Source organism: Tachyglossus aculeatus, chromosome 9, assembly GCF_015852505.1.
Source record: "Tachyglossus aculeatus isolate mTacAcu1 chromosome 9, mTacAcu1.pri, whole genome shotgun sequence".
Taxonomy (NCBI): domain Eukaryota; kingdom Metazoa; phylum Chordata; class Mammalia; order Monotremata; family Tachyglossidae; genus Tachyglossus; species Tachyglossus aculeatus.
Window position 1 is genome coordinate 40,070,985 of NC_052074.1, and position 144,179 is coordinate 40,215,163.

Below are 144,179 nucleotides of genomic sequence, written 5' to 3' on the forward strand. Positions count from 1 at the left end.
ATTCACCTGGACTGTAAGCTTGTTGGCATAGGAACCTGTCTTCTAACTGTTATATTGTTGTATTGTACTCGCAAAGTGCTTAGTACAGTGCTCCACACACACTAAGCCTGCAGAAAATACAATTGACTAATTGATTGATTGATTGATTGATTGATTAGCTGATTCTCTAGCTCTCAATTATTTTTGTCCATTTGTCTCCCCCATTATGAGCTCTTTGAGGGCAGGACTCACGCCTACTAATTCTACTTCACTTCCTGAAGGGCGACAGTGCTTCTCACTCAGTTGCGCTATTGGCCTAATGGAGCTAAGAGCTCAAGGCCGGAGTCAAGAGACCCCAGTTCTAGTCCTGGCTCTGCCACCGCTCAGCTTGGTGCCTTGGGTCAAATCATTTGACCTCTCTGGGCCTCAGTTTCCTCACCCATAGGGATGGTATGAGATTCTGCTCTCTCTATGATTGTGATCGTACTGTGGGAAGGGACTGTGTCCAAATCTGATTATCTGGGGCCTGTCCCAATGCTTGGCACATAGTAAGGGCTTAGTAAATATTATTTTAAGTGGCACTGTGGGGGTGGGTATCCTCTGGCAGAGATGCAAGGCTGGCATGACTCCATTCCAGTAGCTCTTTCTGTTTCTTTAACGTATCCAGAATTCCCGGCTTCCCAAGGGCGACTCCTGTTCGGCTGAGATCGTCGGTCGGCCAATCGTATTTTCCGAACGCTTACTGTGTGCAGAGCACTGTACTAAGCACTGGGGACAGTGCAGTAGAAGTGTAGAAGAGACAGATTCCCTGCCCACAGTGAGCTTGCAGTCTCACCCTGCAGGTCCGCTTTCGTTGCCTTTCAGTGGCTCACTCCGTCGGCTTTTCCAAAGGGAGTTTTGGAAAGAGAAGAGAGCGGATTCTGAGCTGTAGTCCTGTTTTCTATTTGTCAGAGCGCAATTAACCTTCCACCCGGCCCTCTTCTGGCAGTCCCGACACCCAATTTAGCCTTGTGGATAGCGGTAAAACCCCGGCCCCGTAACTAGCAGCCGTTTAACGGCGGAGAAAACTGTAAGAAACTCTTCTGTTAAAATGTTCAAACAAACCAGAACGCCGTATCCGCTGGCAGACTGACAGGTGACTGGGTGGAGACTGGTAACGTCACTAACTTAATGGTAACCCAAGGAGGGGCGTGGGATATGGCTTGACTCGTGACCAGGCTGGTGTGTGAGTTGTGTGTGGAAGCAGAGGGCTTTGTTGTACAACCGGGTTTGTGATGTCACGCGGCTCTAAGGCCTCGGTGACATTTGCGATGCCCTGTTGAAATGTGTTTTTGGTTTTGTGTGCCGTCAGGGGCCCAGGGCTGTGCTGATGGGTGGTTGGCTATCTCGGATAGCCCCTCTGAACCCTGTGATCCCCCAGAGGGAATCGGGGGGAGATTTGGGCCAGGCTCGAATTCTGGCAAGAACAAACCCCGGCTCGGTTCTGGGTGGTGGCTTGGTCAGGTGGAATAAAATGGCCATGGTGTCTTCTTCCACTGAAGCAGGTCCATGAGACGGAGTCTGGCCCTGTGGAAAGTACCCTGTCCTGGGAGTCAGAGGAGCTGGTTTCTAATCCCGGTTCTGCCAATTGCTCTCTGTGTGACCTTAGGCAAGGCACTTATCTTCTCTGTGCTTCAGTTCTTCTGTTCTCCCTCCTACCTAGACTGTAAACCCTGTGAGGGACAGAGTCAGAGGAGCTGGTTTCTAATCCCGGTTCTGCCAATTGCTCTCTGTGTGACCTTAGGCAAGGCACTTATCTTCTCTGTGCCTCAGTTCTTCTGTTCTCCCTCCTACCTAGACTGTAAACCCTGTGAGGGACAGAGACTGTGTCCCAAATGCTTAGTCCAGTGCCCCACACGGAGTAACAGTAAATGTTCAATAAATGCCATTGTTGAAGATAGTAAGGTTGTTGATGATGATGATGACCATGGTGGTGAAGATGAAGTGTTTAGTAGAGTGCTCTGCAGGCTCTAGGTTCTCAATAGCCGCTATTGTCAGAAATCTTTTGTATGAATGAAATGTTCATGGTGATACATGGACATAATTATAATAATTGTGTTATGTATTAAGCACTTACTATGTGTCAAACACTGTACTATGCACTGGGGAAGACAGAAGACAACTAGGTTGGACACTGTCCCCGTCCCAGAAGGAGATCCCGGTCGACTTAGGAGGGAAAACAACTATTGAATCCCCATTTTTCAGATACGGAACCTGAAGTTCGGATAAGTCAAGTGACTTACCCAAGGTCACACTGCAGACATGCAGCAGATCCCGATTAAAACCCAGGTGCTCTGATTCCCAGGCCTGTGCTCTTTTCATCAGACCAGACTCCTGCTCTTCTCGCCCCACTTGCCCATCTAGAGAACTTCGGTAGCACCGTCTTCAAACGCTAACGAGAGTTAAGAAGCCAGAATGAATCCTCACCACCCACAGAATTCAGAACACGCTTCCGTGTTGGGGCCGAGACGAGGCAGGCGGCGTTTACTCCTGCGCTTTGGATGGAGCCGCCTTGGCCCATTTAGCTCATTCAACTGCATTTGTTTCTCCTTTCTTTCTGAATCCAAGTCAGCCCGGATCGTTACGTGCGTTTCCTGTACCCAGACCCGTCTTTTCTCGGAGGCGCCCGCAGACGCGATCCTCATCGTTGTTTTGTGGGCAGCATTTGAATAATGGAGAAGGAGGAAAAGAGCGGGTGGTTTGGGCTGGGGAGTTGGCATGGACCACCATACCCACAAAGGATCCAACCTAACCTCAGGCGTCTTACGCGAGGAAGGAGAGCCAGCCTGAAATTGCAGGTATCGTCTGCTTCCAGAGAGTTGTTCCGTGCCCAAGAGGGACATTCCACCAAACCCGGCGGAGGGAATTTGAATTCGACTCGGACCCGCCCTCCTATCTTTAGATCCTCAGAGGGAAAAGTTTAGGTAAACCAGAGCTAGTTCATCCACAGTCTGATTTCTAGGTTTATTCCATGGGTCACTCGGCTTCCTGGGTCATTTTTCTATAATAAATTTACTGTACGTCTCTCCGCTCCTCCCAAACCTCCGACGGTTTTCCATTCCTCTGCAGCGAGCGGTAACTCCTGACCGATGCTCTCCAGATAGTCAAAGACCTTCTGAAAATCACACCTCCTCCATGAAGCCTTCCTGGAAAAAAATGTATCTCCTTCAGAGAAGCAGCGTGGCTCCGAGGAAAGAGCACGGGCTTGGGAGTCAGATGTCATGGGTTCTAATCCCGGCTCCACCACTTGTCAGCTGTGTGACTTTGGGCAAGTCACTTAACTTCTCTATGCCTCAGTTCCCTCATCTGGAAAATGGGGTTTAAGACTGTGAGCCCTAAGTGGGACAACCTGATTACCTTGTAACCCCCTAGCGCTTAGAACAGTGCTGGGCACATAGAAAGCGCTTAACAAATGCCATCATTATTATTATTATTATTATGATGATCCTGGGCTGGATAGCTATTGATCTGATTTAGTAATGCTGTTGTGTTAAGAATAGTATTAATAATAATTATAGTATTCATTCAATCATATTTCTTGAGTGCTTACTGTGTGCAGAGCTCTGTACTAAGCACTTGGAAAGTACACTTCCGCAACAGATAGAGAAAATTCCTACCCAACAACGGGCTTAAGTCCTTAAATAGGTGTCTATTGATTGACCGATGGTATTTATTGAACATCTACTGTGTGTAGAGCACTGTATTAATTGCTTGGGAGAGTACAGTAGAGAAGCAGCATGGCTCAGTGGAAAGAGCACGGGCTTTGGAGTCAGGGGTCATGGGTTCGAATCCCAGCTCTGCCAATTGTCAGCTGTGTGACTTTGGGCAAGTCACTTCACTTCTCTGTGCCTCAGTTCCCTCATCTGTACAATGGGGATTAAGATTGTGAGCCCCCCGTGGGACAACCTGATCTCCTTGTAACCTCCCCAGTGCTTAGAACAGTGCTTTGCAAGTAGTAAGTGCTTAATAAATGCCATTATCATTATTATTATTATTATTACAGTATCAACAAGAACTCTCTTTTCAAACGACTTCACCCACAGCAGCTAACTGCCCATGGAAGCAGTAACAGTAGCATTGGCAATAGTAATAAAAGCAGTAGTATTAGTAATAATAATAATAATAATGGCATTTATTAAGCACTTACTATGTGCAAAGCACTGTTCTAAGCACCGGGGAGGTTACAAGGTGATCGGGTGGTCCCACAGAGGGCTCACATTCTTAATCCGCATTTTACAGATGAGGTAACCGAGGCCCAGAGAAGTGAAGTGACTTGCCCAAAGTCACACAGCTGACAAGTGGCAGAGCCGGGATTTGAACCCCTGACCTCTGACTCCAAAGCCCGGTCTCTTTCCATTAGTAGCAAAAATAGCAGTCGTAGCAGCTGCTCAGTTAGTAGTAATAGAAGTAAAAATAATAGTAGTAGTAGCAGTAGTGGTGATAGTAGTATAAGTATTTGTAATAGAAGTAGAAATAGTACAGTAGCAGCTATTGCATTTTTAGTAGTAATAGTAGTAGTAAAGAAGCGGCCTGGCCTAGTGGATAGAGCCCGGACCTGGGAATCAGAAGGACCTGCATTCTAATCCAGGCTCCGCCACTTGTCCGCCGTGTGACCTTGGACAAGTCACTTAACTTCTCCATGACTCAGTTGGCTCATCTGTCAAATGGGGATGAAGACTGTGAGCCCCACGAGGGACCACCTGATTGCCTTGTATCTACCCCAGCGTTTAGAACAGTGCTTGGCGCATAGTAAGTGCTTAACAAATGCCATTATTAGTAGCAATTGCAATAGTAGTCTCGGCCACCCCCAGTGCTCCAGATTGGAAGAGGAAAGGAACCTCTCAGGATCGTCCCTGCTCCACCAGCACAGAGTTGAGCATTTTGGTAGCAAATCAGTGATAAAGAGTTTCCACAGGGGAAAGGCCAGAAAGGGAGGGAATCCAAAGCCCCAGAATCCCCTGGGCCCAGCGGGGGTCTGTGGGAAACTGAGGTCTGCGGCGAACGCTGATTCCTGTCAAATTCCAACACTTCAGGTTAAGGCAGCTGTTCCTGGGAACGGGAACTGGGGAGATATTTGTCCTGAAGAAAATGTTCTAGGAAGGAATTGCTTACTCCTGGAACAATCAACGATGCTGACCAGAAGAAGCCATGTGAGCCCACTGTTGGGTAGGGACTGTCTCTATATGTTGCCAATTTGTACTTCCCAAGCACTTAGTACAGTGCTCTGCACACAGTAAGCGCTCAATAAATACTATTGATGATGATGATACACTGGGTAACCGTGGGTCTTCCCCCATGCTATTAGATGGTCCTCAGTCCAGATCACTGTGGCCATAAGCAACAAAACCAGGGGACAAGCCACTGGGCTTTTAAAGTTAATTAGTCATGTAAACATTTCGATGTTTCACCAACAGTGGAGGACATGTTTAGTTGTGTCTTCAGCTTTTAAAACTTTCCAGGAGGTTTTCAGGTCCAACTATAATATTAGTGCAACTGTTTGGGTCTGGGAAAGGGATAGTTAACAGTACCCTTTATCCTAAATAGAAACGTATTTTCCCGATTACATAACCAGGTTTTGGTGTGGTTCTTTCTATCGGCCCGTTGGTCTGTCTGTCTCAGTTTCTCCGTGTCTCTCCTTGTCTTTCTCGCTCTGTCTCTCTCCCCGTCTATCCAACTGCCTGAGCACATTTTTGAGGACACTGACTACTGAGCACAACAGAAATCTGTACTGAGCGCCGCAGAGGAGAATCAGAAAAGTTTTACTTTCTTCGAGTGCTATAGAGCGATTTTTTTTTATGTGTCTAAGAAATGGAAACATTTTGTCTCATATAAAAAAGAAATATTTTTATACTGTGCTCCACTCACAGACCACATCAGAGGTATTCTAAGAATAGAATAGATCAAATATATTTTATGGAAATATAATGAGAAAAGGATGTGTTCCCAAAACTCACTCTGAACAAAGGAATGTAACTGAGTCAGGAATACTTTAATGCTCCTAACAATTTTCTCATGTGAAAGGCTAAAGAAAAGTTCTGGCTTGAAGAAATCTTCCAATTCTCCTCAGACTCTGAACTTGAAATCAGAACTATAAAAGCTATACAGGACGAAAACGAGAAGGTATGGAAAAATGACTGCAAGCATAAACCTAAAAGTCACTTTGAGGCAGAGAGAACGTCAATATGAAACATTTGGTCGTGTTTAATTTCATTGATCATACATTTATTTTTTATGTGCCACAGTGCGGAAGCCGAGGAAGAATTGTGTTTCGGGGTTTTCACATGGCATTTACCAGCCTGATCGCGGTAAAGACTAAAATATATCTATATTTGGTGCAATTAGTGTCTTTTATCAAAGGTTCTGTAACAGAAGTAGAAGACAAGCCTTCAAAGATCTTAAATACTTCTTCGATGTTGAATGATAGTCACACATATGCACACACGCAGTCACGCACACACACATCTAATATTTGGTCTGTAGGGAAGGGGAGAGAGGAGAGGCAGAGAGGGAGTGTAGCCTAGTGGAAAGAGCTTAGAACTGGAAGGAGACCCACATTTTAGACCAAGCTCTGCTACTTGCCTGCTGAATGATCTCGGGGAAGTTACTTAACCTCTCTGGGCCTCGCTCGCCTCATCTGGAAAATGGGCATCTGATTCTTATTCTCATTCCCACTTAGCCTGCGAATCAGTTGGGACAGGGACTCCATCTGAACCATTTATCTTGTCATTACCCCAAAATTCGGCCCAAGGTAAGTGCTCGATAGATGTCCACATTAATAGTTCTACCGGGGTTCAACATTAAAATTAAAATCGACAGCTAAATAAATATCCCTTCTAGATGGAAGATTTTGTTTTGATAATTTGGGAATCTGAGTAAAACGTCATTGTGTTCAACGGGGCAGAATCTCAAAGAGTATTATTCCTTTCCCTCTTATCCTTCTTTTCTTGGAAGGTGTTGGAAACCTACTGTTTAATTCCTTCCCTTCAAATATATTTATTGAGCACTTCCTGACCTCGGTGTCTATATGATAGTCTTCTTCTGGCTTTCTGATCTGATTTCACCTTCAAGCCATAGACATGAAAGCCTTGTGGTCTTAGAGAAGTGAGTCCTGCAATCTTTCATTAACCTTTGAAGTCCTATTCTGAGTGGGGCCATACTGGGGAAAGTTTACTTTCATCTTCCTTTGTTGCTTCTGACAGAGGGCCCTGAACTGACAGTCTTCACCGCATGCAAGGCTGATCCAAAAGAAACCTCAAGGCCCCATGGAAGCTGTCTACTAACACTCTCATACTCTTCCAGGTGTTTAGTACAGTGCTCTGCAACTGGACCAAACTCCCTCTCTCCCTCTTTCCAGTCTGTATGTACTTTACACACAGTAAGCGCTCAGTAAATACTATTGAATGAATGTGCAGTCCTCTAGACTGTGAGCCGGTTTTGAGCAAGGAATGTGTCAGTTTATCTATTTATTCCTACTGATGTCTGTTTGTTTGTATTGATGTCTGTCTCCCTGCCTTTAGACTATGAGCTCGCTGTGGGCAGGGATTGTCATTCTTTATTGCTGTACTGTACTTTCCCAAGCTCTGCGCATAGTACGGGCTTAGTAAATACAATTGAATGAATGAATGAACTAACGAACAGTCAGTGGACACACAATCCCGACCCACAAGGAGCATTCAGCCTAAAGGGGGAGATGGGCATTAAAATAGATTAGGGATAGGGGAAATAATGGGGTAAAAGAATATTTATATAAGTGCTGGGGGGCTGTTTTGTAGGGAGGTCATTTATGTAGCTCCTGCTGCTTAGGTCTGTGGCTCGAAAGCAGTGCCCGTGTTTGCAGAAAATGAGGAAGGGGATACTGCGGCCCTGGGGTGAGGGAGGTGGGCCAGGAGTCCCCTTGGAGAAACATCCAAGGATCAAACTTCCACAAAATGATGCTTTATCTGATGCTACGTGTCTGGTATAATCGAGGATGGTCAGAGGATGCTTCCTTCTCCAGCCCAGCCTACACCCTCCACTCCTCTGCTGCTAATCCCCTCACTGTGCCTCATTATCTCCTGTCCCGCTGTCGACCCCCGGCCCCCGTCCTCCCCCTGGCCCGGAATGCCCTCCCTCCGCACATCCGCCAAATTAGCTCTCTTCCTCCCTTCAAAGCCCTACTGAGAGCTCACCTCCTCCAGGAGGCCTTCCCACACTCAGCCCCCTCCTTCTTCTCCCCCTCCTCCCCCTCCCCATCCCCCCCAACTTATCTCCTTCCCCTCCCCACAGCACCTGTATATATGCATATATGTTTGTACGTATTTATTACTCTATTTTACTGGTACATATTTATTCTATTTATTTTATTTTCTTAGTAGGTTTTGTTTTGTTGTCTGTCTCCCCCTTCTAGACTGTGAGCCCACTGTTGGGTAGGGACCATCTCTATATGTTGCCAACTTGTACTTCCCAAGCACTTAGTACAGTGCTCTGCACACAGTAAGCACTCAATAAATATGATTGAATGAATGAATGAATGAATACATGGTGCCCTCCTGAGTTCTGTGGTTTCATTCACTCAATTTGACTAATTTTTTTATAGCATTTATTAAGTGCTTACTATGTGCAAAGCACTGTTCTAAGAGCTGGGGAGGTTACAAGGTGAACAGGTTGTCCCACAGGGGGCTCACAGTCTTAATCCCCATTTCACAGATGAGGTAACTGAGGCACAGAGAAATCATGTGACTAGCCCAAAGTCACACAGCTGACAAGTGGTGGAGCCGGGATTTGAACGCATGACCTCTGACTCCAAAGCCCATGCTCTTTCCACTGACCCACGCCGCTTCTCTAATTGGCTGTGGGCCACGGATCCCAAGGACAGAGCCATTCTTCCCCACCACAGATAGATCCAACCCCGCTTCTGTGCTCTTTTATTGTTTTGTTGGTTTTTTTCAGAGTGGATCGAGGCCTTCATGGTCGAAAAGAGCTTGACGTTTACCTCAGAAACGGCCGGTTTCAGTTTCCTGTGCTATTTTATTTTCAGCTGCGAGAACAAAAGAAACCACGTAGCCCATAAAAGTGATTTTCAAACTTTTTGTGAGAAGTCGTGAAAACGTCGCTCCACTGTGGGTCTTTGTCCCGGCATATTTTCTTCAGAATTCCTGCCCTCCACGGGGAAGCGACGGCGAGTTTATGGGGCCTCCAGATGTGACAGAAGGGCAGGGTGGCCGGAAGGATCTAAATCCCGAGAGTTTGGATTCTGCTGAATAAGAAGGAATTGCGTGAGTTCCTGCTAATTCACGGCCACCCTCTCCACTCCTGGTTTCAGTAATCATTTCTCTTTCTTCACAATACCCGCGCTTTAACCCTGATGTTTGTCCAGTGGAAAGAACAGGGCTCTGGAAGACAGGACACTTGGGTTCTGGTCTCAGCTCTACCTGGAGCTTACTGACCAGTCAATCAATCAATTGATGTTACGTATTAAGTGCTTACTATGTGCAGACCACTGTACTAAGTGCCTGGGAGAGAACACTACAGCGCTTAGTACAGCGCTCTGCACACAGTAAGCGCTCAATAAATACGACTGATGACTACAACAGAGTTGGCTGACACGATTCCCTGCCCATAATGAGCTTACAGTCTTGAGGGGAGATAGACATTAATATGAATAAATAATGTACAATATATGATTTTAAGATATGAACAACCATTAGTTTATATTTACCCCAGCACTGTCTGGCGCATAGTAAGCACTAAGCAAATAGTAATTTAAATAAAGCTCTGCACACAGTAAGCGCTCAATAAATACGATTGATGACTACAACAGAGTTGGCTGACACGATTCCCTGCCCATAATGAGCTTACAGTCTTGAGAGGGAGATAGACATTAATATGAATAACTAATGTACAATATACGATTTTAAGATATGAACAACCATTAGTTTATATTTACCCCAGCACTTAGTGTCTGGCACATAGTAAGCACTAAGCAAATAGTAATTTAAATAAAGCTCTACACACAGTAAGCGCTCAATAAATACGATTGATGACTACACCAGAGTTGGCTGACACGATTCCCTGCCCATAATGAGCTTACGGTCTTGAGGGGGAGATAGACATTAATATGAATAAATAATGTACAATATATGATTTTAAGATATGAACAACGATTAGTTTATATTTACCCCAGCACTAAGTGTCTGGCGCATAGTAAGCACTAAGCAAATACTAATTTAAAAAAAGGGGTGGAGAAACCATCACCACCCTGGCTACCCATTCAGCATGTTTGTTGGTCCAACGGAACTCTTGAAGTTGAGAATTAAATTTTCTGTTTTGATTAAATGCCTGCTCTCTTTTCCCATCAGACTGTGAGCCCACTCTGGGGCCAGGACTCTGTCCAGTTAGATTTTCTTGTATCTACCCCGGTGCTTGACACATAGTAAGTGCTTAACAAATGCCACCCCAGTTATTATCTCCAGACGTGTTTCCGTGTCTGTCCCCCTATAAACTACCCATCGTGCCCGTAGGACCCAGTATAATCACATTTCAATTCCCACTGAGGTATTTTAGAGAAGCAGCGTGGCTCAGTGGAAAGAGTCCGGGCTTCGGAAACAGAGGACGTGGTTTCTAATCCCGGCTGCGCCACTTGTCAGCTGTGTGACTTTGGGCAAGTCACTTCACTTCTCTGTGCCTCAGTTACCTCATCTGTGAAATGGGGATTAAGACTGTGAGCCCCATGTGGGACAACCTGATTACCTTGTATCCCTCCCCAGTACTGAGAACAGTGCTTGGCACATAGTAAGTGATTAACAAAAGCCATCTTTATTATTATTTTACAATTTCAATGCTACTAGCTATTACCACACCAGCTATGGGAAGCAGCATGGCCAAGTGAATGGAGGCCAGGCCTGGGAGTCAGAAGGCCCTGGGTTCTAATTCTGCTCTGCCACTTGTCTGCTGTGTGACCTTGGGCAAGTCACTTCATTTTTCTGTGCCTCAGTTACCTCATCTGTAAGATAATAATAATAATAATGATAATGGCATTTATTAAGTGCTTACTGTGTGCAAGCACTGTTCTAAGTGCTGGAGAGGTTACAAGGTGATCAGGTTGTCCCACAGTCTTAATCCCCATTTTACAGATGAGGTAACTGAGGCACAGAGAAGTAAAGTGACTTGCCCAAAGTCACACAACTGACAACTGGCGGAACGGGGATTTGAACCCATGACCACTGACTCCAAAGCCCGGGCTCTTTCCACTGAGCCACTCTGCTTCTCTGTAAGATGGGGCTTAAGACTGTAAACCCCATGTGGGGCAGGGACTGTGTCCAACCTGATTAGTGTGTAACCACCTCAGTGCTTAGAACAGTGTTAGGCACATAGTAAGCGCTGAACAAATGTCATTATTATTATGATTCATAACAAATCTCTCTATGCTGTTTCTGCATTATTTTACCTGGGGAGAATTTGAAGACCAAGGAGACAATGAACCAGTAATGCCAAAATGGGACTGATAATAATAATAATAATAATGGCATTTATTAAGTGCTTACTATGTGCAAAGCACTGTTCTAAGCGCTGGGGATTTTACAAGGTGATCAGGTTGTCCCACGGGAGGCTCACAGTCTTCATCCCCATTTTCCAGATGAGGGAACTGAGACCCAGAGATGTTAAGTGACTTGTCCGAAGTCACACAGCTGACAGTTGGTGGAGCCGGGATTTGAACCCATGACCTCTGACTCCAAAGCCCGGGCTCTTTCCACTGAGCCACACTGCTTCTCCTGAAGCAGACTGATCTGACACTTCATATATGCCTGTCAATCAATCAGCGATAATCGATATTCACTGAATGCTTACTGTATGCAGAGCACTGTATTAAGCACTTGGTACTGTACTAGCCTAGCCTGTGATCTCCAAACCAATGATCTGTCACTGTAAATTTCCCTATCAATATGCATTCATGCCTCTTTTAGTGGGGGGGCTCCAGAAATGATCTTTTCCTGTATCTACCCCAGTGCTTAGAACAGTGTGTAGCACATAGTAAGCATAAGCATTTACCAAATGCCACACTTACTGTTATTGTTATTATTGTTATTGTTAATATTATTATTATTAAATTTGGAAGATGGTCATCTAAATGGGATTTAATGGCCCTTTCTGGGAAAGGAAGGCCAATGAAATATTCAGGCTGACTAATTACACACTGCATAGGTTTCATATATGTGATTTTATTACACAGAGAGTGGGGCTTAATTAGGTAATTTGTATAACAACTTCCTAAGAAGGCATTCTGGTCTATTGGGTACAAAATAGAGGTTAAAAAAAATTTACCTAATCATGTAATTACCCACTGAACCAATGTATTGGGAACGTAATGCAAACCACCATAGATATGTCATTACAGGTTAACATCGTCCAGAACTTCCCTTGAGAGGCTCTAGTTTTTGTAGCTGGAACTCAACTTTCGTTATAAGAACCGAAGAGAATGAAATAAGAAATGCCAATTTGTTTCAGGGTCGCACCGCAGATGAAATCACGCTAAAGTGTCAGCGAAATTGAGATTTTGAGATTGGATTTACGGGCCTGGAGGATATTTGAGATTTCTGCATGCACTCACCTTTATCCTTTTCTCGGTAGATGCAGAATATACATCACCAACCACGGATGAAGGAGTTCTGGAGAATATCATCGACGCTATTCTTGACCCAACATGACCACGCAAGGTGGGACATTTTAGACTGTGAGCCCACTGTTGGGTAGGGACTGTCTCTATATGTTGCCAATTTGTACTTCCCAAGCGCTTAGTACAGTGCTCTGCACATAGTAAGCGCTCAATAAATACGATTGATGATGATGATGATGAAAAAAAAGGCTTCCAAGAGGCCTTCCCTGATTAAGCCGCTTTTCCCCTACTCCCTCTCCCTTCTGTGTCACCTATACACTTGTATCTATAACCTTAAAGCACACGGTATTCACCCCACCTTCAGCCCCACAGCACTTATGTTCATATCTGTAATTTATTTATTTATAATAATAATAATGGCATTTATTAAACACTTACTATGTCCAAAGCACTGTTCTAAGCACTGGGGAGGTTACAAGGTGATCAGGTTGTCCCACATGGGGCTCACAATCTTAATCCCCATTTTACAGATGAGAGAATTGAGGCACAGAGAAGTTAAGTGACTTGCCCAAAGTCACGCAGCTGACAGTTGGCGGAGCCGGGATTTGAACCCATGACCTCGGACTCCAAAGCCCGTACTCTGTCTCACCCAGTGGACTGTAAGCTCCTTACGGGCAGGGAACATGTTTGCCAACTCTGTTGTATCGTACTCTCCCACGGATTTAGTACAGTGCTCCGCACCAGAAAGTGCTCCATAAATACCATTGGTTGAAGGACCCATAGCAAGACACCTGAACAATTTGCTATAAGGAGGGTTGAAGTGCAGAAACTGAAAGCTAGGAAGACACAGAAAACATTTCAAGGACAAAATAAAGCAAAGATTCAACGCAATGTGTTGCGTTGTATGCTCCTGAGCACTTAGTAAGAATAATTCATTCATTCATTCATTCAGTCGTATTTATTGAGCGCTTACTGTGTGCAGAGCACTGTACTAAGCGCTTGGGAAGTACAAGTTGGCAACATCTAGAGACGGTCCCTACCCAACAGCGGGCTCACAGTCTAGAAGGGGGGAGACAGACAACAAAACAAAACATGTAGACAGGTGTCAAAATCGCAAATACAATTAAAGCTAGATGCACAGCATTAGCAAAATAAAAAGAATAGTAAATATGTACTAAATGTTTTCCAATGGCTGTTAACACTGTCCAAATATTTCCTAACATAGTGTTGTGATGACCCAGCCAAGAGGAAAAAGTCTCAATTGTATTTTCAACACAGGCTTATAGATGTCTCTTAAATATCTGATGCAGAAAGAAATATTTGATACCACCAGCATCTGAATCTTCCTTGTCCCATAGCAGGGCATTGGAGAATTTCATTGTTTGGAGAAAGTCTTGTAGACAGATAACCTCTACCTCCTCAATGAGTAATAAACATCCTATGAATTGTACATACCAGTGTAAAAAAACAAACAAGCATACAAACACTCCAGGGGAAGGGGCAGGGGGTTGGTAGATCAGTTACCTCAGTTACCTCATCTGTAAAATGGGGATTAAAACTGTGAGTCCCCTGTGGGACAGCCTGATCAACCTGACAACCTGTGACCTTGGGCAAGTCACTTAACTTCTCTGTGCCTTAGTTACCTCATCTGTAAAATGGGGATTAAAACCGTGAGCCCCCGTGGGACAACCTGATCATCTTGTAAGCTCTCCAGCGCTTAGAACAGTGCTTTGCACATAGTAAGTGCTTCATTCATTCATTCAATCGTATTTATTGTTAATAAATGCCATTATAAAAAAAAAGTAATTCCGAGTGGACACAGTCCCTGTCCCACATCATCATCAATCGTATTTATTGAGCGCTTACTATGTGCAGAGCACTGTACTAAGCGCTTGGGAAGTACAAATTGGCAACATATAGAGACAGTCCCTACCCAACAGTGGGCTCACAGTCTAAAAGGACCATATGGGGCACACCATCTTAACCTGCATTTTTCAGTTGAGGTAACTGAGGATCATGGCTTCCCCAGTGTCACACAGCAGACAAATGGTAGAAGCAGGATTAGAACCCAGCTCTTTTTGACTCCGGGCTCGGCCAAGCTGCTTCTGTAAACAATTGATTGATTGAGTGAGTGATTGATTGATAAAGACAGGGAATCTCTCCTCTTGGAAGGCCTTTTCTCTTCTCCTTTAGCAAACTAGTCTCTTTTCTCTCTCAAAGCTCCTTGGAAGTTTACCAGACACTTATCACTTCAGTAATTCTCAGAGCCTCTATGGGTCTCGAGGCAAAATATTTATACGTTTCTGTCACCCGTGTTGACGTTGACTTTTTCTTTGTCTTGGGTATGTCGGTCTGCCTGATGTGTTTGCGTTGTCTTTTCTTCCTCTCTAGACTGGGATCTCCTTTAGACAGACATCGGTCCATCCTTGGAATTGGTGAGGAATTACATACCAGCTCCTGGATCAGTATTGCTGAGGGAGTCCCCGTCCTAACTGATTAGGTTAACTATTACTGTTAGGTTGACACCTTTTTGTTAATGGTATTTGTTAAGTGCTTACTATGTGTCAATTACTGTTTTAAGGGCCCCGGGGTAGGTACACAGTAATTAGGTTGGACACAGTCCCTGCCCACCATAGGGCTCACAGCCCTAACTAGGAGGGAGAAAATGAGAACTGAGGTATGGAGAAGTTAAGTGACTTGCCTAGTGAATAATGATATTGATATTAAATATACATATATCTTAATAATAATAATAATGGTATTTGTTAAGCGCTTACTATGTGCAAAGCACTGTTCTGAGTGTTGGGGAGATTACAAGGTGATCAGGTTGTCCCAGGGTGGGCTCACAGTTTTAATCCCCATTTTACAGATGAGGTAACTGAGGCCCAGAGAAGTGAAGTGACTTGTCCAAAGTCACACAGCTGACAGTTGGCAGAGCCCGGATTCGAACCCATGACCTCTGACTCTAAAGCCCGGGCTCTTTCGTGTTGGATAGAACACGGGCCCGGGAGTCAGAAGGCCATGGGTTCTAATCCCGGCTCCACCACTTGTCTGCTGTGTGACCTTGGGCAAGTCACTTCACTTCTCTGTGCCTCAGTTACCTCATCTGTAAAGTGAGGGCTGAGACTGTGAGCCCCACGTGGGACAGGGACTGGCTCCAACCCGATTTGCTTGTAACCACCCCAGCGCTTAGTATGGTGCCTGGCACATAGTAAGCACTTAACAAATACCATTGTTATTATTATTATTATTGTTATTATTATATGAGCTATGTACAGACATTCATTCAATCGTATTTATTGAGCACTTACTGTGTGCAGAGCACTGTACTAAGCGCTTGGGAAGTATAAGTTGGCAACATATAGAGACTGTCCCTACCCAAAAGCGGGCTTACAGTCTAGAAGTGAAGATATGAGTCCACAAGTAGTTGCTACATAAGTGCTGAGATAGTAGCTAGAGAGATGAAATCTGGGGGAGGGGAATTTCCTCTGCCTCCCATGTATTGATTATCAACCAATGGTATAAACTGAATGCTAGCTCAGGAATTCCAAGCTACCTTGCTACCAGCTTTTAAAATTCAAAATTTGTGTTTCTCAGGAATAAGCCAAGATGGAGTGGATATGAGATAATCTGGTCTGATCAAATCCCTGGACTACAAGCGGCTCACAATCAAAGAGGAAGAGAGAGAAGCTATCGCAGCTTAATTTGCCGGTGGGGAAACTGAGGCCCAGAGAAGATAAGCGACTTGCCCTAAGTCACACATAAGGCCAGTGGTAGAGCTGAAATTGGAACCTAGACCCCCTTGGGCCTTTCCACTAGGCCACCGCTTGCTTAGCAAAATTATTCTGATGGAGAAGGAAATGTGATTTTGTGGAAAGAAACAGGAGATCAGGTTTTATTCCCGGCTCCAGCACTTGCCTTCTATGGGATCTCAGTTATTCCATCTTTAAAATGGGGATGAGATATCTACTGTACTTGAAAGTCAGCATCTCTGGGGGATAGAGCCTTGACAATCTCCGGTCAGGTCTGTGTATTTAAGAAAGCAGCATGGCTCAATGGAAAGAGCCCGGGCCTTGGAGTCAGAGGTCATGGGTTCAAATCCCGGCTGCGCCAATTATCAGCTGTGTGACTTTGGAGTAGTCATTTAACTTCTCTGTGCTTCAGTTCCCTCATCTGTAAAATGGGGATTAAGACTGTGAGCCCCCCGTGGGACAACCTGATGTAACCTCCCCAGCGCTTAGAACAATGCTTTGCACATAGTAAGTGCTTAATAAATGCCATCATTATTATTATTAAGAAACAACGAAATAGGTTGGAGTATCCTGATTTGACATGCTAATTAACATTGCTCAAATTACTCAAGACCAATTTCTCCTCAACTGGATATTTCCTATTGTATTCAAGCCCAACTCTTCAACACACTTGAGTAAACAGACCATGTTGACAGCCTGAAGATATGCAGGACTTAAGTGGAGTATTTCCAAAGGCATTGTTGAAGGTTAGCCTAGCATATTTAAGAAAAGAATGATGCTGAGATCCAAAATTTACCAATCTACATTTTCAAAGTTTTGGGACACTTAATAATTCACCTCACCGTAAAATTCCACCAGGAATCTTCTTTTCTGCTTTTGGGCGGTTTAATATGATTACATGTGATGTAGTTTCTTGAAAGTTAATCTATTAGACTGTAAACCCCATGTGGGACAGGGACTGTATCCTACCTGATTATCTTGTATCTAGCTCAGTGCTTCCTACAGTGTGGGCTCATGGTAACTACTCAACAATTATTATTTTTTTAAAATGCAGTTCTGCGTATGTTGATTCATTACCTAGAAATGCAATAGGCCATTCCCCATCTCAGAGGTTGTAAGACTGAAGAGTATCAAATTTGGACATATTTAAGTTCTCATGACTCAGTCCCCAAACAGAAATACAGAAATACACCCTTTCCTAGTTCACTCTCAGCTATTCCAACTGAGAACCAAATCTGGGGAGGAGACAGTTGGCAGTTGACATTGTTTCATTCATTCAATCATATTTATTGAGCCCTTCCTGTGTGCAAAGCACTCTACAAAGTGTTCGGGAGAGCACAGTATAACAGACAGACACATTCCCGGCCAACAGTTAACTCACAGTCTAGAAGGGGAGAAAGACATTATTATAAGTAAATAGATAAATAAATCAATAAACGACAGATATATACATATGTGCTGTGGGGATGGGAGGGAGGATGAATGAAAGAGCAAGTAAGAGCAGCACGGAAGGGAGTGGAAACTTAATGGAACTTAATGGTTCTCTTTGTTAGCCGTGTGATGGAATTTCATAAAAGGAAGATGCTTTCAAATAGATTAGGGGGAAAGATATCAAATCAATCAGTTGATCAGTGATATTTAGAAAAGTGGTATTTAGAGAAGCAGCGTGGCTCAGTGGAAAGAGCACGGGCTTTGGAGTCAGAGGTCATGGGTTCAGATCCCGACTCCGCCAACTGTCAGCTGTGTGGCTTTGGGCAAGTCACTTAACTTCTCTGTGCCTCAGTTACCTCATCTGTAAAGTGGGGATTAAGACTGTGAGCCCCATGTGAGACAACCTGATTACCTTGTATCCCCCCAGCACTTAGAACAGTGCAAAGCACTTAACAAATACCATTATTATTATTATTATTATTTATTGAGTACTTACTGTATTAGGCCCTTGGCAGAGTACGGTAGAATCAAGTTACCTCTAAACTGTAAGCTCTTTGTGGGCAAGGACTGTGTCTACTAACTCTTTTGTATTGTATTCATTCATTCATTCAATTGTATTTATTGAGCGCTTACTGTATTCAGAGCACTGTACTAAGCGCTTGGAAATTACAAGTTGGCAACATATAGAGACGGTCCCTATCCAACAGTGGGCTCACAGTCTAGAAGGGAGAATGTACTCTCCCAAGCGCTTAGTACAGTCCTCTGCATGAGGTAAGTGCTTAATAAATATGACTGACTGATCGATAGAGTTCGAGAGATGAATCTGGCACGTAGTGAGTGCTTAACACGTACCGCAGTTATTATTATTAGCATTATTATCATCATCATCAACATTATCATTATTATTATTACAGGATTCTGGTGGGTTGGTGGTTAACACAACGCAGCTGAGTTCGGAGACAGCTGAGCCTTCGCTCTGGCTCAGAAACCGCGCTGATCTCCGTTCCCTTCCCTGTGCTCTTTGAATCAACCTTCCATCCTACCTCAACTGACCCGGCCTTCCCCTTCAAAGCTGACACCCCATGGCGATATGCCAGAGTGAGTGGGCAGGGATTTGGTTGGCAGATCCAGCCATCCACGCGGGGCCTGGCAAGGAGACCTACATCTTGCCATGAAGGAGACCCAGCCCTGCGCAACTCCAGCAGCAGCATGCCAGAAAGAGGCCAACCTTCTCCTCTCCGGAAGCAAATTTGTCATGTTGTCTACACCCTGAAAGCCCTGCCTCAAATCCGGGCCAACCCACACAAATCCCCCTGCTTTACTGTATCCTGAAGACAGTTCCTCCACCCCTACCTTGCTTTCAGTTTCTCTCCCTCTTCATATAATAATAATAATGATGATGGCATTTATTAAGTGCTTACTACATGCAAAGCACTGTGAGCCCACTTTTGGGTAGGGACCGTCTCTGTGTGTTGCCAGCTTGTACTTCCCAAGTTCTTTGTACAGTGCTCTACACACAGTAAGTGCTCAATAAATACAATTGAATGAATGAATGAAAGCACTGTTCTAAGTGCTGGGGAGGTTACAAGGTGATCAGATTGTCTCACATGGGGTTCACAGTCTTAATCCCCATTTTACAGATGAGGTAACTGGGGCACAGAGGAGTTAAGTGACTTATCCAATGTCACACAGCTGACAGGCGACAGAGCCAGAATTTGAACCCATGACTCCAAAGCCCAGGCTCTTTCCACTAAGCCACGCTGCTCGCCACCATATCTGATGGACAATTACTCGCCCCTCCTTCAAAGCCTTATTGTGAAGGCATGTCTCCTCCAAAAGATCTTCCCTGACTAAGGCCTCATTTTCTCTGACTCCAAAGCCCGGGCACTTTCCACTAAGCCATGCTGCTCGCCATCATATCTGATGGACAATTACTCGCCCCACCTTCAAAGCCTTATTGTGAAGGCATGTCTCCTCCAAAAGGTCTTCCCTGACTAAGGCCTCATTTTCTTTTCTCTCACTCCCTTCTGCATCACCCTGATTGGCTTCCTTTATTCATTCCCCCTCCCAGCCCCACAGCACTTATGTTCAGATCTGTATTTTATTCATTTCTATTAATGTCTGTCTCTCCCTCTAGACTGTAAGCTCCCTGTGGACAGGGAATGTGTCTGTTTATTGTTATATAGGACTCTCCCAAGTGCTTAGTACCATGTTTTGCATGCAGTCAGTGCTCAATCAATTCTGACTGTCTGATCCCAGCTTTTCGGGTACTCTGTAATGGCTAAAGCCATGAGCGCTCCCCTGCCCTCCATTCAACGCCTCCGTGAAAAGGAATTTGTACCTCTCTCGCTCCTATTCCCCTGGTTTAGAATTCATAGTGCATCTCTTCAGAACACACAGTTGTTTCTCCAGTATCTGAGAATTCATTTTGGAGAAGTCGAAGGATCCTACGGAAGTCATGGGTCCTGAGTTTCTAATTTGCAAGCTCTGTTGTCTTTAGGAAAAAAGTTCAGGAATAATTCAACGATTTGCCTTCATCTCATTGTCTCCTGGGTATCAAGTAGCTCTACCCAACAGCTCTGTTACCATGGAGATCCCCCCCGGGAAACATGGGAACCTCCTGAGAGGATGGTAAAAATAATCATAATGATGATAATAATAATAATGGTAATAATAACAACGATGCTATGTGCTAAGTGCTTATTATGTGTCAAGCACTGTTCTAAGTGCTGGGGTAGAGATATAAGTTAATCGGGTTGGACACAGTCTCTGTCCCATGTGGGGCTCAGGATCTAAGTAGGAGGGAGATCAGTTACTGAATCTCCATTATACAGATGAAGAAACTGAGGTACAGAGAAGTAAAGCGACTTGCCCAAGGTCACACAGCAGGCAAGTGGTGGAGCCAGGATTAGAACTCAAGTCCCCTGGCTTCCAAACCCGGAATCTTCCCAGTAGGCCATGGCTGGTCCTCTAACCACAGTCTGGCTAACTGGTGGGACTGAAAATCCATTGAAGAGATGTCAGATTGAGGTACTCTGTGGTTTGGCTAACTCAGAGAGCTGATTAGCAATAAACCTACTTGATGGTAACCTTCTTGAGGACAGCGAGTTTTGCCTTATTTCTGAAAAACAAGCTTTGCACTAAGTGGGAATTCCATAGACATCGCTAACTGATGGCCCCCCAGCATTCATCCACACACCTGCAATTTATTTTAACGTCTGTCTTCCCCCTCTAGACTGTACACTCCTTGTGGGCAGCGAATGTGTCTTCCAATCCTGTTGTATTGTCCTCTCCCAAGCATTAACTTTAGTCTCTGCACACAGTCAGTGCTCAATAAATACCCACTGATTGATTGATGAATTAATGGAGCATTCAAAGATGTTTTGATGGTGTTTTAGCTGATTGGCAGTTGGTTTATCCATACTGACAGATGTCCATGCACCATGCTATAGGCATTGTACTGCCCGCTGCCTGCTGTCTATTTCACTGCCAGCAGCTCTAGCCCATCTCTCGCTTAACCTTGGCATCATCCAGCGCTTAGAAGAGTGCTTTGCACATAGTAAGAGCTTAATAAATGCCATCATTATTATTATTATGATTATCCTCAATTCACCTCTCTCATTCACCTTGCACTTTCCATCACTCACCAAATCCTGCTAGTTCTACAGTCCCAATTTATCCAAAATCCACCTGCCTCTCTCCACTCCAGCACATACTCTGGAACGCTCTGTGGGCCGGATATTTTTCTAAAAAACCTCTCTGTGCACATCTCCTCACCCCTCAGAAACCTTCAGTGCCTGCTCATCCATCTCCACATCAAGGAGAAACAACTCACCATCGGCTTTAAGTCACTCAATCCGCTCTCCTACGTATCCTCACTCCTCTGCTAATGCGACCCTTGGCTCCAAACCCCAACCTACTCATTGTACCTCATATCTCTTGATTGACTCCTGCTCACTTCTTCCTTCCTACCTGGAATTCCTTGCCACTTCACATCATAATAATGACAATTGGGGTATGTGATGAGTGCTTGCTTTGTGTCAAGCACTGTATTAAGGGCTGGGTTAGATACGATTATCTTTGTACAGATTATCTTTGTACAGAAAGCTCTGGGCATGTCACTCCCCTCCTCAAAAATTTCCAGTGGTTGCCTATCAACCTACGAATCAAGCAAAAACTCCTTATTCTCGGCTTCAAGGCTGTCCACCTCCTCTCCCCCTCCTACCTCATCTCCCTTCTCTCCTACAGCCCAGCCCGCACCCTCCGCTCTTCTCCCACCACTAACCTCCTCACTGTACCTCGTTCTTGCCCGTCCCACTGTCGACCCCAGGCCCACGTCCTCCCCATGGCCAGAAATGCCCTCCCTCCACACATCCTCCAAACTAGCTCTTTTCCTCCCTTCAAAGCCCTACTGAGAGCTCACCTCCTCCAGGAGGCCTTCCCACACTGAGCCCCCTTTTTCCTCTCCTCCTCCCCATCCCCCCACCATACCTCCTTTCCCGCCTCACAGCATTTGTATATATATTTGTGCAGATTTATTACTCTAATTTACTTGTACATATTTTCCATTTTATTTATTTTGTTAATGATGTGCATATAGCTTTAATTCCATTTGTTCTGACGACTTTGACACCTGTCCACATGTTTTCTTTTGTTGTCTGTCTCCCCCTTCTAGACTGTGAGCCTGTTGCTGGGTAGGGACCGTCTCTATTTGTTGCCAACTTGTACTTCACAAGCATTTAGTACAGTGCTCTGTACACAGTAAGCGCTCAACAAATATGATCGAATGAATGAATGAATCTCACCTCACTGATCTCCTAGTACAGCCCAGCCCGCACACTCTGCTCCTCTAGTACCGATTTATCACTGTACCCCAATCTCAACTATCTCACCACCGCCTCTATTCCCACATCCTCCCCCTGGCCCGGAATTCCCTCCCTCTCCATATCCTCCAGGCCACCACTCTCTCCACATCCACCTTAAAAGGCATATCTCCTCCAAGAAGCCTTCTTTTTCCCAGCTCATTCGCCCTCCTGCATCATCTATACTCTTGGATCTGTGTTGCTGGGACATTTGATATCTGCCCACTCCCAACTCCCACAGTGCATATGTTCATATCTTTAAATTATATATATTATACATTATTTATTCATATTACTATTTGTCTCCCCCTCTAGACCGTAAGCTCATTATGGGCAGGGAACATGTCTGCAAATTCTGCTATGGTCTACTCTCCCCAGAGCTATAATAGAGTGGTCTACACATAGTCAATTTCCAATAAATACTATTGATTGATTGATTGATCCATGTCCTTGAACCCAAACAATCTTAGTCTTTGGAACCTTTGGTAAGACATTTCATAAATGTCATTTATTGACACTATTCTCCTCCACCCCAGTGCCCTTCATGTCTAGTGACTTCTTTGGTGACTGGCCAAAATCAGATAGCCAGACTGAGAGCCCATTGCTGGGTAGGGATTGTCTCTGTTGCTGCATTGTACTTTCCAAGTGCTTAGTACAGTGCTCTGCACACAGTAAGCGCTCAATAAATATGATTGAATGAATTAATGAGTTGTTTAAGCCCAGAGGCCCCTGGACATTTCTATAATGGTTATGATATTTGTAGTCAGTCAGTCAATTGTATTTTCTGGGCGCTTACTGTGATGAGCATTCATTCCTTCATTCAATCATATTTATTGAGCACTTACTGTGTGCAAAGCACTGTACTAAGCGCTTGGGAAGTACAAGTTGGCAACATATAGAGACGGTCCCTACCCAACAATGGGCTCACAGTCTAGAAGCAGCGTGGCTCAGTGGAAAGAGCCCGGGCTTTGGAGTCAGAGGTCATGGGTTCAAACCCCAGCTCCGCCAATTGTCAGCTATGTGACTTTGGGCAAGTCACTTAACTTCTCTGTGCCTCAGTGACCTCATCTGTAAAATGGGGATGAAGACTGTGAGCCCCCCGAGGGACAACCTGATCACCTTGTAACCTGCCCAGCACTTAGAACAGTGCTTTGCACACAGTAAGCGCTTAATAAATGTCATTATTATTATTATTATTACTATTACTAGAAGCATTGAGCACTGTATTAAGAGCTTGGGAGAGTACAATAGAGCAATATAAGACACATTCCCTGCCCACAGTGAGCTTAAGGTCTAGAGGGGGAGACAGACACCAGTATAAATAATGGGAATATTTGTAGTCTCACCTCATTAGCAGGGGTTTCTCTAACCAATCCCCCGTGCTCACCGAGGGACTCCCAGTGCCAGCTCTGTCTTGTTAACCTATGCCTCTCCGCATTATCCACCGTAAAATATAGAAATATCCTAACGAAGCATGAACTGAACCTCGGAACCTCGATCCGGCTTTCCAGAGCCTGTCTGTAATATGGCCACTCGTAACAGAGCAACTCTGACAGAAATGTAATCCCTTCAACACTTAAGTGCAACAGGATTTTATTATTAAGTACGCTGGCTGGAAATGCAGAGCTTTTCTCATTCCCTCTATAAACAGTTTTGCTGGATTGGTAATCCTACTTGTCAGATTTGTTCACTGTTTGATATTAATCAGGAGGTTTATAAAAGGTGCAGTAGAAGACAGAAGCACACAGAGAGGAGGTTATAAATCCTGATTCCATCAAACAGGGCGGCCCGGAGATCTTTATACAGAGGTGTGCAGAATATCTTGACATTTCACGGTTGGTTTGACACCCAACGACTAACCTTCGAGTGAAACAGTTCTTTTAATAATGGAAGCTTCTGTCTCTCTGATTATGGGGAGCTGCAGCTTGCTTGAGACGGTTTTTGAAATCTGTTGAATTTCATCCTTTTAAAAATCCTGATGGGGGTCCCACTCATATTTTTCTTGACTTTGGGGCCTCCCGACGTAAGTTGAAAATACGTCAGTGCAGCTGAATTCGTGTCGAAGAGGCCCTTCGAGAGGAGGCTGGCCTCTAGACTGGGCTCTAGAATTCCTCTCTAGACTGTAAACTGAGAGTTAATGGGGGTGCAAACACTGTACTGAGTGCCTATTGTGAGCAATATACTGGATGGGACACTTAGGGGTATACATCAGAAATAAAAGATGTGGATCCCTGCCCTAGAGATGATAATAATGATAATAATGATGACATTTGTTAACTGCTTACTATATGCAAAGCACTGTTCTAAGTGCTGGGGGGGATACAAGGTGATCACGTTGTCCCACGTGGGGCTCACAGGCTTAATCCCCATTTTACAGAAGAAGGAACTGAGGCTCAGAGAAGTTAAGTGACTTGCCCGAGATCACACAGCGGACATGTGGGGCAGCGGGGATTAGAACCCATGACCTCTGACTCCCAAGCCCGTGCTCTTTCCACTGAGTCACGCTGCTTTTCTACAATCTAATGAGGGAGATAGGCAAATAGATTTGCCTATCTTTTAGACTGTGAGCCCAGTGTTGGGTAGGGACTGTCTCTATATGTTGCCAATTTGTACTTCCCAAGTGCTTAGTACTGTGCTCTGCACATAGTAAGCGCTCAATAAATACGATTGATGACAATGATAGATTATATATCAGAGAGTCAGAGTAGTTTTGGGGATGATGGTGTCAGTTTTGGAAAATGATTCAGCCCTCCTAAGGATGTTGACTTCCACTCACCCCGCTTGCACTGTGGAATCATTCCCTAAGCCTGAAATGATTCCTTGGACGATTCGGTTGAGTGTAAATCAATTTACTCAGGAGGGCCTAATCCCGTGATCCTCCAGCCCAAATTGGATTGATTGGAGCAGCAAACATGAGGAGCAATGTGGCCTAGTGGATAGAGTCCAGCCTGGGATTCAGAAGGAACTTCTATTTATTTTATTTTGTTAATATGTTTTGTTTTGTTGTCTGTCTTCCCCTTCTAGACTGTGAGCCCGCTGTTGGGTAGGGACCGTCTCTGTATGTTGCCAACTTGTACTTCCCAAGTGCTTAGTACAGTGCTCTGCACACACTAAGCGTTCAATAAATATGATTGAATGAATGAATGAACTGGGCTTTAATCCTGGCTTCGCCACTTGCCTGCTGTGTGACCTCAGACAAGTCACTTCACTCCTTTCTGTTCCTTGCCATCTGGCTGAGAGAGGAGAAAGTTTCTGCTCTCAATTCGTTTTATCTGTTGAACACTTACTGAGCACCTCCAAAAAGCTTTGGGAGCCTGTCAATAACTGCGGTTCATGATAATGATATGTTAAGGGAAGGGGATAGAGGGATCCTGGGGGAAGCGTAAGGGTGATGGTCACGATCCCAAGTTAAATAACTGAATCTCATGCCTATTTGTCACTGCTCCCCTCTGGATTGTAAAATCCTTGAGGGCGGGGATCATGTTTAACATGTCCCCTCTTGGTTTTGTTTTACCCAAGTGCTTAATATAGTTCACTGGACCATTTGGGTGCCTCTAAATGCTACAAAGTAGCATGGGTTCTAAACGCGGCTTCACCTCTTGTCTGCTGTGTGACCTCGGGCAAGTTGCTTCACTTCTCTGCCTCAGTTCCCTCATCTGGAAAATGGGGATTAAGACCGTGAGCCCCTTGTGGGACAGGGATTGTGTACAACCTGATTAACTTGTACCTATTCTAATGTTTAGAACAGTGCTTGGCACATAGTAAGCACTTAATAATTACCGTATTTACTATTATTGCTACTGCTTTTACTACTACTACTAGGGCCTCTGCTATTACACTACTACTACTCTTTTTACTGAACTCTCCCAAGAGCTAAGTACCATGCCCTACCCTCAAAAGATGCTCAACATACTCCATTGATTGTGTCTGTCTTCCCTTCTAGACTACAAGCACTTCATTCAGTCGTATTTATTGAGCACTTACCGTGCGCAGAGCACTGTACTAAGCGCTTGGGAAGTACAAGTTGGCAACATATAGAGACGGTCCCTGCCCAACGGCGGGCTCACAGTCTAGAAGGGGGAGACAGACAACAAAGCAAAACATATTAACCAAATAAAATAAATAGAATAAATATATACAAGTAAAATAGAGTACTAAATATGTACAAACATATATATATATATACAGGTGCTGTGGGGAGGGGAAGGAGGTAAGGCAGGGGGGATGGGGAGGGGGAGGAGGAGGCTCAGTCTGGGAAGGCCTCCTGAAGGAGGTGAGCTCTCAGTAGGGCTTTGAAGCACTTCATGCGCTGGGACCATCTACTAATTCTATTTTCGATCAATCAGTCAATCGTATTTATTGAGCGCTTACTGTGCGCAGAGCACTGTACTAAGCACTTGGGAAGTACAAGTTGGCCACATATAGAGACAGTCCCTACCCAACAGTGGGCTCACAGTCTGAAAGGGGGAGACAGACAACAAAACCAAACAGACTAACAAAATAAAATAAATAGAATAGATATGTACAAGTAAAATAAATGAATAGAGTAATAAATACATACAAACAAACATATATACATATATACAGGTGCTGTGGGGAAGGGAAGGAGGTAAGATGGGGGGATGGAGAGGGGGACGAGTGGGAAATCCAACGACAGCCAGGCCCTGGGGAACCACGTTTTGCTCCCCATTTGCTCCACATTTTATACCACTTTTCCTCTCCCAAGTGCTTAGTGCTGTGCTTTTCTGATCAATAGACTGATCTGTCTGGGACAGCTTCGGTCCTCAGCCCTGATAACCCGTTTCTCGGGTGGCCACCTGTCACTAGACCAGAAAGTACACGTGGATGGTGGCTCAGTGCTTCCTCATACCCTCTTCGCTGGGCGGTGGCGGGCGGGGAGCCGAAACCATAGATTCCTCCCAGATTTACAAGGTCTCCCACGCCTCACTGGGTTGACCGGAATGGGATTTTGCGCCAAAGGACCGTTGATTTAAGCCGAGGGAGCCGCTAGGCCCGGCTGGAGAAATGCCCTATCTTTTCACGAGCAGACCTAGAGCAGGGGTGTTAAGAAAACACTAGACCACATTCTTTCCACTGTAAACCAATGTTGGCTTTTCCAGTAAACTCCTCATTTATTCATCCCTTCGTTCAATCGTATTTATTGAGCGCTTCCTCAATGACCATCCTCTAGGGCCTTCCTGTCGGCCGTGGAACTCCAGGCAAGTTGGATCGTCGAGTGGCCCTTATTGGGTGGTCTTTCAGAGAGGTCAGGGAGATTATCGACGTACTTTCCTCCGGGGCCGTTTTCCTTCTCAGAGGTTAGAAGGCGTGCTGACGGATCGTCTGGTGGAGACTTTATTTTAGGGGCGAACATAAACTTGGAGGAACCATAATCCCGGTGTAATGTAGGAATCTAATTAAGACTAATGAGGGAACATTAAATTTAATGTATGATACATTTTATATGCCTTACCATTACAGCCGCAGCAAGCTGTTTGCCGGAGAGTCAAACTTTGGTGACTCAAACCCTACAGGCGTTTTTAAACAATCTGGGATTCCAACCCTGTTCACCCATTAATAATCAGGATAATAACAACCGGGGTGTTTGTTAAGCACCGTGGCTCAGTGGAAAGAGCCCGGGCTTTGGAGTCAGGGGTCATGGGTTCGAATCCCGGCTCTGCCAATTGTCAGCTGTGTGACTTTGGGCAAGTCACTTCACTTCTCTGGGCCTCAGTTCCCTCATCTGAAAAATGGGGATTAAGACTGTGAGCCCCCTGTGGGACAACTTGATCTCCTTGTAACCTCCCCAGCGCTTAGAACAGTGCTTTGCACACAGTAAGTGCTTAATAAATGCCATTATTATTATTATTATTATTATTATTAAGCACTTAATATATGCCGAACACTTGGACAATGCAACACATTTTGAGAGGATCCCTATCCCACGTGGAGATCATTTTCCACAGGGGTTGGAGGACAGGTTTCTAATCCCCATTTTATAGATGGAGAAAATGAGGCATCGAGAAACGCAGCGACTTTGCCAAGGTCACAAGGCTGGCAAGTGGCAGAGTCAGGATTAGAACCCAGGTCTCATGACTCCCAGATATGGATACTTTCCCCTAGGCTATTTGCACTGCTCTGGAAGTGTTGCCAACTTGTACTTCCCAAGCGCTTAATACAGTGCTCTGCACACGGTAAGCGCTCAATAAATACGATTGAATGAATGAATGAATGAAAGGGACGCAAACTCAGTGATTTCCCAGCCCAAGAGTGTGAAGAAAAAAGCAAAATAAGGTTTTTTTTTTGTGGTATTCATTCAATTGTATTTATTGAGAAACTACTGTGTGCAGAACACTTGTTAAGTGCCTACTATGTGCCAGGAACTCCACTAGGAACTGGGGAAGGTACAAGCTCATTAGGCTTGGATTCAGTCCCTGTCTCACACGGGGCTCACAGTCTTAATCCCTATCTTACAGATGGGATAACTGAGGCCCCCAAGAAGTGAAGTGACTTCCCCAAGGTCACACAGCAGAGAGGTAGCAGAAGTAGCATTAGGACCCAGGTCCTTCTGACTCCCAATCCCGTGCTCTATCCTCCGGGGAATCTGTTTTTGAAAGGAGGAGAACAGTTCGGGGCTTCCTGCAGAAACCAGGAAAAAATCAATAACTACATCCAATTGCTTCTTTAAACCAACTGCCCTGTTCCCCTTGTGATCTCTATCGCTGTCCTCGGCTTTTGTATTATTATGTGATTTTACTGCTTCAGTCTACTTTATATGGCTGCCTCTCTTCCTTTATTCTCTAAGGAGTTCTTTGGGGGGCAAGAGTCATGTCTCCTTTTCACACAAGCAATCAATCGGTCAGTCAACAACATTCATTGAGTGCTCACTATGGGTAGAGCACTGAACTAGGCGCTTAGTAGGGTACAATGTGACAGAGTTGGTAGACACATTCCCTGCCCACGTTGAGTTAACAATCTAGAAGGGTTGTTGTAGTTGCCCCCTCACTGCTTATTACAGGCCTCTGTAGAAAGTATGTGCTTAACAAATACTATTGCTACTAATAGTAATTAATGATAATAATAGTGGCATTGGTAAAGCCCTTCATTCAGTCGTACTTATTGAGTGCTTACTGTGTGCAGAGCACTGTACTAAGCACTTGGGAAGGCCAGGTTGGCAACATATAGAGACTGTCCCTACCCAACAGCGGGCTCACAGTCTAGAAGGGGGAGACAGACAACAAAACAAAACATATAAACCAAATAAAATAAATAGAATAAATGTGTACAAGTAAAATAAATAGAGTAATAAATATGTACAAACATATATACATATATACAGGTGCTGTGGGGAGGGGAAGGAGGTAAGGCGGGGGGGATGGGGAGGGGGAGGAGGGGGAGGAGGGAGTAAAGCCCTTACTATAATAATGATGAAAATAATAGTATTTAAGTACTTACTATGTGTCAGGCACTGTACTAAGCACTGGGGTAGATCTAAGTTAATTGGGTTGGACAAAGTTCCTGCCCCACATGGGGCTCACCGTCTCAATCCCCATTTTACAGATGGGGTAACTGAGGTGCAGAGAAGTGAAGTGACTCGCCCAAGATAACACAGCAGACAAGTGGCAGAGCTGGGATTAGAACTCATGACCTTCTAACTCCAAGGCCTGTGCTCTATCCTCTTGGCCTCGCTACTTCTATGTGTTCCAAGCGCTTAGTACAGTGCTCTGCACACAGTAAGCGCTCAATAAATACGATTGAATGAATGAATGAATGAATGAATGAATGAATGAATATATCATAAGCTCGAATAGGGGACTTGTCTACCAAATCTGTTATTATTGTATTCTTTTTTATTATACTCTCTGAAACGCTTAGCACAGTGCTTTGCACACAGAAAGGGCTTAATAAATACAATCGAAGGATTGATGTATAAACTGTTCTGAGCACTAAAGATAATCAGGTTGGACACAGTCCCTGTCCCACCTGGGGCTCACAGTCTAAGTAGGAGTGAGAACAGGCACTGAATCCCCTTTATACAGATGAGGTAACTGAGGCACACAGAAGCCGAATGACATGCCCAAGGTCACCCAGTCTGCAAGAGTTGGAGTCAGGATTAGAACTCAAGTCCCTCTAACTGCCAGACCCGTGTTCTTCCCCCTAGACCACACCATTCGCCACCGAACTCTGCTGCTATTGCGTCGCCGGGTTTATGAGTTTTCAGAAAGGCTCCCTGGGATTCCTGAATCTCCAGGAAAAGGGCAGTTTTCCAGTATCTTTTTCCATTGTCGCTCCAAAGGAATTGCGGAGAAGGAGGGTGAGTGGAGGGGAATCATTTTGGTTAAAGGAGGATACTGCACAATTTTTTAAACTTAATAGGGTTAGTCATGGAGACTATTTTTAGCCAAAGTTCAACTTTATCCATGGATTTTAATGTGGGAAAAGTGTGTCCTTTTCCCTCTGCTAATGTTTGATGTATCCCAGCCCTCCTGTGAGTGTGTTTGAGTAACGTAGGGGCAATTGCAGTGGAGGAGAGGGAGGAGAGCTTCCTCTCGGATTCTCTCTGTTTTCTTTCGTGAACATGACATTCCAAAGCTGTTTCACTTTCTGACAGGAAGTGGAATCTTGCCAAAAATGATTAAAGTCCAAGAAAGCATAACAGCTCCGAAACTGCAGGCCTTCTGTAGGAGTCCTGAGTTTGACATGGTGTCAAACAAATGTGAAATATTGTTTAATAAATGTGAATAATACAGAGATAGGGAAAACTGGCTCTTGGCTTATAGTGCCAGGGCTCTATTAAGTATAAAAAGTGCCTTCCAAGCTCCAATAAATTGAAACATATATGTAAATATACTTGCGTGTGGATAAGAGAGTTTAATACTTTATTTCAGTACAATGCATGCATGAGAGATCAGTAGTGCAAGAGGTATATTGAGACTCCAAGTTCATATTTATATATCTATATATATGGATATACATATGTCCAACTTGATAAACTTGTATCTACCTCAGTGCTTAGTACAGTGCTTGACACATAGGAAGTGCTTAACAAGTACCATTATTATGATTATTATGTATATATATAATATTATGCATATATTACATATAAGAACAATTTAAAAATAAACAGATAGTCTTAAGCTTCCCCAAACACCTAGTGTGGAGAGTTTGGGAACTTGTGACTATCTGTTCACTTTTAAATTGTTTATGCGAGTAAATGCTCCTCCAGAAAAGATTTCCAAATTCACAGCCCGAATAAGGCATGAAAGCAATTTAGTTATTTCCAAATAAAATAGTTGATCTGACAGTAACATAAATCAGAGCCATTTTGAACAAAATAGAGTTTGGGTGCAAGCGGCTTAAAATATTAATTGCAATTTTCTTTTAATTTATCAAAACGATAAGCCAATAGCCAGACATTTCTGATAAGTGTCTCGGTTACTTTGTTGATACCATCAAGTCGAACAACTGTTTCCCTTCAGTTCAATGAATTATGCCCGCAGCTAAATAAATCAAGGGCACCAAACTAAGAGCAGCCGTGGCAGAAGAAAGTCCCTGCCGCCCTCGACTCCGAGAATTGATCATCTTTACCTGAAAAAGATTCAGAGCGAAGCCATGTGGAAACAGCGTAGCTTTTGAACTCGACTCCCCAAAGGGGAACTCATTTAATCCATGTTTTATTTTGTTATCGTGTTGGTTCAGCAGTTACTTGATGCCCAAAGCACTGTGCTAAGCTGTGGGGAAGATATAGGCTAACCAGACAAATACCCAAGATCTAAGAGGATGGAATACAGACTCTTTCTCTCTCTCTCTCTCTCTCTCTCTCTCTCTCTCTCTCTCTCTTTGTCTCCCCCCGCCTTCTCTCTTTTTTAAGGTATTAAGTGCTTACTTTGTGCCAGACACTGTCCTGAGCACTGGGGTACACACAAGATAATCATATTGGACACAGTCCATGTCCCAGCCGGGGCTAACAATCAATCAATCAATCAATCAATCAATTTATTGAGCACTTACTGTGTGCAGAGCACTGTACTAAGCACTTGGAACGTACAAGTTGGCAACATATAGAGACAGTCCCTACCCAACAGTGGGCTCACAGTCTAAAAGGGGGAGACAGAGAACAAAACCAAACATACTAACAAAATAAAATAAATAGAATAGATATGTACAAGTAAAATAAATAAATAAATGAATAGAGTAATAAATATATACAAACATATATCCATATATACAGGTGCTGTGGGGAAGGGAAGGAGGTAAGATGGAGGGATGGAGAGGGGAAGAGGGGGAGAGGAAGGAAGGGGCTCAGTCTGGGAAGGCCTCCTGGAGGAGGTGAGCTCTCAGTAGGGCCTTGAAGGGAGGAAGAGAACAATCTTAATCCCCATTTTACAGATGAAGTAACTGAGTTCAGAAGAGTGAAGTGACATGCCCAAGGTCACATGGCAGACAAGTGGCGGAGCTTGGATTAGAACCCAGATCCTTCTGACTCCCAGCTCTCTTTTCCACATTTTATTCAAAAGCAGCATGCCCTAGTGGAAAGAACACAGGCTTGGGAGTCAGAAGACCTGAGTTCTAATCTCTGCTTTACCGCTTGCCTTGCTAGGTGACCTTGGGCAAGTGGCTTAACTTTTCCGTTCCTCAGTTTCATCATCTGTAAAATGGGGTGAAGTTGTCCGTTCACCCTCTCTCACGTTCTGATCCCTGTTTGGGAAGGTATCTGATTTGTTTATGTTACATCTACCCCAGTGCTTCATTCAAGGCTTGGTACCTACAGAGGACTCTTTAAATGAGTACCACTATTTTCATCATTACTGAAGTAGAAATTGAAGCCCAGAGAGGTGAAGTGAAAGAGCAGAGAGGAGAATCCGGGTATCTTGATGCCCAGTCCTTTGCTCTCACCATTAGGCCACCCTGCTTTCATGTGCTTTAATCCAGTAGGTCATCCCTGTGACACTTCAGATCGTGATAACCATGGTATTTTTAAGCCCTACTATGTTTTGTACTAAGTACTGGACAGCGTGTCCTGTAGGAATGAGCACAGGCCTGGGAATCAGAAGGCCCTGGGTTCTAATCCTGACTTTGCCACTTGTCTGCTGTGTGACCTGAGGCAAGTCAGTTAACTTCTATGAGCCTCTATTACCTCACCTGTAAAATGTGGATATTAATAATAATAATGATGGTATTTGTTAAGTGCTTACTATGTGCCGAGCACTGTTCTAAGCTCTGGGGTAGATAAGAGGTACTCAGGTTGTCCCCTGGGGGGCTCACAGTCTTAATTCCCATTTTACAGATGAGGTAACTGAGGCACAGAGAAGTTAAGTGACTTGCCCAAAGTCACACAGCTGATGAGCGGTAGAGCCGAGATTGGAATCCAACCTCTGACTCCCAAGCCCGGGCTCTTTCCACAAAGCCACGATATTAAGATTGTGAGCCCTGTGTGGGACAGAGACTGTTTCCAACCCAATTACCTTGTATCCACCCCAGTGCTTAGAACAGCGTTTGGCACCTACTAAGTGCTTAATCAACACTAACATTATCATTTTTAGATAGACTATAACCAGATCGGACATAGTCTCTGTCTCACATGGGCTCACAATCTCAGGAGGAGAAAGAACAGAGATGGAATCCCCATTTTACAGATGAGGGAAATGAGATGCCCAAGGACACACAGCAGGCAAGTGGCAGAGTCAGGATTAGAACCCAGGGCCTCTCTGTCCCAGGCCCGTTTCTTTCCATGAGGCCACGCTGCTTCTCCAGCCCGCTGCTTAGCGCTGGCTCGAATCAGGCCTTCACCTCCCGACATTGGATGGGATCGGGAGACTCAGAAACCACTTTTCCAACAGGCCCGATTGATCCGACCGGCCCGTCAATGTCACCGAGTTCCATTTGTCACTTCATAAGCAGTTACAACCCGCCTCACGCTAAACGCACAAAGACCATCAAATAAATCACATCACACGGTGAGAGTAGATGGGTTCCCATCATCCGTAATTGCTGTCCTCCTCTGTTGTCACATTCCCTCTGTCCCGTGATTCCGGATTAGATTGACGCTGACACACCGAGAGCACCCTCTGTCAGAAACGTTAGCGGATATTGGTTTCGGGGACGCCCGCTTCGATGGCGATGGCTCGGAAGATCGCATTAGCGTTCGCCACGCGGAGAACGGGCCGCTCGGGGTTGTCGGTGACAGGCCTCTGCAGATCTGTCTATCAACTGCAGCAACTTCCAAGAGGAATTGGCAGAGGCAAAGAGGAATGAGTGATCCCGAAAGATACTCGGAATCGGAAAGGGGAAATAATTCAATTGTTTATGACGGGGCTTTCCCTTGAACAGAGAGAAATCTCTCAAACCCAGCTACAGGTCACAGGCAGAAAAACACAGTCCCTGTTATCTTTCTGGTGATTGGAAGTAATCGCTTTTCAGGGAATATCTTTCCTGTTTCCAGTGATAAAATGGGACATTTTGAGTCAGCCAGGCAGTCAGTCAGCCATTCGCATTTATTGAGTGGTTACTATGCACAGAGCACTGTACTAAGCACTTGGGAGACTACACTGTAACAGTGTAATAGGCACATTCCCCACCCACCACAAGCTTATGGTCTAGCGAAGGAGCCAGACATTACTATAAATGACTAACATGTGACCTTGGGCAAGAAACCACTTAACTTCTCTATGCTTCTGTGTCCTCATCCAGAAAATGGGGATTCAGTAGCTGTTCTCCTTCCCCCTAAGACTGTGAACCTCATGGGGAACAGGGACTCTGTCTGCTCTGTTTGCACTGTGGTAATGATAATGACTGTGGTATTTTCGAAGAACTTACGATGTGCCAAACTTTGTCCTAAGCACCAACATTCTGTGTTCTGAGTTCCTGATCTCGCTTTAGTTTCACGTGTACAAGTGTGTGTTTAAGGGTGGATTGGGGGGCGGGACAAGGTGGACAGAGGGATTTTGGTCACACTGTACTGCCATTAGAAGAGAACGTAAATAAAGGGAAACTGAGGCCTGTGCTACCCTCTCTCAAAACCCAACAAAAGTTTCCTCAATTTTCCTTGTCTCCACTGCCGTGTCTCTTGTGGATTGCAGTCCTTCTTGGCAAAGAGGATCTCTACCTCAGTGTCTGGGATGGATGGCAGTCAATTGGGAGGTACCGAAGACATTGATCTTGCCTTTGCTTCGTGGAAAGAGGTCAGTGTTGGGTGATACCTCCTGAGCATCAGGCCCGCTGTTTAGATGGCAGATGGGGAGTGGGATAGGACTGGGGATGTAATTGAGGGTGAGAGGTGGTCATCAGTTCAATTTGACCCAAGGTAGAGCCTTCACTGACCTTACAGTGGCCTCCATCTCTGTCTTTCTGCTTCCATGCTCTATGGTGACCAAATTGTCCTTAAAGCACTTATGTCCATATCCATAATTTATTTATTGATAATCATGTCTGTCTCCCCCTCTTGACTACAAGCTCCTTGTGGGGAGGGAATGTGCCTGTTATATTGTCAGAACCTCAATTCTTCCATCGTCAATCAATCAATCAATCAATCGTATTTATTGAGCGCTTACTGTGTGGACAGCACTGTACTAAGCGCTGGGGAAGTACAAGTTGGCAACATATAGAGACGGTCCCTACCCAACAGTGGGCTCACAGTCTAGAAGGGGGAGACAGAGAACAAAACCAAACATATTAACAAAATAAAATAAATAGAATAGATATGTACAAGTAAAATAAATAGAGTAATAAATATGTACAAACATATATACTTATATATAGATATACATATATATAGTCCTTGATGGGAGGCTCCATCCCAGTCCTCAAAAGCGGTCTGGGTCCAACCCGATGTTTCCCCGTGGCACTAATAAGTAAGTCAATCAGTCAATCAATCCATCAGTGGTAGTTCTTTGAGCACTCCCTATGTTCAGAGCACTGTGCTAAAAGCCAATCCAAACCCCAACCAAATGTAGACATGGTGCCCATTTTTTTCAGAGCTATGTTGCCATCTACAAGAGGCAAACACATCGGGATCCCAGCAGGAGAAGTTGATGAGGAAGATGCTTTTATTCCTGAGGGATGGATGTGACATTTAAAGCAGGATATATGGACACAGATTACCCCCACAAAACCCCGCTACTGCTATTATCCCCAAATGCCACTCTCAAGTTAGCGCTCACCGATCAAATGACACACGTGAAGAGAAGAAAGAGAAAAAAACTGCAGGAAAGGGAAAGGGAGTAAAATCTGATATTTGCTGTTCAGTCAGAGATCTAGAAATGGCAGAGTCAAATCACCAAATAACTTGGGTCCCGGATGTATCCAAAGCAGACAGCTTGCATGGTAGTATACTCATTGTCAACAAATGTTACTGCAAAGGTCAACGGTTAATTAAATAATCCATCACCATAGGATAGAGAGTAGTTCTCAAGTCTGACAATCAATGACAGAAATCTTCAAAGGTCAAAAAATGAGTTACAATATGACCCGCTTTGTTATTCTGCATCATAAAGATGCGTCTTGAGCAGAGATGTAAAGGCATGAAGAGAGATCCACGGAAGGGGGAGAATCCTTTCTCTGTAAAATCGTAGGGGAATCCACTCCGACCCGATCATCTCGAATCGACCCCAATGCTTAGGACAGTGCTTGACACATAGGAAGCGCTTAACAAATATTACAGTTGTTAGTATTATCATTATTATTGTTTACCGTACCCTTACTTGGGGAGGAAGACAGAACAAAGAGAGTATCATTGCCAGGAGCTTACCATCTCATGGCAGAGAGAGATGAAAATTGCACTCAGATAATGAAAGCAAGAGGAAGACTGAGGATAAAAAGCAGGGATTCTGCAGGGCCCAGTGTTCCAGGATTAGAGTCGGCCAACCAGGATTTGTAGATGAAACAAAATGGGATGATTATCATTATTATTATTAACTATGGCTACCTTGACTCTCCAAGATCTGTTTATACAGTTGTTTGGATGATTCACAGCCCTTGGGAAACAGCCAAATCCCTTGCGGATTTTACACAGACCCCCTTAACTCTTTGGTCGCTCTGCCACTTGTTATGCTCCCATTTTAATCGTTTGTCATGGATGTGAACAGCCAGGACTCTGGCTTTTCCCCAGCACTCAGTACAGTGCTCTGCACAAAGTAAGCACTCAGCAAATGCCATCAGTTGGTTAACCTTCGCCCTGCATTTTGGCTCGAACCCTGTCAGCTCGCTGTGTGCTGGGAATGTGTCTGTTCTATTGCTCTATTGTCCTCTCCCAGGTGCTTAGCACAATGCTCTGCACCCAGGAAGTGCTTAATAAATATGAGAAGCAGCGTGGCTCAGTGGAAAGAGTACGGGCTTTGGAGTCAGAGGTCATGGGTTCAAATCCCGGCTCCAATTGTCAGCTGTGTGACTCTGGGCAAGTCACTTTTAACTTCTCTGTGCCTCAGTTCCCTCATCTGTAAAATGGGGATTAAGACTGTGAGCCCCACGTGACCTGATCACCTTGTATTCCCCCAGCACTTAGAACAGCGCTTTGCACATAGTAAGCACTTAACAAATACCATCATTATTATTATTATGATTGACTGGCTCAGCAGGGCTAGAGCTGGTAGGGACGAGGTTGACAGGATCAATCAATCAATCATATCTATTGAGCGCTTACTGTGTGCAGAGCACTGTACTAAGTGCTTGGGAAGTACAAGTTGCCTCGTCTGTGGTCTGGAGCTCCAGGATCTCAGATGGGAAGATGGGATGCCGCACTATGGGAAACTGTGAATCCCCTGGGAGCAGATGAACATTCTCTGTCACCTCTGGCACACACACACACCCCAATGGGGGCCTCTTGGAGGCAAGCAATCATTATTTAGAGTGGGAGATGCTGCCACGTCTGTATCTCCAATGGGGAACTTATCATCTGCCAGCGTCTCCCACTCCAAATAATGATTATCAGCCATGGCAATCACCCCTCCGACTGGTCCTCCTCTACCTCCAGCCCCTCCTAGGAAGGCGATGGTCAATGGAATGAACAACACTAAGCCTTGTGGGATGATTTCATTTCTCTCTCTGAAGAGAAACGATATAAACATTGACTGAATCGATGTCGTCGCCACCCCTTTTCTTAGTGCAGGAAGCTTTGGAAGGTTTGGAAAAGGACAGTCGACCAATCCATCAATCAGAGGTATTTATTGAGCACTTACTGTGTGCAGAATGCTGTGCTAAGTGCTAAGGAGAGACCGATGCAGTAGATAGGCACGATCCCTGCCCTCAGGATTAAATCTTGACGTAAGATTCTTGACAGCGAGCATGCCTACTTACTCTATTATATTCATTCATTCATTCAATCATGTTTATTGAGCACTTACTGTGTGCAGAGCACTGTACTAAGTGCTTGGGAAGTACAAGTTGGCAACATATAGAGATGGTCCCTACCCAACAACGGGCTCACAGTCTAGAAGGGGGAGACAGACAACGAAACAAAACATGTGGACAGGTGTCAAATCGTCAGAACAAATAGAATTAAAGCTAAATGCACATCACTGACAAAATAAATAGAATAGTAAATATGTACAAGTAAAATAAATGGAGTAATAAATCTGTACAAGCATATATACAGGTGCTGTGGGGAGGGGAAGGAGGTAGGGCGGGGGGATGGGGAGGGGGAGAGGAAAAAGGGGGCTTAGTCTGGGAAGGCTTCTTGGAGGAGGTGAGCTCTCATTAGGGCTCTCCCAACTGCTCAGTACAGTGCTCTGCACCCAGGGAGTGCTTAATAAATATGATTGAATGAATGAATGTGTTGTCCAGCCCCGGCTGGAGTGCTGGACAGTTGACCATTGGCTGGCTGTCCAATTGAAATAGTTTGTGTGGTCAGAGTAAGTCTTATTGATGTTTTTCTAAAGGGTTATTTTCAGCTGATGCCGACTTACTGTAAGTGCGTCTTTAAATAGACAAGGAGACCTGATGATTCGTACAAATATCTATTTTACATAACATATCACGGTTCATTAAAAGCCCCCCTGCTAGTCCCAGGAAGGCAAGGACCAAATCGTATACTATTCCTTATGGATTCCACAACAGTGATCATTTGTCTTTTAAAATAAAATCATCTTTGGCTTAGGGTAATGGGTCTTTCCTGTCGAAATAGGATTTTATGTTTTATGACACCGCATCAATAAATTATTTTAATAAATGACTCTCGGTTCACAAGAAGTGCTGTGTTTTGACAATCTCAGCCAACCTTTTCGTTTGTTTAAGCAGGAAAAGTGAGGTGCCAAAATAAAGCTACTCCAGGAGAACATCTCAAGAATGTTTATGAAAACTCGGCAACAGCAACGTTTATTTGAGCTGCAGCGTCTAATTGGGACAGAAGAATTCCAAGAAAGGGGGGTCCTTTTCTGTTTCTCTAAGAGCCTTCATTTGGAGTTGCGAGGGATGTTTTTTTGGCTTGTAAGCCTGAAACAGTCGGGCTGGGTGGGAACAGGGTAAGAGAGAGCAGTGTGGCTTTATGGTTAGAGCACGGTGTCAGAAGGACCTGGGGTTTAATTCCAGCTCCACCACTTTCCTGCTGTGTGACCTTGGGCAAGTCACTTCACTTCTCTGTGCCTCAGTTCCCTCATCTGTAAAATGGGGATTAAATCCTACTCCCTCCTTCTTAGATTGTGAACCCCATATGGGACAGCAGTTGAGTCCAATCTTGCATCTACCCCAGCGTTTAGTACAGGGCTTGACACTTACCAAGTACCATTCTTTTTCTCTAGACTGTAAGCTCATTGTGATCGGGGAATGTGTCTGGTTTTTCATACATTGTTCTCTCCCAAGTGTTTAGTTCAGTGCTCTGCACTTTTTAAGTACTCAGTAAATACAATTGACTAACTCAGTGGTATTTATTGCACACTTAACTGTATACAAAGCACTTGGGAGAGCACGATCTAACAGAATTGATAGACATGGTCCCTGCCCACAGTGAGCTTACAGTCTAGATAATTATAACAATATTGGTATTTGTTAAGCACTTACTATGTGCCAAACACTGTTCTAGATATTAAGCATCCTCCTGTGTGTTGCCCCTTTAAAGCCCAGAGGACAATTGGAGTCTGCTCACCTTTTATAAAGGGCAGCTTAGGTTGAGAATGAGTCTTAGCAGACAGGGATGAGTCGGATGAGGAAGGGGGAAAAATCCGACCTGGAAGAGTAAATGTGGCTTTAAAGATGAAGTTCTGTGCTGAACCACAGCTTTTGTGCTGGTTATGGTGGGGTCTTGGCGGGGAGAAGTGGGAAAGAACTCATCCAGCTGCATGGCCTGGTGGAAAGAGCTTGGGCCTGGGGGTCAGAGAATCTGGCTTCTAATCCTTGACTCTACCACATATCTGCTGTGTGAATAATGTTGGTATTTGTTAAGTGCTTACTATGTGCCAAGCACTGTTCTAGATATTAAGCATCCTCCTGTGTGCCGCCCCTTTAAAGCCCAGAGGATGATTGGAGTCTGCTCACCTTTTATAAAGGGCAGCTTAGGTTGAGAATGAGTCTTAGCAGACAGGGATGAGTTGGATGAGGAAGGGGGAAAAATCCGACCTGGAAGAGTAAATGTGGCTTTAAAGATGAAGTTCTGTGCTGAATGACAGCTTTTGTGCTGGTTATGGTGGGGTCTTGGGGGGGAGAAGTTGGAAAGAACCCATCCAGCTGCATGGCCTGGTGGAAAGAGCTTGGGCCTGGGGGTCAGATCTGGCTTCTAATCCTTGACTCTGCCACATATCTGCAGTGTGACCTTGGGTGAGTCTCTTAACTTCTGTGCACCTCAGATCCCTCATCTGCAAAATGGGGATTCAGTCTCTGTTCTCTCTCCTTAAACTGAGGACTCCATGTATGATCTGATTACCTTGGATCTACCCTAGTGCTTAATATAGTGCTTGGCATATAATAATAATACTAATCATGGTACTCATTAAGTGCTTGCTCTGTGCAGACACTGTACTAGGCGCTGGATTGGATACAAGCAAATCAGGTTGGACACAGTCCCTGTCTCACATGGGGCTCACAGTCCCAATCCCCATTTTACAGATGAAGTAACAAGGCACTGAGAAGTAAAGTGACTTATTCAAGGTCACACAGCAGAGAAGTTGCCGAGTTAGGATTAGAACCCATGACCTTCTGAATCCCAGGCCCATGCTCTATCCACTATGCCATGCTGTTTCCATATAGTAAGTACTTAACAGATATTATTATTGTTATTAATAACAGTATTGTTATTAATATTCTCCAGGCTAGTGTGACTGGGGAGATTAGGGTTATTTAAGATAGCCCTAAATAATGATAATAATAATAAATAATGATGGCATTTGTTAAGTGCTTACTATGTTTAAAGCACTGTTCTGAACGCTGTGGGGGGATACAAGGTGATCAGGTTGTCCCACGTGGGGCTCACAGTCTTAATCCCCATTTTACAGATGTGGTATCTGGGGCTCAGAGAAGTTAAGTGACTTGCCCAAAGTCACACAGCAGAGAAGTGGCAGAGGCAGGATTAGAACCCATGACCTCTGACTCCCAAGCCCACACTGCTTCTCTAACAGTTAAGAGAAACAGTTGAGCCACCTGTTTAGGGCTGATTTATGGCCCAGCTGACTGTCATTGCTGGGGAGTGGGGTTCACAGGGGGTTCTGCGGGTCTTGTGGGGGACAGGAAAGTTGGTTTGTGCTAACGATGGAGATGGCACAGAGTGACCTTCCCCTGCATTCAATATCGTGGGCGCCTTGCTTTTTCTCCTGATTAGCCAGGGATTGACAGAGGATGAGAAGCAGTGGAAAGAGCAGGGGCTCTAGAGTCAGAGGTCATGGGTTCAAATCCCAGCTCCGCCAGCTGTCAGCTGTGTGACTTTGGGCAAGTCACTTCACTTCTCTGGGCCTCAGTTACCTCGTCTGTAAAACGGGGATTAAAACTGTGAGCCCCCGATGGGACAACTTGATCACCTTGTAACCTCCCCAGTGTTTTGCACATAGTAAGCGCTTAACAGATACCATCATTAGTATTATGTGGAGGGAAGGGTTAGGTTTAAGGTCTAAGGTCCCGCCCCCTCTCCCAGTTATCTCCACCCTGCCAATTGTCCACAGCTGGGGGATTAGGGGATAGAAGGCAAGCCTTGGGAAACTTGACAAGCCAGCCGTGTTCCGTCAGTCTGATGCCAGGGTTGGTGGTTTACTCAGTGTGAGGTGAGTGTCTTTGGTCGCAAAGGGGACATCTTATTTTGAGGGTACAGCCTCCCTGAGAGAAAAACAGTGGGTGGTTCACCCGTCCTTCATCCTGGCCCCGGTAACAACTCTGGGCTGGCTTTGGGGCTCCGTTAGAGTTGCACAGAATCAACAATCAATTGTATTTACTGAGCACTTACTGTGTGTGTAGCACTTTACTAAGAGCTTGGACGAGGACCATATAATAATATAACGGGCACATGCCCTGCCCACAAGTAGCTTACAGTCCCAGTTAGCACTCCGTAACACTGTAACTTCATTATAGGCTTTGGTATTTGCCAGAGGAAATTCCCCTTCACCCCACAATCCTCCCCCTACCTCCCCCGTGGTCCCTCAAACTCACTGGCCTCATTGCTTGCATTCTAAGATAGACCACTTCAACCCACCAAGTGCCTAGCTGAAAACAAAGGAAATCAATATCTTTCCATCAGCGAGGGGAATAATACATTCTTCTTGCTGAATTTCAGGCTTTTTTTTTTTTCAGATTCGCACATCCCTAATTTAAAACTAACCTAATTAGTGCAATAAAGCTCTTTTTAAGAATTCTAGATGTGCTCATGTAATGGCAGTTTATGGGGGAGAGATAGATGTTTAATGGCATGTCAAGGCAAAATAAACGTGTTTCACTTCTTCATTAGATAATGTTTATGTGCGGCAAAATATATATCTAGCCCTAGTGTAACAGTCAGGTTTTGACTGCTTTTTAACTATAAAATTTGATATTGTTGTGACGGCGACCTCCTTCCAATGATTGGCTGAGGTACAGCAGTTATTTATAGGCAGAGATTTATAACTCTGCCACGTGGTGGATAGATATGGGCCTTTTTACTTTGCCTTTTACTACTTGTGTCCTATATTTTAATGACACGGGGGAGACGAAATAGCCCAAATGATGAACTCTTTTGCCAAGGCAAAAGGCACCAGAATGATTTGTTTTTAAAGTTTGGGTGAGTTTTCTGCTGTAATATCCCAGCATTCCATGTGGATTTCCTCTAGCTGACATAAGCTATATCTTCACGGCAGTTGATATTTTGTTATTCCTTTTGGCATTCGCTTGTGTAGGCTAAAGGCCACCCAGTGACTGAGAGAGATACTGGACAGCAGACAGTTTGCTTCCTGTCAAAGGGAAGCTATTTCTCACCGGGATTCGGATATCCAGTAACAGGCCTCGTGGAAACAAATAATAATGAGAATAATTGCGGTATTGAAGTGCTATGTGCCAAGCATTGGGGTAGATACTTGATAGATTGGAAACTGATTCAATCCCACAAGGGGCTCCTGGTCTCAAAGGGGAGAGGGAACAGGTATTGAATCCACATTTTGCAAACGAGGAAATTAAAGCACAGAGAAGTTAAGTGTCTAGCTAAAGGTCTCACAGCAGGCAAGTGGCAGAGGCAGAACTCAGATCCTCTGATTCCCAGATCCAGACTCTTTCCCCTAGGCTACAGTGCTTCTCTAAAGTGGAAAAAGACATGTATGTGAAGCTTGCTGCATAAAAATAATGTTAATGGCATTTAAGTGCTTAATGTGCCAAATACTGTTCTAAGCACTAAGATAATAATAATAATAATGATGGCATACATTAAGCACTTACTATGTGCAAGGCACTGTTCTAAGCACTGGGGAGGTTACAAGGTGATCAGGTTGTCTCACGGGAGGCTCACAATCTTAATCCCCATTTTACAGATGAGGTAACTGAGGCACAGAGAAGCTAAATGCTTGCCCAAAGTCACACAGCTGACAATTGGTGGAGCTGGGATTTGAACCCGTGACAGTTTATCAGGTTGGACAAACTCCCTGTCCCACACAGGGCTCAGAGTCTAAATAGGAGGGAGAACAGGTATTGAATCCCCATTTTACAGATGAGGAAACTGAGGCACAGAGATGTCAAGTGCCTTGCCAGAGGTCACACAACAGGGAAGCGGCAGAGCCGGGATTAAAACCCAGGTCCTTGGAACTCCGAGGGCCATGCTCTTCATGCGTTTACCCAGTCCAGGCAACATAAGTGCCATTTTGCAGATGACCGTTCACGACCACCCAAACTAAAAGCATTTCTCCGGGGGGACTACTGTGTCCTGACTCCTCCCCTCCTGCCTCTCTCTCCAGAGATACACGTTTCTCTCCCAAGTCCCCACCAACGCAGGCACATTTCCTGAGCCACAGAATCTGAGACAGCTGTGATCATCATCAATCGTATTTATTGAGCGCTTACTATGTGCAGAGCACTGTACTAAGCGCTTGATGTACTAAGCTGTGATGGAGCGAGGCAGCATGCCGCTGTGTTACCTTGGCCGACTCACTTAACTGCTCTGGGCCTCAATTTCCTCAACTCTAAAATGGGGGTTAAATACTGGTTCTCCCCCCTAAACCACTTTAGACTGCAAGCGCCAAGTGGAGACAGGGACTGTGTCTGATCTGGTAATAATAATGATGGCATTTATTAAGCGCTTACTATGTGCAAAGCACGGTTCTAAGCGCTGGGGAGGTTACAAGGTGATCAGGTTGTCCCACGGGGGGCTCACAGTCTTCATCCCCATTTTACAGATGAGATAACTGAGGCCCAGAGAAGTTAAGCGACTTGCCCAAAGTCACACAGCTGACAAGAGGTGGAGCTGGGATTTGAACCCATCTGATGCCTCTCTTTATTGCTATATTGTACTTTCCAAGCACTTAATACAATGCTAGGCACACAGAAAGTGCTTGAAAAATATGATTGAATGAATTTTCCTGCCTCTAGACTGTAAGCTCGTTATGAACAGGGAACATGTCTGATAATTCTGCACTCTCCCGAGCGCTTGGTACAGTGCTCAGCACATAATGAGTGCTCAATAAATACGATTGATTAATCGTATCGACTCTGACGCTTGGTACACTACTCGATTTAACAAGTGCCAACTATTGGAAAGGAGTCCAGTGCCATTTCCATACTAGACATTTGGGGCTGTGTTGGAGGGGGATAGGGGTGGTGTGAAAATAATAATAATAATAATAATAACAATAATAATAATAATAATAATAATGGCATTTATTAAGCGCTTACTATGTGCAAAGCACTGTTCTAAGCGCTGGGAAATCAGACTATCCCACACTAAACCAGATAGATAGCTTAGAGAAACGGTGCAGCTCAATGGAAAGAGCATGGGTTTGGGAGTCAGAGGTCATAGGTTCAAATCCCAGCTCCACCAATTGTCAGCTGGGTGACTTTGGGCAAGTCACTTAACTTCTCTGTGCCTCAGTTCCCTCATCTGTAAAATGGGGATTAAGACTGTGAGCCCCACGTGGGACAACCTGATCACCTTATTGCCTCCCCAGCGCTTAGAACAGTGCTTTGCACATAGTAAGTGCTTAGTAAATGCCAATTAACAAAAAATAGCTGAATGGTCAATTCAATACAGGCCTGAGATTAAGTCACGGTCACAAGGGCTTTGAGTTTTCCACTAAGGGAGGTGAGTAAAATGTTCAGCTTTTTCCAAGTATCCACGATTATCCCTTGGCCCGTTGTCTTCATAATCCCTGAGCACAATCAGCCAATGATGAACGGGCCAGACGGAGGAGACCTGACAGACCGTTTTGGCCAGATAAGGTTTTAGGCCAGTTTGGGGCGGAAATCTCATGAAGGCAGGCGTTTGCCAGTAATTCCCATCACCACATTGTTTCTGGTGTCCTAGAAATGCCCCAAGACTCATTTTGCGGAGTATGGGGAGTTCGTGATTGATTTCAGCAAGCCCAGGAGGGGCCCAGTAGGTATGGAGGAAGGCTAAATTACATTCCTTAACACAGAGCAAAGTTTTAGATGAGTTTTCATGTTCTCTTGAACTGCAAAACCCTGCTTTAGACGGACAATTTCTACTTTGGAGGAAAGAGAAAGACCCAGTTTCTCCCTGCATTCGTCTTCAATAAGAGAGTTGTTGTGAGGACGAAGTTGAGATGAATAATGGGAAGTACTTTGGAAATTAAAATGCTCTATAGGAAAACTAAGGTGGTACAATTATATTTCCCCCCTCTGGTCTGGAAGCTTCTTGTAGGCAGGTGTCGTCTACTACTGCTTTTTTTACTCTCACAAGCACTTAGTACAGTGCTCTGTCCACACTCAATCAATATCATTGGTAGATTGATTGACTTCAATAGAGTAAGTAGATATGAGCCCTACCCTCAATGAGTTTTCAATCTAGTGGGAACTGAAAGGGATAAAAATGGGTACTTAATAATAGTAATAATAATAATAATGACATTTATTAAGCACTTACTATGTGCAAAGCAGTGTTCTAAGTACTGGGGAGGTTACAAGGTGATCAGTTTGTCCCATGGGGGACTCACAGTCTTAATCCCTATTTTACAGATGAGGTAACTGAGGTACAGAGAAGTTAAGTGACTTGCCCAAAGTCACCCAGCTGACAATTGGCAGAGCTGGGATTCGAACCCATGACCTCTGACTCCAAAGCCCGGGCTCTTTCCACTGAGCCACGCAGACTTGAATTCTGTGGTAGCATATTCCATTCATTTAATTTACTGCTACCTTATTTTCTGAGGCAGAATCTAGTCAGTGTTAAATCTGGGATTTGGGGCTAAACAATCAATATTACTTAGTGAGGACATTCTTTGAGCAAAACACTCTACTAAGCACCTAGGCAAGTAAAATAGAGGAAGGAGACAGAATCCCAATCCGCAGGACTCTCTTAGGGGGAGAACTCAAATCCTATTGGTTTCAGAATGCTTTCTGACTTCTATCTTGGATCCCACGGGGGAATTCAATCAGATTAGAAGTCCCTCAGATGTGGAAAAAGTAATCAAAAGTTGCATGGAAAACACAATTGCTTGAAGCCAGTCAGAGAGCTCTAAAGAAGGGGAGTTAATTACAACTAATGGCATTAGCCTCAGAGGCAGGAATGAGGGAAAAGGAAAAAAAAAAAAGCAGCCCAAAAAGGCTTTGGGAAAAATATTTGTTTTAAAATTACAACTAATTGATGTGAGCTAAGAGAGAGAGGATAGTTTGATAATGGGGTTGGGAGGGGGAGGAAAGGGAGGGTCTAATTGAGTTTTATTTCTGCAGTTGTTGGCTCCATTTACACACAGAGCAAGGGTCAACATTAGCCTTTCTGTAGACTACTGAATGTCCATTCTGAGATATGGTCGCTTGGCATTGACCCAAGCCGGGGGTTACAAGAATTGAAGAGTGACCATTTGTCTAATATCTATGTTTGAGTGCCCACTGAGCCCCATTTTGTGAAATCATTGTGTGTTTGTCTCCCTCCGTTGGATCACAAGCATCTTGTGGTCAGGGTTTCCATCTCGTATATTTCTGGACTCTCTCAAACAGTGTAATGTACTACACACGGTAGGTGCTCAGCAAATATTATTTGTGGGTTGGATCTCTGTGCAGAGTGCTGTACTGGGTATTTGAGGAAGAAGCATGAAAGATAGCCATTGTCTATCCACTGAGCTACTGCTGGTGTGGAGCATCGTATAAAGGGAATTGGATCAATCAATCAGTGGTATTTATTGAGCACCTATTTGTGAAGAGCGCCTGGAGAATACAATCCAAAAGAGTTGGAAGACGCACTCCCTGTCCACATGGGACTTAGAGTCTAGAAGGGGAGATGGACACTAATATACATCATGGTGTATAGAGTACTGTATTAAGCGCTTGGGAGAGTACAACGCAATTGATAGACATGATCCTTCTCCTCCAGGAGCTTACAGTCAGTAGAAAGGATGGCGTACTTAAGCGTGCGCCTGTCTATGAGCTGCTTACGATCAAATGGTGGAGAAAGCCAATCCTGAGAACTCATTCCACAGCCAAGGTGACTCAGGAGAGGAAAATGGAGGCCCTTTCTTCACCCTGCCCTCCTTCAGGAAAGTCTCTAAATAATAATAATAATGATGACATTTATTAAGCGCTTACTATGTGCAAAGCACTGTTCTAAGTGCTGGGGAGGTTACAAGGTGATCGGGTTGTCCCACGCGGGGCTCACAGTCTTCATCCCCATTTTACAGATGAGGTAACTGAGGCACAGAGAAGTTAAGTGACTTGTCCAAAGTCACACAGCTGACAACTGGTGGAGCCAGGATTTGAACCCACAACCTCTGACTCCAAAGCCCGGGATCTTTTCTACTGAGCCACCGTATTCAGAGCTCTCCTAAACCCCGCCACGTAACCTTCTCCAATGCAGCATCCCTGAGCATACAAACCCACCTCAATCTTTAGAACTTCTACCCATTCTGAGCTTTTTTTTACACCTCTTATTTTTGTACATTCACTATTAATAATTGTGGTATTTAAATACTTACTATGGGCCAAGTAACATATTAAGCTCTGGGGTAGATATAATTCAAATAGATCAGGGAATCTCCTTTCCATTTGGGGCTCACAGCCTATGTAAGAGAAGCAGTGTGGCTCAGAGAAACAGCGTGGCTCAGTGGAAAGAGCCCTGGATTGGGAATCAGCGGTCATGGGTTCAAATTCTGGCTTTGCCACTTGTCAGCTGTGTGACTTTGGGCAAGTCATTTCACTTCTCTGTGCCTCAGTTACCTCATCTGTAAAAGGGGGATTAAGACTGTGAGCCCCATGTGGGACAACCTGATCACCTTATATCCTCCCCAGCACTTAGTGCAGTGCTTTGCACATAGTAAGTGCTTAACAAATGCCATTATTATTATTATTATTAAGATGGGGACAGGTATTGAACTCCCAGTTTACAGATGAAGAAACCGAGGGTCAGAGCAATGGAGGGGATTGCCTCAGGTTACACAGTGAAAAGTGATGGAGCCAGCATTAGAACCCAAGTCCTCTGAATCCCAGGCCTGGCTCTTTCTACTAGGGCACACTGCTTCTCATCAAGAGTCTCTTTTAGACTATGAGCTCACTATTCGGTAGGGACTGTCTCTATATGTTGCCAACTTGTACTTCCCAAGCGCTTAGTACAGTGCTCTGCACACAGTGAGCGCTCAATAAATACGATTGATGATAATGATAGTCCCCTTCTTGACTAAGCTCTTTGTGGACAGGGAGTGTGTTTATTGCACCATCACAAGCATTCTGGCACATTTCCTCCGAGGCCTTCCCTGACTAAGCCCTCCTTTCCTCTTCTCCCACTCCCTTCTGCATCTCCCTGACTTGTTCCCTTTATTCATCCCCTCTCCCAGCCCCTCAGCGCTTACGCACGTATCTGTTCATTTATATTAATGTCCATCTCCCCCTCTAGACTGTAAGCTCATTGTGGGCAGGGAATGCATCTGTCTCTTGTACTCCCCCAAACACTTAGAATAGTGCTCTGCACACAGTAAGCACTCAGTAAATATGATTGAATTCATTCATTCAATCGTATTTATTGAGCGCTTACTATGTGCAGAGCACCGTACTAAGCGCTTGGAAAGTACAAGTTGGCAACATATAGAGATGGTCTGGATACCATGCAGACCAACCTAGAACATATGCAGATAACATATAGGGAGTGGGCTGGATACCATGCTCTGAACAGAATAAAAGGTCAGTAAATATTAATGATGGATTGATCATTCATTCAGTCGTATTTATTGAGAGCTTACTGTGTGCAGAGCACTGTGCTAAGTGCTTGGGAAGTACAAGTTGGCAACATATAGAGATGGTCCCTACCCAACAACGGGCTCACTGTCTAGAAGGAGGAGACAGACAACAAAACATGTGGACAGGTGTGAAGCTCAGTGCTGCAGTCCCTTAGACTCAAAGCTTGTTGTAGACAGGGAACAAATTTACCAACTCTATTTTACTTGTACATAGCTATTCTATTTATTTTATTTTGTTAATATGTTTTGTTTTGTCCTCTGTCTCCCCCTTCTAGACTGTGAGCCCACTGTTGGGTAGGGACCGTCTCTATTTGTTGCTAACTTGTACTTCCCAAGCGCTTAGTACAGTACTCTGCACACAGTAAGCACTCAATAAATATGATTGATTAAGTTGTATTCCCCCATGTGCTAGTACAGTGCTCTGCCCACAGAAAGAGCTCAATAGCTATGGTTTATTGTTTGAAACACAAAGCATGACCAGAGCAGAGGCATGATTGATCCTTAGAGGTTTAAAGATGGGTTCTTCCCCCAGATGGTGAAAATTAAAGAAAGCCAATAAAAATAATAATACTAATTATTGTATTTGTTAAGCACTTACTATGTGCCGACACTGTTCTAAGCTCTGGGGAAGATACAAGGTAATCAGGTTGTTCCACGGGGGGCTCACAGTCTTAATCCCCATTTTACAGATGAGGGAACCGAGGCACAGGGAAGTTAAGTGGCTGGCCAAAGTCGGCTGACAAAATGGCAGAGCCGGGATTAGAACTCACGACCTCTGACTCCCAAGCCTGGGCTCTTTCCAGTCAAGGCACGCTGCTTCACTAACATTAACTAAAACAGCACCTATATAGTCCCCCCCATCCAAATAACCTTAATTCTATTGGGTCATTCCACAGGACCTCTGAGGACTGAGAACAAAGCTCTGAACTCCAAGTTTTTCATAGTTTTTGGATCATCGTTCCTAGCCAGAATCCACTTCAAAAGCAAAACCGCAAGAAAAAACCATAATAAATCATGATAATTTATATCACAGCTAATTCGGGGGAAATGGCATCAGATACACTTCATACTCCTCAAATTATAATTATTTTCATTAAACTATAAAATTGCTTACAGCAGATTTACTCCAAACACATAAAATCATATCTCCACCCGTGTTGAAATCTGGGGCACAAATGTTCAAAATAACCGAAGTCAAGTGTAAAATAGCGGCCCTTGATTTATACTTTTTAATTATAGATCTTTGTAGACACAATCAATGTACTTTGTGAGCTTTTAATGTATTCCTATTCCTTTTTTTCTTTTTTTTTTTCCTTTTTGGGGGAACATCCGACAAGCTTATTCAATCTCTCTCCCGTTGATTAAAAGTCAGTGTCAAAATAAACGTATGAAAGTGGTGTCAGGTACTTGTGAACACAACCTTCTTAATAGTTTCTGCTTGTCAAGGGGAGAAGCTGATTTGAAGTAAAGGGAGAAGGGGATTTGGCCCCCGAGAGATGATAGGAAACTCAACCCTGCTTTCTTAAGTGTGCTTAAAATATCCAGGACTTGAACGAGAGCAGTCTGATGGGAGAAGGAAATACACCAGCTTGGCTTTATCAGTGTTTTGGGCAGAAGTAGATGGGGCTGTTAAAAAGGAAATAGAGTGTGAGCTCATTGTGGGCAGGGATTGTCACTCTTTAGCATTGCATCACACTTTCCCAAGCACTTAGAACAGTGCTCTGCACACAGTAAGTGCTCAAAAATTACAATTGAATGAATGAAGGAAGGAAATAGGCAGAAATTATACTTATTGAGCACTTACTGTGTGCAGAGCACTGTACTAAAGTGTTTGGGAAACTATAATATCTCAATAAACAAACACATTCCCTGCCCGCAATGAGTTTATGGTCTAGAGGTGGAGGGCCCCAAACTGAGCCCCCTTTTTCCATTCCTCCTCCCCATTCCCCCCCGCCCTACTTCCTTCCCCTCCCCACAGCACCTGTATACATGTTTGTACAGATTTATTACTCTATTTTACTTGTACACATTTAGTATTGTATTTATTTTGTTAATGATGAGCATTTAGCTTTAATTCTTTTTGTTCTGATGACTTGACACCTGTCCACATGTTTTGTTTTGTTGTCCATATCCCCCTTCTAGACTGTGAGCCCATTGTTGGGTAGGGACCATCTCTATATGTTGCCAACTTGTACTTCCCAAATGCTTAGTACAGTGCTCTGCACACAGTAAGCACTCAATAAATACGATTGAATGAATGAATGAGAGAACCGCGCTGTTTGAGAGAATACAATACACAACAAAATTAGTAGACATGCCTAGTGGAAGGAGCCTAGGTCTTCTAGCAAGAGGACCTGGGTTCTAATCCCAGCTCAGCTGCTGGCCTGCTGTGTTACCTTGGACTAGTCACTTTTAACTTCTCTGGGCCTCAATTTCCTCATTTGTAATAATAATAATAATGACATTTATTAAGCACTTACTCTGTGCAAAGCACTATTCTAAGTGCTGGGGAGGTTACAAGGTGATTAGGTTGTCCTTCGAGGGGGCTCCCAGTCTTAATCCGCATTTTACAGATGAGGTAACTGAGGCCCAGAGAAGTGAAGTGACTTGCCCAAAGTCACACAGCTGACAGTTGGTGGAGCCAGGGTCTGTGAAATGGGGATTTGCTACCCCTTTGCCCCTCACTTTAGACTGTGAGCCCCTTGGGGGACAGGGACTGTGTCTGACCTGAAGAACCCATCTCTACCCCATCACTTAGTACAAAGTCACGCATCAAGCGTCTGTTGCTTCCACATGGGCTGAGGGGCATATGCCATTTTTGGATGCTGTTGGAGACCCCCCCGGGAAAATCATCCTAGATATCCTCCTAGATTCCCCCTTCTAGACTGTGAGCCCACTGTTGGGTAGGGACCGTCTCCATATGTTGCCAACTTGTACTTCCCAAGCGCTTAGTACAGTGCTCTGCACACAGTAAGCGCTCAATAAATATGATTGAATGAATGAATGAATGTCCAATGCAAGCAGCTGTGAGGGAAGTGTTGGCTTCCCCCCTTTCATGGCTGGAAGTCTATGGCTGGAGTGGTCCCAAACCCCACCGACTCAAAGCAAGGGCAACCTAGACTTAGAGTCACTGAGGCAGGCCATCTTGGACTCTCTGCGTTCCAACATCCTCCAATTGGATGTGAAAAAAAACCCTCTCTGGTTGTTTGTTTTTTAAAAATGGTATTTTGTAAGCACTTATTATGTACCAGGCACTGTACCAAGCCTTGGAGTAATAATAATAATAATAATGATGGCATTTAAGTGCTTACTATGTGCAAAGCACTGTTAGATACCAGGCTGCTGTCAGGTTGGACACAGTTCCTGTCCCACATGGAGCTCATAGACTTAATGCCCATTTTACAGATGAGGGAGCTGAAGTCCAAAGAAGTCAAGTGATTTGCCCAAAGTCACACAGCAGACATTTTCCTGGGGAGTTCCTCTGTGTTTCATCCAGTACGTGGCCCTTTTCTCATCCCACACTGCTCTCTGCTTAGAACTTCACCGTCCTCCAGTGATCCCAGAACTGGCTCCTCATTAGGGTTTCAACCCTCTGGTCCTCCCCCCGACATCCAACCTCCGGCTTTCGCGGCAGCCTGGGGTGGAAAATGCATTTCTCCTGGCTGACCCGTGTTCCTCCAGAGGACTCTGTGGTTTTGCTGTTTTCTTTCAGCGTAAATACAATCAGCTTACCGCGATGATCCTTCAAGTGGACAGGATAAGGAAGCACTTGAGGATTCATTCTCACCCACATTTCTCCCTTCCCCTTAGATAATAAAAGTAATAATAATCATGGAACTTAAGTGCTTACTGTGTGCCAAGCACCGTTATAAGTGCTAGGGTAGATATAAGGTAATCAGGTTGGCACAGTCCCTGTCCCACTTGGGGTTCCCGCTCTTAATCTTAATTTTGGAGTTGCAGTAACCTGAGGCCCAGAGAAGTGACTTGCCTGATATGACATTTTATCATCTTGTATTTCATAATGATCATTATAGTTGTAGTGTTCATTAAGTGTTTATTACGCATCACACACTGTACTAGGCTCTGGGCTATATGCAGTATCAGCAGCTCAGAGAGAGTGCCTTCCATCCATTAATTAATTAATAATGGCATTTATTAAGCACTTACTATGTGCCAAGCACTGTTCTAAGCCCTGGGGGTGGGTGGGGGGGAATACAAGGTAATCAAGGTTGTCCCACGGGGGGCTCACAGTCTTCATCCCTATTTTACAGATGAGGGAACTGAGGCCCAGAGAAGTTAAGTGACCTGCCCAAAGTCACACAGCTGACAAGTGGTGGAGCCGGGTTTCGAACCCATGACCCCTGACTCCCAAGCCCGGGCTCTTTCCACTGAGCCACGCTGCTCCTCTAAGAGTTCAGCAGAATTAAGACTCAAAATTACCTCCCTCCAATCACCCCGGTGTGGTTCAGGAATGCTTCAAGGCCCTACTGAGAGCTCACCTCCTCCAGGAGGCCTTCCCAGACTGAGCCCCCTTCTTCCCCTCTCCATCCCCCCCACCTTGCCTCCTTTCCTTCCCTACAGCACCTGCATATATGTATATATGTTTGTACGGATTTATTACTCTATATATTGATTTATTTTACTTGTACATATCTATTCTATTTATTTTATTTTAATATGTTTTGTTTTGTTCTCTGTATCCCCCTTCTAGACTCTGAGCCCACTGTTGGGTAGGGACCGTCTCTATATGTTGCCAGCTTGTACTTCCCAAGCGCTTAGTACAGTGCTCTGCACACAGTAAGCGCTCAATAAATACAATTGATTGATTGTAAATCCAAACGAGGTCCTTCTAAAATCCAATTGGTGTAGGCTGAATCAGACCAGGAACACCCAGCTCACTAGATTCCTGAGTTATTGTGAATTTCAGATGGTAGACCATCAGCCTGGTGCTAGTTTTCATAAAGATGTATATATGTTTGTACGTATTTATTACTCTATTTGTACATATTTATTCTATTTTATTTTGTTAATATGTTCTGTCTTGTTCTCTGTCTCCCCCTTCTAGACTGTGAGTCCGCTGTTGGGTAGGGACCGTCTCTATATTTTGCCAACTTGTACTTCCCGAGCGCTTAGTACAGTGCTCTGCACACAGTAAGTGCTCAATAAATACGATCGAATGAATGAATAAAGGTCCCAGGAGCTGGAGGGAATCTAACTTCCATTTCCAGTCTAATTTCCCTCTTCTTCCCAATGAATCGGTTTTCTCGCTCTCTTTTCAGCTGCTTCAGGGTTACTTTGGCTGAAGCTAAAGGGCAGGGAGCTATTCTTCTTTACGGCTTTCCAAGACTAAACAGTCAGGGATAGTAAGTGGCTTCCCAATAATCTACATCAAATCAGTGTCGGGTTTTGAGATTAGAACGCTCCACCACGTCTCAGATTACTCGGTCAAATTGCCTCTTAAAATAAAAATCAACATTTATGATTTTTTGAGTGCTTTGTGTATGGGCTTCTGCTATTCCTTTACCCAGCTTTGCTATCACACAGGCTCACGTGAGCTGGGTCTCACGAGGCACATAAAGTGGAGAAACGATGATTTGATAAATCAGATTTACTCATTGTTACTCGTTCACAGAACAAACCGTACGAATGGGACTTTAAATCTATTACCTCTTGGTACATTTATGGGATGAACATTTAAAATTTTTCAGAAAATAGAGCCGGCTCCTCGACTTCTTTGGCTTTTCAGTGGAGAATTGGAATTGACGGGTAGCAGGTTGTGATGAGCTCTTTGTCACTGTCAGACGGTATTTATTTGGTCTGCTAGGGAATAATGATGATCACGGTATTTATTAAGCACTTACTACGTGTCAAGCTTCGAGGTAGATGTGAAATAAACCAGACGCAGCCCCGGTCCCAAACAGGACTCACGTTTTAGGAGGCGAGAACAAGAAGTATTTTATTCCTTGTTATTCAGAGGCTCAGAAATTTGGCCAAGGTCGTATAGCAGGAAAAGGGAGGCGGACAGAGAAGTTGGGTTCTCCTAAATCCCATTTCTGAGCTCTTTCCACTAGACCATACTGGAAGTCTGCCTGAGCTCCTGGAGGGGCAAAGACAGTGTCTAATCCCCACATTATTCTCTGCCAGTGCTTAGTGCAGTGCACTGCTCTGTTAGATTAAGTCTTAGTGCTCTGCTCACTTAGACTTCCTGTCCTATGTGGGGCAGGAAACATTTCCACTAATAATTATGATAATAATTATAATAATTATGGTACTTGTTAAGCGCTTACTATGAGCTAAGCACTATTCTAATCATGGGGGTAGATACAAGTTGATTAAGTTGGACACAGTCCTTGTCCCAGATTGGGCTCACACTCTCAACCCCCATTTTTTACAGATGAAAGAACTGAAGCACAGAGAAGTAAAGTGATTTACCCAAGGTCACACAGCGGACTTGTGGCGGAGCTGGGTTTAGAACCCATGTCCTTTTGACGCCCAGGCTCTATCCATTAAGCCACACTGCTGCTCCAATTTGATTATCTGGTACCTATCCAGTGCTTAGTACAATGCTGGGCACGTAGGAAGCCCTAACAAATGCCAGCATTATTATGAGTAGTTATAGAAAGCCCTCAATACTGCTACTGCCAATCAACCAGTAGATCTGTAATTTATGATATTTTGGAGGAAAGTTTTTGCAAGTTACTGAAATATGTGGAAGGGGGCAAGAAACGTGAGAGTAAGGGATGTGAGATAATAATAATAATAATAATGATTGCATTTGTTAAGCACTTACTTGTGCAAAGCACTGTTCTACGCACTGGGGAGGTTATGGGGTGATCAGATTGTCCCACGGGGGGCTCACAGTTTTAATCCCCATTTTACAGATGAGGTAACTGAGGCACAAAGAAGTGAAGTGACTTGCCCAAAGTCATACAGCTGACAGTTGGTGGAGCAGGATTTGAACCCATGATCTCTGTCTCCAAAGCCCATGCTCTTTCCACAGAGCCACGCTGGTCGCTAGGGTATGAGAAATACCGGCTGGAGTGTAGTAGGAATGAGGGGAAGCTTTGAGGAAGCTGCAGATTGGCGACGTCCTGAAATTCATTCAATCATATTTATTGAGTGCCTACTGTGTGCAGAGCACTGTACTAAGCACTTGGGAAGTCCAAGTCAAGCTCAGGTCTTTCCTGAAATGGACTGCCTCTGGCTTCTGATGCATCCCGGATTTCCACCCAGCTGGAGAGGAGGCTGGGTTTGAATCGCTCCAGATATTGTTCTCGAGAAAACAATAGATGTTGCCAAGGCTGTTTGATCCTGGTACCAAGAGCCAGATGAATGCCGTCTGCTTCTCCCATCCTCACACTGATCCCCGGATGGTTTTACTGACGGAGGAGCTGGGATGCAACCTCATCTCCGTTGTCGTCTTCTCATGCGATCTCCGCCATTGGGTCAGGTAACCCTCTCTACATGTTTTGTTTTGTTGTCTGTCTCCCCCTTCTAGACTGTGAGCCCGTTGTTGAGTAGGGACCATCTCTAGATGTTGCTGACTTGGACTTCCCAAGTGCTTAGTACAGTGCTCTGCACACAGTAAGAGCTCAATAAATACAATAAATGAATTCATTCATTCATTCATTCATTCAATCGTATTTATTGAGGGCTTACTGTGTGCAGAGCACTGTACTAAGCGCTTGGGAAGTACAAGTCGGCAACATATAGAGATGGTCCCTACCCAACAGTGGGCTCACAGTCTAGAAGGGGGAGACAGAGAACAAAATGAATGAATGAATGAGCTTGGACCAGTGAGTTCTCACGAGAAGCAACGTGGCTCAGCGGAAAGAGCACAGGTTTGGGAGTCAGAGGTCATGGATTCTAATCCTGGCCCCACCACACGTCTGCTCTGTGACTTTGGACAAGCTACTTAACTTCTCTGTGCCTCAGTTACCTCATCTGCGAAATGGGGATTAAGACTGTGAGCCCCAAATGGGACAACATGATTACCTTGTATCTGCCCCAGTTCTCAGAACAGTGCTTGGCACATAGTAACCACTTAACAAATACCATTATTATTATTATTGTTATTATTATTCACTTGGCCAGCCAATATCTTCAACTGTAAAATGAAGACAAGACACATCACCTCTTTATCACTTATTGTGAGCCCTGGATAACCCAGGGCTCAGGACACAGCAGATATGGAGTGCTTGGCACATAGTAAGCGCTTAACAAATGCCAACATTATTATTAAATGCCTCAACTAGGCTAGACTTAAATGAAGAGGCTGATGCTTGTTTTTAGTTTTGTTTTTTATATGATATCTGTTAAGCGCTTACGATGTGCCGAGCATTGTATAAGTTCTCGGATTGATGCAAGCTAATCAGCTGAGACATGGTCCATGTCCCACGTGGGGCTCACAGTCTTAATACCCATTTTAAAGATGAGGTAAAGGAGGCTCAGAAAAGTGAAATGACTTGTCCAAGGTCACACAGCAGATGAGTGGCAGAGCTGGGAATTAGAACCCAGGCCCGTGCTCCTTCCACTAAGCCGCGTTGTTCCTCAGATGAGCCCTGCCCCTTTGATCAATATGTCACAGCAGCCCGGGGATTGGGGTTGCTTGCTGGGAATCTCCATTTCTGGATTTTTTGTTTGTTTGTTTTAATGATATTTGCTAAGAGCACAGGCTTTGGAGTCATAGGTCATGGGTTCAAATCCCTACTCTGCCAATTGTCAACTGTGTGACTTTGGGCAAGTCACTTAAATTCTCTGGGCCTCAGTTACCTCATCTGAAAAATGGGGATTAAGACTGTGAGCCCCCCGTGGGACAACCTGATCACCATGTGACCTCCCCAGCACTTAGAACAGTGCTTTGCACATAGTAAGCACTTAAAAAATGCCATCATTATTATTACAATGTGCCAAACCCTGTACTAAGGGCTGGGGTAGATACAAGATACTCAGGTTAGGTACAGTCCCTGTCCCTCCTGGGGCTCACATGTCTAACAAGGGAGTAGGATTTAATCCCCATTTTACAGACGAGGAAACTGAGGCCCAGAGAAGTTAAGTGATTTGCCCAAGATCACAGAGTTGGCAGGTGGTGGCTTCTCAGGGCGCATCCGCATTTCTGCAGGCTAATGTAGAAACCCCTCATCCTCAACCCGGTCTCAACAGAGACTATCTGTCACCCCTGGTTCCAGCTGGGTTCTTCTCAAACACTTGGTGGATGAAAAAGTTCTTGGATTTAGAGGGTGAGAGAGAGGAAGAGGGAGTGTGAAGTAGAGAGAGGATGTCAGGGTGGAGAAGTAGGGGTGAGGAGCGGAGAGGGGAATCTGAAAGCAACTCAGATTTTCTTCTGAAGCCATCCGGAATTCGCGGCTAATGGGGAACTTTCTTTTGATAGCTGTTTCATAATTAAATGCAGCTGGATTAAAATCAGCCACAAAGGCAAGTCATTTGGTGTTGACTTCTCACTCTGTGAACAGGTAATTAATTCTACAAGGACCAAGGTGGACTGCTTCAGTTGTGCCTGTGGAACATGGGCCAAGTCAACACCGATCAGTAAGCTTCCAAGTGCCCCTTTCAATTTATTTTTTTTCAGAAGTTTTCTTCTGTGTCTCTCGGAGAGCATATGTCAAATCCAGAAGGCACCCAGATCAGCATTCCATTCCTTTTTATGCGTCGCCAGCCGGCTGAATCGGGGGTTTTAGTCTTCTGTGGGCTGGGGCTTGTCAAACGTTCGTTCCAAAAACTGCCATACCATCATCACAGACAAAGAGGATCGTGCAGGAGACGAACACATATGGAGCCTCTATCAAACGGCAATTCTGAGTTGCAGCTACCTGCGTTTTCTCTGGGCTTCTTCATTTAATCCCTAAGTGGGGTTTGTTCATTCATTCAGTCGTATTTACTGAGCACTTACTGTGTGCAGAAAGCGCTTGGGAAGTACAAATTGGCAACACATAGAGACAGTCCCTACCCAACAATGGGCTCACAGTCTAGAAGGGGGGAGACAGACAAAAAAACTAAACAAGTAGATAGGTGTCAATACCATCAGAATAAACGGAATTATAGCTTTATACACATCGTTAATAAAATATAGTAAATATGTATAAATAAAATAGAGTAATAAATATGTACAAATATATACAAGTGCTGTGGGGAGGGGAAAGGGGATTGTTCACTGTTGGTAGATACGATCTCTGCCCACAAGGAGTTTGCAGTCTCGAGGGGGAGACAGACATTTCTATAAATAAATTATGAATATCTTTTAGATTATCTTATTATATTATGGATTATCTTTTAGACTGTGAGCCCACTATTGGATTATCTTTTAGATTATTTTATTATATTATGGATTTTCTATCTTTTAGACTGTGAGCCCACTATTGGGTAGGGACTGTCTCTATATGTTGCCAACTTGTACTTCCCGAGCGCTTAGTACAGTGCTCTGCACACAGTAAGCGCTCAATAAATACGATTGATGATTGATGATGATGATGATATGTACATCAGTGCTGTGGGGCTGAGGGTGAGGTGAATTTACCCGAGCCCGAGCGGTACAAATCTAAATGCAGAGATGATGCAGAAGGGAGGGAGGGGGGGAGAAAAGAGGGTTAATCAGGGAAGGCCTCTTGGAGGAGGCATGACCCTAAAAAATGTTTTGAAGGAGGGGAGAGTGGTGTCAGACATAGATGGAGGAGGAGGAAGAGGGAATTCCAGGCCAGAGGCAGGATATGGGAAAGGGCTCGGTGGCGAGAAAGATGAGATGGAAGCTCAGTGAGCAAGTTGGCCCTAGAGGAGCAGAACGTGTGGACAGAGCTGTCATCTTGCTCTGGGCAGAGAATGTGTCTGTTTAGTGTTACATGGTACTTTCCCAAGTGCTTAGTACAGTGCTCTGCACACTGTGAGCACTCAGTGAATACGACTGAATGAATCAGTGAGGTAAAGAAGGCAAGGGCAAAGTGATCGAGTGCTTTAAAGCGATGGGAAGGAGTTTCTGTTGGATGCGGAGGTGGATAGTGATTATGGTATTTGTAAAGTGCTTACTCTGTGCTAGGCACCGTACAAAGCACTGGGGTGGATACAAGCAAATCGGGTTGGATGCAGCCCCTGTCCCACATGGGGCTCACATTCTCAATCCCCATTTTACAGATGAGGGAACTGAGGCACAGAGAAATGAAGCAAATTGCCCAAGGTCACACAGCAGACGAATGGCAGAGTCAGGATTAGAACCCATGACCTCCTGATTCCCAGGACCAGGAACTAGCCACTGAGCCATGTCGCTTCTCTACCCTCTGACCTCTACTGCCCCAATCGTTCCTAGGCTTGCCTTACTCTTCCCCAAACTGTAATAATAATAATAGTAATGGCATTTATTAAGCACTTCCTATGTGCAAAGCACTGTTCTAGGTGCTGGGGAGGTTACAAGGTGATCAGGTTGTCCCACGGGGGGCTCACAGTCTTCATCCCCATTTTACAGATGAAGGAACTGAGGCCCAGAGAAGTGAAGTGACTTGCCCAAACTCACACAGCTGACAGTTGGCAAAGCCGGGATTTGAACCCATGACCTCTGACTCCAAAGCCCGGGCTCTTTCCACTGAGCCACGCTGCTTCTCTACTTCTCTTGTCCACTAGCTGGGGAGGTCTCACCTTTGGTGTCTGTCTCCCAAATCTTCTAGACTCGTGAGCCCATAGCTGGGTAGGGATGGTCTCTATTTGTTGCCGAGTTGTACTTTCCAAGCGCTTAGTACAGTGCTCTGCACGCAGTAAGTACTCAATAAATACGATTGAATGAATGAATGAAATCTTTCCTACAGCACTCTCCACAGAATAGACCCCCAGTTTGTTTGTTTGGTGCCGCTACTGATGTTAATTGTAGCTCATATTGGCTCACATCTCTTCTTTCCCATCTGGACCCCTCTCCCCGGCTTCACAGGAAGACTTCCTCATTCCACCCCACTGCCACGTCTTGACTTTTCCAGGGTCTGGAACACCCCCCTCCCACCTCCCCGACGCCCAAGCCTCATCCTTCCTAGATTTCAAAAGCAAGTCCTCCCCCGACCCGCCTTTCCTAGGAACTCAAAGGAGCTGATTTTTCTCCCTGTTCCACCCGCCCTCTGACGCTCACTCTCTGTCCCACGTCGATGACTTATTGCAGCGTCCCAAGTTGAGAAGTTTGCCCTCCATTTAGATGGATACTCTGGTAATAATAATAATAATAATAATGGCATTTATTAAACGCTTACTATGTGCAAAGCACTGTTCTAAGCACTGGGAGGGTGATCAGGTTGTCCCACACGGGGCTCACAGTTTTAATCCCCACTTTACAGATGAGGTAACTGAGGCCCAGAGAAGTGAAGTGGTTTGCCCAACGTCACACAGCTGACAAGTGGCAGAGCCGGGATTTGAACCCATAACCTCTGACTCCAAAGCCCATGCTCTTTCCACTGAGCCATGCTGCTTCTCCTAATCCTTTGTCATCTGCATCTATCCTAACCCTCTCAGTCTAGCAGTACTGCTTACTGAACATCAACTTGGAGAAGTGCATTCATTCATTCAATCATATTTATTGAGCGCTTACTGTGTGCAGAGCACTGTACTAAGTGCTAGGGAAGTACAGTGCACTGTACTACATATTTTTTGGGTGGTATTCGTTGAGGGTTTACTATGTCCCAGGCATTGTACTAAGCACTGTAGATATAAGCTAACCAGGTTGGACACAGTTCAGGTCCCACATGGGGCTCATAGTCTTAATCCTCACGGTACAGATGAGGTAACTGAGGCACAGAGAAGTGAAGTGACTCACCCCAGGTCACACAGCAGACAAGTGGTGGAGCTGAGATTAGAATCTGATTCCCAGGCCCGTTTTCTATCCACTAAGATGTCTGCTTCTCGAGAAGTTGCTAGCTGTGAAAGATCTAGTTACGCGACCCCCCGAGCATGCTGAGCCCCTTCCTTCCTCTCCCCCTCGTCCCCCTCTCCATCCCCCCCATCTTACCTCCTTCCCTTCCCCACAGCACCTGTATATATGTATATATGTTTGTACATATTTATTACTCTATTTATTTATTTATTTTACTTGTACATATCTATTCTATTTATTTTATTTTGTTAGTATGTTTGGTTTCGTTCTCTGTCTCCCCCCTTTTAGACTGTAAGCCCGCTGTTGGGTAGGGACTGTCTCTACATGTTGCCAATTTGTACTTCCCAAGTGCTTAGTACAGTGCTCTGCGCATAGTAAGCGCTCAATAAATACGATTGATGATGATGATGATGATCTGCAGAATAAAGTGATATTTCCGGCTTCCACTCTACCTTCACAGAGATCTTCTGTGCCACTGACCATCTTGGCTGTCCACGCTACACCTCTCTCCACCTAGAGTAGCAGTGTGGTCCAGTGGTTAGAGTATGGACCTGGGAGTTAGAAGGACCTGGGTTCGAATCCCGGCTCAGCCACTTGTCTGTTGTGTGACCTTGGGCGAGTCACTTCACTTCCCTGAGCCTCAGTTCCCTCATCTGCAAAATGGGGATTGAGACTGTGAGCCGTACTGTGTCCATCAATCAATCAATCAGTCGTATTTATTGAGTGCTTACTGTGTGCAGAGCACTTTACTAAGCGCTTGGGAAGTACAAGTTGGCAACATATAGAGACGGTCCCTACCCAACAGTGGACTCACAGTCCATCCCCATTTGCTTGTCCTAAGCACCTAGTAAGCATTTTACAAATTCCACAGTTATTATTATCATTGTTGTTACTCATCTGTTGCACTTCATGCCTGAGGAGAAATCGGAGGGACAGAGAAGAGAAAGGAGTGGAAAGGAATTCCAACTAATTCTTACCCTTCACTTCAGTCCAACCACAAATCCAAACCATCTTTGAATCCACGATCAGTACATCCTATACCATTGTCACTTCACTTCTCTGGGCCTCAGTTACCTCATCTGTAAAATGGGCATTAAGACTGTGAGGCCCCCCGTGGGACAACCTGATCACCCTGTAACCTCCCCAGCGCTTAGAACATTGCTTTGCACATAGTAAGTGCTTAATAAATGCCACCGTTATTATTATTAAATAATGATTGTTATTTGGGCAACCTTGATCACCTTGATTTGGGCAAGCGCTTAATAAATGCCATCATTATTATTATTATTAAGTGCTCACTATGTGCTCAGGACTGTACTAACTGCTGGGATAGATACAATGTAAGCTGATGGGACACAGTCCCTATTTCTCGTGGGGCTCCTAAAGGAGGACAGACATCTTATACCCATTTTACAGATGAGGGAATTAGACCTAGCGAAGTTGCGACTTGCCCAAAGACACCCAGCCGGCAAATGGCAGAGCAGGGATTAGAACCCAGGACTCCTGACTTCAAGGGCCAAGACCTTTCCACTAGACTGATCAATCATTTAATCATACTTATTGAGAGCTTCCTGTCCACAGAGCATTGTACTAACCACTTGGGAGACTGTAAAATAACAGAGATGATAGACACGTTCCCTGCCCACAAGGAGCTCAATCTAGAGTGGGAGAGAGCAGCAAAATAAATTATATACAGCTCTGTACATAATAATGATAACAATGATGGTTTTTTTAAGCACTTACTATATACGAAGCACTGTTCTAGATATAGGGTAATCAGGTTGTCCCATGAGGGTCTCACACTTTGAATCCCCATTTTACAGATGAGGTAACTGAGGCACAGAGAAGTTAAGTGGCTTGCCCAAAGTCACCCAGCTGACAAGTGGCAGAGGCAGAATTAGAACCCGCGACCTCTGACTCCCAAGCCCGGGCTCTTTCCACTAAACCGCGTGAGGGGAGAGTGAATAAAGGATCAATTCCAAATGCAAGGGTGATGCGGAAGGAAAGAGAGTAGGGAAGAGATGCTTTGAGTGAGGCTGAAGAATCATGAAGTGCGTGGACAGGGGGAATTTGGGATTGTGGTTCACCAAATTAAACAGAACTCAGAGGAAAAGGGCCTTGTTGGTTTCAAGTAATTAAAAGGGAGCACTTCTTCACCCAGTGAGTGATAAACATTTGGAATCTGTCCCGTTGGAAACTGGGCAGACAGAATAACCACTGGCTACCGGAGAGGTTTGAATAGATTCAGGGGCCAGAGATCCAGGCTGGATTATAGAGAAGCAGCAGGGCTCAGTGGAAAGAATACGGGCTTGGGACTCGGAGGTCGTGGGTTCTAATCCCGCCTCCGCCACTTCTCAGCTGTGTGACTTTGTGCGAGTCCCTTCACTTCTCTGTGCCTCAGTTACCTCATCTGTAAAATGGGGATTAAGACTGTGAGCCCCACGTAGGACAAGCTGATTACCTTGCATCTCCCCCAGCGATTTGAACAGTGCTTGACACATAGTAAGTGCTTAATGAATACCATCATTATTATTGTAGAGGGATAATCATGGAGGGGTAGGACAAAGGTAGGACTGAGTGGTCCATCTTTAGACCTGAGGATGGACATTAAAAGTTAAACTTGCAGCCTCCCCTGGAGGCATGGGTCCCTCCTCATATCAGACAGATAATTGCTCTCCCCCACTTTGAACCTTTATTGAAGGCCCATCTCCTCCAAGAAGCCTTCCCTGACTAAATCCTCCTCTTCTCTTTTCCCACTCTCTTCTGCACCACTCTTACTTGCTCCTTCAAGCATCCTCCTTCTCATCAAGAGAAGCAGCATGGCTCAGTGAAAAGAGCATGGGCTTGGAAGTGAGAGGTCATGGGTTCAAATCCCACACTGCCACTTGTCAGCTGTGTGACCTTGGGCAAGCCACTTAACTTCTCTGTGCCCCAGTTACCCATTTGTAAAATGGGGATTAAGACTGGGAGGCCCACGTGGGACAACCTGATCTCCTTGTATCCCCCCAGCGCTTAGAACAGTGCTTTGCACGTAATAAGCGCTTAACAAATACCATTATTATTATTATTATCTCCTCAGCTCATATGTATATGTCTGTTATTTATTTATGTTAATGTCCACCTCCCCCTCTAGGCTGTGAGCTCGTTGTGGACAGGAATGTATCTGTTATATTGTACTTTCCCAAGTGGTTAGCACAGTGTTTTAAGCACAGGAAGCACTCAATAAATATGATTGAATGAACGAATGGATGAATGAACCTCCTTGGTTCCTCTAAGGGACCTGCCTGGGGTTGCTACTGGAGTCAGAATCCTGGTCAAGATGTTAGGGACTGACAAATAGATTATTTGTTGTATATTTATATATATATATATATATATATATATATATATATTTATTGCATATTTATTGCTCTATTTATTCATTTTACTTGTACATATCTATTCTATTTATTTTATTTTGTTAGTATGTTTGGTTTTGTTCTCTGTCTCCCCCTTTTAGACTGTGAGCCCACTGTTGGGTAGGGACTGTCTCTATATGTTGCCAATTTGTACTTCCCAAGCACTTAGTACAGTGCTCTGCACATAGTAAGCGCTCAATAAATACGATTGATGATGATGATGATGATGTTGGGTAGGGACTGTCTCTATATGTTGCCAACTTGTACTTCCCAAGAGCTTAGTACAGTGCTTTGCACACAGTAAGCGCTCAATAAATACGATTGATTGATTATTTTTTAATGGCGTTTTTTAAGCACTTACTATATTCCAAGCACTGTATGAAGCACCGGAGTAAACACAAGCTAATCAGGTTTGACACAGTCTATGACTCAAATGGGGCTCCTAGTCTTCATCTCAATGTACACATTCATTCATTCAATCGCATTGGAGTGCTCACTGTGTGCAAAGCATTGTATTAAGCGCTTGGGAGAATACAATAGAACCACAAACAGACTCATTCCCTGCCCACAATGAGCTCACAGTCTACAGATGAGGTAACTGAAGTAGCAAACTGAAGCGAGTTGACCAAGTTCACACGGCAGACAAGCATCTGAGCCAGAATTAGAACCCAGATCCTTCTGACACCCAAGCCCATGCTCATGCTGCCTTCTCTCTGGATCGTAAGGCCCTGAGAGCAGGGAACAAGCCTACCAGCTCTTATATATTGAACTTTTTCAAGTGCTTAGTACAGGTCCTGGCATGTGGTGAACACTCAGTAAATATCACTGAGGGATTAACCGGAAAAAGCTTACTGTCTGAGTAATCGCATAGAATATTTCATCTCCGTTGCTCAAGAGGGGATGCCACTATTTCTAGAGAAGAACACATGCGGCTCACGGGAAAGAAATGGGGTTATTTAGCGGCTTTTCTGTCTTCATCCTTGGTGGGGATTGGGCGGGTTGATGTATTTTGTGTTGCAAAATGTTAATGAGGCACAATCCTTCAAGACAAAGTGGCTAGCAAACATTTTTTAAAATTCATTCATTCACTCATTCAATCGTATTCACTGAGCGCTTACTGTGTGCAGAGCACTGTACTAAGCTCTTGAAAAGTACAATTTGGCAACAGATAATAATAATGGCATTTATTAAGTGCTTACTATGTGTAAAGCACTGTTCTAAGCGCTGGGGAGGTTACAAGGTGATCAGGTTGTCCAACAAGAGGCTCACAGTCTTAATCCCCATTTGACAGATGAGGGAACTGAGGCACAGATAAGTGAAGTGACTTGCCCAAGGTCACATAGCTGACAATTGGCAGAGCCAGAATTTGAACCCAGGACCTCCTTCCCCTCCCCACAGCACCTCTATATATGTATGTATTTATTACTCTATTTTATTTGTACATATTTATTCTATTTATTTTATTTTGTTAATTTGTTTTGTTCTCAGTCTCCCCCTTCTAGACTGTGAGCCCACTGTTGGGTAGCGACCGTCTCTATATGTTGCCAACTTGTACTTCCCAAGCGCTTACTACAGTGCTCTGCACACAGTAAGCGCTCAATAAATGCAATTGAATGAAAGAATGAATGACCTCTGATTCCAACGCCCAGGCTATTTCCACTGAGCCATGCTGCAGATAGAGACAGTCCCTACCCAACAACGGGCTCACAGTCTAGAAGGGGAGGCAGACAACAAAACAAAACAAGAAGACAGGTGTCAATACCATTTCAATGACCCTGGATGATCCCGTAATTTCATCGATGAGGTCTCCAGATCTTCTGAGAAGGGTTTGGTGGGTGGGCTAGGGGGTGGAGCTGGAGAAGAGAGAGGTGGGAGATTGTGACGCCTCATAGATGAAAAGGGCTCACACAGGGACATCAGGCTGACCACTGGGGTCAGCCAAGCTCGGTTTCCACTGTAGAATCGACTGTATATGCCTATTTCTTGTTGTAATAACAACAATAATAATGATGGCATTTATTAAGCGCTTACTATGGGCAAAGCACTGTTCTAAGCTCTGGGGAGGTGACAAAGTGATCAGGTTGCCCCACGGGGGGCTCACAGTCTTAATCCCCATTTTACAGATGAGGTAACAGAGGCCCAGAGAAGTGAAGCGACTTGCCCAAAGTCACCCAGCTGACAGTTGGCGGAGCTGGGATTTGAACCCATCACCTCTGACTCCAAAGCCCAGGCTCTTTCCACTGGGCCACGCTGCTAAATGGGGATTTAGACTGTGAGCTCCATGTGGGGCAGGGACTGTGTCCAGCCTGATTAGCTTGGATCTACCCAGAATGCAGTACAGTACCTGGCACTTAGTAAGCACTTAAAAAATAGCATAAAAAAAGGGATCCGGGATCACCCAGCTTCTCGTGTTTATTTTCTTTTTATTAAAGAAAAGAAAAGAAGATGATGAAAAATCTGGGTTTTTTTCCTTTCTTTTTCTTTTCCCAAAGGGGCCGGGAATTGTCCACTCCCTCCCCCCATGCTGGCACTCTTCCCTTGTGACAGTGGGCACCAGACTGGAGTCATTCATTCAGTCATATTTATTGAGCACTTACTGTGTGCGGAGCACTGTACTAAGGCCTTGGGAGAGCACAATACAATGCTAAGCAGCCACATCCCCATCCCACAGCGAGCTTGCATCGCATGACTGGCAGGGTGACTATAAGGACCTGGGTTCTAATCCCAGCTCCGCCAATTGCTAGCCGTGTGACTTTGGGCCTGTCACTTGACTTTTCTGTGCCTCAGTTTCCTCAACTGTAAAATGGGGATTCAATACTTGTTCCTCAGACCCATGTGGGAAAAGGACTATATCCAATCTGATCAACCTGGATCTATCCCAGCATTTAGAGCAGCATGGCTCAGTGGAAAGAGCCTGGGCTTTGGAGTCAGGGGTCATGGGTTCGAATCCCGGCTCTGCCAATTGTCAGCTGTGTGACTTTGGACAAGTCACTTAACTTCTCTGGGCCTCAGTTCCCTCATCTGTAAAATGGGGATTAAGACGGTGAGCCTCCTGTGGGACAACCTGATTTCCTTGTAACCTCCCCAGCACTTAGAATAGTGTTTTACACATAGTAAGCGCTTAATAAATGCCATTATTGTTATTATTATTATTATTATTATATAGTAAGCGTTTAATTTTTTTTTAAGGGGAACTCTGCTGACCACATTTTTGGAGCCATAGGAGATCTCTCCCAGAGCCAGGCTTAACTACTGTGACTACTTCCCAAGCGCTTAGTACAGTGCTCTGCACACAGTAAGTGCTCAATAAATACGATTGATTGATTGATTGATTGATTGATTGCTAAGTACCTGGAGAGAAGCAGAGTGAATTGTAATGAATGAAGTGCTGGTTTTAGTGGCTTAGACACTTGGAAAATTAGTCTCTCAGATGTGTCCACCTCTCCAAAAAAGTGTAGACCACTTGAGTCCAGGGAACTTTCCTTCTGGTGTTGGATCCTGTCCCAAGAACTTGGTTCCATGTACTGCTCATAAAAATAAGCGTTATTGCTACTACTACTATGACGACCTCTCGCCCACATCCTACCTCTGGCCTGGAACGGCCTCCCCTCCTCAGAGCAGACGGATAATTGCTCTCCCCCACTTCAAAGCTTTATTGAAGGCACATCTCCTCCAGGAAGCCTTCCCTGACTAAGCCTTCCTCTCCTCTTCTGCCACTCCCTTCTGCGGCAACCTGACTTGCTCCTTTCATTCATCCTTTCTCCCATCCCCACAGCACGTACTTATGAATCTGTAATTCATTTACGTATATTAATATCTGTCTCCCCCTCTAAACTGTGAGCTTGTTGGAAGCAGGGACTCTGTTGTTGTATTGTACTCTCCCAAGCGTTTAGTACAGTGCTTTGCACACAGGCAATCCTCAATAAATGTGATTGAATGAATGAAATATGACACCCACGAATGTATTGTACTCTCGCAGGTGTTTAGTACAGTGTTCTGCACACAATGGACACTGAAACTCGATTGCTGTTGCTATTATTACAGATCAACAACTTGGCTTAATGGAAAGATCAGTGGGTTGGGATTCAGGAGACCTGGGTTCTAATCCCAGAGCTGCCGTTTGCCAGTTGTGTGATCTTTAGGCAAGAGCCAACTTCTCTGTAATGTTGGTTTTTATTTTTACTTTTTCATCTATGAAATGGGAATTAATATTATCCTTCTAGTCTGAGAGTCCGATAAGGGACAGACAGTGTATCTGATCTGAGTGCATTGCATCCTTTTTCATCTATGAAATGGGAATTAATATTATCCTTCTAGTCTGAGCGTCCGATAAGGGACAGAAAGTGTATCTGATCTGAGTGTATTGCATCCTTTTTCATCTATGAAATGGGAATTAATATTATCCTTCTAGTCTGAGAGTCCGATAAGGGACAGAGAGTGTATCTGAGTGTATTGCATCTACCCCATTGTGGAGCACAGCACTGGGCAAATGGTAAGTGCTTAGTAGATACCACGATATTACTACTACTGCCACTATTCTTATGCTATCCCAAGAGCTAAGCATGGCATTCAGCGCTTAGTACAGTGCTCTGCACACAGTAAGCGCTCAATAAATACGATTGATTCTACACACAGGGCACTGGAGAAAACTCAATAAAGGCTGCTACTACTAACACTAACTCTACAGTGCCCGCCCAAACACTCAGTACACTACCCAGTGGGCGCTCAGCAAATATACTGATTTTTCATGGGATAGACTGTTTGTTTCCAAATCAGAATGAGTCAATGCTCACCCTAATTCATCCCACACAGCTGTATGCAGATTGCAGAGATTTATCTCGCATGAGGGTTTTTAGGGATGTGAAAATCGAATGTGTTTTCTTCGTTGGGGTTTCCTGGGGGTGGAGGGGGTTGTGTTTTGCACTCAGGTTTCGGCAGCTCAGAAAAATGCCTTCCACTATATTCATTATCTCTTCTTTTTTTTTTTTCCTTTTTTTGGGGGGGGAAAACGGGACAAACAACTTAGGAAGAAACAATGATATGATAGGAAGTTACCGCTGAGCTGTGGAGAGACAGCGGAGAGGTTATTGAGAGCCCGTCAGGTGCTGCCTGTGGAGGCGGTTTTGTTTGCAATATTTTCACACGTATTTATTCAATAAAGCTTTTGTTTTTTCTGACAGTAGGAAACAGTACATAGCATTATGCTGTGATTTTCGAAATGACAGCGCCAGTGAGACCACAGTAAAAGCCTTGAAGGGAATTGAGGCTGAAAACTAACGCTTTGTGTTTGCTTAGTTATGAAATGATGTTCAATGTAAGATTTGTGGCCAAAAAAACCCCCCACACTTGTATCAGTATTGCACTGGGCTATTAGTGAGGTGATTCGGGATTCAACATTACTTCTACAATTCTAGGGAAATGAAAACAGTTCCGTGGTCCTTTTTCGTGTTAGAAAAAATCCTCGGTTTAATGTACAATAAATTATTTGGTGGAACATAGTCGTCGTTTATCTTTCTCGAAATCTCTGATGATTCATGTGAGATTATATTTTACTTGTCAAGCACGGAGCACGCCAGTCGCTTACTGAAGAGATGCAAATTGCAACAGTTTTTTTTTTTCTTGTCGTGTTCCCGTGATTAAATTTATAAGCCCTAGAAGGTCCATTCCTTCTTGGAAAAAGTTGTAACTCCAGCGTTTGGTAGATCAGAGGCCTCGTGGAAAGAGCTCAGGACTATGAGTTAGGACAGATGGCATTTCATCCCAGCTCTGCCCCTTCTCTACTGTGTGACCCTGGGCAAGTCACTTAACCTCTCTGGTCTGTTTCCTCATCTGTAAAATGGGGATTAAACACCTCATTGTATCTACTACTTTGACCATGCTCCATGTGAGATTGGGACTGTTTGCTCTGTATAGAAGAAGCAGCGTGGCTCAGTGGAAAGAGCCTGGGCTTTGGAGTCAGAGGTCATGGGTTCAAATCCCGCTCCCCCACTTGACAGCTGTGTGACTTTGGCCAAGTCACTTCACTTCTCCGTGCCTCAGTGACCTCATCTGTAAAATGGGGATGAAGACTGTGAGCCCCCCGTGGGACAACCTGATCACCTTGTAACCTCCCCAGTGCTTAGAACAGTGCTGTGCACATAGTAAGCGCTTAATAAAGGCTATCATTATTATTAGTGGAATGAGCAGGGGCTTGGGAGTCAGAGGTTGTGGGTTCTAACCTTATCAGCTGTATGACTTTAGACAAGTCACTTAACTTCTCTGTGCCTCAGTTACCTCATCTATAAAATGGGGATAAGACTGTGCTCCTCACATGAGGCAACCTGATTACCTTGTATCTATCCCAGTGCTTAGAAAAGTGCTTGGCACATAGTAAGCACTTAACAAATACCATAATTATTATTATTATATGTATCTACCACAGGACTTAGATTAATGCTTGATGCATAGTAAGTGTTAAACAAATCCCCAATTATTATTATTACCTCTTGGACTGTGAGCTCTCTCCAGGATAAGGACTGTGTACAATGTGATAAAACTGTTATCTACCCCTGCATTTAACTCAATGCCTAAGCCTAGTAAACATTCAATAAACATCATTCGTCTAAGCAGCTTGGCTCAGTGGAAAGAGCCCGGGCTTTGGAGTCAGGGGTTCAAATCCCAGCTATTCCACTCGTCAGCTGTGTGACTTTGGGCAAGTCACTTAACTTCTCTGTGCCTCATTTACCTCAATCTGTAAAATGGGGATTAAGACTGTGAGCCCCCTGTGGGACAACCTGATCACCTTGTAACCTCCCCAGCACTTAGAACAGTGCTTTGCACATAGTAAGCACTTAATAAATGCCATCATCATTATTATTATTATCTTCCATCGCTTCAAACAGTATTTTGGAAAGCAGTTCTCTTTATAAAATCTTTGACTGCAGGGATTACGGTGGAGAGGAAAGAGCCCAGGCTCTAATCCTGGCTCCTTCACTTTTCTGTTGTGTGACCTTGGGTAAGTCACTTCACTGCTCTGGGCTTTGGTTAACTCCATCTGTAAAATAGGGATTCAATCCTGCTCCCTCCTACTTAGACTGTGAGTCCCATGTGGGACAGGGACTCTGTCCAACCTGATTCTCTTATATCTCCCCCAATGCTCAGAACAGTGTCTGGTACATAGAAGCAAATAACAAGGACCATAAAAACAAAAACAAAACTGTATCATGCTCTCCCCAGGGCTTAGTGTAATAATAATAATGGCATTTATTAAGTGCATACTATGTGCAAAACACTGTTCTAAGCGCTGGGGAGGTTACAAGGTGATTAGGTTGTCCCACGGGGGGGTCACAAACTTAATCCCCATTTTACAGATGAGGTAACTGGGGCCCAGAGAAGTGAAGTGACTGGCCCAAAGTCACACAGCTAAGTGGCAGAGCTGGGATTTGAACCCATGACCTCTGACTCCAAAGCCCGTGCTCTTTCCACTGAGCCACGCTGCTTCTCTACTGTATTGCTCCCTTCATTCCTTCCCTTCAGCCCCACAGCACTTATAATGATAATAATAATAATTCTGGTATTTATTAATAACTTACTACATGCCAGGCGCTGTACTAAGCGCTGGGGTGGGTACAAGGAAATCAGGTTGGGCTGATTTTTTGCTGTATTGCTCAGTAAATACCTTTGATGAAGAAGTGGAGTTGAGGGGCCATTCAGGCAATGGCCAGTGAGTTGCTGCTGGGATGGAGGGGTGTTGAATCAATCAATCAATCAATCGTATTTATGGAGGGGAAGCAGCGTGGCTCAGTGGAAAGAGTGTGGCCTTTGGAGTTAGAGTTCATGGGTTCAAATCCTGGCTCTGCCAATTGTCAGCTGTGTGACTTTGGGCAAGTCACTTCACTTCTCTGTGCCTCAGTTCCCTCATCTGCAAAATGGGGATTAAGACTGTGAGCCCCCCGTGGGACAACCTGATCTCCTTGTAGTCTCCCCAGCGCTTAGAACAGTGCTTTGCACATAGTAAGCATTTAATAAATGCCATCATTATTATTATTAAACAGACTCCTTTGGGAAGCAAATAGTAGGTAGTAGAGGCTGCAGGAGGGTCAGAGGTCACCAACGTGATTTTTGTTTTGCCAAGGAAAGGCTGAACCCTTTGGAGAGGGAGGTGAGGCGAGAGGATTTTCTGGTTCCCGGGTCCTGAGGGACAGAGCGTGATGGCTGGTGGGAAAAGATCAAGAAAGGAGGAGGAAGCTGGAGTATTTTTGGGCATTTCTGAAGCGGGAAGATGAAGACCATCTGGAGAAGAGGTTGCCGTGGGATCGTGTGCCAGGACAGAGATGAAAGTGGAATGGAGAGGAAATGGGAGCAGAACTTCTTCAAAGCACCAGGCCCTGCTGCAGATTGGAAACAGTAACCGACTCCAGGGCTGCGGAGAGGTGGCATTCGATCGGGTCAGCTGGGCCTGGGGTTCAGGTGTTACCTTGGCATCTCAGTATTCCCTTGGGAAAAGGAAAGCCAAGCAGGGCAGCTGGGACCCGGGTAGTTTTCTCTGGAATTCCCAGGGTGGAAATATCAGCCACCCTCAGCCCAATATCACTGGCATCTCTATCCACAATTCATTTATATTAATAGCCATTCCCCTGCCAGTCAGTCAGTAGTATGTATCAAGTGCTTACTGCATGCAGAGCACTAGACTAAGCGCTTGTGAGAGGACTAAGCAGCATGGCTTAGTTGAAAGAGCCTGGGCTCGGGAATCAGAGGTCGTGGGTTCTAATCCCTGCTCTGCTACTTGTCAGCTGTGTGACTTTGGGCAAGTCACTTAACTTCTCTGTGCCTCAGTTACCTCATCTGTAAAATGGGGATGAAGACTGTGAGCCCCACGTGGGACAACCTGATCACCTTGTAAACTCCCCAGGGCTTAGAACAGTGCTTTGCATGTAGTAAGCGCTTAATAAATACCATTATTATTATTAACTTATCTGTGCCTCAGTTATGTCATTTGTAAAATGGGGATTAAGATGGGGAACCCCACACGGCACAACCTGATAACCTTGTATCTAACCCAGAGCTTAGAACAGTGCTCAGCACAGAGTAAACACTTAACAAATACCATTATTATTATTACAATATAATGACAACTAGACACATTCCCTGCCCGCAACAAGTAGACTGGACTGCAAACTCTAAACTGCTAATTCCTTGTGGGAAGGGAACACATCTATCAACTCTGTTATATTGTACTCTCCTAAAAGCTTAGTACAGTGCTCGGCACACAGTTAGTGCTTGATAAATGCCATTGATTGATCGATGTCTGGGAGTTCTGCCCTCAAGCCCAAGTCTCCGATGCTTGAAGAATGAACGAGTATGGAGTTCCCCACGTGAGACTCCATCACATGGACATTCAGGGGTCATGTCAATAGAGTAATTCCTTGATATCCAGGTCTTCTGACCTCCAGGACTGTGCTCTTTCAACTAGGCCACGCTGCTCCAGAACTGCTACTACTACCCTAAAAAAGATACCTGCTCTCCCTCCCTCATTGATTGGGGGGAACTGCTACTACGATTACTGCTACTGCTGCTTTATCAAGGGTGAGAGAATAGTTCTGATCACACATTTCAGGTTCTGATCTTAAATTCGGTAGGTATAACTGCAAAATTCCTGGTAGGTGAAAGCCTTTCTTGTTAGACTGTCACCTCTGATGTCTGGTAAATTGAACCTGATGACTTGGATTTGGCAGTAGACAATTTCCCACTTTGACCACGTGTGTGTGTGTGTGTGTGTGTGTGTGTGTGTGTGTGTGCAATCACATACTGAAGGTGTGCATCTTTTAATTCCCCATAGAAGCACGCGTGCACATAATATGGGGACACTCTTCCCATTTGGGATTATGGAAAACTCTGCTACCTGAATACATATGAGCTTTCAGGTAAAAATCACCGTTCATTTCCAGGAAACGTCACTCTAGTGCTTCAGCCCAGGGCATTTGTATTCCCAGGTGCACTTAAGAGTTAGTTTTTCCACAGGGGATCATCAAGGATAAACCCCATGAAAGGCAAATCCGAATGTCTGGCAGAATTATCTCAAAGCAATTAGAAGGCAGTTATTTAGAGAGGACACACGATGCTGTCAAAACTATCGAGGAAAGCCAAGAGATAGATAGGAGTTCTCCATTTGCGTTGGATCATTTGAAAAGACGCGAATGGTGTAATGACCTATCTGGAGACTTTAACGTTTAGGAGATGAATCGGATCTGGGCCCGTTCATGGCTGACTTTTTCCACCGTGTGTGTGGCTCTGACAAGGCCAGGTTTCCTGGCCCATCTTCTGAGCCCCAGCATCTGAGATGTTGCACAACAGGCTGTGTAACTGTCGGCTGTTTGCTCTATTTTTTTTTTTCCAGTGGCTCCCTTTGCCCATTAGTTCCCAGCCCTCGCCCACCGTCCAGCCACGATGAGAGTTTGGCAGCTCCCTTCACTGTGCCTCCATCCTGTCTCTCCCACGTCTGACCCACTGTTCTGATCCTTTCCCCTACCTGAGACCTTCCAGTTCTTCAAATTTGACAAACCACTGCTCTCCCCTGTTTCAAAGCCTTCCTTAAATAATAATAATAATAATAATGACATTTATTAAGCTCTTACTATGTGCTAAAATCCCACCTCCTCCAGGAAGCACCCCCTGATTGAATTCCTCCAGGTAACACTACCCTGATATCCACAGTAGTACATTTCTATATGCATATTCACACATGAAGGCATAACTAAGCAGACATGCCTGTCTACACATATTCGTGAATATGTGAATATATGCATATGTACAGACATGCACATACAAATATGCTTACATGCATTTAATCACACATAGCCATTCTTTGAATTTTCTATAGCAATTGATAATAATAAGAAAAAACCCAACTCTTACTATATACTACTACTGCCAATAAGAATTATAGTTGTTAAGCGCCTACTATGTGCCAAGCACTTTTCTAAGCACTAGGGGTAGATATAAGGTAATCAGGTTGTCCCACATGGGGTAAAAATGATAATGGTGATGGTATCTGTTTAAGCACTGTGTATCAAGCCCTGTTCTAAGCACTGGGATAGATACAAGCTAATCAGGTTGGACACAGTCCCTGTCCCATATGGGACTCGGTCTGAATTCCCGTTTTACATATGAGTAAACTGAGGCACAGAGAAGTGAAGTGACTTGCCCAAGATCACACAGCAGAGAGGTGGCAGAGCTGGGATTAGAACCCAGTTCCTTCCAACTCCCAGGACTTGGATCTAGCCACCAGGCCAAGATGCTGATTGACTAAGCACTGGGGTAGAGATAAAATACTCAGATTGGACACAATCCCTGTCCCACACAGGGCTAATCCCTATTTTACAGATAAGGAAACTGAGGCACAGAGGTGCAAATCACATATATCTGTGTCTTTCTGGTTAGACTGTTTGCTCTTTGAGTGCCTTGTCTGTGGCCACTACTGTGTAACAAACAATGGTATTTATTGAGCACTTACTATGCAGAGAGCACTGTGCTAAACTAGTGAACTTTGCATGCCCTAAAATTCTGGTAATCAGGTGAGTCAGAAAAATTTCAGGTTGAAGGTATATTGAAGAGGCTGATATGTATATATATTTTTTTGGATTCCTCCAGGAAAAAAAGTGGAACTCCGCAAAGGGCCGCGGATGAGTTAAGCGTATAGCGTATCGTGAGTTGAAAGCTCTGGGGGTTAGGTCTTGATCTTGAGAAGTGCCTAAATAAAGAAGGAGTGAGTAATTCTTTGGCCAGGAATGCTGTATTTCCTTCCTCATATGGGAAGTGAGTGGGCATTTTCTGAACCATTTTCACTGCTTAAATAATTTCTACTTCAGTCCATTTGTCAACCCACAGGAAAAAGAAAAATATTTGCCACAGGGGACTACTGCTTTCTGGATAGATCCTGTAAATCGCTTGGAGAGGATCGGGAATGGGAATGGGAGCTGGGAAGGGACCTCTCTAGAGTCAGATCTTTTTGGGTACGGGTTTTCAAAAGGAAAACTTTGGAAAAGCACTCTGGTTCAATCCCCCATTTTCTTGGCAAGGCCAAGAAAAGTGTTCCATCTTCTGTTCAAATTCCTAGTCAATATGTTTGTTAGATCAAAAGCCACTAATAAGATGCTAAAAAAGTGTTTTGGGGAACAGGGTGATTTCTTTAACAAATCATTAAATGCTTTTAAAATCCAATTCTTACTCATCTAAGGCCTTGGGATTTTCACAGATGGTTTGCTCATGGCATGTTTTAATCCTTATGAAGAGTGTGAAGGCTCAGATGGTTCTGACAAGGTGGGTTTTAATACATAATAGTAATAGCAGATTTTTTTAAAGTGTGCACTATGTGCCAAGCACTGGGATAGATACAAGATAATCAGGTTCAACACAGTCTTAGTAGAAAGTCCACTACCTGCCAGCTGGGTGACTTTGGGCAAATCACTCCCACATCTCTGTCCCTCAGTTTCCTCATTTGGAAAATGCGGGTAAATCCCTGTTCTCCCTCCCCATTAGACTGGGAGCCCCATGTAGGTTAGGGGCTGTGTCCTATTTGCCAGTGCATGGCACATAGAAAGTACTTAATGCATTCTATTATTATTATTAGTTCCATTATTATTACCCAGTAGCACAAGCAACATCCCGGGGAAACTCTTACAAAAGGTTAGAAACTTTCTGGAAATTGACAACAATCCCAACGTGGCTCAGCTTCTCTGTACTTTGTACCCACTTACTGTAATTTCAGTGCTTCTATGAACTTTCATACTCACAGCTTCTGCAACCCTTAGGTATGTATCTTTATATTCTATTGCTACTTCCTATCAATCAATTGTATTTATTGAGGGCCTGCTAATTACAGAACACTGTACTAAGCGCTGTCATATGTCCCCTGCTCAAATGACAGTTTAGAGTTAGCCTAAGGTGTATTTCAATGTCTCCTCCATTAGCTGGTAAACTTCTTGAGGGCAGGGATCAGTTCTGTTTACCCTCCCAAGTGCTTAGTACAGATCTGTGGATTTAGGAAGTACTCAATGAACACCACTGATCCTTTGCCTGCTGATTACCGAGTGCTTATCACTACTGTGATGTTGACGGCTATTGTTATGCAGATACTTGATTAGATCTTTCTGAGTCATGTCCCTATGTTCCTCTGAAATGTGGATCAAATGGAAATAACTGTGTGGTAGGCTTATCAGTAGTAAATCCTGAGCACTGTAGCAGTTGCTTGGTGTGCATACCGGAGCAATGCAAGTCGTCTTCCCGTCCCCTCAGAGTGCTTTTTTATTTTTATTTTATTTTACCTCCTTTACTCTGCACTTTGTACCCACTTACTGCAACTTCAACGCTTCTGTGCACTTTCATACTCACAGCCTCTGTAACCCTTAGGTATGTATCTTTATATTCTGTTGCTATTTCCTATCAATCAGTTGTATTTATTGAGGGCCTTTTGTATTTTTTTTTGTATTTGCCAAGCACTTACATTCATTCATTCATTCAATCGTATTTATTGAGCGCTTACTGCGTGCAGAGCACTGTACTAAGCGCTTGGGAAGTACAAGTTGGCAACATATAGAGACGGTCCCTACCCAACAGTGGGCTCACAGTCTAGAAGGAGCCAGGCCCTGTCCTAAACACTGAAGTAAATACAAGCTAGTCAGGTTGGACACAGCTCATAAACCATGCGGGGTTTACCGTCTCAATCCCCATTTTACAGATAAGGGAACTGAGGCCCAGAGAAGTTAAGTGACTTGCCCAAGGCTACACAGCAGACAAGTGATAGAGCCAATTTTGGATCGCAGGGCAAGGTGACTTCCAAGGCTGTGCTCTTTCCATTGGGCACACTGCTTCTGGAGCCTAGTGGGTTACCTGGAAATCGAATGAGATAGCAAAGGACAGATATACGATAGTTTTGAGAGTGACATAGTTAAGGCAGGTGTATTGAACTTAATGAGAAGCAGCATGATCTAATGGAGTAGGCACTGTCCTGGGAGTTGGCAGGACCTGGATTCTAATCCTGCTTCTGCCTCTCATCTGTTGTGTGACCTTGGACAAGTCACTTCATTTATCTGTGCCTCCATTACCTCTTATATACAATGGGAATTAAGACTACGAGCCCCATGTGGAAACGGGACTGTGTCCAACCCGATTTGCTTGTATCCACCCCAGTGCTTAGTACAGTGCTTGGTACATAGTAAGTGCTTAATAAATACCACAATCATTATTATCATTATTATATTTCTTCAACAAGGACCAAATTCTTAAGCTCAGTGATAGGTTGATGAGGTGCGGGAGAGTTCAGGTCAATTCTTTTCCCTGGAAAATAATTTGTACATTTTTTTTAAAAAAAAGGCATATTGGCCAAGTTAGTTGTGATTTGGTTGAGAGATTTTTTTTTAACTTCATCATTTTTTCCAAAACATGAATTTTCCGACCCAAATTTTTTGCCTGATGAATGTACCCAAGTCTGCGGTCCAAGAAAGGAAATGCACAGTATAATACTCAGCACTCAATAAATTCTACTGATTGATCATTAAAATGTGCAGATGGTATACCCATGGATAAACAACCAAGTGAAGTTACATCAACCAAAAAGTCTAATAAATGCATTATGGGTCAGTCAGTCTCATATTTATTGAGCGCTTACTGTGTGCAGAGAACTTTACTAAGCGCCTGGGAGACAACAATAGACACATTCCTTGCCCACAGTGAGCTTACGGTCTAGAGTGGGGAGACAGACTTTAGCGTCTTATAATAAATGTGGTATTTGTTATGTGCCAAGCGCTGTTCTAAGCACTGGGGTAGCTACAAGATAATCAAGTAGGACACGGTCCCTGTCCCTCATGAGGCTCACGCTCTTAATCCCCATTTTACAAGTATGATAACTGAGGCCCAAGAAGTAAAGTGACTTGCTCAAAGTCACACAGCAGGTACGTGGCAGAGCCGGGATGAGGACCCAGGTCTTTCTGGCTCCTGAGCCTGTGCTGTATCCACTAAGCCACGCTGCTTCTACTAACCTTATTGTATTATACTCTCCCAAGTGTTTAGTACAGTGCTCTGCGCACAGTCCGTGCCCGAGAAATACCACTGATGGATTTATTAAGTGCATTGTGGCTGAGGAGTAAGTGCGTTATGGGTAAGTGGGTTCTCCCTGTTATTCCTGTGAAATCTCTAGCCGGGTATTAAAAACAGATCCAAGCTAGAACGTCTGCAGTACAGGTAACTTCCCACTTTTGGAAAGGCTCTGGTATTGAGTTTATGGGAACTCAGCTGGACCAGCTGTGAAAAGTTCAAATAAAGGAAGAACAGATTAAATGCACTTTTGTGGTTGAAAAACCAAAACAGATGTTGTTATTAAACCGCAAAACCTATGTGCATTTAAGTAACGTTAGGTGTCTGACTCTAAAATTCTTATGTAAAATCATGAAAGCTTTTTAACTTATATAGGCTGAAGAACACTGTTCATAAGACTGGATTTTGGGTCTCCTAACAAGGGGATCGGATATAAAATTCCCTCCTGGTTTACATTTCTGTGTGGGATCTGAGTCTGAGAGAGTGGAAAAGAATGAATTGAAAAGAGAACAGGTTGAGGACTCTTCACTCTTGAAAAAAGAAAAATGTTGACACGACTAGGACTTTACAACACTTTTTATTAATTGCATCACACAGTGGCCCTGTATGGAAGGTTAGATGGAGCCTCAGAGAGAGTGATTAACTTACCCAAGGTCACACAGCAAGATAGGACACAGAATTCCCTAATCTAGTCTGTTGTTCCTCCCGCTGACAGGATACAGCTTCTGAAGCCATGCCAATGACGTGTTGAGGACACATCCAGACCACAGATTTTTGGGCACCTCTTCCCCTGAAATGAGAGTGATCCGGGCAGCATTTTAGAACCAAAGGGATTTCAGGGTTAGCAGATTAGCCGGGCTGGGACGGGGCCTCTGAAAACCAAAGGAGATTGGGACGGAGGCTGATAAATGAAAGGACTCTGGATCTAATAATAATAATTATCGAATTTATTAAGTGCTTACTATGTGCCAAGCACTAATCTAAGCACTGGGGTAGATACAAGGTAATCGGGTTGTCCCACTTGGGGTTCACGGTCTTAATTCCCATTTTACAGAGGGAAAAAAACTGAGGCACAGAGAAGCAAAGTGGTTTGCCTAAGGTCACACAGCAGACTAGTGGTGGAGGTGGGATTAGAACCCACGTCTTCTGACTCCGAAGCCCGGGCTCTTTCCACTAAGCCACGCTGCTTTTTGCTGTCTGTGACCACAGGAACAACTATGTGAGAATTTAATGTTTGCTAAGTGCCAATGCACTGCCTGAAGGCAACTACAGGATAATCAGGTCAGACACAAGATACAGACAACCAAATTATCCGTCTCATACAAAGCTCACAGTCAAAGACAGAGACCAGGGATCTTTTTTTTTTTTAGTTTTCTTAGTGATACCCGTTAAGGGCTTACTATGTTTCAGGAACTGTACTAAGCGCTGGGGTAGCTACAAACTAATCAGGTTGGACACAGTCCGTGCCCCACTTGAGGCTCACAATCTTAATCCCAATTTTACGAAGGAGGTAACTGAGGTTCAGAGAAGTGAAGTGACTTGTCCAAGGTCACACAACAGACAAGTAGCAGAACTGGGATTAGAACCCTTATCCTTCGACTCCAAGGTCCAGGATCTGTCTTTTAGGCCACAATTCAGCTTATCTCCATTTACAGAGGAGACTGAGGCCCAGAGAAATTTAGGGATTTGCCCAGGGTCACACGGCAGGCCCGTTGGCGGAGCTGGATTAGAACCTACATCAACGTGGCTCAGGGGAAAGAGCCCGGGTTTTGGAGTCAGAGGTCATGGGTTCAGATCCCGGCTCTGCCAACTGTCAGCTGTGTGACCTTGGACAAGTCACTTAACTTCTCTGTGCCTCACTTACCTCATCTGTAAAATGGGGATTCAGACTGTGAGCCCCCCCCGTGGGAAAACCTGATCACCTTGTAATCTCCCCAGCACTTAAAACAGTGCTTTGCACATAGTAAATGCTTAATAAATGCCATCATTATTATTGTTATCATTATTATTATCTCCAAATTTGCAGACTTCTGCTCTTTCCACTAGGCCGTAGTGACTCCCTAATTCTGGCTTCCCAAGGAAAACGGGGAGCTCAATTAGCCTGGAAGCTCAGCTGAAAGTGTTTATTTATTTATTTGGATGTCTGAAACCCATCGACAATCAATGCCAACATTTATTTTCTGGATAATTTGCTAGCGCATTCCCAGCCACAGTTATAATGACACTCACCCAAGGACATGAGTTTGCATGCATTACAACAAAATCAATATTAAACAGGCCGAGACTGTGTGGCGTAGTGGAGAGGGCGTGGAACTGGGAGTCGGGAAAATGGGGTTCTAATGCAAGCTCTCTCACTAGCCTGTTGTGGGACCCCGAGCAAGTCGCTCTGGGCCTCAGTTTCCTCATCTGCAGGATGGAAAACAGATACCTATTCTCCCTCCGTCTTAGATTGTGAACCCCATGAAGGTGTTTCTGATCTGATTTTCTTGTGCTGTCCCCATGCCCATCTGGTTCCACAAGGAGCGTGGCTTAGTGGCAAGAACAAGGGCTTGGGAGTCAAAGGGCTTGGGTTCTAATCCTGCTTCGCCACTTGTCAGCTGTGTGACTTTGGGCAAGTCACTTCACTTCTCTGGGCCTCAGTTCCCTCATCTGTAAAATGGGGATGAAGACTGTGAGCCCCCCGTGGAACAAACTGATCGCCTTGTAACCTCCCCAGCACTTAGAACAGTGCTTTGCACATAGTAAGCGCTTAATGAATGCCATCATTATTATTATTATTATTATTATTATTTGCCTTTTGTGTGACCTTGGGCAAGTCACTTCTTTGTTCCTCAGTTATCTCATCTGTAAAATGGGGATAAAGACTGTGAGCCCCACGTGGGACAACCCAATTGCCTTGTAGCTACCCCAGTGCTTAGAACAGTGCTTGGCACAGAGTAAGTGCTTAACAAATACCATAATTATTATTATCATTATTGTTAAACTCAGATAACCCCTGAGTTCCCATAAACTCAACTGACGTGAGCTATCCTGAACCATGGGGAAGCAGTGTGGCTAGTGGAAAGAGCACGGGCTTGGGAGTCAGAGGTCATGGGTTCAAATTCTGGCTCAGCCACTTGTCAGCTGTGTGAACTTGGGCAAACCACTAGCTCTCTTCCTCCCTTCAAAGCCCTATTGCGAGCTCACCTCCTCCAGGAGGCCTTCCCACACTGAGCCCCCTCCTTCCTCTCCCCCTCCCCATCCCCCGCCTTATCTCCTTCCCCTCCCCACAGCACCTGTATATATGTATATATGTTCGTTCATATTTATTACTCTATTTATTTTATTTGTACATATCTATTCTATTTATTTTATTTTGTTAATATGTTTTGTTTTGTTGTCTGTCTCCCCCTTCTAGACTGTGAGCCTGCTGTTGCGTAGGGACCGTCTCTATATGTTGCCAACTTCATTCATTCATTCAATCGTATTTATTGAGCGCTTACTGTGTGCAGAGTACTGTACTAAGCGCTTGGGAAGTACAAGTTGGCAACATATAGAGACGGGCCCTACCCAACGGCGGGCTCACAGTCTAGAAGGGGGAGACAGACAACAAACAAAACATATTAACAAAATAAAATGAATAGAATAAATATGTACAAATAAAATAAATAAATAGAGTAATAAATACATACAAACATATATACATATATACAGGTGCTATATTATAGCACTTGTACTTCCCAAGTGCTTAGTACAGTGCTCTGCACATGGTAAGCGCTCAATAAATACGATTGAATGAATGAACTTAACTTCTCTTCGCCTCAGTTACCTCATCTGTAAAATGGGGATTAAGACTGTGAGCCGCACGTGGGACAACCTGATCACCTTGTATCCCCCCCAGCACTGAGAACAGTGCCTCACACATAATAAACGCTTAACAAATACCACCATTGCTATTATTATTATTATAAGGGAAATAGCCAGATAATTAAGATAATAGAATGGCCGCTGGAATTTTCAGGATTAACTACCTCATATATCCAGTTAGCCCATGTTGGTCTGTGTTTTACTTCTTGTCCAGCCTGTCAGCTCCTCATGGGCAGGGAATCACATCTATCACATCACATCACATCACATGAGAAGCAGCGTGGCTCAGTGGAAAGAGCACCGGCTTTGGAGTCAGAGGTCACGGGTTCATATCCCGACTCCGCCAATTGTCGGCTGTGTGACCTTGGGCAAGTCACTTAACTTCTCTGTGCCTCAGTTCCCTCATATGTAAAATGGGGGTTGAGACTGTGAGCCCTCTGTGGGACAACCTGATCACCCTGTAACCTCCCCAGAGCTTAGAACAGTGCTTTGCACATAGTAAGTGCTTAATAAATGCCATTATTATTATTATCTACCAACCCTAGTATATTGTACTTTCCCAAGCATTTAATGCAGTGTTCAGCACACAGTAAATGCTCAATAAACGCTATCGACAGATTATTTGATAGGAGTAAAAGTGAGAGTAAATATTGAATTAAGTATCGATATGCAGCCTGGCCTAGTGGAAAGAAAACAGATGTGGGAGTCAAGGGACCTGGCTTCCAATCCCGACTCTGTCTCTTGTCTGCTGTGTGATCTCGGGCGAGTCGCTGCCTCAGTTCCTTAATCTGCAAAATGGGGATTCAGTATCTGTTCTCCCTCATACTCAGACAATGAGCTCCATGTGGGACCTGCTAATCTTGAATCTACCCCAGCATTTAGTACAGTGTTTGACACCAAGTTAGCACTTAACAAATACCACAATTTTCATTCTCGGATGTGAGAAGCATGTATATTTTTCTCAAGCAGTCAACTCCTGGACCTGGGTTCTAATCCTGGCTCTGCCACAGGCCTGCTGTGTGATCTTGGGCAAGTCACCTAACTTCTCTGGACCTCAGTTACTTCATCTGTAAAATGGGGATGAAGTACATAAAACAGGGACCGTGTCCAACCTGATGAACTTGTATCTACCCCAGCGCTCAGAACAGCGCTTGGGACATAGTAAGTGCTTAACAAGTACCATAATTATTATTATTGTCCTCATTAATCCTCTCATACAATCCTGGCACGGAGACAACAATATTGTTCCCATTCTACAGAAGCGGAAACAGAGGCACGGGGGAGTTTGGGTCCATTTCCTTCTCCCAGCAGGTCAGGCAAAGTCAAAATGGGTCCCGCTATCTCCAGAAATACCAAAATTGGGCTCACACGCAATATTTCCACTTTCGACGATGCCAAGCGCCCCTCCAGGTAACCGAACAGGTAGAAAGATTGGACGAAAACAGCCCTGCAGAGTACAGACCGGTGCACACAAACGGAGGAGTAGATAATAGGTTCGTATATCCTGGCACGTGCTAGTGATTATTCGGTCACTCATTTCCCACAGATTTCTTTTTATAGGAAACGTTGGAAAATCCCAGGAGAACTGACCGAGTCATTTAAACCACAACAGGTTTCTTTCAACATCAAACTGGGGCCAGGAGTGGGCGAGAAATATTTTCACATATCCTGGACTTAGACGCTCAGTTTCTCTCTGTGAGAAGCTGCCCGTTTGACTCCCCTCCACGCCCGTGGAGAGGCGGGCGGGGGGAAGATGGGCCTGGTGTGATTACTGTGGTATTTGAGTGCCTACCAAGTGCTAATCAATCAATCAATCAATCGTATTTATTGAGCGCTTACTATGTGCACAGCACTGTACTAAGCGCTTGGGAAGTACAAATTGGCAACATATAGAGACAGTCCCTACCCAACAGTGGGCTCACAGTCTAAAAGGGGGAGACAGGGAACAAAACCAAACATACTAACAAAATAAAATAAATAGAATAGATAGGTACGAGTAAAATAAATGAATAAATAAATAGAGTAATAAATATGTACAAACATATATACATATATACAGGTGCTGTGGGGAAGGGAAGGAGGTAAGATGGGGGGGATGGAGTGGGGGACGAGGGGGAGAGGAAGGAAGGGGCTCAGTCTGGGAAGGCCTCTTGGAGGAGGTGAGCTCTCAGCAGGGCCTTAGCAGAGCTAAGCGCTGTGCTAAGCGGAGAGAGATGATCAGGTCGGACACGGTCCCTGTCCCACATGGGGCTCGCTTCCATGCCCAAACAGGATGCGGGCGAGGGACGGGACCACGGACAAATACACGCTGACGGTCCGTGGGAGAGCATTTGTTCTGCTCCGGGCTGGAGTGTTGCCCGAATCAACACACGCTTAGGTAAATGAAGAGGGAAATGTGCGTTCAAGAAAGCGAACCCGGTGTCCCGCGGGACCTAGAAGCCCCGTTGAAGGCCTGCCCAGTCGGTGTCACGGAGCTGGCAAAATCAGCTCAGTTGTTCGGTTGTGTGTGCTTGTGTGTGTGTGTGTGTGTGTGTTTTAATACCTCTTGTTCTGGCAACAGTGCTCTTTCTCAATTAGGGTTTGGGAAATGTGTGTTCCCCTCTCCACTGCTCACTTCCTGAGCCTTTTTCACCACAGGGCAGCCTGGCTGTTACTGGCAGATAAATGGCTCCCGGCCAGCTCCTCTACGAAGGCCTTTTCTCCCGCTTCTCCACTGGGGCTGCCAGGAGGCATCCTCTGGCAGTCAGGGGAACGGCTGAACGCACTGGAGACCCGTTTCGGGGGAGGATGGGGGAGTGGGGCATTTAATAATAATAATAATAATAATAATTGAGGTGTCGGTTAAGCACTACTAAGGACCAGACACTGTACTAAGCACTGGGGTGGATACAAGGAAAGTGGGTTGGACACTCTCCCTGTTCATTCATTCATTCATTCAATCGTATTTATTGAGCGCTTACTGTGTGCAGAGCACTGTACTAAGCGCTTGGGAAGTACAAGTCGGCAACATATAGAGGCGGTCCCTCCCCAACAACGGGCTCACAGTCTAGAAGGGGGTGGACAGACGACAAAATAAAACGTGTGGACAGGTGTCAAGTCATCAGAATAAACAGAAATAAAGCTAGGTGCACAGCATTAACTAAATAAATAGAATAGTAAATATGGACAAGTAAAATAAATAGAGTAATAAATCTGTACAAGTATATATACAGGTGCTGTGGGGAAGGGAAGGAGGTCCCACGTGGGGCTCAGTCTCAAGCTCCATTTTCCAGATGAGGTACAGAGAAGTGAAGTGTCTTGCCCAAGGGTAAATGGCTGACAAGGGGCGGTGCAGGGATTAGAACCCGTGACCTTCTGAGTCCCAAGCCCGGGCTCTGTCCGCGATGTCATGCTGCTTGGAGTTTATTGTCCCCGTGACACAGGAGTCCAGAGAATGGGACTTCGGCCTTGTGAAAAAAAGCACGGTTCTGGAAATCGGAGGATTTGGGTTCTAATAGTGGCCCTGCCACTTACTTGTTGTGTGACCTTGGGCAAGTCACTTAACTTCTTTCTGCCTCACTTTCCTCACCTTTAAAATGGGGATTTAGGACCCATTCTCCTACCTACGTAACCCATGTTACCGACCTGATTAACTCTACCTCAACACTTAGAACAGTGCTTGACATAATAAGTACTTAATAAATACTAGAATAATAATTATTACAATGAGGTCAGGGAGGTGGGCCAGAATGGAAAGAAGGAGAGAGAAAAAGAGGTGAGGGAAAGAGGAAAAGGGAAAGAAGCTTGTTGTGGGCAGGGAATTCATTCATTCATTCATTCATTCAATCGTATTTATTGAGCACTTACTGTGTGCAGAGCACTGTACTAAACGCTTGGGAAGTACAAGTCGGCAACATATGGAGATGGTCCCTACCCAACAACAGGCTCACAGTCTAGAAAGTGTCTATTGTTACACTGGATTCTCCCAAGAGTTTAATATGGTGCTTTATGCACTGTAAGTGCTTAATAAATACGATTGAATGAATCATAATAATAATAATGTTGGCATTTATTAAGCACTTACTATGTGCAAAGCACTGTTCTAAGCGCTGGGGAGTTTACAAGGTGATCAGATTTTCCCACGGGGGGCTCACAGCCTTTATCCCCATTTTACAGATGAGGGAACTGAGGCCCAGAGAAGTGAAGTGACTTGCCCAAAATCACACAGCTGACAATCGGTGGAGCCGGAATTTGAACCCATAACCTCTGACTCCAAAGCCCGGGGTCTTCCTACTGAGCCACGCTGCTTGAAAGGGGAGATGGGTGAATGGAAGAAAGAGAGTAGGCAGAAGAAAAGAGGGAGAGAGAATGGGAGGAAGGGAGGAGGAGGAAGAACCAAAGACCACCTCTACCATTCCAACCTGTCACCATGTACCATAAATGTTCCAGAGTTAATGGTCAAAAATTCTAATTTCATTGCCTGATGCTTGTTGAGATTCTATATCAGTAACGGTGCTGGAAGCCTTTTTTTTTTTTTTGTAATAAAGCATGGAAAAGAAGGTGGCAAAACATAAGGTAAATAGTTTTCCATTCCAATAATAAAAATAAAGCTAAGGTGATAAAATGAATTCTAGGAAGGGTCCCTGCAAACGTTTCTGTAACTGAGCACACCAATTTTATTGGTCGCAATTTTGGAAACTGTGTTTACAAACAAGGTCATTCTACCCAGAATCGAATAAGAGATCTTAAAACACAACTGGGAAATTGGGTTTTCCTTTTGACAAATCAGTTCTGCAGACCATACGTTATCTATGTAGTAATACTACACATAATAATAATAACACCTATAAAAGTTGAGGCTGATGACCCATATCACTTTATCTGTATCTCCTACCTAATATCTGTTGCTGCTTTTTAAATAGGATGTATGTAATGCAGTGTTTCTGAAAGTTGTTCATTACATTTCAGTGCCTTGTCTGTCAGAGCTAAACCTTTAAAATATTTTTGAAATTATTTGGTAAGTGGCCCTTGACTTATTGCATCCTATGAGAAGCGGCATGGCTCAGTGGAAAGAGCCCGAGGTTTGGAGTCAGAGGTCAGCGGTTCAAATCCCTGCTCCGCCAACTGTTAGCTGTGTGACTTTGGGCAAGTCACTTAACTTCTCTGTGCCTTGGTGACCTCATCTCTAAAATGAGGATTAAGACTGTGATCACCACGTGGGACAACCTGATTGCCTTGTAACCTCCCCAGCGCTTAGAACAGTGCTTTGCACATAGTAAGTGCTTAATAAATGCCATCATCATCATCATCCTGCCTGCTTTCTCTCTCACTAGTTGCTTTTACCCCACTGAACAGTAAGTTCCTCAAAAGCAGGATTCATGTCTACTAACTCTATTGGACTCTTCCAAGTGGCCAGTACAGTGCTTACTCAGAAGCAAGACTGTAAGCTAGTTGAGGGCAGGAACGATGACTACATAACTCTCTTATACTCCTCCAAATGCTTAGTACCAGTCTCTGCATGGGATAAATGCTCAATAAATACTACTGATCGATCAGTTGGTTGGAAAAGAGAGAGAGCGGAAGGTTAGGGTTAGTAGAGCACACTCGGAGAAAGCAACTCAACCATGGCCATGAGCAAAAATTTTCACCTCCACCCTACATCCAGTCCTCCGGATGGGGATACAATCACTTTCTGAAAGCCATATCTCAAGTTGAAATGCTGTATGCCAGAACCACTTTCCCCGCAGAAATAACGTCATAAACGAGGGGAATTTACTCAAAGTGCTTGCAATCTAATAGGGAAGGCAAATAGACATTAACATACCCATAGAGCTTGGCTGGATTAAGAAAATGGATATAAATAACAAATAAGTGAATGTACACTCGAACATCAAAATGCCTGATGGGATGGCATGAATGGGGAGGTGAAAGAAGGAAGTCATTCATTCAATCGTATTTATTGAGCACTTACTGTGTGAAAAACACTGTTTAGAGGGGATGTGAAAAGGCTTCCTGGCAGAGGTAGAATTCTAAGGGGAATTTGAAATGAGGGAGGGATTGTGGCTTGGGAAATGGGCAGGAGAGTGTTCCACTTGCCAGCTGTGTGATCTTGGGTGGGTCTCTGAACTTCCCCGGTCATCAGTTTACTCCTCTGTAAAATAGGAATAAAATACCTCCCTCCCTTCCTAGACTGAAGTGGATGAAGACTTTCCGATCCGCTTAATTCGTAGCTGCTCTCTCGTGCTCTGTATGGTGTTTGACACATCTTGCGTGGTTACTGATTATCACAATTATCATTGTCATGATTATCAAGGATATATTTGGAAAGGGATGACTTTGGGGTGGTCCAGTCAACTGGTTTCCACTTAAGGCTTTACTTTCCCCTCAAAGTCTCTGTCAAGGAGCTGACAGTCCAGCCTGAAATCCTTCCTCTCATCCCGTAGGAGAACCAAACATCTCGGGGCTCGGCCGCTCGGCTCCATTTCCTTCAGGCAGGCTTAATGCTTTGTTCTGGTAGGGAGACAGTCGGAGTGAGTCGGGAGCCAAAGAATACACTTTATAGACACAAATAATCGTAAATTCCGAATGTCACCTTTCGGCAGAAGCATTTTTATTATTGTTAGAGGAGCTGCTGAGTAGGTTTGATGGTTTATTCTCTTGGGGTCTGAATACTTCAGAAAACCCGGGGCCTATCTCTACAAGGAGGCCAGCCAAAGTTGCTTCCTATAGTTCTCCATGATTGATAGCAGATGGCATGCTTTAAAATAAACCTATCCATTAGCAGTGTTTTTACTCAAGGCATTTACAACTGTCTCAACCAGAAAACACATTCACTTAGTGAGCTAGTCTCGGTCCCCACCAGCTCTACAGGTGAAAGATTTTCATTAACTCTTAGTAGGGTGTAGGAAACAAGAGGTCCAGATTTTCGCTTACGTTGGAGGAGAGTCACCAATCTCAAATCAATCAATCAGGCCTATTTATTGAGCACTTACTGTGGGTAGAGGTTGGAGCGTGGACTCCGCACCCGAGCTAAACCTGGGTGGGATTTGAAAAATCCATCAAATAATAATTATTATATTTGTTCACAACTTACTGTGGTCCAACCACAGTGCTGAGCCCTGAGGTCAATAGACACTGTTCCTGTCCCACACGGGGCTCGTAGTCTAAGTAGGAGGGGTTCTAATCCCAACACTTTCACTTAATAATAATAGTAATAATAATGATGATGATGGCATTTATTAAGCGCTTACTAAGTGCAAAGCACTGTTCTAAGCATTGGGGAGGTTACAAGGTGATGGGGTTGTCCCACATGGGGCTCATAGTCTTAATCCCCATTTTACAGATGAGGGAATTGAGGCACAAAGAAGTTATGTGACTTGCCCAAAGTCACACAGCTGACAGTTGACGGAGCCGGGATTTGAACCCATGAACTCTGACTCCAAAGCCCGGGCTCTTTCCACTGAGCCACACTGCTTCTCAATCAACCAATCGTATTTATTGAGTGCTTACTGTGTGCAGAGCAATGTACTAAGCGCTTGGACTTCCACTTCTCTGCTTCCACTTGCCCACTGTGTGACCTTGGGCAAGTCACTTATCTTTTCTGTGCCTCAGTTACCTCATCTGTAAAATGGGGATTAAGATTGTGCATCCCATGTGGGACAGGGACTGTGTCCAACCCAATATTCTTGTCTCCATCCCAGCACTTAGTCTACTGCCTAGCACAGAGTAAATGCTTAACAAAAACCACAGTTATTATTATCATAATTATTCTTAGGTGGGAAAAGGAGGAGGAAACAGGCAGAGTTGCTAATCTTCTCACTGTGCATAGATCTCGTCTATCTTGCCACTGACCTCTCACCCACATCTTACCTCCGGCATAGAACGCCCTCCCTCCTCATATCGGACAAATAATTGCTCTCCCCCACTTCAAAAATTTATTGAAGGCACATCTCCTCCAAGAAGCCTTCCCTAACTAAGCCCTCCTCTCCTCTTCATCCATTCCCTTCTGTGGCGCTCTTACTTGCTTCTTCATTCATCCTCCCTCCCACCCGCAAAGCACATATGGATGTATCGGTGTATAGCCGTAATTTATTTATCCATTTATGCATTTGTCTATATTAACGTCTGTTTTCCCCTCTAGAATGTGAGCTCACTGTGGGCAGGAATGTGTCTCTTTGTTGTTGTACTCTCCGAAGTGCTTTGTTCATTGCTTTGCACACAGTGAGTGCTCAAGAAATACAATTGAATGAATAAATGAATGAAAGAGTTCCTGTCCTGGCACTGCACATTTGTGGGGAAACTTAGAGTAGGCAAACTTGGTGTGGGCCTTGGGCAGATCAATGGGGTTAGTAATAATAATAATAATAATAGCATTTATTAAGCGCTTACTATGTGCAAAGCACTGTTCTAAGCGCTGGGGTAGATACAAGGTAATCAAGTTGTCCCACGTGGGGCTCACAGACTTAATCCCCATTTTACAGATGAGATAACTGAGGCACAGAGAAGTTAAGTGACTTGCCCAAAGTCACACAGCTGCCAAGTGGCAGAGGTGGGATTTGAACCCATGACCTCTGACTCCAAAGCCCGTGCTTAGTAGAGAGCAGAGCCCAGTACAGGCCCACCCAGAATGCGCTACAGAGGGCCTGGCTACTCAGGATAGTTACCAGTATTAATAAGAATAATTAAGTAAGAACTAATTACGAATTAAATAAATGGTAAGTAAGAATAGTAAGTAAGAATAATAGTCTGTAAGCTTCTTGTGGGCAGAGAAAATGTCAACTAACTCTGTAACGTGCTCTCCCAAGGGCTTAGTACAGTGTTGTATCCATAGTAAATACTCAATGAGTATCATTGATTGTGATCAGGAAAGATGGACAATTTTCTGACCCTCGGCCCTGGCTGTTGATGGAAGACTGAACAATCAATCGGGTATTTATTGAGCACTTACTGTGGGCAGAGCACTGTACTAAGTGCTTTGGAGAGCACTTAGAGGAGCAGCCTGGCTTAGTGGCAAGAGCATGGACTTGCAGCGTGGCTCAGTGGAAAGAGCCCGGGCTTTGGAGTCAGAGGTCATGGGTTCGAATCCCGGCTCCACCAATTGTCAGCTGTGTGACTTTGGGCAAGTCACTTCACTTCTCTGGGCCTCAATTACCTCATCTGGAAAATGGGGATTAAGACTGTGAGCCCCACGTGGGACAACCTGATCACCTTGTAACCTCCCCAGCTCTTAGAACAGTGCATTGCACAGAGTAAGCACTTAATAAATACTATTATTATTATTATTATTATTATTATTATTATTATTCTTTTGCTAGAGGAGAAGCAGTCGATCTATTGTCCAGAGCAGTGGATTGGCTGAAGACAAGCCTAAAGTTCGGCCCCTGGAAAGTGAGTTTGGTTAAATCCCCAGATGCTTCTGACATTTTTATTAATCAGTCGGGTTTCATGTCACCAGAAATAATGTTCAGTTTGGGGTGGGATTGAAAAACACAATGAAGCAAACAGACAAAAACCCAGCGTTTAGCAAATTAACAGTCCTACGACTTAATGACTGAAAGCACTGAAGCATTGTCATATGATTAAAAATAAACAGACTTTACATTGACAGTAAATAACTATAGACCCAGAGTATACAGGAATTTGGAGAAAATCGGAGCAAACAAATTAGTAGTAATTAACACACAATACTGTAAACACTATTTTAATTGTGTACAGAACTAATTTTTATAATACACATTTACGCTGTGAGGTTCGGGACATTAATCACTCAGCTTTTGAACAGTTTACAATCAATTAGGATTAAAATCTGGTCAAGAGGCAGCCTGGCATTATTTCCTCTTGGAGAAATCTCCCAGTGAATATTCCCAAGCAGACAAAATCCCCCCACTTTATAAAAAAGAAAATAAATAATAAATAAAAACCAACAAAGCGCAGTATAACTTTATGTGGCACCTTTTTATTCCGGACCAATCCCCAGTTGCTTATAAACCGTTATTCAAACCATATCCTGAAAGCAAGGCAGCTCTAACGGTGATTCGGAAACCAGCTAGGATGGAGTGTTGGAGGGAGCTTTCTGGAAGGCCAGGAATGACCCGTGGCTAGTGACCGGGAATCTCCTGGAAGATGATTCTGGGATCTCTGATTTGGGCGACGGAGGTAGAGTTATAGAACGGAGTATGACAATGCTGTACGATCAATCGACCGATCAATTGTATTTATTGAGCGCTTACGGTGTGCCACTTACTGTAGTAAGTGGGAGAGTACTTATATATGTCCCCTGCTCACAAGGAACTTACAGGCTAGAGGGGGAGATAGACATTAATACATATTTTTAAAATAATTGCTGGGTGGGTTGAAGGAGGGGTGAATATCAAGTGCTTAACATCAGATTGCCTAAGTGATGCAGAAAGGTAAGTCCTTGAAGGACAGAATCACTCAATTAATCATCGTTTTTTTTATTGAGCGCTTACTGTGTGCGGAATAGTATACTAAGTACAGTACAACAGAGTTGGTAATAGAAAGATTCGCTACCTACAGGGAGTTTACGGTCTAAAGGGAGGAGCTTTCCATCTAGAGGGATCATGTCGACTAATTTTATCATCCTCCCCTAAGCGCTTAGTATAGCATTTTGTATGCAGTAGGCTCTCTGTGGATGTTGTGGATGAACTGGGAATCAGTCCACACTAGGAGTGCAACATGTACGTAATAATAATAATAATGGTGGTATTTGTTAAGCGCTTACTATGTGCAAAGCACTGTTCTAAACACTGGGGGGGGATACAAGGTGATCATGTTGTCCCACTTGAGGCTCATGGTCTTATTCCCCATTTTACAGATGAGGTAACAGAGGCACAGAGAAGTTAAGTGGCTTGCCCAAGGTCACACAGCTGACAAGTGGCGGAGTCGGGATTCAAACCCATGACTTCTGACTCCCAAGCTTGCACTCTTTCCACTGAGCCACGCTGTAGAAGGGCAGGGTGCAGAACCTCGAAATTCGATACCAAATGATAATCAACACCCTTATCATCGTGCATTTTAAAAATAGCCTGAATTTATGGAATGTTTTCATGTTTTCACCTCTGTTATCTCCTTTAATCATCCCAGTATTCCTTGGAGAAGGTAGAGGGAGGTGGATTGTATTATCTCCATTTTCCAGCTGGCGTAGCTGAGGGCCAGAGAGGTCTGGTGACTCACCTAGGGTCACACAGCAAGGCTGAGTCAGAATTGGATGTCGCACCCAGGCCGGGCACCCTTTCATCCACTGCCTTCAAGAAAACCCCCCTTCTGACGCCATGCCAGAAAACCATGGTGCAACAAAACAGCTTTCTCACTGGGGACAATCAGTCAACTGATCAGTCATATTTATTGAGTCCTTACTGTGGGCAAAGCACAATTAGTCAGCCCATGGTATTTACTGAATGCTTACTCTGTACAGAGCACTGTACTAAACACTAGGGAGAGCGCAATATAATGGAGTTGGTAGGTAAGTTCCCTGCCCATAAGCAGCTTACAGTCTAGACAGGGAGTCAGACATTAATATACATAAATTACAGCTTTGTACGTAAATGCTGTGGGGCTGAGGGAGGGGTGAATAAAGGGCACAAATCCAAGTGCAAGTGTGACTCAGAAGGGAGTGGGGGAAGAGGAAATGACAGTTGAGTCGGAGAAAGCCTCTTGAAGGAGATTCATTCATTCATTCAGTTGTATTTATTGAGTGCTTACTGTGTGCAGAGCACTCTACTGAGCACTTAGAGAGTACAATTCCCTGTACAAGCCCAAAGGAGATGGGCTTTGGCAATGATACCAGGCTACTGTACCGCTATATTCCAAGCACAGGGCCAGTTCTGGTGGCCCTTGAGGTGGCCCCCAATCTTTCTTTCGGCCAGGGCTACCAAGTTGGACCATCTCTAAATATCAATAGCAGAATCCCCAGGAAGGAGATGGGAGGTAGCCAGAAAGACCGAGAATTCAGAATCTCCTCTTCCAACAATTTCTCTCCCCGCTTCAAACCCTTACTGAAGGCTCATGTCCTCCAAGAGGCCTTCCCTGACTAAACCCTCCTTTCCTTTTCTTCCACACTCTCCTGTATCCCCCTCACTCGCTCTCTTTATTCATCCCCCCTCTCAGCACCACAGAATTTTGTCCAAATCTGTCATTTAGTTATTTCTACTAATATCTGTCTCTGCCTCTAGCCTGTAAGCTTGTTGTGGGCAGGGACCGTGTCTGTTTAGTGTTATATCATACTTTCCCAAGCTCTTAGTACAGTGAATCACTCAATAAATACGTCTGAATGAATGAAACTGCCCAAACAGCCTCTTCCGGAGTTGTATCTTCATCCTCTTAACATCCAGAGATCCGAAAGGCCCAGGCAGTGGATGCCAGTTTATTTTAAGGCCTTCCAAGGCCCCAGATGGGGGTGGGTCTCTGAGCTCCCACCCCCGGCCTCACACCCACAACCTTGTCTTTCACACACTCACCCAACAGGGTGGAGTCCAGTTCAGCTGGGCATATTCATTAATTCATTCAATCATATTTATTAAGCGCTTACTGTGTGCAGAGCACTGTACTAAGTGCTTGGGAAGTACAAGTTGGCAACATATAGAGCCGGTTCCTACCCAACAACGGGCTCACAGTCTAGAAGGGGGAGACAAACAAAACAAAACATGTACACAGGTGTCAAAATTGTCAGAACAAATAGAGCGAGAGGGAAGGCTTACGACTCACGTCAATACGTCAGGTGGTCATCACCACTCCCTGCCTTCACCCCATTCCCCCTTGGCTGTGGAAAACCTCAGCAGACTCCACACAATTTGCCCCAAACAGAAGCCGCCGTTATTAATAATAATAATGATAATAATGATGGCATTTATTAAGCACTTACTATGTGCAAAGCAGTGTTCTAAGCGCTGGGGAGGTTACAAGGTGATCAGAGTGTCCCACGTGGGGCTCACGGTCTTCATCCCCATTTTACAGATGAGGTAACTGAGGGACAGAGAAGTGAAGTGACTTGCCCAAAGTCACACGGCTGACAGGTGGTGGAGCCGGGATTTGAACCCATAACCTCTGACTCCAAAGCCCGGGCTCATTCCACTGAGCCACGCTGCTTCTCTATTGCCGGAAAGTGGCGGGGTGGGGGGGCGGGGGGAAAAAAAAGAAAAAACCAACCTTGTTGGGGGTGTTTTTTGAAAGTCTTTTAGACTGTGAGCCCACTGTTGTGTAGGGACTGTCTCTATATGTTGCCAACTTGTACTTCCCAAGCGCTTAGTACAGTGCTCTGCACACAGTAAGCGCTCAATAAATACGATTGATTGATTGATTGAAAGGTTTCTGGATGGCACCGCATCCTTTAAGTTGAACATTTCCATATGTAAGCTGACGTCGCGGACGCTCATCTTCCGTAAGATAAGGAGAAAATTGCGAGAAATGCAATCTCCGCTATTTCAGGCCCAACTTCCTGGATTATGTGGCCTTTGGCAAGAGCCGTAGGAAATGGGAACGTTTTGTGGGTTATAATGGGCACATATGTGTGCGTGTGTGGATGTGTGGATGTGTGCGTGCATGGGTTTGTGTGTGTTTGTGCACCCTTGCCCCCGTAGTCGCACAGTCACAGGCCTCGATATTGAAAGTGCCGGAACCAAGCTAGGTACTATCGTTCACGAGAAAAATGCTTATTTACTTTCTCCTCTCTGGGACCCTCTGTTTTCTTTTTTACAAATGTTTCCCCTCTGAACCTATGGAACATATTTGCAGGGTAACACAAATGTTGTTTTAAATCTTTATGGTCAGTCAGCAGTGCCCATCTGGAGGGTAGTCAACATCATTAAAAATGGCTCGCAGGGAACAGGACAGAACAAAGCTGCGAGTCGGAAGGAAAACATGTTATCATTGGCTTCCCTTGGAGCATATTAAAAACTCTCCGAAGAGATAATATACTGGAGGGAAAAATGTTCTTTCAGCTAGAGAGGGAAGGAGAGGAAGGGCTCCAGTGACTTAATAGGTCTATCCCATCTCTAATTCCTCTGATATCGCAGATCTTAGAGACGGAGCCAATGACTGCTTACAACGTGACATAATTTTTTTTTTCTTCTGTCCCAGAGCACAGCAGAGCGGGGGGGAAAAAAGGCTTTTAAAACAAACAAAAACTGTGAGAAACCTTGGAGAGATATGAGGTTTCTCTGTCGTTCCCAGTGGAATGTGAAAATTCCGAAGCCGCCGATTTTATTAGCGATGCTGGAACGGCGAGTGGGATATGGCGTGTTTGGGCTCTGCGTGTTCGGTTGCCAAACCTGAGATACAGGGCTTTCAAACAACTGCTCTTCCACCCCCACCGTATCCCCCCTTTCCTCCCAAGATGCCCACGCTCTCAAGGGGAGCTGGGGTTTTGGAATAAGATCTTGCATTTAATTTCACTCAGAGACCCTATTGGACTTGGCAGCGAAAGAAAGCGTTTGCAGTATATTTTTGTCCTGATTAGTGGCCCCTCACCGCTGTTTGATTATTTTGGAAAGGGAAAAGTTAAATCCTTGTAAAGTAGTGATTTACAATTTGCAAGTAACCAGCCAGCCAGGTAGGGCGTGGTGTTTCTTGCCAATTTGATCACGGGTTTCGCATTTTATGCAAGCCACGGCTGTGAGAAAGCAAAAGAGCGAAATGTAAAAGAAAAAATAAAAAGAATCGTGGTGGAAACGTGTCCTTTGATTACTCGGGGAGATTTCCATTCACACTCTCTTCTCCAGGTGAATGCTGACTTTCTTCTCCCCTGGAACTCTTGGCCCAAAGGAATTCAAGTTCTTTTGGACTCCTCAATTGTGGTAACTTGATGAATTTCTCAATTTTCTTTTTTAGCAACCAGGCAAAACTTTCAGAATGGGGGAGTTTCTAATTTTATACCTAACAGTAACAATAATAATAATAATGATGATGGCATTTGTTAAACAGTCACTATGTGCCAAGCACTGTTCTAAACGCTGGGATAGATACAAGATAATCAGATTGGAGTTTATCTATCAACTCTATTGTGTTATTATGGCATTCTCCCTAGGGCTTAGTACAGTGCGTAGAGAAGCAGCGTGGCTTAATGGAAAGAGCCCGGGCTTGGGTGTCGGTGGTCATGGGTTCTAATCCCGGCTCTGCCACTTTAAAGCTGTGTGACTTTGGGCAAGTCACAACTTCTCTGTGCCTCATCTGTAAAATGGGGATGAAGACTGTGAGCCCCACGTGGGACAACCTAATTACCCCGCATCTACCCCAGTGCTTAGAACAGTGCTTTGCACATAGTAAGTGCTTAATAAATGCCATCATTATTATTCTCTGGGCCTCAGTTACCTCATCTGTAAAATGGGGATGAGGGCTGTGAGCCCCCCGTGGGACAACCTTGTAACCTCCCCAGTGCTTAGAAAAGTGCTTTGCACATAGTAAGCACTTAATAAATACCATCATTATTATTATTGAATTGCCTCACAAGTGGCAGAGCTGGGATAAGAAACTAGGTCCTTTTGACTTTTTCATTCATTCATTCAATCGTATTTATTGAGTGCTTATTGTGTGCAGAGCACTGTACTAAGCGCTTGGGAAGAACAAGTTGGCAACATATAGAGACGGTCCAGGCCTATGCTCTTTCCACAAGGACATGCAACCTGACAGGAAACACTTTTTCAGACGTGATTTGGATTAGCTATCGCTGTGGCTTTGGAGGGCTGGCAGACTGTGAGCCCACTATTGGGTAGGGACTGTCTCTATATGTTGCCAACTTGTACTTCCCAAGCACTTAGTACAGTGCTCTGCACACAGTAAGCGCTCAATAAATACGATTGATGATGATGAATCATGTCCACGCAGCCATGGGTAGAATGAGTGGACCTGCAGATAGGAGCGATTGCTATTTTCCTAGAGGAGATGCAGCTGTGCTTCCCCTTGGATGCAGAGGAGACTCTAGAAATATTTTCTGGATCCAGAAGCAATGTGGCCTAGTGGCTAGACCACAGGCCTTGGAGTCAGAAGGACCTAGGTGCCAATTCCGGCTCTGCCATTTGTCTGCTGTGTGACCTCGGGCAAATCACTTCACTTCTCTGAGCCTCAGCTGCCTCATCTTTAAAATGAGGAATGTCTGTGAGCCACTGTGTTCAAAGTGATTAACTTGGATCTACCCCAGCGTTTAGCACAGTACCGGGCACATTGTAAGCACTTAACAAATATCAAAAAACAAATAGAACAGAGATGCTGGAAACCCCTCTGAACAGGTTACTGAGAGCAGCCAAATAGACCAAAAAAATACCCCAAATCTGAATGGCTCTACGAAGCTGTGATTGGGTTCCTATCATTAATAATAATAATAACAATAATAATAATGATGGCATTTATTGATGCTTACTATGTGCAAAGCACTGTTCTAAGTGCTGGGAAGGTTACAAGGTTATCAGGTTGTCCCATGGGGGGCTCACAGTCTTAATCCCCGTTTTACAGATGAGGGAACTGAGGTGCGGATAAGTGAAGTGACTTGCCCAAAGTCACACAGCTGACAAGTGGCGGAGTTGGGATTTGAACCCATGACTTCTGATTCCAAAGCCCGGGCTCTTTCCACTGAACCACGTTGCTTCTCCAGTCATTAGTTGGTTGGGGGGTTGGGGATTCTGTCTTTCCCTTTTAATGGTTTCTCCCAAGCACCCAAGGCAGTGTGATGCACCAAAGGTCTAATTTACAGATAAGGAAACAGGCCCAGAGAAGTTAAGTGACTTGTCCAAGATTACACAGCAGGCAGGTAATGTCAGATTAGAACCCAAGTCGTTTGATTCCCAATCCTGTGCTCTTTCCCCTAGGATAGGGGGAAATCGTTTGAGTGACTTAAATTGTTTCAGTTAATTATGGAATATGGGAGTGGGAGTTGGAAGACCTGGGTTCTAATCCCAGCCCAGCCCCAGTCTGCTGTGTGACCTTGCAAGAGTAACTTAACCTGTCTGTGCTCCAGTTTAGTCACCTGTACAATGGGGTCAAGATCTCTGCTCTCCCTATGTCTTGGGCTTTGAATTCTGTGGGAGACAGAGCCCAGGTCAAGCAGTGTGGCCTACCGGAAAGAGCACAGGCCTGGAAGTTAGAGGACGTGGATTCTAATCCCGGCTCTGCTGTGTAACCTTGGGCACGTCACTTCACGTCTCTGTGCCTCACTTACCTCATCTGTAAAATGGGGATAAAGATTGTGAACCTCACGTGGGACAGGGAATGTGTTCAACCTCATTATCTTGGATCTACCCCAGCACTTAGAATGGTGCTTGGCACAGTAAGCACTTAGCAAATACCGCAATTATCATTATTATCGGATGATCTGGTATCCACTTCAGTGCCTCCTGTAGTGGTCTGCATTCATTCATTCATTCATTCATTCAATCGTATTTATTGAGCGCTTACTGTGTGCGGAGCACTGTACTAAGCGCTTGGGAAGTACAAGTTGGCAACATATAGAGAGGGTCCCTACCCAACAGCGGGCTCTAGAAGGGGGAGACAGACAACAAAACAAAACATATTAACAAAATAAAATAAATAGAATAAATATGTACAAGTAAAATAAATAAATAAATGAAGTAATAAATATGTACAAACATATATACAGGTGCTGTGGGGAGGGGAAGGAGGTAAGGCGGGGGGATGGGGAGGATGCATCGAGCAACATGAACCCACTGTTGGGTAGGGACTGTCTCTGTTGCCAAATTGTACTTCCCAAGCGCTTAGTACAGTGCTCTGCACCCAGTAAGCGCTCAATAAATATGATTGATTGATTGATTGAATAAGAGACACCAAAATCAATCAATGAAGATAATGCACAAAACCCAAAGGTATATTCAGGGTGACACAGCCTGATGTAACTCAATCTCAAACCTCCTCTGTGGATGGCTTCAAATTTCTGAAGATAAAGGCGTAGGTCATGTGCTTTTGGGCAAGCTTTAAAATGGCTAAATGAAATAAATCTTCTTCCCAATTAAGGCTCTGCTCTGCTCAACTCTGGTCTCTTTGCAGTAGCATCTGTATTATCCTAAGAACTTCTCCCCACTGGCGTCTCCCCTCCAATTCTGAGGTCATCCGCTCTGTGACTTGCCCAACTCCACACGATTTCTGCCGGGGTCTGAGAGCCGAAGCCAAGAAAAAGAGTGAGCCTCGGTCTCCTCGCTGGCAGAAAGTTTGCCGTTTAAAATTACATACTGACTCTGGTGCAGAGACACAAGAAATTATAGAGCAGACACTGTCCAGGACAAGGTATAATTTAAAATGTACTAAAGAATGTATACTGTATGGCAAAGTAAGTGAAGTGCTTCTTCAAATATAAGTGTTTTGCATAGAAAGGTTGTAATTATCCTCTCCCAGAGAAATGTTTGCATTCATTCTAAATCAATATTTACTATTCATCTCCCGTGTTCAACAAAACAAGGATTTAACATTTTTTTTTTTATTTTAATGAGCCACTAGGACGACAATAATTCTACAATGTAATTGTCTGGATATGAAATATAGCTAAACGGTGATTCTATTTCTGGGGGTGCTGTGAAATGGACCGTTGTTCCTGTTGGAAGAAGTCAATGGTCACCGTTGGGCTTAGTAGCCTGAGCAGGGTTAGTTCACCGTGTTTCAGAGATATTGCCTCAGTGAAACAGGGAGGGTGGGAGGAATCCGCCTGTTTTGCATTAATATTAGATCCCAAGAAGCAGAGGACCTTGGTTCTAATGCCGGCCCTGCCACTTGCCTGCTGGGTGATCTTGGGTAAGTCACTTAACTTCTCTGTGCCTCAGTTGCCTCATCTGTAAAATGGTGATTCAATACATGCCCTCCCTCCTACTTGGCTGTAAGCCCCATGTGTCCTACTGGATTAAGTTGCATTTACCGCCGTGGTTAGAACAATGTATGACACATGCTTAGAACAGTGATTGGCACAAAGTAAGTGCTTAACCAAATATCATCGTTATTTTTTTTATTTGTTTATATCAGTTAATGAGAACCTACTCTGTGCCAAGCACTGTTCTAAGTGCTGGATGCAAGAGGCCCAGTGAGGACCCCTGTCTATTGGTGCCAGGATTTGTGCTTGGATGATGAGAATGATATTGTGGGGATTTTTAGGTGAGAGGACGCGTGGCTTAGAAGCAGTGTGGCCTGGTGGATACAGCACAGGCCTGGGACTCAGAAGGACGTGGGTTCTAACCCCAGCTCTGTCACTTTTTTTTTTTGTAATGGCATTTATTAAGCGCTTACTATGTGCAAAGTACTGTTCTAAACGCTGGGGAGGTTACACTCAAATTTTCCCATCGGGGCTCACAGTCTTAATCCCCATTTTACAGATGAGGGAACTGAAGCACAGAGAATTTAAGTGACTTGCCCAAAGTCACACAGCTGACAGTTGGCAGAGCTAGGATTTGAACCCATGACCTCTGACCTCTGACTCCAAAGCCCGTGCTCTTTCCACTGAGCCACGTATTATTATTATAGTAAGCGTTTAACGAATGCCACAAAAGAAGCAGTCAAAAAGCAATCAAATTGAAAGCACCTTGGTTTGTTCTTATCGAACTTGTGGAATTGAAGTGTTTAATAGATGCCTATGAAGAGACAAGTTCCTTGACTTCTCCATGCTTCAGTTTCCTGATCTATAAAAATGGGAAGTCAGTAGTAGTTCTCCTTCTCATCTAAACTGTGAGCCCCAAGCAGGACAGATACTGCGCCTGATCTGATGGTATTGTATCCACCCCACTGCTTAGCATAGTGCTTGACACTTAGTTTTTTGATAATATTTAATAATGATAATAATAATAATTATGGTATTTGTTAAGTGCTTACTATGTGTCAACCACTGTTCCAAGTGCGGAGGGAGATACAAGGTAATCAAGTTATCCCACGTGGGGCTCACCGTCTTAATCCCCATTTTACAGATGCAGTAACTGAGGCACAGAGAAGTCAAGTGACTTGTCCAAAGTCACACAACTGACAAGTTGCAGAATCGGATTAGAACCAATGACCTCTGACTCCCAAGCCTGTGCTGCTTATTTGTTAAGTGCTTACTATGTGCCAGGCACTGTATTAAGTGCCGGGGTAGATACAAGCTAATCAGATAGGACAATGTCCATGTCTCACAAGCTCACAGTCTTATTCCCCATTTTACAGATGCAGTAACTGAGGCCTAGAGAAGTGAGGCGACCTGCCACAGATCACACAGCAGACAAGAAGAGAAGCAGCATGTCTCAGTGGAAAGATCCTGGGCTTTGGAGTCAGTGGTCACGGGTTCAAATCCCGGCTCCGCCAATTGTCAGCTGTGTGGCTTTGGGCAAGTCACTTCACTTCTCTGTACCTCAGTTACCTAATCTGTAAAATGGGGATTGACTGTGAGCCCCCCTTGGGACAACCTGATCACCTTGTAACCTCCCCAGCGCTTAGAACAGTGCTTTGCACTTAATAAATGCCATTAAAAAAAAAAGTGACAGAGCTGGGGTTAGATCTCAGGTCCTTCTGAGTCCCAGGCCTGTGTTGTATCCACTGGGCCACACTGCTTCTAAGCCACGCGTCTTCTCACGTAAAAAGCCCCATAATTAATATCATTCTCATCATCCAAGCACAAATCCTGGCACGAATAGGCAGGGGTCCTCACTGGGCCTCTTGCATCCACAACGAGTCTCCTCAATTGTGGAAATGGGTTGGGAGAAATAAACAGAAACCCCTCCCTCCAAATCTCCCCGCCAAGTTCCCCCAAGCCTCCTGCCTTCCAAAACCTGGAGGGATCATGTCTCCCAACTCTATTGACTGGACTCTACTAAGCGCTCTGCACCCAATGAACACCCAATCAATTAATAGCGTTTATTTAGAGCACTGGAATAAGCACTTCGGATAAAGCAGCGTGGCTCAGTAGGAAAGAGCCCGGGCTTTGGAGTCAGAGTTCATGGGTTCCAATCTCGGCTCTGTCAATTGTCAGCTGTGTGACTTTGGGCAAGTCACTTCACTTCTCTGGGCCTCAGTTCCCTCATCTGTAAAATGGGGATTAAGACTGTGAGCCCCACGAGGGATGACATTATCACCTTGTAACTTCCCCAGCGCTTAGACCAGTGCTTTGCACATAGTAAGCACTTAATAAATGCCATTATTATTATTATTATTATAACACTGCTTGATTGATTGATGAATGGATTGAAATCCCACCTGAACTTCCATTGCTCCAGCCTGCGGTCAGATAGACAAGACGGGAGCATAGTGAGAGTAAGCCGGCCACTTCCTGGCCCCAGGATTACTCCAGAAGGACTCTCCGCCTAGTATGTTCCTGGCAGACACTGTATGAAACACAGGGGAATATACACGCTAATCGGGTTGGACACAATCCCTATCCTCCATGAGCTCCCAGTCTGAATCCCATTTTGCAGGTGAGGGAACTGAGGCCCAGAGAAGTGAAGCGACTTGCCCAAGGTCACACATCAGACAAGAGGCGGAAGCAGGATTAGAACCCAGGTCTTTCTGGCTCTCAGACCTGTGGTCTAGCCCCTAGGCCACAGAGTTTTCCACCAAACTACCCCCAGACATTGCCAGTCCCGCTGTAACCCCTCTAAACTATAAACCCGTTGTGGGAAGGGAATGTGTTTATTGTTGTATTGAACCCTCCCAAGCACCTAGTAGTAGAGAGCTCTGCACAGAGTAAGTGCTCAATAAATACGATTGACTGACTGATGGGCGGCAGAGCTTTTGAGCACTATGTGATCTGACCATCCCCCTGGGGTTATCATCGGACGTGTTTGGCTCCTCAAGATCTCAAACGTCTATTTATTTCCTTTATTTTATTTTATTTTTTCGGCCAAGGGACACGGATGCCGCTCTGAGCTGGATCCGGGCCTCAGAGAGAGCTAGATGGTCTCCCCGTTGTCCCGACAGGAAATGTTATTGTAAACTGTGCCGTTACGAATGGTGTGCTAGTGTTCACAGCCTCAGCAAAGAGGAGAGGAGAGAGCCAATGGGGAAGCGAGAAGGTTAAGGACCCATTCCCCAAGTCTGTACAATCAATGGGATTCTGAGGAGGAACTGAAGGATCCCGGAAGAGAACTCTTGAGGGTCATTAAAAAAAAAAAAAAGAAAAGAAAAAACAGAAACTGATTATGAACAGCGCTTTTTTCACCGCAAAGCTGGAAGAGGCCAGCAAGGCCCATTCTCCGACACTCCAGTCAAATGCCTAATGATGGGGACATTTTCTGCACAGCCTATAAAGGATAATGAGGGTGTCTTGTGAGACCTGAAACACACTAGATTCCTTCTCAGGGATACAAAAGCCCCAACCCACATGAGCCTACCGACCTTCTTTTCTCACTGCACGCTAGAGTTCAGTTCCACCCTGAGCTGGGAGGTCAGGGGAGCAAATTTTCAGTCTGGTCGGCAGGGAACACGGTTACCAACCCCGCCGTATCATAATCTCCCAGATGCTTAGTACAGTGTTCTGCACATAGTAAGCGCTCAATAAAGATGATCGAATGAATTAAATGACTGAATGACTGGGTGAGAAATGGTGGAATGCATAGACCCCCCCAAGATGATTGGGGTGGAGGGTAAGGATTGGGAGGAGTGTAGCAGCTAGTCCTCTGCCTGGAAGATACTGTTCGAGCCTCCTTCGGGAGCCATTCTCAGTCAGTCAATCTTATTTATTGAGTGCTTACCATGTGCAGAACACTGTACTAAGCGCTTGGGAGAATACAACAGTTAACAGAAACGTTCCCTGCTCACAATGAGCTTACGGTCTAGAGGACAAGCTTGAGGCCGGTTTGCTCCCACTGAGTCCCGATCTCATCTCGTTTAAGGTCCTTTCCCACATCCTCCTCTCTCGCCTGTAACTCCATCCCCATCCATATATGCCAGAAGGCCACCCTCTCCACCTTCAAATCATTATGAAGGTCAGTCTCCTCCAAGGAGCCTTCCATGATTAAGCCCTCTTTTCCCAGGCTCCCTGTCCTTTCTGCATTGCCTAAGCACTTTGATCTGCTGTAACCTTTGGACATTTGATAGTCACCCCCCTCCCAACCCCATAGCGCACTTAGGTATGCCTCTTTAATTCTTATATTTTAAATGATTTACTCATATTAATGTCTGTCTCCCTGCCCATGATGAGTAATCTAGAGGACTGTAATCTAGAAATTGACCAAGGGATAACATTTTGGCATGTGCAGTTTGCCTGAGACTACGGGTCCTACTTTGGTCTTCTCAGTGTGGCTCAGTGGAAAGAGCCCGGGTTTTGGAGTCAGAAGTCATGGGTTCAAATCCCGACTCTGCTAATTGTCAGCTGTGTGACTTTGGGCAAGTCACTTCGCTTCTCTGTGCTTCAGTTACCTCATCTGTAAAATGGGGATTAAGACTGGGAGCCCCCCGTGGGACAACCTGATCACCTTGTAACCTCCCCAGGGCTTAGATCAGTAATTTGCACATAGTAAGCGCTTAATAAATGCCATCATCATTCTTATTATTCTCATCTAGCAACTTATTCCTGGGTGGCTTCACTCAGGAAAGAGAATATAGGAAACAGCATGTATGAAAAAGCCCAGACCTTCAAGTCAGGGGGACTCGGTTTGATTCTGGCTCAGCTACTCACCTGCTGGGAGACCACGGGCAAGTCACTTAACTTCCCTGGACCTTAATTTCCTCTTCTGTAAAATGAGGATCAATTTCTCTCCTTTCTCTCCCTTACTCTGCATGCCCCATATAGGGCACGGACAATGTCGACCTGATTATCTTGCATCTACCCAAGAGCTTAGTACAATGCTTGGCACGTGATAAGTACTTAATAATAATAATAATAATAATGGCATTTATTAAGCGCTTACTATGTGCAAAGCACTGTTCTAAGCACTGGGGGAGATACAAGGTGATCAGATTGTCCCATGGGGGGCTCACAGTCTTCATCCCCATTTTACAGATGAGGGAACTGAGGCCTAGAGAAGTGAAGTGACTTGCCCAAAGTCACACAGCTGACAAGTGGCGGAGCTGGGATTTGAACCCATGACCTCTGACTCCAAAGCCCGGGCTCTGTAGTAATAATAATAGCAATAATAATTATAATAATAAAATAATTATCATTACTTAGAATATTTAGAAAGTGAGCCCCATTCTGTACAGAGACTGTCCAATCTAATTACATTGTACCTATCCCAGCTCTTGGTGCAGTGCTTGGAACAGAGTAGCACTAACTTGTACCATTAAAAAAGAAGAATATATCATTCGAAGTGAAATTCACCTTTGAGGGCAATATATGGCATTATACTTCTCTGGGATAAAGTCTCAAGACCAAGGGCTCATGAGCTATTGTCAATGCCAGACTCTATCAGGATGAGAAGCAGCTTGGTTCAGTGGAAAGAACATGGGCTTTGGAGTCAGAGTTCATGGGTTCCAATCTCGGCTCTGTCAATTGTCAGCTGTGTGACTTTGGGCAAGTCACTTCACTTCTCTGGGCCTCAGTTCCCTCATCTGTAAAATGGGGATTAAGACTGTGAGCCCCACGAGGGATGACATTATCACCTTGTAACTTCCCCAGCGCTTAGACCAGTGCTTTGCACATAGTAAGCACTTAATAAATGCCATTATTATTATTATTATTATAACACTGCTTGATTGATTGATGAATGGATTGAAATCCCACCTGAACTTCCATTGCTCCAGCCTGCGGTCAGATAGACAAGACGGGAGCATAGTGAGAGTAAGCCGGCCACTTCCTGGCCCCAGGATTACTCCAGAAGGACTCTCCGCCTAGTATGTTCCTGGCAGACACTGTATGAAACACAGGGGAATATACACGCTAATCGGGTTGGACACAATCCCTATCCTCCATGAGCTCCCAGTCTGAATCCCATTTTGCAGGTGAGGGAACTGAGGCCCAGAGAAGTGAAGCGACTTGCCCAAGGTCACACATCAGACAAGAGGCGGAAGCAGGATTAGAACCCAGGTCTTTCTGGCTCTCAGACCTGTGGTCTAGCCCCTAGGCCACAGAGTTTTCCACCAAACTACCCCCAGACATTGCCAGTCCCGCTGTAACCCCTCTAAACTATAAACCCGTTGTGGGAAGGGAATGTGTTTATTGTTGTATTGAACCCTCCCAAGCACCTAGTAGTAGAGAGCTCTGCACAGAGTAAGTGCTCAATAAATACGATTGACTGACTGATGGGCGGCAGAGCTTTTGAGCACTATGTGATCTGACCATCCCCCTGGGGTTATCATCGGACGTGTTTGGCTCCTCAAGATCTCAAACGTCTATTTATTTCCTTTATTTTATTTTATTTTTTCGGCCAAGGGACACGGATGCCGCTCTGAGCTGGATCCGGGCCTCAGAGAGAGCTAGATGGTCTCCCCGTTGTCCCGACAGGAAATGTTATTGTAAACTGTGCCGTTACGAATGGTGTGCTAGTGTTCACAGCCTCAGCAAAGAGGAGAGGAGAGAGCCAATGGGGAAGCGAGAAGGTTAAGGACCCATTCCCCAAGTCTGTACAATCAATGGGATTCTGAGGAGGAACTGAAGGATCCCGGAAGAGAACTCTTGAGGGTCATTAAAAAAAAAAAAAAGAAAAGAAAAAACAGAAACTGATTATGAACAGCGCTTTTTTCACCGCAAAGCTGGAAGAGGCCAGCAAGGCCCATTCTCCGACACTCCAGTCAAATGCCTAATGATGGGGACATTTTCTGCACAGCCTATAAAGGATAATGAGGGTGTCTTGTGAGACCTGAAACACACTAGATTCCTTCTCAGGGATACAAAAGCCCCAACCCACATGAGCCTACCGACCTTCTTTTCTCACTGCACGCTAGAGTTCAGTTCCACCCTGAGCTGGGAGGTCAGGGGAGCAAATTTTCAGTCTGGTCGGCAGGGAACACGGTTACCAACCCCGCCGTATCATAATCTCCCAGATGCTTAGTACAGTGTTCTGCACATAGTAAGCGCTCAATAAAGATGATCGAATGAATTAAATGACTGAATGACTGGGTGAGAAATGGTGGAATGCATAGACCCCCCCCAAGATGATTGGGGTGGAGGGTAAGGATTGGGAGGAGTGTAGCAGCTAGTCCTCTGCCTGGAAGATACTGTTCGAGCCTCCTTCGGGAGCCATTCTCAGTCAGTCAATCTTATTTATTGAGTGCTTACCATGTGCAGAACACTGTACTAAGCGCTTGGGAGAATACAACAGTTAACAGAAACGTTCCCTGCTCACAATGAGCTTACGGTCTAGAGGACAAGCTTGAGGCCGGTTTGCTCCCACTGAGTCCCGATCTCATCTCGTTTAAGGTCCTTTCCCACATCCTCCTCTCTCGCCTGTAACTCCATCCCCATCCATATATGCCAGAAGGCCACCCTCTCCACCTTCAAATCATTATGAAGGTCAGTCTCCTCCAAGGAGCCTTCCATGATTAAGCCCTCTTTTCCCAGGCTCCCTGTCCTTTCTGCATTGCCTAAGCACTTTGATCTGCTGTAACCTTTGGACATTTGATAGTCACCCCCCTCCCAACCCCATAGCGCACTTAGGTATGCCTCTTTAATTCTTATATTTTAAATGATTTACTCATATTAATGTCTGTCTCCCTGCCCATGATGAGTAATCTAGAGGACTGTAATCTAGAAATTGACCAAGGGATAACATTTTGGCATGTGCAGTTTGCCTGAGACTACGGGTCCTACTTTGGTCTTCTCAGTGTGGCTCAGTGGAAAGAGCCCGGGTTTTGGAGTCAGAAGTCATGGGTTCAAATCCCGACTCTGCTAATTGTCAGCTGTGTGACTTTGGGCAAGTCACTTCGCTTCTCTGTGCTTCAGTTACCTCATCTGTAAAATGGGGATTAAGACTGGGAGCCCCCCGTGGGACAACCTGATCACCTTGTAACCTCCCCAGGGCTTAGATCAGTAATTTGCACATAGTAAGCGCTTAATAAATGCCATCATCATTCTTATTATTCTCATCTAGCAACTTATTCCTGGGTGGCTTCACTCAGGAAAGAGAATATAGGAAACAGCATGTATGAAAAAGCCCAGACCTTCAAGTCAGGGGGACTCGGTTTGATTCTGGCTCAGCTACTCACCTGCTGGGAGACCACGGGCAAGTCACTTAACTTCCCTGGACCTTAATTTCCTCTTCTGTAAAATGAGGATCAATTTCTCTCCTTTCTCTCCCTTACTCTGCATGCCCCATATAGGGCACGGACAATGTCGACCTGATTATCTTGCATCTACCCAAGAGCTTAGTACAATGCTTGGCACGTGATAAGTACTTAATAATAATAATAATAATAATGGCATTTATTAAGCGCTTACTATGTGCAAAGCACTGTTCTAAGCACTGGGGGAGATACAAGGTGATCAGATTGTCCCATGGGGGGCTCACAGTCTTCATCCCCATTTTACAGATGAGGGAACTGAGGCCTAGAGAAGTGAAGTGACTTGCCCAAAGTCACACAGCTGACAAGTGGCGGAGCTGGGATTTGAACCCATGACCTCTGACTCCAAAGCCCGGGCTCTGTAGTAATAATAATAGCAATAATAATTATAATAATAAAATAATTATCATTACTTAGAATATTTAGAAAGTGAGCCCCATTCTGTACAGAGACTGTCCAATCTAATTACATTGTACCTATCCCAGCTCTTGGTGCAGTGCTTGGAACAGAGTAGCACTAACTTGTACCATTAAAAAAGAAGAATATATCATTCGAAGTGAAATTCACCTTTGAGGGCAATATATGGCATTATACTTCTCTGGGATAAAGTCTCAAGACCAAGGGCTCATGAGCTATTGTCAATGCCAGACTCTATCAGGATGAGAAGCAGCTTGGTTCAGTGGAAAGAACATGGGCTTTGGAGTCAGAGGTCATGGGTTCAAATTACGGCTCCGCCACTTGTCAGCTGTGTGCCTTTGGCCAAGTCACTTCACTTCTCTGAGCCTCAGTTACCTCATCGTAAAATGGGGATTAATACTGTGAGCCCCCCATGGCAAAGCACTGTTCTAAGCGCTGGGGAGATTACAAGGTGATCAGGTTATCCCACGGGGGGCTCACAGTCTTCATTCCCATTTTACAGATGAGGTAACTGGGGCCCAGAGAAGTTAAGTGACTTGCCCAAAGTCACACAGCTGAGAATTGGTGGACCTGGGATTTGAACCCGTGACCTCTGACTCCAAAGCCTGTGCTCTTTCCACTGAGCCATGCTGCTTCTCTAAGCATACTGAAGTGTAGTCCAATATAACAGAGTTGGTAGACATGTTCCCTGCCCATAAGAAGATTACAGTGTATTAGAGTCTATTGGGCTTTCACAAGCACTCAGTACTGTGCTCTGTCCACAGTAAGCGCTCAAAAAATAGCATTGAGTGTTTGATTGATTGGACAGGCCCAGGTGGAATCCTGAGAAACAGTTGTCCAACATAAACGCTGGAGATCCCAGCAACTACCAAGGCAACATCTTGACAGGTCACAGCCCTAGAGCACAGCTTTATCATTTTGGCTTATGACTGGTCCTTCCCTCTTAACACCTGAATAAATACCATAATCAGTATTATTTATAGTAATAATAATAATAATAATAATAATAAGAAGAAGAAGAATAAGAATAAGAATAATAATGCCATCACTTACTATGTGCAAAGCACTGTTCTAAGCACTGGGGAGGTTACAAGGGATCAGGTTGTCCCTCAGGGGCTCACAGTCTTAATCCACATTTTACAGATGAGGTTACTGAGGCACAGAGAAGTTAAGTGACTTGCCCAACATCACACAGCCGACAATTGACAGAGCCGGGATTTGAACCCATGACCTGTGACTCCAAAGCCCGTGCTCTTTCCACTGAGCCACGCTGCTTCAGCAGTAATAGTATACTAGTAATACTATACTAGTAATAGTTTAGGAGTAGTAATAGTATTTATTAAGCTCATTGCATGCAGAGCGCTGTACTAAGCAATGGGAGGGGATTCATGGAGGAAATAAGACATGGCTTCCATCCCTCAGGGGGCTCAAAGCCTTAGAGGCCGGTTCTTGAGAAGAAAGAAACTTTTGGACCGGAAAGATCCCAAAGAGAAAGATCTGAAGGCAACACACAGGACATTTTGTTGTTCCCTGGCTAAAAATGGCCCTGCCCAATTTGAGTTATTTTTAAGACCTGTGTCTCCATGCCGCTTTCTTGCCAGCTGAAAATGGTGGAGTTATGAATCCTCGACAAACAGGGTTTATAATGGAAACAGTAATTGACCGTTAACTACAGCATCAAAAATACAATACTCCCGAGCACAAAGCTCAGGGCTTAGAATTCCTCCCGGACGTCTAACCTCAGTCTGGCACTTGCCCATCACCACAAAGCCAACTAATAGTTAGATCTGAAATGCATTCTTCCTCACAGCACGGCGGGAGTTTATTTGACCCGGCCTCTCCTCACAGATTTGGGCCAAGAGGCCGGGGTCCCCGTTTCCTTGAGACCCTCGGTGAGGTTATCCCCGGGTGGGGGGTCTGTGAGCCCCCTTTTGGGCTCGGAAGCCGGACGGTCGTGTCCTTAAGAACTGGCTTCGGACACGGTGGGCAACGACCTCGGTGTGGCCTTTCCTCAAGGATGTTGGCAAGAGACCTCACACCACGGGAAGTCACTCGGGGTGGACAGACTGAGTGGCACCAGATTTCTCAGCATAACCCCAACACACAAAATCCTGAGAGAATTCGCCTCCTCCTTCCCACCAGGCTGCCCGGTTCCTGGGCTTCTGCCTGGTTAATCGATCGGTCAGTGGTGTTTATTGAGTCCTTATGTCGGGCAGATCTTGGGACAGATATTGGTATTTGTGAAGTGAGTTCTTATGTTGGGCAGATCTTGGGACAGATATACTTATTGGTATTTGTGAAGTGATTTCTATGTGCCAGGCACTGTACTAAGCCCCAGGGTAGATACAAGTTAATCAGATTGGATGCGGTCAATTTCCCATGCCAATCAATCAGCATAACCCCAACACACAAAATCCTGAGAGTATTCACCTCCTCCTTCCCACCAGGCTGCCCGGTTCCTGGACTTCTGCCCGGTTAATCGATCAGTCAGTGGTGTTTATTGAGTCCTTATGTTGGGCAGATCTTGGGACAGATATATTTATAGGTATTTGTGAAGTGATTTCTATGTGCCAGGCACTGTACTAAGCCCTGGGGTAGATACAAGCTAATCAGATTGGATCTGGTCAATTTCCCACACCAATCAATCATATTTATTAAGCATTTAGTGTGTTCAGAGCACTGCATTAAGCACTTGGAAGAATATAGTATAACAGAGCTGGTAAATACATTCCTGGCCATAATGAGCTTAACAGTCTAGTGGGGGGGGGCTCACAGTCTTAATCCCCATTTTACAGATGAGGTAACTGAGGCACAGAGGAGTGAAGCGACTTGCCCAAAGTCACACAGCAGGCAACAGGATTAGAACCCAGGTCCTGTGACTCCCAAGCCTTGCTCTATCCACTACACCACACTGCTTCCTTAGGCCACGCCACTTCATTGTAGATACGATCCCTACCCTCAAAGAAATTAAAATCTACCGATTGATCATATTTTTGGAGAACTTTCTGGGTACAGAGCCCTGTACTAAACCCTTAAGAATATACAGTAGAGCTGGCAGACATGATCTCTGCTCTCAGGGAGTTTACAGTTTAGTGTGAGAGACGGACACTGAGTTCATGTACAGATCATCGTGATATAGATCGAAAGGAGAACCAGATCTGTTTATGAGTTAGTAATCGGGTATATACTTCAAAAGGTACAAAAATACTGTGGGTGGCTGTCAGTACACTAGAGCAGGATTGATTCTGAAGTGTGAAAAGACCAGTTAATGATAATTGTGGTATTTGTTAAGCACTTACTATGTACCAGGTGCTGGGGTAGATTAAAGATAATCAGGTTGAACACAGTCCCTGTCCCTCATGGGGCTCCCGGTTTCTGGAGGAGGGAAGAACAGGTTTTGAATCCCCATTTTGCAGATGAGGGAACTGAGGCACAGGAAAGTTAAGTGACTTGTCCAGGAGCACGTCGCGGTCAAGTGGTGGAGCTGGAATTGGAACTCAATCCAATCAATCAATCAATCAATCAATCACATTTTTTGAATGTTTCCTGTGTTCAGGTGACTGCACTTGGGAGAATGTAGTGTAACAGAGATGGTAAATATGTTTCCTACCCATAATGAGCTTACAGGCTAGAGGGGGGCTCTCAGTCTTAATGCCCATTTTACAGATGAGGCAATTGAGGCACAGTTAATCCCAACATAACTCCCTTTGACTCTCTTGCCTGTACTCTCACCACTAGGCCATGGTCCTAGCAGTGCATGGTTTTGCTTTGAATGGCAAGAAGAGCTGGAAAATGTTCAGACAGTGGGACCGATGGGGAAATTCCAGTAGAGAAAAGGTCTATGTATGGATTTTCGGGGTGTGGGCCCAGAGAGGAGTGGGAGTCAGACGCCTTATCATTTTATGGATTAGGGGGAGGGTCTTAGACTCTACCAAGTTGAAAGTCAATAGACCTTATCCTTTCCACGTTCCGCTGTCACATCTCCGGGCCCTTAGTTTATAGTACCACTTCTTAGGTAAGTCCATTCCTTGTCACAACACTATTTTCAGTGCTCTTTTCAGATAGTGCTATCGAATTATTGTACGGGTGTCACTTACAGAGCTCTGATGCTAGGAAATAATGCCATTTAGTTGACTCAGGTTTAAGGACTTCCCTTCTCCTTTGAAGGGGAAGCAATGTGGTCAAGTGGAAAGGGCTTGGGCCATGGGGACAGAGGACAAGAGTTCTAATTCCAACCCCACGACAGTGTAAGTGCTGTGGAACGTTGGGCAAGTCACTTCACTTCTCTATGCCTTAGTTTCCTCAATTGTAATATGGGGATTGAATACCTAGAGAAGCAAAAGCTTCTCTCATATTCAGAGAAGCAGCGTGGCTCAGTGGAAAGAGCCCGGGCTTTGGAGTCAGTGGTCAGGGGTTCAAATCCTGGCTCCGCCAATTGTCAGCTGTATGATTTTGGGCAAGTCACTTCTCTTCTCTGGGCCTCAGTTCCCTCATCTGTAAAATGGGGATTAAGACTGGGAGCCCCCTGTGGGACAACCTGATCACCTTGTAACTTCCCCGGCACTTAGAACAGTGCTTTGCACATAGTAAGCGCTTAATAAATGCCATTATTATTATTATTATTATTACCTGTTCCCCTCCCCACCTTAGATTGTGAGCCCCGTGTGGAACAGGAATTGGGTCTGATCTGATCTGATTATTTTATATCTACCTCAGCACTCACAACATAGTAAGAACTTTACAAATTATATTTTTAGGATTTTTTTAGAATTAGCATTTTATCAGTACTGTCAACTGTGGCTTTAAAGATTGGCCAATCATCAGATTGCTAATCAATTGCCTTTTCCCCCTCCCTTCTCATACCCCCTTCTCTCTCTCCTTGCCAACTGCAGTCGTCCTGATGTCTTCTATGCTCCTCAAATGGCAGTGGTTGAGAAGAAATTAAAGAAAAAACAAACAGGAAAACAAAAAAAGATTGAAACCAGGAGGAGTTTTATAAGTTTGAACTTCTTCCTAAAGATATTAAATTTGGGGATTTATGTTTATTCCTCGTGACAGAACCTCAAGCCTCATGTGCTCTTGTTTTTAGGGCGGCGAAAGCTGAAAGTATTTGTGTTTCCAGGACGTAACCATAATCCACTAAATCATCTTCAAATTGTTTAGGATCTTAATATAGGATGCTGAGCATTTCCCAACACTCTGGATTTAAAAGAAAAGATGATTATGAAACCAATGATGGCATGATGAAATCTAGATTTAGGGAACATTAATGAGGAAAACAGAAAATCACGTAGGGTGTTTCCCTGCATGAGGGCCTGGAGACACTCACTCAAACTTGAAGGTTAATTAAAAAAAAAAACTCCACCAGACCGTAAACTCCTTGAAGGCAGGAATTGTATCTTCTAATTCTTTGTTGTTTGCCCAAGATAATAGCCCAAGACTCTGCACACAGTAGGTGTTCATTCAGTGTTATTAATTGATTGATAAATTGAAGATGAAATCCTTCTTTTCACAGCAGCAGATTAACTTTGGAAATGTATTTCCACAGGAAGTCCGTAAATTGAACGCATCAGAGAAGCAGTGTGGGCCAGTGGAAAGAGCCTGGGCTTTGGAGTCAGAGGTCATGGGTTCAAATCCCGGCTCTGCCAATTGTCAGCTGTGTGACTTTGAGCAAGTCACTTAACTTCTCTGTGCCTCAGTTACCTCATCTGTAAAATGGGGAATGAGACTGTGAGCCCCCCATGGGACAACCTGATCACCTTGTAACCTCCCCAGCACTTAGAACAGTGCTTTGCACATAGTAAGCACTTAATAAATGCCATTATTATTATTATTATTATTATTATTATTATTATTATTATTATCAGTAGGTTCAAAAGCAGGAGCAGTAGGGCCTAGCGGAAAGAGCACAGGGGTGGGAATCAAAGGACCGAGTTTCTAATCCCAGCTCTGCCATTTTCCTGCTATATGTGAGACCTTGGATAAGTCCCTTTACTTCTTTGTGCCTTGATTACCTCATCTCTGAAATGGGGATAAATCAATGAATGCTATTTGTTGAGCGCTTACTGTGTGCAGAGCACTGTACTAAGTTTTTGGGAGAGTATAATACAATAGAGTTTGATTACTTCGTTTGATTAGATCCCAGGTCCTCTGACTCTCAGTCCAATTCTCTTTCCATTAGAGAAGCAGTGTCGCTCAATGGAAAGAGCACGGGCTTTGGAGTCAGAGGTCTTGGGTTCAAATCCAGGCTCCACCAATTTTCAGCTGTGTGACTTTGGGCAAGTCACTTAACTTCCCTGAGTCTCAGTTACCTCATCTGTAAAATGGGGATTAAGACTGTGAACCCCACGTGGGACAACCTGATCACCTTGTAACCACCCCAGCGCTTAGAACAGTGCTTTGCACATAGTAAGCACTTAATAAATGCCATCAAAAAAAAAGTGACTTGCCCCAAGTCACAGAGCTGACAATTGGCAGAACCAAGGTAATAATAATAATAACAATAATGATGGCATTTGTTCTAAGCGCTTACTATGTGCAAAGCACTGTTCTAAGTGCTATGTCCCTAAGTCCAAGGAGTCCCTGTATTTACATGGAATCTGGGATATGGGAACACTGCAACACAAAAAAATTGAGTGGTCCATACAGTGGGAAGGAACAGAGACAGGATTAGAAAAAAATCCCCAATTCCAAGTATTCAACAGGAGATTAGTCTCTCTTAGGTAAGGCCCTTGTTGGGTTCATGGCTTCTTTTATGGTATTTGTTTAGGGCTTATTATATGCCAAGCGCTGTTCTAAATTCTGGGGTAGATATAAGGTAATCAGGTTGGAGACAGTCCCTGTCCCACATGGGGCTCACAGTCTTCATCCCCAATTTACAGATGAGGTAAATGAGGCATAGGGAAGTGAAGTAGCGTGGCTCAGTAGAAAGAGCACGGGCTTGGGAGCCAGAGGTCATGGGTTCTAATCCCAGCTCCGCCACTTGTCTGCTGTGTGACTTTGGGCGAGCCACTTAACTTCTCTGGGCCTCATGTAAAATGAGGATAAAGACCGCGAGCCCCACGTGGGTCAACCTGATCACCTTGTCTCCCCTCAGCATTTAGAACAGTGATTTGCACATAGAAAGTGCTTAACAAATGCCATTATTATTATCGTTGTTATTATTATTATTATTATTATTATTTTATTGCCTGAGGTCACACAGCAGACAAGTGGCAGAGCTGGGATTAGAACTCAGACCCAGGCCCATGCTCTATCCACTAGGCCATGCTGCTTCTCTAACGTTTGACCCATCATACATCATCTCAATAGCCCCACTTCATTCCACCATAGCCCCTTGGGTCTCCCTTCCCAGCGGAATGGTGGAGACAATAAATCCAGCAAAACCCGAGACTAGTTTTCTCCCTTTTCTCCATGTCTGAGACCCAAGACGATGACTCTACCATCCCTCTGGCTCCTAGAGATGTGTTTCCTCTTCAAACTCATTGCTCAATCCCCGTAACTCCTCCTAAGACTGTGTTTTGGTGGGTGAGCTTCCCTTTAGTAGCAGTCAGTCTCTCACGAGCATAAAGATAAGACTGTCATTGGGTGGAGTAGATGAACTGGAAAAGGTTTTTGGTGAACATGTCATCTCAAAACTTGATAGGTGTTAGCTCTGAGCAGCAAATTCCAGTGAATGAGAATTCCGGGGATTAGGTCTGGCTCAGACAATAGCCGTGTCATGGATGTGCCTCTTCTGGGAAATGACAATTCTTTTCTTCTGCCAGGGAGTGGGCCCACCTTCAATCGGGAAAAGAACACAGAATGAAATCAGGAAGAGGACCGGGCTACTGTGAACACATTTTGGCTCACATTTTTTTTTTCTTTTTTATTCATATGGAAATACTGCCAACCACCCTTGGGCTTTAATTTAGAAATAATAATAATATAATAATGGTCACGGAATGTACCTACTGACTCTGTTGTATTGTAGTAATAATAATAGTAACAATTTTGGTATTTGTTAAATGCTTATTATGTGTCAAGCACTGTTCTAAGCACTGGGTAGATATGAGGTAATCAGGTTGTCCCACATGGGGCTTACAGTCTTAATCCACATTTTCCAGATGAGGTAACTGAAGCACAGAGAAGTGAAGTGACTTGCCCAGAGTCACACTGCTGATAAGTGGTGGAGCCGGGATTAGAACTCACGACCTCTGACTCCCAAGCCCATTCTCTTTCCACTGAGCCACACTGCTTCTCTGAACCTTGTACTGCCCCAAGTGCTGGCTAAACGGATAGAGCACGGGCCTGGTGCTCAGAAGGTCATGGGTTCTAATTCTGGCTCTGCCACATGTCTGCTGTGTGACCTTGGGCCAGTCACTTCACTTCTCTGTGCCTCAGTTACCTCATTTTTAAATGAAGATTGAGACTGTGAGCCCCACGTGGGACAGGGAATGTGTCTAACCCAATTTGCTTGTATCCAGCCCAGCACTTAGTACAATGCCTGGCACAGAGTAAGCACTTAACAGATACCATAATTATTACAATTATTATCATTTCTCTGCTCTTCAACCAATTAAGAGTTCCATGTCAGCTGTGTGACTTTGGGCAAGTAACTTCTCTGTGCCTCAGTTACCCCAACTGTAAAATGGGGATTAAGATTGTGAGTCCCACATGGGACAACCTGATCACCTTGGGGAAGCAGCGTGGCTCAGTGGAAAGAGCCCACGCTTTGGAGTCAGAGGTCATGCGTTCAAATCCCAGCTCCGCCACTTGTCAGCTGTGTGACCTTGGGCAAGTTACTTAACTTCTCTCGGCCTCAGTTTCCTCATCTGTAAAATGGGGGTGAAGACTGTGAGCCCCATGTGGGACAACCTGATTACCTTGTATCTACCCCAGTGCTTAGAACAGAGCTTGGCACATAGTAAGCGCTTAACAAATACCAACATTATTATTATTATTGTATCCTCCCCAACTCTAAAAACAGTGCTTTGCAAATAGTAAGTGCTTACAAATACCAAAATTATTATTATTATTATTATTATTATTATTATTATAAATATCACTGATTACTTAGATGCTTACTATGTACAGACCTGCTAAGTTATGGGGTTGACATAAATTGGCATGTCACAAGTCTAGATGTCTGTTCCTCTTTCAACTGGGGCCAAATAAGTCATTAAAGATTTGCTATGAAGAACCTGGAAAAAAAAAATCATGAAATGTGCTGATGTTCTAATTGCTGCCAAAATACAAACTGTGAATTCTATGGTATTTCCAGTGAAAGTGTATGGATCTGAAAACCAGACAGTGAAGAAACAGGATAGAAAGAGCATCGATTATTTTGAGAAGTGGTGTTGGAGAAGGCTTTTGCAAATATCCTGGACTGCCTGAAAAACAAACAAATGGGTTTTGGAGCCAATTAAGCCAATGTGGTCTTCGGAAGGCCCAGATGACTTGACTTAGAGTAGCGTATTTTGGACACATCATCAGGAGGACTAATTCTCAGGAGAAAACACTAAATGCTAGGAAAAGTCCAGGGAAAATGTGGAAGTGGAAGACAGGCAGCTAGATGGATAGAAACCATAATGACGGTAATGGAAGAACCGTTAGCAAGGTTGCAGGCTATAGCAGAAGATAGCCCGTTTTGGAGAAAATATATCCATAGAGTTTCTATGAATAGGAAATGATTTGATGGTATTTGATAAGAATAATAATAATAATAATAACATTCCAGGGAGAATGACTTCTATAGAGTGGCAGGAGTGTTCTCCAGCGAGTTGTTGTGTCATTTTTGCAAAGAATAGAAGTGACAGTCAGAGAAGTGCTAGCCCTGAAGTTTAGAGATGAATTCTGGAATTGCCAAGTCAGTAGAAATCAATCAATCAATCGGTGGGATTTATTGAGCTCTTACTGTGTGCAGAATATTGTACTAATCACTTGGGAGAGTATGATACAGCAGAGAAGCAGTGTGGCCTAGAGAATAGAGCACGAACCTTGAAGTTAGAAGGCTCTGGGTTCAAATTTTGGCCCTGCCACTTGTCTACTGTGTGACTTTGGGCAAGTCACTCAATTTATCTGCACTTCAGTTGCTTCATCTGTAAAATGTGGATTAAGACTGTGTTCCCATGTGGGACACGACGGTACCCAACCTGAATAACTTCTCTCTACCACAGTTCTTATTACATTGCCTGGCAAATAGTAAATGCTTAATAATTACCATTAGAAAAAATGATGACAGGCATATTCCTTGCCTACAACGAGTTTACAGTTTAGGAGGTGAGAAGATACAGCATTTGATACATATTATACAACTCCTGAAGCCCTGATACACGAATCTACTTCTCACTTCCCACTATATCTGTAACATATGTGTCTGTCTCCTCTGCTGACCGTGATCTCCTGGAGGACAGGAATCATGTCCTACGCTCTCCCGTGTTCTTATTATAGTGGGAGCAGGTGCTCAAATATGATTGATTGATTGATTGACAATTTGGCTTGATCCATATTTACCACAAGTTTTTTCATTGCTTAGATGTAGACACTTTTTTTCAAATTTTTATCACATGTACATCACCATTTTAATGGGATTTCATGCTCTAAGGTCTAGCATAGAATTTTGGGGTGGCAGGTTTCTTCTGGAGGAAAGAGGTCTGTTTATGCCCTTTTTACAACGAGTGCAGATATTTACATTAAATAGCCACAAATTAGCTATTGAATTACACATTTTGTCTGTTAATGTCAGATGAGATGATTATCATTTTTACTTCCTACAGCTAATAATAAAGGAATTAATAGTGATCCACCTCTTATTGAAGTGTTGGCCAAATATCATTTGCTTCCAAACGATCCTTCAAAAGCTCAGCATATTTCTTCCAAGAGCCAAAAGAAAAAAAAAATCCTTTGAGAAAGAGGGTAAACTTGCTATAATTTAAAATCAATATTTGCATGGCAGCTTTTTTATCTACTGCCTGGAAGAAATAAAAACATATTAAACCTCTTATTAAAAGTAAGTTAGAGTGAGTGAGAACATTTTCCATCACATAATAAAGATTTGTTTCAGACATAAACAGTGATTTTTCTGTGAGTTTCTCCCTGACATCCAGCCTCCGCCCGACCAGGGTATGGAATATTTCACTCCGTAGAACTCAGACATCCAGGAATTCCTGAACTGTTGGCTTCCTTTGGTCTTCAGAACATTTCTACGTGGACCACCAAGTCATTTAGCCATGAGGAGGTGACAGATGATGGGGGAGTGGTCAGAAAGATAGGTGAGCATAAGGGGGCCGGGATTTGGACGAGCTCATTATGGAAAGTCACAGACTGGCTGAGGAGGGGTGAGGTTGGGAAGAGCCATCTCTCTCGGGAGCGGATGTGTTCCCAGAATTCCTGCCACTAGTGTTCTTCCCGGGGCATGGCCTGAGAGAATTGCCTTTCTCATGACAATTGCAACCTTCCTCATTGCTTTGGACAGGAACCAGAAGTGGAAAGGAGAAAGGAGGGGTGGCGGGGTGGGGAAGACAACCAGTTGTACTGGAAGTCATGTGTCCAGAAAGAATTTGTGCCAATGTCAAAATCCTCTTCGTGGGCCCTGCTGAGAAATAGCAGCAGCAGAGAGCAAATAGCAGTAGCAAAAAGGGAGGGCTGCCACAGAAACCAAAATGGAACGAGAAACTATCTTCTCCAGAAGGCCTAACTTCCCAACTTTCCCCTCATCTCTTCCGAATTCTTCCAGAGAGCACAGAGTCGGGACGAGGGACACATTGGCTCGGTGCTTTGAAATCTCGAGCTGCTTGCTAGACAGTTTGCTCTTTGAGGGAGCACCCAAGTGCTTAACAAAGGACACAGTAAGCACTCAATAAATAGAATTGAATGAATGAATGATGATGAAGTTGATGCTGGTAAGAGCAATCTGCTGTCACTGGAGAGCAGAGGTCAGGAATAATAATAATAATGATGACATTTGTTAAGCACTTACTATGTGCAAAGCACTGTTCTAAGTGCTGGGGAGGTTACAAGGTGATCAGGTTGTCCCACGGGGGGCTCACAGTCTTAATCCCCATTTTACAGATGAGGGAACTGAGGCCCAGAGAAGTTAAGTGACTTGCCCAAAGTCACACAGCTGACAATTGGCAGAGCCGGGGTTTGAACCCACGACCTCTGAATCCAAAGCCCATGCTCTTTCCATTGAGCCACACTGCTTCTCTACAGGAATGGGCTGATGGCCTTGGAACAGAAGCTTTGGGAAGACTGTCATCCTCCCTCTACCTTCAGTGTCTTCTTTTTAATGGTATTTGTAGCGCTTACTATGTGCCAGGAACTGTACTGAGCGCTGGGTTAGATACAAACTAATCGGGTTGGGCACAGTCCCTGTCCCACATGGGGCTCACAGTTCTAATCTCCATTTTACAGATGAGGTAACCGAGGCCCAGAGAAGTGAAGAGACTTGCCTGAGGTTACACGGCAGACACGTGGCGGAGCCGGGATTAGAACCCAAATCCTCTGACTCCAAGGTCCGGTCATACCAGCAGGCCATGCTGTTTTTCTCGCGTGTAACTGGCAAGGCGGCAGCCTATTGTTGGCATATCTGTGGGCTTCTGGTGGACTGTTCTGCCATATAAATCAGAAGTTTGCCCTGGATATGCCTCCGTTGGAGGAGGAAGATGCAGTGACATCTCTTGGCCTGGCATCATCATTCTGTCTATTACTATTATTATTATTACATTTGTTAAGTGCTTACTATGTGCAAAGCACTTTTCTAAGCGCTGGGGAGGATACAAGTGATCAGGTTGTCCCACGTGGGGCTCACAATCTTAATCCGCATTGTACAGATGAGGTAACTGAGGCACAGAGAAGTGACTTGTATGTCCCACAACTGACAAGCGGCAGAGCCAGGATTTGAACTCATGACCTCTGACTCCCAAGCCCGTGCTCTTTCCACTGAGCCACGCTGCTTCAGGGATCAGGCAACCCAGGAGATGGTGACAGGCAGGCCAGGAACACGTGGCAGCCTGCCATCCATTTTCCCTGAGGACCTCAGTTTCCCACCAAAACATTTCCGACGCAGGACAGAGCTCGGAATCAAATCAATAAAGAATCGGGTGTCCTAAGTGAGAAGCGGCATGATGTAGTGTGGGGGGTCAGAAGGTCCTGAGTTCTAATCACAGCTCCACCACTTGTCACTTGGGCAAGTCACTTTGCTTCTCTGTGCCTCAGTTATCTCATCGGTAAAATGGGGATTGAGACCGTGAACCCCATGTGGGACAGGGATTGTGTCCAACCCAATTTACTTGTATCCATCCCAGCGCTTAGTAAGGTGCCTGGCACCAAGTAAGTGCTTAACAAACACCAGAATATTTATTAGGAGGAAACAGAAATAGAAAGTGACCAGAGGAGACAATCGTCCATCTGGAGGGAGGACAGGGTCTGATCTGAATAATTTTGGATCTGCCCCAAGGCTTAGTACAATTGCTTGGTGGAGAGTAAGCATTTAAAAAAACACCACAATTAATGGTATTATTTTGGACCACTGGATTTTCGGTCAGTCTGTCACCTGTCCAGGATGGATGTAGCGCAGAGGCTTTTACGCGCGATGTTTTCATTTTCAGAGCCCAGCCTCCCTCCGCTTCACTTCTTGCTGCCAAGTTCCATGGCTCAATACTGGTACCCGTCTTCACAGGTGCCCATGTAGGGACTCTGGAATATGTCGGGAAGCTGTAAGGAATCCCCCCTTGGAGATTTGGGGGAATGCTGCAGGTTTGAACACATAATAATAATAATAATAATAATAATAATTGTGGTATTTTTTAAGCGCTTACTGTGTACCAGGTTCTATTCTAAGTGCGGGAGTAGAAACAAGGTAAACAAATTGGACCCAGTCCCTGCCCCACAGGGAGTTTACAATCTTAATCCCCATTTCATAGATGAGGTAACTGAGGCTCAGAGAAGTGAAGTGGCTTGTCCGAGGTCACACAGCAGACAAGTGATGGAGCTGGGATTGGAACTCAGGTCTTTCTAACTCCAAGGTCTATGCTGTATCCACTCTATCTTACCTTCCCTGTCACCTCTCCCTTCGTCTGTGTCTATATAATTATAGTGTCTGTCTCCATCTTTAGACTGTAAATTCCATGAGAGTGGGGATCATGTTGACTAATTCAATTGCATTCTCCCAAGTGCTTAACACACAGTAGGAGCTCAAGGAATTCTAATTATCGAATGACTCTTTGATCACTTATTTCCACAAAATGGGGCATAATAGTGAGGATAATAATCATAGTATCTATGGTATTTAAGGGCTTAGTATATGACAAGCACTCGTCCCAGTATGGAGGAGGATAAAAGTTGATAAAAGGCTGGACACAGTCCATGTCTAACATGGTGCTCACAATTTATGTAGGAAAAATTAGGATTCAATCCCCATTTTACAGGTGAGGTCACTGAGGCACAGGGAAGTGAAATGACTTACCCACAGCAGACAAGTGGGAGAGGTGCGATTAGAACCCAAGTCCTCTGACTCTTAGGTCACTAGGCCACGCTGCTTCTTATTGCATGTTTCTGTGTGTCCAGCTCACATGGGTGACATCACGTGTAACTCTATGTCCAATGGTTCTTCCCTCCCCTTTCCCCCCTCACATAAGAATCCTGGGAATGTGAAGTCCATTGAACCTGATCCCCACATCCGAACTTTTTTGGTGGAAAAGCAGTAAAGAATGAAGTCTCCCTGGGGAATGTGGAGGAGACTTTAAAAAAAAAACAGTGCTGCGTTTGAAGGGTACTTTCATCCCCTCCCTTCTTTTCTGGAGCGTATTTGCCTGAGGAGTTTTCTCCTGACATGTAAATCGTCACTAGGGCCGTACTAGTCTGCCACATTAACTCAGAAAGGTAAGAACCCGAGGATTTGCTTTTGACTAGTTAAGAAATAGGCTTACCGATTCACAAATTTCTTATGAGATTAGCCCCTAATACCTGATAATCACCTTCGTCAAGGAAAATTTATTCCGTTCTGTGGGAAGGGAATGAAATTCATGGAAGTTTCTTGAACCATAATAATGGGGATGAAAAGGTGGGTATGAAGAGGTCTAGACCGTCTCAGAAAGAGAAATGTGATGTGCTGTGGTTGTTAACAGGGTATGTTAACAGGGAAATCTGAAAGCACCGAGCAGGTAGCTTTTTTCTTAGTACTGCTTGCCTTGTCTTTTCCACCTCTTAATCCTCCTCCACTCCCAGTTTTTCCCATCATCCTTATGCTCTTTCATGTCCTTTTCCTCTCTCAATATCTTTCTCTTTCTTTTTCTCCCATTTCCCCTTCCCTCTCTCCTGCTATTCTCCATCATCTTGGCATTCGGCAATTAGGCGAACAGCAATTCTGCATTCGGCCTGATCACGTTCTTAATTTTGTACATTTCAATCTATCCATGTGGAAGTGCTCAGTAAATGCCATTGATAGAATTATTGAGTTATTAAGAGTGTGAACTCCACGTGGGACAGGGACTGTGTCCAACCTGATTAACTTGTATCATCTACCCCAGTGCTTAGAACAGTGCTTTTTTATATAATGACAATTATTAAGCTCTTTCTATGTGCAAAGCACTGTTCTAAGCGCTGGGGAGGTTACAAGGTGATCAGGTTGTCCCACGGGGGGGCTCCCAGTTTTAATCCCCATTTTACAGATGAGGTAACTGAGGCAGCACAAAAAGTGAAGTGACTTGCCCAAAGTCACACAGCTGACAATTGGCAGAGCTGGAATTTGAACCCTTGACCTCTGACTCCAAAGCCCATGCTCTTTCCACTGAGCCACACTGCTTCTCAAAGCAGCTTGGCACAAAGTAAATGCTTACCAAATACCGTAGTTATTAATTATTATTATTATCGATTGACCTGAAGGGTCCTCACTTTCAAGTCTAGAATCAGCTGTGGTATTGGTTGAGGGTTTACTGTATGCCAGGCACTCTATTAAACACTGGGATAGAGAGACAGCCCCTGTCCCACGTGGAGTTCACACACTGAGGTGGGAGGGAAAATAGGTATTGAATCTCTATTTTACATATGAGGAGACTGAGGCCCAGAAAAGTGAAGTGACTTGCCCAAGGTTACATAGCAGGCCCATGGCAGGGCATAGATTAGAATCCAAGGCTCCCAATTTTCAGGCCCAGGCTCTTTCCACGAGGCCACTAAATTGATAGTTGCCCTTGCTGAAGTTTCTCTCCACCTTCTCCCAATCTCTTCCAGCCTTCCTCAGACTGGGAAGCAGAGTTGGAGGAAGGTGAAAGCTTGCAGAACAAACTAAGGTTCTTGATAAAATCTAACTCTAAGCTGGCCTAGGGGAGAGAGACACACACAGAGAGAGAGAGAGAGAGAGAGAGAGAGAGAGCATTAATGAATTAACAAGGGGAAAAGTGAGATCAAATATCAGAACACACAGAACAATCAGTACCTTTCCAACATTCGGGGTCCAGGGGGGTTCCCAGTAAATGTCTCTTTTTGGGGAGCATCTTCTGACCTTTGAATCAAATCACTCTTCTGAAGTTTGCAAATTTACCCAAAGCCTTGTCTATATAGAACACAGACAGTGGAAAATGACTTCCCCAACATTTCCTCTGAAGGGTCAGTTGGTGAATCATGAAAAGCAGCAGAAGGAAGCGAAGGAAAGCCTTCTCTGAGAGTCTGGCGATCGGGATTGGAGGACTGATGGAGTCTGGAATAAGTTTGGTGGTGGCTTATAGGTAAAAGGTCACCGAAAAGGTGGGAGATGAAAAAAAGGGACTGATGGAGTCTGGAATAAATTTGGTGGTGGCTTATAGGTAAAAGGTCACCAACAAGGTGGGAGATGAAAAAAAAATCTCTACCGCCATACGCGTCCTAGGTTGCACAGAAGGCGTCCAGGGCCAAGATCCCATCGCTATGTTCGAAGGCTGAAACTCTGGGAAGCATTTTTTTCCACTGAGCTGGGAGCAGGCGGGTCTCTGGATTGGGTTCAGAAAAATTATAGTCAGCCTGAATCTGATCCAGGCCTAACTGCTAAGACCTGAATAAACGGAAACCATTTATAGGCTAAAAGGCCCCTCACCAATCCCGACCTCTAACTCCCAAGTCTGTGATCTTTCCACTGAACCATGCAGCTTCTCTATAGAGTTGGTATTTGTTAGATGCTTACCAAGTGCCAAGCACTGTTCTAAGCACTGGGGTAGATACAAGGTAATCAGGTTACCCCAGGTGGGGCTCACAGTCTTCATCCCCATTTTACAGATGAGGGAACTGAGGCCCAGAGAAGTTAAGTGACTTGCCAAGGTCACACAGCTGACAAGTGGCGGAGCCGGGATTAGAACCCATGACCTCTGGCTCCCCAGCGTGTGCTCTTTCCACTGAGCCACGCTTCTTCTGTGGTAATTATGTCTTTTATATCTAGGTTATACTCCCAATTGCTTAGTTTAGTGCTCATGGTACAGTAAGCATCTTTTTGAGCCCAAAAGTGATTACTAAATACCAATCAATCACATTAATTGAGAGCTTACTGTGTGCAGAGCTCTGTACTAAGCGCTTGGGAGAGTACAGCGCAGTAACAGAGCAGACACATTTCCTGCCCTCAGTGAACTTTTCGTCTAGATGGATACCCCTAAGGGATTAAAGCAGCGTGGCTCAGTGGAAAGAGCACAGGCTTTGGAGTCAGTGATCATGGGTTCAAATTCCTGCTCCGCCACTTGTCAGCTGTGTGACTTTGGGCAAGTCACTTCACTTCTCTGGGCCTCAGTTACCTCATCTGTAAAATGGGGATTAAGACTGTGAGCCCCACGTGGGACAACGTGATCACCTTGTATCCCCCCCAGCGCTTAGAAAGGTGCTTTGCACATAGTAAGCACTTAATAAATGCCATTATTATTATTATTATTACCCCAGCACTTAGAACAGTGCTTTGCACATAGTAAGCACTTAACAAATACCAACATTATTATTATTATTATTTTTTTTAATTTTTATTAAAGGATTTGATGGTCACAAATGGACTCTCCCACCAGGGACAGCATGTCAATCAATCCTATTTATTGAGCATGGTGGGCAGAGCACTGTGCTAAGCCCTCGGGGTAGTCCAATATAATAATATGAGACACATTACTTGCCCACAGTGATCTTACAGTCTAGAGAGATGTTAAGAGAGATGGCGTAGCCCAGGGAACTAAGTCAAACAAAAGCAACGCACAATGTTAAGACCAAACCTGCATGTCTACAGTGCTGCCCAACTGAACGGTTCATATACTATAGAAGAGGATAACTCCAGCTAGTAAATCTAAATCTGGAAATCCACACTGAGCCTTGAAATGACACTTGGGGAAGAAGTGTGAGAAGTAAAACGGCACCTGACTGTGATTAAGATTATTCGTTTGATGGTTTACCTAGAAAACCATTTCAAAATGCCTTGGATTGTTGTATCGGGTCAATTAATGTCATATTTCAAGGCCCTGCTGAGAGCTCACCTTCTCCAGGAGGCCTTCCCAGACTGAGCCCCTTCCTTCCTCTCCCCCTCGTCCCCCTCTCCATGCCCCCATCTTACCTCCTTCCCTTCCCCACAGCACCTGTATATATGTATATATGTTTGTACATATATATTACTCTATTTATTTATTTTACTTGGACATATCTATTCTATTTATTTTATTTTGTTAGTATGTTTGGTTTTGTTCTCTGTCTCCCCCTTTTAGACTGTGAGCCCAATGTTGGGTAGGGACTGTCTCTATATGTTGCCAATTTGTACTTCCCAAGCACTTAGTACAGTGCTCTGCACATAGTAAGTGCTCAATAAATACGATTGATGATGATGATGATATTGATGACGGCTATTACGAGCTCCAAACAAATCCATTGCCCATTCCCGGGCTTCCCAAATGGTTGCAGGGGCAGAAGGGGTGAAAGAGAGAGGGGGAGAGGTGATCAGGAAGTTACAGAGCTCCTTTGCCTGGTCTGTTGGACTTGTGTAGAATTTCCAGCATTGCACAGAATGAATACCAGGAGACTGGTGTGGTTTATACAAGAGTTTATGGAGAATAAATTCACCCACTAGCTCCCTGGCTAAGGATTACATCCAGGCCTTTACTGCCAAGTTCTGTGTTTAGGTAAGGTAGGAGAAAACCTGCCAGGCTCTTAAGTCACAAACCGAGGTTCTTTAGGAAGAAGTAGAAAGAGGCTGACAGCTTTTTACGCATAAAAGGCAGCTGTTCCTTTTCAGGTAATATTATTAATAAACCCTAAGGTAATGTTTGCTCTGAAATATGTCTAATTGAAATAATTTACTCTGACCCTCGGAGGATTCTGAAACTGTTTTCATCATGTTCACACACAGCAAAATAATTACAAGACACCATATGGAAAAGACATCATGTGGTCGGAATCATTCTGAAGCTATATCCTCATTTTGAAATTCCCACAGATGCATCCATCCAGACTAGAGGTGGACTGTCCGTGGATGCGGGGGCGGAATCAACGTAGTCAGGTTGGACACGTTCCTTGCCCCACATGGAGCTCAGAGTCTTAATCCCCCTTTTACAGATGAGGGAACTGAGGCACAGAGAAGTGAAGTAATAATAATAACAATAATAATAATAGTAATAGTAATAGTAATAATAATAGCATTTGTTAAGTGCTTACTATGTGCCAAGCACTGTTCTAAGCACTGGGGGGTATACAAGGTAATCAGGTTGTCCCACATGGGGCTCACAGTCTTAATCCTCATTTTACAGATGAGGCAACTGAGGCCCAGGGAAGTTAAGTGACTTGCCCAAAGTCACACAGCTGACAAGTGGTGGAGCCAGGATTAGAACCCATGACCGCTGACTCCCAAGCCCATGCTCCTTCCACTGAGCCACGCTGCCTCTCAGTATATGTGTTTAAATGATCAAGAGCGAGCCCCAGCATGGTGCAAGCGATGTTTTTTTCCCCTGTCATCTATTCCGATTACAATTTAAACTCTACAAAAAAAAACCCAACAACAGCAACAACAAAAATTCAGTCCTGGAACCATCCGCTTCCATTTTTAGCCAATTTCCCCAAATCATTCTGTTTTCGTTTGAAATGATGAAACTCCTTGCAAAGGTATTCACAGAAATAAATAAATCACCTGGAAAAGTGACTCACCCAAGGTCACACAGTGGAAAAGTGGGGAATGCAGGATTAGAACCCAGGTCTTTCTGACTCCCAAGCCCCTGCTCTCTCTACTAGGCCATGCTGCTTCTCTCCTCCACCACCCTTCACCAAGCAGACTCCTTCCACATCAGCACAGCTGAGCGGAGCTGAGAGAGTGGATACCAGTTGAATGGAGTGACCCCTGGGATATATTTATTCTTTGCCCAAAATCTACCTCCTCCTTTCTTCCTCCCCTCTATAAATCACTTCACTAGCTGCCTCCTGAGTCAGAAGGCAGGCTTTCTGAGGTCAGGGATCATATCTACTAGCTCTACTGCAATCAATCAATCATGGTATTTATTGAGCACTTACTGTGTGTAGGGGACTGTACTCAGTGCCTGGGAGAAAGCAACAGAGTTGTTCTACTGTACTCTCCCAATAGTATAGTGCTCTGCACACAGCAGGCACTCAATAAATACAATTTAATGAACGAATAGACACGGTCCCTGTCCACAAGGAGCTTGCAGTCAAGTTGTACTCTCCCAATGCAGTGCTCTGTGCACAATAATAATGATAATGGCATTTATTAAGCGCTTACTATGTGCCAAGCACTGTTCTCAGTGCTGGGGAGTTTACAAGGTGATCAGGTTGTCCTATGTGGAGCTCACAGTCTTAATCCCCATTTTACAGATGAGGTAACTGAGGCACAGAGAAGTGAAGTGACTTGCCCAAAGTCACACAACTGACAAGTGGTGGAGCCGGGATTTGAACCGATGACCTCTGACTCCAAAGCCCGGGCTCTTTCCACTGAGCCACACTGCTTCCCCTAGGCATTAGGTAAATGTTACTCATTAATCAGAGGCATTAGATAAATACTATTGATTAATCATCTGATAGAGTGTGAGCTCTTGAGGGTAATAATAATAATAATAATAACAGTAATTACGGCATTTGTTAGGTGCTTACTCTGTGACAGGCACTGTACTAAGCACTGGGGTGGATACAAGCTAATCAGGTTGGACAAAGTTCCTGTCCCACATGGGGCTCACAGCCTTAATCCCCTAAGGGATTAATCCCTTTAGGTTAATTAATTAACCTAATTAATTGGGCTAATTAATCCCCTAAGTATAGGGGTCACATCTACCAGCTCAATTGTATTGTACTCTCCCAAGAGCTTAGTACAGTGCTCTGCACAGAGTAAATGCTCAGTAAACACCATCAATCGATTGCTGACTCTATTGGACTCTCCCGTATACTGAGTGTGGTTCTTTGCATGCAGTAGTCACTGAAGAAATATTACTACTACTACTACTACTACTACTACTACTACTACTGCTACTACTACTACTACTGCTACTACTAATAATAGCATTTATTAAGTGCTTACTCTGTGCAAAGCATTGTTCTAAGCACTGGAGAGGTTACAAGGTGATGAGGTTGTCCCACGGGGGGCTCACAGTCTTCATCTCCATTTTACAGATGAGGGAACTGAGGCCCAGAGAAGTGAAATGACTTGCCCAAAGTCACACAGCTGACAAGTGGTAGAGCCGGGATTTGAACCCATGACCTCTGACTCCAAAGCCTCTGCTCTTTCCACTGAGCCATGCTGCTTCTTTTCTCTTCTCTTACTAATTAATAATAATAATGTTGGTCTTTGTTAAGTGCTTACTATGTGTCAGGAGCTGTTTTAAGGGCTGGGGTAGATGCAAGCTAATCAGGTTGGACACAGTCCCAGTTCCACATGGGGCTCGCAGTCTTCATCCCCATTTCACAGATGAGGTCACTGAGGAACAGAGAATTGAAGTGACTTGCCCAAGGGCAAACGGCAGACATTGGGCAGGGTCAGGATTAGAACCCAGGTCCTCCTCAATCCAGTAGGCCATGCTTCTTTCTTGGTTGAAAGTGAGCTCTGTAGGGCAGGAAACATGCCTCCCCCTGTATTTCCTTCCTTTTTTTTCCCAGCAGTGCACCTAGTAATAATAATAATAATAGTAATAATAATATAATAATAATAATAGCATTTATTAAGTTCTTACTATGTGCAAAGCACTGTTCTAGGCGCTGGGGAGGTTACAAAGTGATCAGGTTGTCCCACGGGGGGCTCACAGTCTTAATCCCTGTTTTACAGATGAGGTAACCGAGGCACGGAGAAGTTAAGTGACTTGCCCAAAGTCTCACAGCTGACAATTGGCGGAGCTGGGATTTGAACCCAAGACCTCTGACTCCAAAGCCCATGCTCTTTCCACTGAGCCACGCTGCTTCTCGCGCTAGTAGGCACTCAATAAATAGCACTGCTAGTATCATCTGCAAAACGCACGCAGCTTCTTCTGAACTCCCACAGTTGGCAAGCCCTCTTCACCGTGGAATGCAAGGATTTGCGGGAATACTCGTCGGCTTTCACAGGGAAAAATCCAAGTGTTTATGGGAACCCTGAAGTAGTGTTGGGTGAACTCTCAAAGGGTTCAGGGGTCAATCTGGACAAGAATCTGAAAGCTTTTTGACTCAAGTCTTTTCTGAACTTATCAAAATGGCTAGCACCCTGGCTGGAATCTCCTGAGAGCGAACTTTCTTGTGAAATTTCTGGTATGGTACTTTCCTGCCTGTCGGGGTGAGAAAAATCTTTCCAGGACAGACTTTCTCACCATATTTCAGCTCTCCAGCTCCGTGTCCTTTGCTAAACCCGGGAAGTTCAGCATGACGAGAAAATGAACTTCAAAGTTCAGCGAGTTCCGTTTCTCAGCTGGAGAAACAGTTAGGAAGAGTAGGAATGGACAGGGTTGGGAAGCCTAGATTAGCTTGTTTGGGGCAAACCCATTTACCCTCCATCCTGGCAAAATGATTTCTGAAAAGGTATTTCTTCCTCCCAGTACAAACCTCTCCCCTCCGACCCCCATCTGTCCTCTTTTTTATGGTATTTGTTAAGCGCTTACTATGTGCCAGGCACTGTTCTCGATGCTGGAGTGGATACAAGATAATCGGGTTCGTCACAGACCTTGTCCCACGTCGGGGCTCGCAATCTTATTCCCCATTTTACAGATGAGGTCACTGAGCCACAGAGAAGTGAAGTAACTTGCCCAAGATCACACAGCAGACAAGCAGCAGAGCCGGAATTAGAATCCATGTCCCTCTAACTCCCAGGCCCGTGCTCAATCCAGTAGGCCACATACACACATTTCATTTGAGAAGCAGCGTGGCTCAGTGGAAAGAGCCCGGGCTTTGGAGTCAGAGGTCATGGGTTCAAATCCAGCTCCACTAATTGTCAGCTGTGTGACTTTGGGCAAGTCATTTCACTTCTCTGTGCCTCAGTGACCTCATCTGTAAAATGGGGATTAAGGCTGGGAGCCCCCCGTGGAACAACCTGATCACCTTGTAACCTCCCCAGCACTTAGAACAGTGCTTTGCACGTAGTAAATGCTTAATAAATGCCATTATTATTATTACTTCTAACAGTTAAAATTGTACAAAGCAACACCCTAAGGGCAAAATGTTTCCAATAACGGTGTCAACAGCCTGGTTCCGTTTTGTTCAGAAAGCTAGTTCTCTGATTTATGTGATTTATACATAGATCATATCCATATACATATACATATGAATACTTATGCAGACTGTCATATACGAATCCAGTTCTCTTTCATCCTTCTATATGCAATTCTCCCCCACAGGACTGTAAACTCCCTGAAGGCAGGGATCAAGTCTGCTAACTTTTTTTCCCCTAAATTCTTAGCTCTAAGTGCTCTCTCTGCTCACAGATATTACCGATTGATTGACTGATCGATTGTTACATAAGCCTTTCTGACCTTCCACATTTGCGGCTGCAACTTTCAATTCGTTACTGCCATTTCGGTCAGGGTGGTTTGCATTTCTGAGAATTCTTTCCCAGTTGTAACCCAGATATTTTCATTTTCCTGTAACATCTCTTTTGAGGCATTCACTGTGATATTAATTATGCTTACAGCATTAAAAAAAACACACCCGTGTTAGCCTCCCAATTAGCTAAGAGTTGAAATATTTACTTGGATTCTTATTTTGTCTCCTTGGGTCAATTTAGAAAACACAGTTTTCAGCCAGGATCCTGTCTCTGGGACTTTTATTTATGCCCTCTGCAAAAAAAAAAAAAAAAAAAGAAAGAAAAAAGAAAAGTATCAAACTGCTGTTAAGTGTCCATTTCTGTGTGTTTGTGAGTCCTTTTTCAGAAACACACTAAGGGGAGAGTGGAAGGTCATTTGCGTATCTTCTTTAGGTTCTGTTTTTCCCAGTGAGGGAGACTTTTTTCAAATTACTAAAATGAAGAGTAAACTGGAAATGGAACAATGATGTTTCTGCCTTTCTGTCAACTCTATCTCAGGACGTTCCAACAACTGCCACGCTGTCTCTCCACCCGCTAGACATATGTGCTATTGGAGAGCATATTTCCAGCTATCGAACTGGGTTAGAACATGGAAGGTGCTTCTTCCTCCTGCAATTTACTGGATATCATTATTACAGTTCAGTATCAGAAAGCCTGGAATAGAGATGTAGGGCATACTCATGTTTTCCACTCAATTCAGGGAAGAAGAGAGAGAAAGAGGGAGAGAGAGAGAGAGAGAGAGAGAGAGAGAGAGAGAGAGAGAGAGAGAGAGAGAGAGAGAGAGCTGCCAGTTGGATTCTTCATGATTAAAGATCAGCGAGGGGGTCACCAACTAAATTGGGTCGCTTTTCATCCATGATACTACCAGGCCATGATGGCAGCCCCTTCTGCTTCTTCCTTTGGCCGAGCCAAAAGCAACAGGATTAATGAGGCCGCCTCTGTCCTGTGAGTGTATTATTTTCTTCTGCTGACCTTTCAAACATGAGAATCTTCTCTTTCGTAAGGATCCAATGGCTACCGATCAATCTGCGCATCAGGCAGAAACTCCTCAACCTGGGCTTCAAGGCTGTCCATCACCTCGCCCCCTCCTACCTCACCTCCCTTCTCTCCTTCTACTGCCCAGCCCGCACCCTCCGCTCCTCCACCACTAATCTCCTCACTGTACCTCGCTCTCGCCTGTCCCGCCATCGACCCCCGGCCCACGTCATCCCCCGGGCCTGGAATGCCCTCCCTCTGCCCATCCGCCAAGCTAGCTCTCTTCCTCCCTTCAAGGCCCTGCTGAGAGCTCACCTCCTCCAGGAGGCCTTCCCAGACTGAGCCCCTTCTTTCCTCTCCCCCTCGTCCCCCTCTCCATCCCCCCGTCTTACCTCCTTCCCTTCCCCACAGCACCTGTATATATGTATATATGGTTATACATATTTATTACTCTATTTATTTATTTATTTATTTATTTTACTTGTACATTTCTATCCTACTTATTTTATTTTGTTGGTATGTTTGGTTCTGTTCTCTGTCTCCCCCTTTTAGACTGTGAGCCCACTGTTGGGTAGGGACTGTCTCTATGTGATGCCAATTTGTACTTCCCAAGCGCTTAGTACAGTGCTCTGCACATAGTAAGCGCTCAATAAATACGATTGATTGATTGATTGATTGATTGATCCTTCAGGAAGGAATAGCCCCTCTCTCTGCATTTCATTCATTCATTCAATCATATTTATTGAGCACTTACTGTGTGCAGAGCACTGCCATCACCTCCTCTTCCTCCTTCTGCCCTGACACCCCCAACGCTTTTTCCTTAATGGAAAGCCAATCTCGGAGTAGGAGGGGTAAATTTGGTAAGCAGTGTGAAGCACTGAAAGGAGCACAGGGCTGGAAATCTGACTCTTCCATTTGCCTGCTGGCTAACTTTGAACAAATCACTTGGGTTCTCAGTGCCTCAGTTTGTTTATCTGTATAATGGGCATAAAATATCTGTTCTCTAGTCTGGAAGCTCTTGGTGAACAGGGAATGTATCTGTTATAGTGTTGGGCTGACTCTCCCAAATGCTTAGAACAGTTCTCTGCCCACAGTAAGTGCTTAATAAATACAATTGATTGATCGACTATTTCTTACCTCCTCCGTCCCCACCTTAGACTGTGAGCCCTGTCTGGGCAGTTACAGTGTCAGAACTGATCATTGTGCATTTATCTAATAATAAATAGCCCTTTCCTTCCTCTCCCCCTCGTCCCCCTCTCCATCCCCCCATCTCACCTCCTTCCCTTCCCCACAGCACCTGTATATATGTATATATGTTTGTACATATTTATTACTCCATTTATTTATTTATTTTACTTGTACATATCTATTCTATTTATTTTATTTTGTTAGTATGTTTGGTTTTGTTCTCTGTCTCCCCCTTTTAGACTGTGAGCCCACTGCTGGGTAGGGACTGTCTCTATATGTTACCAACTTGTACTTCCCAAGCGCTTAGTACAGTGCTCTGCACACAGTAAGCGCTCAATAAATATGATTGATGATGATGATGATGATGATAATCATGGTATTTGTTAAGTGCTTACTATGTGCCAGGCACTGTGCTTGGTGTAGAGTAAATGCTTAATGAACACCACCATTATCATTGTTATCATTATAAATAATAATGAATAGTTGTTAATAATGATATCAACCATAAATACATACTTAAATAAACACAAACTACAGACTGTTAAGTGCGATGATTACCCCATGGAAGAAGTTATAGTCAAAAATGTTTGCCGATCAAGAAATAGACCAAAGGCATGGACTGCCAATATCTTCCTGATTGGCAGTCTTCCAATGTAGGTGGCAACCATCCTCCTTTTAGTCCTCATTACTTTGGGATGGAGCTAGATTTTTCCATAGATTGCAGGCTCCAAAGCATCCCCTCATTTTATTTGAGTTTGGGGTGATTATATGGATGGGAAGAATTTTGTTTTCCTCTGCTCCACCCAACGCTCTTCACCATCCGACACTTCCGTGGTCAACGACAGCCTGAAAATGTCGACTCCGTTCAGGCTTCCCAAACCTCCTTCTCATTCATCTCATTGTGTCCCTTTGGAGAAGGGAGAGGCAGATAGCGTTATTCCAGTCCTACAGAAACCAAAGCCCAGAGAGGCTAAACAATGTTCCCTGGGTCACGCAGCAAGCGGTGGCTGAACTGGGATCGGAAACCAGATCATCTGATTCCCAGACCTGATTTCTCTCCCCTAGACCAAACCGCCTCACACCACTTGCGTCTCTGCCATTCTACCAGGTGATGAGATCTTTTTCTTACGTGCAGTCATTTCAGAAGGAGAATCTGAAGTGAAGCATTTCCATGTCTCCTGAAAGACCACAGATTCTCAAGAGAAGGAATAGAAATTCCTTTCTCTTTTAGCTAGATCTTGCATTAGTGTAAAAAAAAAAATCCCACTGGAAATTATAATAATAATAATTTTGGTATTTGTTAAGCATTTACTGTGTGCCAAGCACTGTTCTAAGCACTGGGGGAGATACAAGGTAATCAGGTTGTCCCAGATGGGGCTCACAGTCTTAATCCCCATTTTCCAGATGAGGTAACTGAGGCACTGAGAAGTTAAGTGACTTGCCCACAGTCACACAGCTGACAAGTGGCGGAGCCGGGATTTGAACCCATGACCTCTGACTTCCAAGCCCGTGCTCTTTCCACTGAGCCATGCTGCTTCTCTACTAACAATACTACTAATGATACTAATGATACTACTAATACTAATGATAATGATGGTATTTATTAAGCACTTTCTATGCGCCAAGCACTGGGGAAGATACAAAGCTGACACAGCCCCCTGTCCCTCACAGGACTCAAAATCGAAGTGGGAAGGAAGAGACATATTTTAGTTCCTTTTATAAATGACGTATCTGGGATCCAGGGCAGTTAAGGGATTTGCTCAAGATCACACAATGGGCCAGTGACCCAACGGGAAATAGAACCCAAGACTCACAAATCCCAGTCCCGTGCTCCTTTAGATTGGCCATAATGATTCTTCTAAGGTAGGCTGCAAACTCTTCGGCTGGGAGATGTAATGCCATAACGTGGCATGTTAAGACTCTCAAAGCCAAGAAAATAGCTGCTCAAATTCATCGATCTCTGTCAAAATAAGTTTTCAGCAATGACCTCATCTGTGTTCATGGGAGCCTTGTAGGTATGAGACCTTGATTCTCAATGTAAAGTCCAGGAAATCCTGCAGTTAGCACCTCCCTCCCTGTCCCGCCCACCCAATGGAAACCTTATCCTCTTTCTTGGTGGTCTTTCACCTCCCTTAAGCCCCGAGCAACGTATAAAAATAACACTCTCACCACCGCCCCGACGGTGAACTATATCATGAGATTCCCATAGGGAGAGTTCCATGGAAATCAGTGGTTTCCAATGTACTGAATATGAGAAACAGCCTGGCCTGGTGGAAAGAGCGTGGTCCTGGGGGTCAGAGGACCTGGGTTCAAATCCCGACTCTGCCCCTGGCCTGTTGTGGGACTTTGGATAAGTCACTTCACTTCTCTAGGTTGCCTCATCTGTAAAAAGGAGATTCCATATTTGCTCTCCTTCCCTCTTCATCTGTGATCCCCAGGTGGGACAAGGACTGTGTCCTACGTGAATATCTTTCATCTACCTCAGTGCTCAGTACATTACTTGGCACATAATAAACACTTAACAAATACGGTCTTTATCATCATCATCTTACTGAAGCGGTGTTGCCTAGTGGATAGAGCGGGAGTCTGGGAGTCGGAAGTACCGGAGTCCTAATCCCAGATCTGTCCCTTGCTTTCTGTGTGACCTTGGACGAGTTACTTAACCACTCTGCACCACAGTTCCCTCATCTGTAAAATGGGAATTAAGACTGTGAGACCCGTGTGGGACAGGGATGTATCCAACCCAATTTGCTTCTATCCACCCCAGCGCTTAATACTGTGCCTGGCCCATAGTAAGCGCTTAATGAATACCTCAGTTATTACAATAATGGCAACTCACAGGGAATATCGGAGGCATTAAGTCCGGATCAGTCAATCAATGTTATTTACTGATCGCTTACCGTGTGCAGAGCACTATACTAAGCACTTGGGAGAGTGCATTCCAACAGAGTGGGTACACATTACCGTCCCACAATGAGCTTACAGTTATCATGCAATTGACATATCTCGGCATCCTAATATTTGGTCCTTTGGCCGTGTCCCCGAAACTTAGGGGAGAACAGTCAGTCAATCTCATTCACTGAGTGCTTCTTGTGTGCAGAGCACTGTACTAAGCGCTTGGGAGAATGCAATACCACAATAAACTGATACATCCCCTGACCACAATGAGCTTACAGTCTAGAGGGGAAGGCAGACATGTATAGAAATACAAATAAATGACAGATCTGGACATAAGTGCTCTGAGGCTGGGAGGGGGGATTCATTCATTCATTCATTCATTGAATCGTATTTATTGAGTGCTTACTGTGTGCAGAGCACTGTACTAAGCACTTGTGAATAAAGGGAGCAAGTCAGAGTGGTGCAGAGGGGAGTGGGAGAAAAGAAGGATTTAGTCAAGGAAGGCCTCTTGGAACAACAGCCGAGGTGACAGACACTTCAACCTCTCGTTCAGCGTGGAACAACCCATTTCCCCCATTCCCAACAGCCAACGAACAGTTTAATGGAGGCATCAGACGCATTGGACCCTGTGTGCTTTCTTGTCTTCCTTCCCCTCCTCTGGCTTCGCCCTGAGGTTCTGACAAAATCAATGTTTTTCTAGGTCTGTTAAGATGGCAGGGCTTCAACTTGTGTTACAGCCTACTGGAAACAGATGCTTTCAATAATTAGGCCACGGTTTCAGCCAGACGTCTTCAGTTTTTTTCCCCCATTTTATTAAATATAATTGCTGTCACCTTTCTGTCTTTCACTTTACTGAAGCACATATATGTGTGTGTTTGGGTATGCATATGTGTGGGTGTGGGTGTCATCCAATAGGTTTCTATATAGCACATTCTCCCCTTTGAAGGGCACCAGGGAGTTCATTTTATTTTCAGGATCAATTTTATTGTCCTTATTATTATTATTATTATGGTACTTTTAAAGCACTTACTATGTGCCAAGCACTGTTCTATGCCCTGGGGTAGTTACAAGCTAATCAGATCGGACACCATCCATGGCTCACACTGGGCTCACACTCTTCATCCCCATTTTACAGATGAGGTAAATGAGACCCAGAGAAGTGATGTGACTCGCCCAAGGTCAAACAGCAGACAAGTGGAGGAGCTGGGATTAGAATCCATGACCTCCACTATACCACGCTGCTTCCCTGACAAGTTTTAGGATAAGTTCTGGAGGTGCTGTCGAAGAGTGGTTGCTGGTGTGACTGGGATCCTGTCGGGGCTGGAAAAACTGTATTTGGAAATCCCTGAATCTCCTTTTAGGAAAGGACTGTAGTATCCTTGAGCAGGGAGGATGTGCCAGGGTTGCCGGGCGGTTGAGGCTGGGTGAAGAAGAGGGGTAAGAGAGCCTGAAATTAAGGTTTTCTCCCTCCCTAGAGAATCAAGATGTCTGTGGAGCAGGTTTCAGACTAATGGCTGTAAACACCTCCTATCTAAACTCTGTAGTGTACTGTTTTTACTGATAAATAAATAATAATTATGGTTTTAGTTAAGCACTTACTATGCATCAGGCACTGTGCTAGGAACTGAGGTGGATGCAAGCCAGTCAAGTTGGGCACAGGCTATGTCCCATGTGGAGCTCACAGACTCAATCCCCATTTTACAGGTGAGGCATCTGAGGCACAGAGAAGTCAAGTGACTTACCCAAGGTCACAATGGTGGAGCTGGGATTACAGCCCACGACCTTAAGTAGGAGGGAGAAGAGGTATCCCCATTATACAGTTGTGAAAACTGAGACCCAGGGAAGTTAAGTGACTAGCCCATGTGATTCAGAGAGGAATTCCCCGAGCTGGTATTAGAACCCAGGTCCTTCTGACCCCCCAAGCCCATGCTCTCTCCATTAGACCACACTGCTTCCCACTGATTGACTGACCCTCAGAACAGTGGAGCTTGAACTATTGAAAAATCTGCAACTCTGGATAATTTATTTGTGAGGGGTGGCATTCTTTTTACCCCTGCCCCATGGCAGCCCTGATCCCCCCGCTGATTTCTA